Source organism: Strongylocentrotus purpuratus, unplaced genomic scaffold, assembly GCF_000002235.5.
Source record: "Strongylocentrotus purpuratus isolate Spur 01 unplaced genomic scaffold, Spur_5.0 spur5_scaffold_3, whole genome shotgun sequence".
In the NCBI taxonomy this organism is placed as follows: Eukaryota; Metazoa; Echinodermata; class Echinoidea; order Camarodonta; family Strongylocentrotidae; genus Strongylocentrotus; species Strongylocentrotus purpuratus.
The window spans coordinates 36,197,197-36,341,375 of record NW_022145609.1 but is presented as its reverse complement, the minus strand read 5'-3'; the positions used below and the strand labels follow the sequence as shown (position 1 = coordinate 36,341,375).

General features: G+C 36.9%; 2 protein-coding genes and 3 long non-coding RNA genes across 5 annotated transcripts; all 5 read left to right on the top strand.

Moving 5' to 3' along the window:
- Positions 1–291: 291 nt before the first annotated feature.
- LOC105445088 lies at positions 292–1,851 on the top strand. Its single transcript, XR_973271.2, has 3 exons — positions 292–381; positions 758–871; positions 1,718–1,851. It is a non-coding gene; the product is annotated as an uncharacterized LOC105445088 (long non-coding RNA).
- Positions 1,852–24,664: 22,813 nt separating this feature from the next.
- LOC100890079 (low-density lipoprotein receptor-related protein 6) lies at positions 24,665–64,149 on the top strand. Its single transcript, XM_030995918.1, has 11 exons — positions 24,665–24,764; positions 36,399–36,656; positions 41,136–41,301; positions 42,107–42,246; positions 45,817–46,065; positions 47,967–48,092; positions 49,569–49,682; positions 57,402–57,515; positions 58,329–58,442; positions 63,206–63,319; positions 64,031–64,149. Exons 1-11 carry the CDS (start codon positions 24,686–24,688, stop codon positions 64,147–64,149), a joined length of 1,593 nt encoding a protein of 530 aa, XP_030851778.1. The 5' UTR covers positions 24,665–24,685.
- A 1,152-nt stretch (positions 64,150–65,301) lies between these two features.
- On the top strand, positions 65,302–66,486 carry LOC105447326. The gene is made up of 3 exons (XR_004066094.1): positions 65,302–65,412; positions 65,700–65,940; positions 66,322–66,486. It is a non-coding gene; the product is annotated as an uncharacterized LOC105447326 (long non-coding RNA).
- Positions 66,487–67,341: 855 nt separating this feature from the next.
- Positions 67,342–72,609, top strand: LOC105447342. Its single transcript, XM_030995569.1, has 3 exons — positions 67,342–67,760; positions 67,949–68,042; positions 72,174–72,609. Exons 1-3 carry the CDS (start codon positions 67,532–67,534, stop codon positions 72,475–72,477), a joined length of 627 nt encoding a protein of 208 aa, XP_030851429.1. The 5' UTR covers positions 67,342–67,531; the 3' UTR covers positions 72,478–72,609.
- Positions 72,610–103,353: 30,744 nt separating this feature from the next.
- Positions 103,354–106,428, top strand: LOC105440715. Its single transcript, XR_004066057.1, has 4 exons — positions 103,354–103,456; positions 103,817–103,935; positions 104,543–104,638; positions 106,017–106,428. It is a non-coding gene; the product is annotated as an uncharacterized LOC105440715 (long non-coding RNA).
- The last annotated feature ends 37,751 nt before the right edge of the window (positions 106,429–144,179 follow it).

The window sequence follows — 144,179 nt, the reverse complement described above, 5'->3', positions numbered from 1 at the left end:
TCTTTTAGCTTGGAGAACAGGAGAATATGTTATGATAATAAAGTCTTTATATAAAAAGTATTTAAATATTAAGCAAATTTTCGATAATCTCGCATAACCCGTCCTTGGTATTAATATTATATTCAATCTCTTCATGTCAGCTCCACGATGTTTTGATGAACATCGTAAGCGCACAAATTAATGAGTGGGATGTTGAAATTACTGGATTCTCGTCGGGCAGCGTCGTTGTCGATTTTGAGGTCACGGTCTTCGACTCCGATAGGGCTAACCTCAACGACGAAGCAGCAGCAGTTGAGATGTCCCTTGGACTTCAACAGCCAGGCGTTTGGCAAACTGCGGATGGCTCTGTAAGTCTCAACGTGGAATCCATAGTTGCTTTCGGTGAGTTTGAATCTGAATTGTGGTTATACTTCAGGTGTTATTCACAGTGTGGTAAGAGGCGTTATGTAATTTGTTCAAGCTTAGGTTGGTAGGTCTTCTCAAGACAGCTTAATCATAGATATCCTGCCTTATCTGACCTAGACCGAATCCATTTTTCTAAAAACCAAGGAATAAGAGGCCTGGGGGCGGGGGCGGGGGGGGGGAGCGTTGTTTTCATAGATTTTAAAACGCCACACTTTAATCGAATCGAATTGAAACAGCCCACTGGCATATCATAAACACAAGGGCAGAACATTCGCAGTTGCAAAACAGTGAAAAAACTGTTTGTGAGTGGTCGTAAATTTAGCCAATGATTGATGTCTTTTTCTTCCAATAGGTGAAATCTGCCTTACTAATCCATGTTCAAATGGGATGTGTGTTACGTCGCCCGGAGACATAGATTACAGATGCATTTGCCATTATGGATATACGGGACAATATTGTGAAACAGGTGAGCGACCATTAATTCCTCAAGCGCTTTCTTTAAAGAAAAATCCAACCTTAAGAGCAAATTGTTCTGAAAGAAAGAAGACAAATTAGAGAATTAGTTTGGTGAAAGTTTGAAAGTAGTCGAACAAACAATAAGAAAGTTGTGAATAATTGAAAATTGCAATCACTAAACATAAGGGGATTTCAAATCAGTGTTGCCACTTTGATATTGTTGTGGACAACTTTACAATTTGTTCCAACAAGCAAATTTACTAAATTCATCAAAATGTACTACTCGGGAGGGCCTTTTCTTTTTAAAAATGTGATGTCCATAATAGAAGGCGGTTAGCAGAAATAAAGAAATATAATTTTATCGATATCTATAAATATATTCATATATATATATTTATATATTTATATATTAATATACCAACTGTATGATATATATATATATATTCATTATTTGTCCGATTCATTCTTATTTTACGCCAATTTGTTTCTTTTACTTATTTGCTCTAATACAAATATTAAACTCATTACAAAGTTTGGATTGCCCTTAAAAACGGCAATTTTGATAATACTGCACAACTCATTTCATTTCACCAATCATCATTTTCATCAACTCCTTCACCTTCACCATCATCATTATCATCAGCTAGAGCGTCCGTATCTCTCTTATGGCCCTTTCATAAGCCTTCTGGTTTTCAGCATCCGTTTGGATAAGACCAAATGCTCTCATCTCTCCTTTGATTCATTTCATCAATAAGCAACATATTTACTTACACAACTCTCAGATCCCGGTTAAGGCCAATAGACCAATGGTATATTGTAAATCTAACATTGCTTCATTTTTCACTTTCCTTTTCAGAGGTAATTTGCCCCCTGCCTAATCAGCCCTATAGTCAAGTTGTAATGGCTCAAAGCGTCTACAGAGGAGGTGATTTTATCACTATACAGTGCGACGACAAAACGAAATCTGTTGTATGGCAATGCAACGGAACGTCTGGGAATTGGGTACAACTGGCAAACCTTGATTGCATACCAGGTAGTAAAGTTTTCCCATTTGCAAGTTAAATTGAACAAATAGAGAAAAGTTAACAAATAAAACAGTGAATGTTTCGTCCAAATCGGATGAAAATAAAAAAAGGCTCTAACACAAATAATGCCTAGGTCACATATAAACCGGGCCCCGTACGATTTTCCCTACCTGGCGACTTGCCATGGATTTACAGACCATACGGGACCCTTCCGATTTTCATTTCTCCGGCATGTGTGGTCACATATTATGCAGTGCAATGCAAGGCGCCCGTAAGAGTGCCGGCAGGGTGCCGGCCGGTAAGCTTACGGGCTCCGTCCAATGAGCAGGTGCACCCATGGCTCCCGGAAGGTACTCGGCCGGGGTCCTCAAGGCGCCCGGGCGGGTGCCGTGCGGTGCACTGAACTATGTGTCCTTTGACATCCGCACCTCCTGTATTAAAAGCTGCGTTATACATTTTTAGATGCCGCCGTGAGGGGCCCGCACGGGCAATAATCATTTCAAATGGCCCCCGGACGGCAGACGCCTGGTGTTGTGCATAATCACCCGGGGCACTTGAGGGGCCCTTGAGGAAGCCGTACGGTACACGTACGGTACCTTTGAGCACCGCAAGGCGCCCGTAAACATTTTTCATGAGAATTTACCTAACAAAATCGTGAGGTGCCCGTTCAGGCACTGTCCGGAGCCCGCACGGAAACCGTAAGGTGCCCTACGGGCCCTTCACGGGCTTTTTACGGCCTTACGGTCAGATAAAAATGCCGGGAGATTTGGGAGCATCCAACTCAGCACCACAGCTCCCGTACGGATTAAAATAACTGTCCCGGCGCCCGTACGAACTTTAAGGCAGCCGGCCGGACAGCGGCCGAAAATTCCCAAAATGTCTGTTTTTACTCGCCGTACGGGCTCCGGAGTGTATATGTGAAAGCCCCATAAGCCTGTTGATTTCGTAATCCCCTTACTCTTATCTATCCGTTTTGTACAAAATTTTAACACAAAATATCAAATTTCTTCATAGGAATATGAACAATTAATTTTTGAAAACCAACTCCATAATTTGTTTAATGTTTCTTCCGATTTTGATGAAACTATCACAGTTTTGTTTGTTTAATCTTTCTCATTTTATTGATTTCAACTTGCAAATGGATCGGAATTGCCATATCAATGGATTATATTTTGCTTTTAGCTTAAAACTTTGAATCTTTAACGGCTCTTACAGTCTTCGCAAGTATTTTAGTACACGTTTACGAGCATTTTTTTGTAATACTTTGAAGGTTGGAAACACCTATGCATCGGTATTACAAATAATCTCCATCTTGTCCTTGATGGATGTTTTGTCTCTTATGTGGTACTTATTATAAACCATGCAGCCTCTTCGTTGTGTTTCGGTTATGTTAAATCCACTGGAATTGTTTTTTTTAAGGAATATACAGGTTGTGTAAAGACTAGTGATACTTGTATGTTAACTAGTGCCTTTCATTATGAATTTTGTTAAGCCCATTTAATACGAAAGCTAGTGTTGTACATCTATATGAAGGGCAATACAAGTTTACTTATTTTATAGGGTGCGTTCATGCTCGATTTTGAAGGTAGAATGAGCGATCTGAAACGCTCATCGTAAACGCTCATCGTAATCGCAGTTCCACGGTGTACTGTTTATGCTCACTTCTCTGGCTCCTCCAGGCAAATCTGGCTGGGTGGCCTTGCAGCTGGATTCGCAAACCTGCACTTCGCATGCTACGTAGACCCACTAGAGGTCAGTGCGTTGACACCATTTAAACGCGTTTACAAATGATTGTGCGTTTATGCTTTTCAGAATCGCCGATCATAAACGCACCTTTTTGTGAGTTTACGATCGGCGATCGTGATCGCCGTTTTTCGGTGATTCTACACAAATGAGAAAGGACGCAAACGCGTAACAGATGCCTGATTCTGGCCAGAAATAGTTGAGCATAAACATACCCTAAGTGATTACAAGATTTTACGTCAGTCATAACCAAACGGACTCTCACCCGATTCCAAGCCGAATGCTTCTTTGACATTAGGTGTAATTTACTATTTTGTTTGCCCTGGCTGTTAAAATGGTATGGTATGGCTGCAGAAAGCAACGAATTGTCAGGTTGCCGTTTCAAACCCTGTGTCAGACCTTGCAATGTGGGAGCATTTGTTCCGGTCTCAGTGAGATACCGAAAATGCTCCACGACCGGAAAGCTTGGAGAAGGGCTTTTATATGCTAAATGAAGACGAAAACAAAGAGGAGGATGATGACGATGATGATAATGATGATGTTGTCGGTCTGGTGCGTCGCGTTAGTATGTCCGTTATGTATTATTTTGTACTATTTTATCCTTTGCAGAACCAGGAGATGTACCTTCGACTGGAGTTATCATTGGTATCGTGCTCGGAATATTGGTTGTAGTTATCCTATTTCTCTACACGTAAGTTTTCCTTATGGATACTAATCTTATCTAATTTAATTAGAAAGTAATATATTTCTTCAACATCTTCAACATACCACTAGTTTCATAGGGGAGTTTAGGCCATATATCTTTGGGGGTGGCATGAGGATTTTGATAGGGAATATGATAATGGTTATCTTGACTACTAAGTATCACAACATACGATCGTTTCTGCACTATTCCAATAAGAGCTGAGGGAAACCCCAGTGTAGTGTTCCGGGGCACAGTGGGCCAGGGAGGAACCAAAGTGCGCCAAAACTAAGTTTGGGTGAATTATTTTTTTCAATTTTTTTCTTGCCCAGTTGAAAGATAATACATAGAGGAATACCTCAGTGAAATATTTAATTCCGGTATGCACAATAAGGGTATAAATTTACTACTTCAAACAGCAAAATCCTACATATTTACAGTTTTAGTGCAAAAGTGACTTATTTTATAAATCTTTCAATTCAACATGAAGTTTTTGAGTTATTGATATTAAATTGCTCTCACATATTCCTGATAGTTCATTTCGTTGAATGAATGGGTTAAAAGTAATAGAAACACAATCTTCATGAGATATTATAGGGTAATTCACTGAAAAATGGACTAATTATCCATGTTTTTTATAAATCCAGAAGAAATGTTTAGATCTCCGCGGTGTACCGCTTAAATTTTAATACCACCATTTTTCTGATGTCTAAGCTTCAAGTTGATACCAAATTTGGCTGCCCGATCTTGCCCGTTGTTATGAATTTCGAAAATGTTCATGGTTGTAATCGCTATACGTACCTGAAGTATTGACACTTCCAATTGACTGAACCAGTTATTCCTTTGTGAGGTCGTGCCGAAAAACTTTCCCATGACTTAAATATCAATTTTTCAAAATGTGTCACTCAGGAAAGTCTTTTATTTTTAGAATACTTATATGATATGCTTTCCATAACATATGTTGGATAGTTCCCCAAGGGAGAAGTATCTTTCAACAAAGAAAATGATTGATATTTTTACACGACATAATTACATCACAATCCACTGAACAAATTGTCAATTTGATATTCTCAAAGGTGTAGTGATCTCATATTTCAAACATTCATGAATCTGTTATTATCGAATCGATTTATTTCAAGCTTTCGGCCTCTGTTTTCTCGGCTATTTTTCCGCTTAAATACAAATGGATTTAATACAAAATTTGAATTACCATTTGAATTTTCTTAGGATGGCTTACATAAAACGGCAAACAAACGTTGAACGCATAGTGCTGAGTGATCGTCGCATGTCCCAACTTTCGGGAATGGAAAACTAAGGCGGTGACTTTGTTCAATCAGAATTCGCGGGGGTCGTCCACAACAGGCACTTTGATAGGACCGGCACATTGCCAGCGCATCCGCTCGGGGTGGAAAGGCCCAAAAGGAAGGTCAATAATATGTACTTTTGATTTGATTTTGATTTATTGGTTTCTGCATCTTTTTTCTTTTTTCATCATACATTTTCATGAACATAATATTGTTTGATACAATATTTTAAGTGTATATAATTTTATACAGATACTAAACGAATTTAAACAAATATATTGAATGTATAATTAACATACATTAGATGCAGGAGGGCTACAGAAATAAGCAAAGTAGCTTGACGTGCCCGCAGCCCTCAACTTAGATACAACAACAATAACAAATACAAATAGAAAAGACTGACTTGAAGAGAAGAAAAGGAAAGGGGAGAGAAGGAGCGTTGGTAATAATACAATAAATCTCGTACATCTGCTGATTTAATGCAGGTTCATTCATGACTTAGAGATGAACATAAATGGCTGGTCTATTATTCAAAAACGTCTGCAAGGAAAATTTGTCTGCTTGCACAAACCGAAAGTTTATGCTTCTTTTTACACAATCAATACATACGTTTTTTGACCATTCACTGTCATTTTGAATAACACTGTTTTTGTTAATATTTGTTAAGACAAAGTCGGATTTTTTTCTTTCTCACTCCAATCCTAAATAATTACCAGCTGAGGGTGGCGGAGGGGGTCTGAATAGGCAAAATCCCCTCCTAATTTGGAGGGAACTCCAATATGCTGAGGTAAATAATATAATTGTGAAAGTCAGAGAGATCTGTCCACCTGGGGAGGTGTGGGGGCGGGGGAGAGATAGAGAGAGAGAGAGAGAGACAGACAGACAGACAACATATGTCAATGCACCTAATATATATCTGGGTTCCGCGAGTGCCATACAATGAACAACGTCGGCAGCTCCCTTTCTCCTGGCATTAGCGGATATTGTGAAAAATAACACAAATTAAATAAAAATCCACCTTTAGATTGGAGCGGGAAGGAAATAGAGGAGGGGGTGAAAGATAATGAGAGGGACACACATCAAAACAGACAGACTGACAGATTTATGAATTTTCTGATGCACAATTTGAATGTAGCTATTTCATAACATGGTTCCTATGTAAAAGCCTTATCAAGCAAGTTGTATCAGATATTTTTTTTCTTCTTCACAAAAGCCGTTATATTTCATATTTATATACATTCTGCCAGGCTTCAAAATGCGTATATAATAGTTGTAATAATGTCTTGTAAACATTAGTAATGAAATACATTGTTCATGCATTTTTAAATGAAAGTTTTCATTGACAATGGGGGTAACTGGTAACAATGATTTGCTCGTTATCAAAAACATTTAGTTCTTAACCATTCTCTAAAAGTTGAATTTACTTAACGTCTAGAAGTTGTGGACCTTTTAATGAGTACGGAAAATGACCTTTGCTGTCAATTAAAAAATGGAGAGGAAACTTGTATGTGCATATTTGTGTACATATTTCTTTGATGAAGTGACTTTTTGACGCATTAATATAATTCATGTTTCTTACTATTTTACAATTTAAAGTGCACTTAATATATCTTGTTTCAGCGAGTGCCGTACGATGAAGAACGTAGGTCAAATAACATAATTACTTTTCATTTATACTCAAGATTGATTCATGATCGTACTTCTATTTGTCATAATCCGAATTTAGGGTAGTTTTAGAACAAATTGATGGTGTAAGTAATTGCCAAGGAGAACAAAGTTTTCAAGACTCAAAGGCACACGTACCAACTGAGAGTTATTGTAGTAATGGTGAACTAATGTAGATATATATTGTGCGGCAAGGGAAACCCTAGCATCTTGAATTCTTTGCAACTTCATCTGTTTGACGTAATTTTGAACCAACGTCTGAACCCAGAGTCGGTTTTAAAATACATGCAAGGGAAATCTTTTATGAAATAATATACAATACAATTTTTTACTGTTAAATGTCTTTGATGAACTAAAAAGTAAATTCTTTTAACGATGTTTGAATACGGTTATTAAATTGTACATTCTCTGTGTTGACTTGTTTTTACTAGTGTATTTTTTCCTGTAGCTATGTTGTATATTTTGTTTTCATATTTTAATAATGGATCATGTTTGCAAGAGGTAACAAACTTTTTATGATTCAACTACATTTACATTAATCTTTACTTATTTGTTTCTTTGTATATTTTGAACAAACGTTTGGACCCCGAGTCATGTAATACATGTAGGGGAATATGGAATAATATACGATAACAATTATTTTTGTTAAATTTCTTTGATAAATGAGAAAGTAAATTCTTATAACGAAGTTTGAATATGGTAATTACATTTTAAATTCTCTGTGTTTATTTGTTTTCACTAGTGTATTTTATCCTGTACTTATGTTGTATATTTTGTTTTCATGTTTCAATAATGGGATCATGTTTGCAAGATGTACCAAACTTGTTATAATTCTACTACATTTACATTAATCTTTACTTATTTGTTTATTTGTATAGTTTAGTAATGCTTTATACATGTTTTTAAACTGGAGATGTGGAAAGAAATTAAATTAAATTTCATAGAATACGGGCCTAATAATTTATACCGATCTCTTTTTTTTGGTTTTTTGTTGTTGTAGTTTTTGCTTTATCGGACTGCTACTAAAAAATATTTGTATGCTTGTAAGTAAGCAACCAGGGGACCGACGGTTTTATTCGTCTCCGAGGGACCTGGTAATGACGATAAATGGCTTACCAAAGGGCACTATCGCATCAACTTAGTTTATCCTATAGTTTGGTAGCATTAAAGGTACTATGTCCCATTTGCAGGTCAGAAAAATGAAAAGGTTAAATTCCAACGGCATTTGAAAGACGATACTTATTTAGAACTTCCCTAAAAACGAAAGGGTTTGAAAATGGCTTTTTGTGGGAAATTAACGACCATTAGTTATTAAATCGACATAAGTGATTACAATCACCAAAGAAAAAGTGAAAACCAAAGTTGGCTTGTCATGATGACATATATATTGGTCACTACACCAGGTAGCACCTGCACTGGTGCTAAAGTAGCACTGCAAGTGATGTCTCTACATGAACACCCTCATATGCCTTATATATTTTCCCAAGTTTTAAAAACAGAACTTCAGATTTTAGAGTGTTAGAGGAATAAGATTTAATTATTTTTTTAAAACTCCACATGACTTTACAAAACAAGTCACTAAATATCAAGTTACACTTGAGGATTACGCTGTTTTCATTACACATGTTTTTTCAATAGCTTTTGTTGGTAGGCCCTCAAAGTATATTCCCTTCTCTTCATGCAAATACAAGAGCGTGTTTAATTTTTAAAACTACCATGATTTTTGTTTCAATCGTCGATTGCAGTGATTATTGCGATTGCACTGAACTTAAATTCAACAGGATTCAAAGTATTTTGAAATGTGATTAAAAGAATGAAAAAATGTACGACTATGACTTAGATTCGTGATTTTTCGGTCTATTGTGATATGTTTGCAACACAGGCAACATTACAAACAACACTATTTACATAAAGAAAACTCGATATCATTTTGGAAACATCAGAGGCTCCGCTTAGGATGTTCTTTACTACGAATGTTTGATTACCAGAACAGCATGATATAAGCCCCTACCTGCTAATTTAAAAGAAAACACGAGATTTAGCAGATCCTTTCACCTATCTAACACGAACAATTGCAGGGCTCCGTTAGAAAGCAGGATTTGCGGCTTGAATGGGACTACCCTGCTTTTATAAAGAAGACATGGATAAATAAATAAATACTGGAAATTGAATGTAAAACACAACTGAAGCAGTTTTTATGCCAAAGACACTGTTTGCATCGCACGTGTTGGGTCCTACTTATTCGCAATATTTCACGGTAGTGTCATCTTATCGATACAACTGGTGAACTCTAATTATTTATTGTGCAGTAAACACAAAACACCCCTAAACGCTCACGGATTTTAATTGTGAAGATCGAAACAAAACTTCTTCTGAAATCAGGGATCTTGCAGAAAATCTTTAGTACAAGAGAACACAAAATATGATCCTGCCCCCTTCAATTTACTACCCTTCTCAAAGTCGATCAAACTTTCATCTTGACGGTAGTCATTCTTCTTACTCATGTTGGCCGTTGAACAACAAGATTAACGTTGGGAGAATATGATTGGAAAATCCCACTCTCGGTTCAGTGCACAGAACATTCGTAAAGCGGTTTGATAATAACCTGGCTCACTGAAAGTTTATACATAAAACGGTTGATTGGTACTGGGAGCGGTTGCAATTTTCGGTCAATACTTCCTCTTTCGATCTCAAGTTCATTTGCTAGAAACAGAGATCTCCAAAGTTGATAAGCAGAGCAGCCTGTTTACAGGTAGGAAAGAAACTTATTTTTTCTCTTTCGTTTCACAGTAAAGTGCTAGTTCATCATTAAATATACCCTTCGATCTTATTGCTGAATTTAACGGTGTATGTTGATCAATACTAATCATTTTTCATTTTCAATATCAAATATGATAGATTCTTATAGTCTGTAATGTAAATATGATTCTTTAGCCCTAAATCAGTGCACAGGCTTTAAAGACTGCAAACCACCCTTATTTAAGTTACTTTTTCCATTAATCAAAAAAGAATCCAATTGTAATTATGTCTGGGTCTTATTTGTCCAGGATAGTCACGTCAGTATTAATGCTTTTCTTGATTTGATTTGATTTGATTTGATTGGATTGGATTTATTTATGTTTCATTTTCTTTTTCTTTTGCATTTTTACAAATATATAACAAACAAATATTGGGTTTATTATTATCCCAGCAATTCCCAGGTATACCCATTTACACCTGGGTGTAGAGTGGCAATGTGGAATAATGTCTAGCCAAATGACGTACCTAGAGCAGTGTTGTGATTCAAACCCTAAACCCTTGGATCGAGAGTCAGGTGAATGAACCACTATACCACAACACCTCCACAAGGTATTATGTTATGAAATTAAATTTGATTTTAATTTTTAATTTTATGAACCTACTCTCGATGAAAATATTAACAAGAGAGCAGTAAGATTTAACCAGGCTGGATCATTAAGAAGTGTGGGTTTGTCGTTTGTGTCAGTGTGGAGGGGGGGGGGGGGGAGGGGTGTCGCTTTGAAACATACAGGCTTATTATCAAGGAAGGAGCCCCCTTTTAACGGGTTGAGTTGTGTGGAATACAGGGGCGGTCAAAGCCAAGAGCCAACTCTTGAGATGAAGAACGGGGCCTGGATGAAATATTTCAACATCTTGAGAAAAAAAAAACATGTCCAGGGCTATTTCCCGTCCCCATTTATATTATAATTTAAAAATAATTACGAAGCGACTTCAAAACAAATTACTATTGATCTCATTGGCCAAATATCATTCATCAGTTTGTCGAAATATCAGCATGCTATATTTCAATTGATTGCCTATCGTACAAAGCGAGTAATTTTTTGTTGAGACGCCTCACCGGTATTACTTGACCATTAAAGATAAACTTTAGTACTGGTAATGCGATTGCATTGTGAAAGAAAAGGTGTGAAAAGGATCAGAAACCGTTGATCATGTAGCATGTAAGTATTAGTGTGCACTGCAAGGTTCTGGAGTCATCAAAATCATAATAAATTTGACCGAGTCTTGGTAAAGTAACAAGCACTGTACACAGAAAGCTATATATGGGACAACACACATGGTGTCGGGGCTAGTACTACCTTGATTTCCTTGTCTTTCTAGAAAGTGGGTGACATGATTTGGTTTTAAACCAGGTAAACATGTTGACATGATTGTGGGTGTTTTATGTTCAATATGTGTAGGTGTTGTAGGTGTTGTGGTATACTAGTTCATTCATTTGACTCTCGATCCAAGGAATGTGGTTTATCAATAATGGCACTAATTAAATGTCCTTTTGGAAGACATTGAGCCGATTCCAGATTCAGAATAATTGCAGGTTCCTTACCAGGAAGAACAGCATTGATAGCAAAAACAATGGTTGAAAAAGCTGACGAGCAAACATCAATGGATGGATTCTAACGTGCAAACATATTTTTCTGCTCTTAATAGTATTGCTTTCGACAGAAACGATGCCGTTCTTGTTTGCCGTTGTAACTCCTGCTAGACGAGACGGACAAAGTCCAAACTGAATTTAAAAAAATGTTAAGCTATTGAGAGAAAACAAATGCTTTCATCTTCACTGAACATTTGATAAATGAACAAACATTATTTAATATATGAAGATGAAAGAATCGTAGATAACCAAAAGATCGTGTGATCAGATGAAATTTGTCACCGCTCCAACACAGATGTCATTTGTCACCAATTGGATTTTCAATGAAACAACACTTTGAAAGCTAAGTTTTCATAGACAACATACATCAAGTACGATCCCGTTTCCTTCTGATAGTTTTCTTTTGCAAATATTCTAAAATACATGTTCCAGTAGTAATTATTTACATATGCACGATATTTGCCTTGCTTGCTCGCGTAAATGTTCTAGTAACATTTGTTCACCGTTACCGGTTTAAACCGGTTGCCTTCTATTCAGTGTGCTTGAAAGACATGTATGCACATAATTTTCTTGTCCATGTGACCATGGACCTATTACGGATGGACATTCATCGTTTTCTTAACGAATTCATTGTGATTGTCTTCGTCAATGTCGTCTCAATAACATTCCGTACACGTTTCTTCACTCATGATGGTCACCGCCAAAAAGCCGGGACAGAATCAAGATAGTGATTTTACACAGGTTAATCTACACGCGCAGAAGGTTACTCGCCTAAATCATGGAAAATCGATGTGCAGTTCTGGCTTATAATCGGAAATTGTTGTTCCGTGTATTGTATTTTATTTTGAAAAACATGTTGATATACTAAATAGAGGTTATATTTGGATTGGTTGTTATTTAAAATCCCGTTTCCCCCTATTTCCTCAAAATATTCCAGAGTTACAAAGCACAGGGCTTATAAAGATCATGGCCTTTTAACTGTTTTATAAGGTCATGGGTGTGTGCGAAAGTGTGCGAATCAGTAATAATACATTTCATATCACCGAAATCGTCTGCTTTTCAACTTTGCTGCTCCCCATTGTAGATGCTTTCATTTAAGACACACTCTTACAGAGCACACCATTCAAACAAAACCCAAGAGAGGGAAACTGCTCCTTTGTCAATGTCCGAAAATACTTACGCAGTCGTTATTGTTAAAACAGCTAAATGTTCTCATTAAGATGCACATAATCAGAAAGCGGCGACTGTCATTGGATCAAAGAAAGAATCACGTTGAATGTCCATCCGTAATAGGTCCATGGCGTGATGCACCCAACGATACTATATATGGAAATTGCGTTTGAGTTAACTTTGCTCTCCATACCCGTACATATAACTTTTATGGGCTCACTTTGTTCCATCGGTCTTCGCGTCGGGTTGGGTTGTCGGGTTACGCGAACTTTCGTGAAAACATACCCCCATATTCACGAAAGGTCGGGTAAACCGAATGCAATGATCACTCCTTGAGGTAAAGCTTATCATTTTACATGTAGAATTGAGAACTAAGAACATGCCCATACAATCAGAAAATTATGAAGTGTCGAGAGCTGGTCTTTTTCCGAACTGGTCCTTATTTTCCTCTTATTGAAAAGTGTCAGATAAACACTTTGGCGATAAGAGGAGTATATTTCGCAAAAGTTACACCTGGCCATTCGTGAATTAGGGCTTGATTATTCTCGAAAGTTCATGTAACCCAAACACCTAAAGACACAATAGGACTTTCGAGATTAGTCGATTGTTAACAAATGCAAGTTAAACAAAGAGTTGAATTTCCCTAAAAATGAAAAGAATGACAAACTTTTGTAATTCATTTCAAAGGATCCTACTGTGCATATAATGAAACCACTTTGTTCTGTTTAGATTACGCATATATCACATAACTGTCTTATTTTTACACCTGCTAGAAATGAAAGGGATAGGTTGGACGAGGAGAAGGGATAACAGGTAACCTACATGTATGACGATCCTTAGTTTATAAGATATCACCATTTCTATTGGAAGATCATTTCATTTATATGTATCCATATAATTCCTACACTATATTTTAATAATATTGTTTTTTCCTTGTCATAGAAATTTCCATTTATACCCTGCATTTACCTGTAATTCAGTTTTGACGTCTATAAAGATGTCCACTTTGCCATAGGTGTAACTTTGATCAATGAGTAGTGATGAAAACGTGAAAGAATATATACAGTATAGCAAAGTCACATAAAAAGGATTGCTGTCGAAATGCCTTACTTTTTACATATATGACTAATACTTGGACTAAATTTCACATATGTGCATAGTCCCGTATACTCATATCTTTGTTCAGTAGTTGTAATGTTAGTATTTGATTTTCAGCAAGATTAGGCTAATTTAAAAACATTTTGAATATCACAAAACCTCAAATTCACAATAACCCCAATGTAGGCCTATGACTTATCAACCTTTTACAATGACGACAAAAAGGTCATTACAAAATGCAACCACGTGACCAAATACGAAGATAAAGAACAAGATCTAGTCGAACCTGTCTCATACCTCTTTACAAAGGCAACCTGTCTATAGTGGCCATGTAATTAGTCTACCTCGAGCAGGATATGCGGGTTGTAGAACCTGGCTAGAAAGGCATCCTGTCTACAGTGGACATATTGCCTGTTTCCCTTGGATGGCCTCAGTATACATGCTGGTTGGTAACTCTTCGTTGTCGTCAATTTAACAGCGACAACAACATTTATAAAATAGATATTTGATGTTGTTCGGAATAAATTAAAAAAAAAAGGAAATTAGAATAAATTGACACTACAAAAATAATTATTTTACACATTGGTATGATTGTTTTGTACATGTTGCCTGCATTCCAGTTGACATATGCATTTCAGTTATGCTAGTGGTTTAACAAACCAAAAATAAACGCTATACTTAGAAAATGCATCTTTTCTACCCTGTGACTTTAATGGTACAATCCAGTAAATTAAAACAGTAAAATGGCTCTTATTCTAAAATTGCTCATTTGATAAAACCCAAAACTTCAGTGGTATCTGAAAAATTAATGTCATATTTTACTAATAATTGAAAAAGATGAACTAACAGTGTGAAACTGTAGCATTTTACAATAAAAAAAAAATGATTAGCGATGATGACGTCATTAGAACCTGTTTATTTTAGCGTGCATCCGGGAATTCAGACGTTTAAGATTATAGGTCAAGCGTTTATGTTCCCTTTATTCCGACAAAAATATACAATATATAAAAACAAGTTTGATAACAGAAGAAAGCTAACGATTCGTTTATTCATTAGCCGCTCATCACAAAGCCGCCTGACCACAATGGAACGAGTGATAGCTTCCGAGAGCGGTCGAAGTGTGATTGAAACTCGCTATTTTGCTCTTCTCCAATACAAAAAGAAACGACATTGTCCTCGATTTGTATGTTTTTCCAACAAAAGTACAGAGAAACTGCATATTATTTGTTTATTTCATACTTAATGAAAGGTTTATACCAATTGCCTCCCGGGCACCCCAATGCCCGAAAGAAAAGTACTTTTTAGAAAACGTAACTTTTTCATGCAAGAATGCTTATTTGTTCTATGCACCCAAGTCAGATTGAGCGGACGACACAACGTTTCCATATGGGGTAGTTTTCCGGGGGGTATTTTCCGGGGGTGATTGTCCAAGGGGTAATTATCCTGAAACAAGAGAAGTGGGGTCTCCAAGGGAAGATGATTCTCTCATATATTTGAAGGCAATTGAACATGCTGAAGAAGGCATTTTTTAATCGCTGGAGGGAACTTCATAAAAGCAGATTTTACTTGCTGATGACACAAATATTTTTATGTCTCATTTTGATGTCCAGGTTTTACAAAATGTTTTATAGCAAGAAATTGTAAACATTCTAATTGTTTTTCTTAAATAATAAATTGGTTTTAAATTATGATAAAACTTAGTTTATGGTTTTACAAATAAAATATTGATTTTAACCACATTCATTTACAAGTAAATGATCATACATTTGAACGTGTAGATAATCTGAAGTTTTTAGGTACTGTAATTAATCATAAATTAAAGTGGAATGAGCATATAAATGTGGTGTGTAATAAAATAGAAACAAATATTGGTTTTTATATAAAGTTCATTTGTATCCCTTCATTTGTTCTGAAAATGTTGTATCATACTTTAATAACACTATATTTTAATTACTGTATAGTTACATGGGCAAATGTTAATACAAATGATATGTTAAGGTTACTTAAGTTTCAAAAGAAAGCAATACGCATATATAACTCATTCCCAATATTATGCTCACTGTAATCCTTTATTTTCTAAACTTGGAATACTGCAGTTTTCGTGTTTTCATGTTTTAATGGTAATTTGCCTACTTTTTTGTATCAACATGTTTTAACTTGAATTGTGATATGCATAGTTTTAATACTAGAAATGCCCTAAATTATCACCTCCCAAAGATAAGAACGACATGTATGAAAAATTCACTATATTTGAAAGGACCATTCATATGGAGTAGTATACCTCAGGAAATTAAAAAATGCAAAACTCTGAATCTTTTTAAAATTAAATATTAACAATTTCTGTGAAATAAGTATAATAAAAAGAATTGATAGAATGAGCAAGTTTGACATTTGTTAACCTCTGATTGTACATGACAGTATGTTTTAGTATGCTCTTCTTTTTCCTTCTGTTTGTGTGTGTGTTTTAGGGGTAAGCTTTCCTAAGGAATCCCACCTTTCTGCCTATCCCAATATGCTCTCATAAATTGCCATTGTTATTTGTTATCACTATCTTGTTTTTTTTATCATTCCATTCTGTAATTGTATGTTTTAATTTTTTTTTCATGAAGAGTGTTGGTTAAACTTTGAATTTGACTAATACTAATGATAATAGTGGAGTCTAGTATAGCGCTGTTTGGCACATTCCCACTCGCGCTATTAATACCCCGACAATCGCACGGCTGCCAGGACAGCGGTCGAGCATTATAACGAAATAATATTTGCCAAGTAACTATTGACCTCATCATGATCTAGCAAAAAAAAATGAAGGGGAAATCCCTTTTGATCCCCTGTACGTTCAGCCTGAACTACATCAAACAATGTCTGTTAAACATAAGAATTGTTGAAGTAACATGTTTAGAAAGTCACTGTCACGACCGTACAGGTAGTAATTGCCGTCCATCCGAAATCAACTCACAATTTTTTTTTATAAAGCTTTTTTTGTTTTCTGCCAAAGCCATGTTAAAGATACATTTTGAGTCGATCGAGAATTTCTATTTTTTTTCAGACCCTCTTTGGTCCTGATAGTACAGTCATCGAATATATATATATATACAAACTAAAGAATTTTGCCAAATAGATGTGCCATGTACTCATAAAGAGCTTAAATGATCCATTCTGGGTAAATATGATACAGAATGGCCCGGAATTACCCATCGTCTATTTCTAATGACTAATGACTACAATCGAATAGGAATGTCAATACTGATATCATTGCATGTGAAAATATTTCAAAGGAATTTATCAAGTATTCGGATCGACGAGCATGCTTCATTTTTTGTTTGACTATTAAGTTGTCGGTGTTTTTCAAGGCAGGTGTATGTTGAACATGCCCTCAAAATTTATTTAGCATACAATACAAAGAGGCTTACGCTGCCATGCAACCATATGAAAAGAATTAGTTGAGTGCTTATCAATAAGGGGGGGGGGGGGGAGGGCAAATTCGCCAAACGAAAAAAAAGGAGAGTCATCAAGGTTACAATGTACAGAATATCATTCATATTTTTGTTCCTACACCGAGAAGTATTTTGTTGACTCGCAAATATTACGTTCTCGGCAAAACGTGATTGTTGATTTTTTGACAGAAGAGGGATTGATTGAATTCGTGTTCAAGAGCCTATTATGATGAACAAACAGAATGAGAAAGGAAAATCATCTTATTTTTGTTTCGATATCGCAACATATTAATAGCTTTTTGCTGTTCTGGTCGTTCCTTTTTGAATGACTGATGTTAAAAATTAAATATAGTATAGAATTATCGTTGTTTTGTTCTTGGCGTCGATCCGGAGAAATATGAAAGGGAGAGAGAGAGAGAGATAATGTGTGTATCTGTGTGTATGTTTATGCGTGTGAGGAAAGGGGGGGGGGGTGCCAAGGTGGTATATAATATATAAACACAAGTTAACCCGGGTGGAGTTATGTATTTTGAGATGCATTGTGGGGGAGAGTTGGGTGAGTTTCAAGTTCGGAGCTATGAGCGGGGTCGGAGGGAATACTGAAGAATTGTGTTAGATGAATGAAATTAAATTTGTATGGGTGAGTGTGTTGGTATGCTGTCATTGTTTTGTGGTATGGCTGTGCGTGAGGGGTGTCTGTTCCTGTCTATACTCACGAGTTACAATTTGGTACGCAATAATTAAAACTGTATTTTTTTCATTTGAGGCTATAGATGTTCATAATTTCATGGAAACTTTACATTTGATGATAAATTCTGACTACTTTTTTGGTTTAAGTATGTGCATAAATAGACCCCCCAAAAAAAATCAATGGATAGTGTGAATTTTATTTCGGTAAATGTTAGAGGTTAAAAGGATAGGACTTAACGATTAACTTTTTTTAATTGGATTAAAAGGAAGGAAGAGGTTGTAGTAATGTTGCAATAAACGTACAGTAAGCCTACACTAGATATTGAATTGGCGTGGAGAAAGGATTGGGAAGGGCCAAGGGTTAATAAATTTATTTGTTTAGAAGATTCACGATGGACGGGGATGTTGAGATATTTCAAATAAGGTATATAGGGAGATATTTAGTAGGCCCAGGAAAGCTACTCTGACTTGTTAACAGACTAAGAGAAATTTAATACAAATTGCTCCATGTAGCAATATATACTAGAGAACACTTTATTGAAGATAACTTGTGCTCATTTCGTAAGCAAAATATGTAAACATGTACACTTGTTCTGGGAGTGTGTACATGTTCAAGGTTTATGGCAGAATGTAATAGCCAAGTTTGAGCTAAGGGAATTAGGGTCTGTCGATTGGGTGGATATACATTTAGGGTTCTCCGGTAATTTCCCACGAATAAAGATATTTAATACAACTATTTTTGCAATGATATATTGGATATTTTTGCAGGGGAAAGTCTGTAATATTGTCTTTGGGTAGTTTAACAAAAAAGAACTTTTGAAATTTAGGAACGAAGAAAAAAATATTGCAGGGAGGGCATGTAAATTAGCCTTACATTTACAGAAGTGGAAACAAGTGAAGTTTTCATGAAATTTTAACATTGGGTTAGTGTAGCCTCGTTTTAATTATCTATTTATTTAACAACAGAAAAAATTATTATTCTTTCGCTCCAATTTGGGGTATTCTGAGGAGGCTAGGAACAGTGTGTGGTATTGTGTGTGGAAGTGTGGTCGGGTGGTGGGCGTGTCTGTGTGTGTCGTGTGTCGCATGGTGGAGGGGGTAGTGGTGTGTTTAGTTGTTTGGGGTTATTTGTCTTATGTTACAACTGATTTCATTTTTGGGGGCAAATGTATTGAATCATGTCAAGATGAAAAACAACGGTATTTCTAAGAATTATTTGTATTGTTTTGGAATCAATAAAAAAAAACCTATTGAAAAAAGAATATATATACATATATGTATATATATATATATATATATAGTGCGTCCCGGAAAAACGAAACGGAGAGTTATCGATGATTATCATAAATTAATCACAATTATAATTAATAAACTATACATATTTGTAAAACTTAGATCCTTCTCTTTCATTTGATGCAACTCATGTGATGCATATACACGCATGAGTGATTAAAAACAATTTATAAAAATGATACTTAAAAGTCATTTGGCGAACGCTATTTGAATTTCAAAGAGAAAATCACGTTTCTAGAAATTATTATATATGACACCTCAATCAGGAAAAAAGAGCCAGGAATAACAAAGTTCTGTTTGTTTTAATAAAGTAATGCTTGCAATTATATAATTTTATTAAACGAATCCTTTCCACTGGCCTGCCTGCCTTGACAACAAACAAAGAAGACGGAAGACTTCATGCATGGCTGATCGTCAACGAAACAGTATTAGAATCTAGATAATTATCGGTCAGTTCAAAACGCATTTGTCTTCAACTAAGTTGATATTATAAGTAAAACAGTGCATATTCCAAATTTATGCCAGTTTCTTCTCTCTGTCTCTATTCCTATACTATCAGAACATGATATGTTTCATAAATTATACCTGCCATCACTTCCTATTCCGCCGCGAGCAACATAAACTCCCTATATTCATCTTGTCTTGTCTACCTCTCTCTCTCTCTCTCCCTCTCTATCTCTCTCTCTCTCTCTCTCTCTCTCTTTCTATCTAATTCTTTATCTGCCCGGTTTCTGTATCTCATCCCAGTTGACCAATATATGAATAATATAGTTTCGAAGGTACCGAGTGTGGATCATCTTACTAATGCCCGAACAAAAATGATGATTATTTGTTTTATAAAATGATGATGTGGTTCCTTGTTATTTGATACATCACCCTCGTCTCAAAGTCCATTCATTACTTCAGGTCTAAATCTATGATCTAGATCTAACGTTAGTAGATCCAACTTTATTAGACTAGATCTATATCTACTACTAGTGTTAGATGTATTGTTACTGTTAGATCTACTGTTAGACCTACTACTAGCCCTAAGCCTAGACTCTACTAGACTTCTAGACCTTGGCCTAGATATGGCTTATTTCTAGTTTTTGTTTTAATGTTTAGATTTTAGTCTTACCTTTATCAACAGGATCATCCATCATAAACTGATGTGCCAATGACCGTTCATAAATAAAATTACGTCTTAGGCAAAATAAATGCCTGGTCACGTGCCCGCTCTCAACCAATCATTTTGTTAGTATCTGCCTCATCTTCTAATAAGTGGACTGTTATCCATACGAACGATTTTGCCTACGAACCAATTCCGACGGAATGTGAGACAAAATACCAAATTGTATGATTGCGACGCCATATTAGAGTGTTAAATTTACAACGATATTGTAATCTTTTGCATACTTCAAGGGTGGGATTCATTAAGTATTCTTTCAGGACAAGGATGCGACGCATCACTAAAATCGCATGATGATTTATTGTCAAATGACGAAGCGTCGTTCAATATCATTGACGACTCACAGGTCATAGCGACTGTACTTTTCAGAGGCCATCCGACAGGAGAATTCGACTTTGTGAATTAAGTAATTTTCCTGATATTGATTTTGTAATTGTCGTATGCAACTAGGCCTACCTCACTGTTGCTATTTGTGATAACGTTGGTAATATTTATCATTGTTATTATTATCATTGGGGAGTGATTGATATTTGGAGAAAAATGCATAGAGATATAAAACAATTTACATATCTAAATACTCATTTAAACATGGCGTCGAGAATTGACTTTTGGATAGTGCAAAGTACCTTTAAGGAATTTGTACAGCGCACATGTATAAAACCCATATCTATGTGTCCAGATCATTGTGCTATTACCATAGAGATTATGATATCTGGCGTCTCCAGAGGATCATCGTATTGGAAGTTTAACAACTCCTTGTTAAAGAATGAGGAATATAAAATTGGAACGTGACATTTGAACATAGGACAGAGTCTGACACTGGTTCGCAGTTTGTGTGGGACATGTGTAAATTAAAGATTCGTGATTATACTATTATGTTTTCCAAAAAAATGAAATTTAACGAAAGGAAAGTCTTATTTGAGTTAGAAAAGAAATTTGAAAGATTGCACGATCAAGTATGCAACGGAAGAAAAGAACGAGAAGAAGAGTTGACTAGTGTAAAAATGGAATTAAATGCGTATTACAAATATTTATGTGATGGTGCTAGAGTTAGAGCAAGGGTAACTCTGTTTGAAGAAGGGGAAAGTAATTCCAAATATTTTTTAGGCTTAGAAACAAGAAACGGTGCAAAACGATCAATCTCTTGTTTAAGCATTGGGGGAAAGTTGGAGTACGACAAGGACAAAATCTTAAAGTTTATTGAGAAGTTTTACTCAAGACTCTATAGGTCAAATGAGTGTAATGAAGAATTAATAGATTCATACATGACAGAAGTAGAAATACCACGTCTAAATAGACACGAAGCAGATGCATGCGAAGGGCTCGTTACAATGGAAGAGATTACTGAAGCGATAACAAGTATGAAACCCAATAAAGCACCAGGGCTCGACGGTTTAAGCGTAGAATTTTATAAAGAATTTTGGTCAGAAGTAAATGATCTGGTTCTTCATAGTTTGAACGAGTCTTTTGAGAAAGGACACTTAAGTTATTCACAAAGGAAAGGCGTTATTACTTTATTGTTTAAAGGTGGAGATAAACAGGAACTTGACAATGGGAGACCAATAACTCTTTTAAATATAGACTACAAGATATTAGCGATGGTTTTGACCAAAAGGTTACAAAATGTGTTAGCAGACATTATTAATGAAGATCAAGTAGGCTATTTAAAGGGTAGAAGCGGTATTTATAATGCTAGACTAGTTCAAGACGTGGTTGATTACCATCATTTAACGGCTAAAGATGGGGCAATTATTTTCACAGATCTTAGAAAAGCTTTCGACTCGTTGGAATGGATATACATTGACAAGTGTTTGCAGTTATATGGTTTTAGGCAATCCTTTCGGCAATGGATTGGATTGTTATATTCAAATCCAAGCTTATCAGTTACAGTAAATGGATGGTTTACTGGTAATATTAAACCATCTAGAGGCATAAGGCAAGGTTGTCCCCTGTCTGCCCTACTTTTTATCCTGAGTGTCGAAGTTTTAAGCAACAAAATAAGACAGAATGTAAATATTAAAGGTATTACTATCGGAAGACACATAACAGAAATTAAGGTAGCTCAACTGGCTGATGATATGACAATTTTTGTACAAGACGTTGAATCTGGAAGGAAGGTAATAAATGTGATTGAAAATTTTGAAAGGGTATCAGGAATACATTTAAATACGAATAAAACTAAAGCTATATGGTTGGGCAAAACTCCTCCTTCAGAGACAATAAAGAATATAAGTTGGTGTGATACTGTTGTTAAATCTCTGGGTATATACTTCAGTAAGAATAAATCTTTGAGTGTGAATATGAATTGGTCTCAAGAAAGATTCATTAAAATACAACAGCTTTTAAATTCTTGGAAACGGAGGAACTTGACATTTAAAGGGAAAGTAATTATCTTAAAAAGCCTTGTTATTTCAAAATTGATTTATACAGCCCAAGTTTTATCATGCCCTATGGAATGGATAAAAGCGTATGAAAAGTTATTTTATAACTTTTTATGGGGTAATAGAGCAAAAGTGAAAAAAGAAAACATGATAAATACTCTTCAAAACGGAGGCATGAATATGGTCGACATGTGTACGCAATTTATGTCTTTACAAATAAAATGGTTGTTTAGCTTCTTAAGTTTTAAAGAAATCCAAGAAAAGAAAGGGAAGTGGATAATTTTTTTTGAGTATTGGATTGAAAAACTGGGAGGGATTGATATTATTATGAACTGTAAATGTTTACCAAAATATGTGACTTCTTATAGAGGGAAAATACCTGATTTTTATTGTGACTTACTTTGTACATGGTTTACTGTAAAGCAAGTTAATTATGTAAAAGATATACACCACACCTATGGAAGTGTTACAAAAGAAATGATTTGGTTAAATTGTGATATCAAATTTAAAGGAAAAGCATTGTTGTATAAAAATTGGATAAAATCGGGTATATTATTTTTAGGGGATATAGTGATAGGAAATAGATTTTTGACAGTCAAAGAATTGAAAGATAAACTTATCTATTATGATGGTAGATGGTTGAGTGAATATGCAAAAATAAGAACCGCAATACAACAAAGATGGAGGCGAATCATAAAATATGGCGAACAAGTTTATGATTTCAACGATTACAAACGTAAATTAGTTATATACTCTAATTTGAATTTAAATAGTTTTGAATTTTCAATACACTCTATTACTCTATATGTGAAAAAAGTATATACGGAACTCATAAAATTAATCCAAAAACCATCTAGGGCGGTAGACTTCTGGAACAAAACCTTACAAACAAATGTTACTATAAAGTGGGACTCTTTATGGTTATTTAAATTGAAATATGCTCGTGATAATTATTTGATACAATTCAACTTTAAATTTATGTATAATATTTTACCAACACCTGTTAATTTATTCAAATGGAAAATCAAAGAAAACAATTTGTGTTATTACTGTAATAAACCTGATACTATTATACATGTATTTTTTGAATGCGAAAATATTTACCGATTTTGGAACGTTATCGAAATACTATTATGTAACTCCTTCTGTAAAGATTTTAAATTCTCACCCATTTGTGTTGTATATGGTTTTCATGACGCAAAAGAAAATGTTATAGATATTGATCTAATACTTCATTATGCTTTATTTGCAATCTATAAAGCGAGTGTTGGAAATCAATTTAATAAAAATGTAGTGACGAGAATAATAAGCAAATATTTTTTGTTTATGTTAGAATACAAAATAGAAGTTGAGGAAAACAGAACTAAAACAACGAATTTGAATATTATTAAGTGGAAGGAAACTATAACTAATTTAAAATCTGCTATTAAGTAAATAGAAATATAATTTGATTTGACCTCATTTAGACATGTAATTCAGTGATTTGTTATGAATATTTATGTACTATGATGTTATCCATGATTTTACCTGAATAAAGATTTATTTCAAAAAAAAAAAAAAAAAAATCATTAGGGAGTCATGAGGGTATCGATCATCTGTTGATGAATCGTAACTTTTAGATCACTAGTGTCATTAGGAATTTCGCATTCAGCAACATTTTGTAAGCCACAACAGGTAAGTTAATTAGTTAAGTAATTTAATATCACACTTTATAGGCTACCAACATTCTGTATATGTTTTTGTCTTTCTTTTGAAGGGACCTAGCAAGCTTCATCCTGAAAATGGATAGACCTACTATGTCGCAGTTGTGGATGATTGCAGTATTCATCTCTGCTCAAGTTTGTAAACCCTCCTACTGCAGTAAGAAAGCTTGTCTATTTGTTTTCTAGAGCTAGAATTGAAATTTGAAAATGCGTGGATTATATCCAACATTCAAATGTATATTAAACCGGTTCATCATTTCAAACTCATAATTATAATAAAAATATTCCGCTTATATAGCGCTTAATACAAATGTCTCTAAGCGCTTAACAGATATACTGTAATAAAAAGTATACCAATTGGAAGGTTTTTTAATTATAAGCTAAGACATACTCGGGCAAACTAGATAACGATTTTTTAAAGCAAAAAATGACATTTTTGGTATGAAAAGTGCGCGTGGCAAACACTCCTTGTCTTATTCCCGGTATTTTGGCAAGAATAACAAAATCACGTTTTTGTTTTTTCTTTCTGTGTCCAAATATGAATATGTTTTTGCGGCCAATTTCGAAATGTTTTCATTCAAATTCATGAGCGTGCATTCAAAATTTACATAGATGTCACTCGCAGGTGAATTCAGGCATTCAAAGTAAAAATCTGTGCATCAATTTTATTTATCGGTACTCAAATTCACGAATCGGCGCACAATTTCCTAATTCGTGCGTTCAAATTAACGCGGCGCTTGCGAAGAGACTGTAATGAGGCATTCAATTTCACTTTTGGGGATAAATTTCCTACTACGTGCATTCAATTTAATGGTACTAGGCCTATGACCCATTTGCAGGTCAACAAAAATTAAAAGACTAAATTCCAACGGCATTTTGAAATTAATAATAATTTAAACTTCCCTAAAAAATAATGGGGGGGGGGGGCCTTAAAAAATATCTTTAAGTGGGAAAAAAACGACTATTAGGCCTAGTTGTCTTTATCGACTTAGGAGCTATAGAGCCAGTAAGTAATAGTCTGATTTTCAGACCATTGTACCAAATGGTCGTACGTTTTATGCTGCGCAGAGATTCAATTAGTTTAATTTCGGCCATTACAAGAAGTGGGTTATTGAATTAGACAAATGCTCATGTACCCTTTACAGCTCATTTTATGTATGTTATTACCAAAGAAGAAAAAAGCCAGTCAGTCACTCAATAATGCCTGACAGTGAAGTCTAGCAAGTAAACGGGTTTCCTTGCATAATTTGAATATTATGAAACTGCTAACGTTTAAATTTCACAGATAGGACATACATGACATCAGGCGCGTACGCAGCGGGGGGGGGGGGGGGGGGGGGGGGGGGGGTTGGCGTCGAACCCCCCTCAATTCTTTTTATATGTGTGCTTTGTAGGAACCCCTTCATTTTTTGTTAATAAAAAATTGTTATTGTGCTAAATGTGACCAAAAAAACTGACCTCACCCACCCCCCCCCTACTGAACGAAATATCGGAAGGCAAAAATTTCCAATTCCCCCCCCCCAAAAAAAAAAAAAAAAAAAAAAAAAAAAAAATGGTGCTCTTTTACCGGCCCCCAATTTTTCTTAATATATATAATATATATATATTACCTCTTTTTTGTAGGCCTTATGAGATATGATAAGCTGAATATTAGTCACCTATGAATCCAAATAAATCCTATAAAGTAACACTTGGCTGATGAAATCACAGATTATTAAACACGGATAACACCCCCTACGAGAACAAGTATACTTCACCCATCCTAAGATCATTAAAATACTTAGACATAACACCAAGTCCACCACAAAATTAAAAAAACTTTGAAATGTTCTCATCCTAGGCATGTCTTGGTATGTACATTTATATATTTTGAATATGCCACAAAAAGTGTGATATTTGTTCAATCTTTTTGAAAGGGATATGTAACCAAGTGTCATTTTGGATCCAGTACTATCATGACGAAAACTCGTCGTTTAAAATTGAAACCCCCATTTGACTTTCACCATTTCTACTTGTACTAGAGCTGAGATTGTGATAAGCCCTAAGTAAACACTAGCGCTGTAATCCACCCCCACCGAGACCTTGATGAGGTGATAGCGAGAGAGAGATAAGCATGATACAAGGGGAAAGGAAGGGAGAAGGGAGAAAGAGACACATGCAGGGGTTCGCTGCCAGAGTTAAAATTGTTGTTATATCGCCAATTATGGGTCATTTTGCTTCGTTCGAACTTTCATTTTGGTCTTCATCTAAATTATTAGTGACTTTAGGACATAAAAATATCTTAAAACAAGTAAAATACTTATTTCCTACTTCCCATTTCCTTTCAGGCAGACCCCAGTAAGAGTTTGTTTACACTAGTATTACGTAAGATGATGTAGAGTCCAGCTGCAATCCAATATCTTAATCTCTCACTCAGAGCCTCAAGGCTCTGTCCAAGTTTTTAACGAGAGAATTGAAAGTGGGGTAGTGAGACCCCATCAGATTCCCATCGGTGCCTGTGTAATAGTAGTAGCTCTCTCAAAGTTTTAACGAGAGAAACGAAACTGGGGTATTGCTACCCCACCAGATTACAAAGTTTTAACGAGAGAAACGAATCTGGGGTAGTGCTACCCCACCAGATTACATTGACTGCTGTGCTATAGTGGTGGGGTATAGTTTTAACGAGAGCTTTTCGTAATGATGACACTTCACAAACGATTCGATCACATTTCTTAGGCTTTTTCCTGCAGTTTTCATATACACTGAATACAGCTTTTTATTATGTGTGTGTGTGGGCCATGAGTTATACGGCAAGTTTTATATTCATGTGTTTAACATTTTGTTAGTTGAGAGAGTTTACAAATTAGAAAGAGCAAAGATAATGCAAATGTCATGATAATGAAGCCTACCTTATTCACAAACTGAGCAAAAAAAAGCTTCTTAAAGACCCCAAAGAAACTAAACGCAATACAAGATTTAACCAAAAAAAAAAAAAATGAAATTGAAAGTATTTATTTCAAACATGCTCGCTCATTCACGAATTTGAATAAACAACGAGGTATTGTAGCCGGCATTAGCTGAATTTGAATGCTCTTTGCATGAAACGTACGCTTTTAGTAAACTATTAAATGACCCGATTAACAATTGATTGCACGAATAGTAAATTTGAATGACGGATTTTGAATTTGAAAGCTGATTCGACGCTGCAAGTGCTATGAGTGCTAATTCGAATGCTCGGAATATGAGCTTGAATGTAGAAAGTGTGAAATTGGCCGCAAAAACCTATATATATATACACACTGTCGCTCATATTGTTGGAATATTTTGTTTACCCCAATATGGAATTATTGTGACAATGATTTATTCCTAATAGATCTAGATAATAGTATACATTCTCAGATTTTATTGAATAATATAGGATTTCCCGGCCAAATTCGCGTGTTTGTCGATTTCATTTATTTTGCATTTAAGTTAGCGCAGATAGGCTTTGCCATGCCAATTATCATTCAATTTTCCAGTTTTTGTATTTAATTTAGGATTTTGGTCGAAGGGTTTCATAGATCTGTCATTCAATTTAGAAACTGCTCAACTAGCATTCAAATTAATATTTACTTGTCGAAGCGTAATTTTTATCATTCAAATTAACACCTGTCATTCGTATTCGTATAAGTTAGGAATGTTGGGGCGAAGAATTGCAACAAACTTTTACAGTTTTTAAATAATGCAGTTAAAATGCATGATTTGCCATTGGGGTCTAAGCTGTTATTTCATTTATTTATTTTCAGGACAATGCAGATGGGTGTAGTCAGACATAAAGTAAAGAAGGGGCAAAATCAAGCCTATGGCATTTCTGCACGGACATGTTCATATACCGGGAAAGGTGGGGGTACCCTCAATCGCCCCTTTTTACTACAGAATCGGAATTTTACAAAAAGTAATTCACGTCGTCTCTTATACCCATTACACCCCTCTGTTTTTCTTAAAGAGTTTCATAGTTTACTTGCCCGTCAGCAGATCGATGGCTAAAGACTTGGCTAAATAATGAATCATGTTCAAATTGTTGACTCTAGTCCCTAACCCAGTCACAATATTGTACCCTTCTTCCATAATGAAATTATGATGAAATTATGATAAATTTATAATGAAACATAAGACAAACAACTTCCTTACATGAACATTTACAAATATATTGAGACCATCAGGTCCGTAGATGCAAGTCGTTTTTTTCTTCTTAACTATCAAACTTAGATGCTGATGAATATCAGATAAATGTAAGTATATAAAGTGTATAAATGCAAGAAAATGAAATATGATGAAATACACATGAAAAAACAATCTTGAAGGAAAAGAAGTATACTATAAAAAGTGTGTAATAAACGAGAAATGTATATTGACCATCACTTAAGTGCACAAAGTGCTGATTTGAATGCTACAAATGAATTAGAATGCTTGAAGTACACCGTCGCGTTGTCAGAAAATCGTGTTGCGCCAAATCGAATGACTAAATAGCGAAAGAAGCACATTGTTCATTAATTTGAATAAAACATACGTAGATTCTAACGAAAATTCCATAGATTTAAAAACTAGAAAAGGGAATATAAACGCGAGATATACCTGACTGCACTAAAACCGTCGAATTTGAACGCAAGACAAATTAATTTGAATGACAAACTCGCAAATTTGGCCAGGAAATCCTATAATTTGCCAGTGTTAATTTTGCGTGACTGCTAAAGCATGTGTATGCTACTATGCTTATCAACTAGGGGTAGGGGGCAGTTCCCACAAATAATTTTTTAAAAAATGCTATAAATTATCAATAATTCATTGAATTCCCCCCCCCGGTCCCCAACGTAAAAAAAATCCTCTGTTCGGACTGGCTCAAGGCTTGGGCACACCTATGGCATCCGTACGATAACGTGGCAACCGCACAGAGACCGTAAGTTGTAAGCACGTTGTAAGCCCGTTGTAAACACGTACAACGCACTTACCATGTGCGCAACGTACGATAATATAACGAGTGTAAAGCGTTGGTCACATCCCACCGTGCGTGTTTTTAGTCCGTACGGTTTTTGGGGAGGCCACGGCCGCCACGTTTTCTGAAAACGTAGGGAGGGAGTGGCAAAGGCAGGGAGGGAGTACCGGCAAAGCACGTCACACGCACGGTGTAAGTACGTGGCCCGCACGCCACGCCTGGCCTAGAGCGGTTGCGTGCATCGTACGTTGCCCACGTGGTAAGTGCGTTGTACGTGCTTACAACGTGCTTACTACGTGCTTACAACGTACGGTCTCCGTGCGGTTGCCACGTTATCTTACGGAGGCCGTACTTACACGTGCTGCTCACGTACGGTGTCCTTACTCACTCGCACGTTGTAAGTGCGTGCACGTACGAAGAACTTGGTGAGTCGGGGTATGTCGAAGTATATAGGACGACATTCCCATTTTCTCTAGAAGTCCCAGCTGCTGCTGCCTCCTCAAGATGCCGCCCATTCCACCGCAGAGACTCCGGGTTCTGATGCTGCAAGAACACCTTCAAGTGGCAGCGCATGAGCACGACGTGGTATTACTTGCCTTGATACGGGAGAGAGAGGGGCAACAGAGATGCCGACGCAGGAGATGGTGGGTTCGCCCATGGGTCGAGAGGAGGAGGCTTTTTGGGCAGTACGAAATGTGTTCCAAGAGCTAGAGCGTGAATCGCGGGGGGACTATGTCGGATACATCCGAATGGACCTAACGAATGGGCACACAACAGCATATCCACGTTCGTGCCGGAGGTCTGCACCGCCATCTACAAGGTACATAAGGAGGAGATGTTCAACATGCCCTCCACACAGGACGAGTGCATGGAAAGCCGTCGCCAGCCAGTTTGGAACGCGATGGAACTTTCACCACTGTTATGGGGCGATCGATGGGAAACATATCGCCATCAAGAAGCCCAATAAAAGTGGATCGCTCTATTACAATTATAAGCGCTTCTGTTCTGTGGTGCTCCTGGCCATCGTGGATGCTAACTATTCCTTCTTGTGGTGCAAGGTGGGGGCAAATGGCTCATCCTCAGACGCACGCGTGTTCAACGAGTCCACCCTCCGGGGGGCACTGGAGGACAACATTGGATTCCCAGCACCGGATCCACTTCCAGGCGTCAACCGGAACTTTCCCTACTTCATCATAGGCGATGATGCTTTTCCCCTGCGAAAGTGGCTCTTGAAGCCATACAGTCGCCGTGCCATGACCCACAAAGAGAGCGTGATGAACTATCGGACCTCTCGGGCCCGTCGGGTTGTGGAGAACTGCTTCGGGATATTGGCTCACCGGTGGCGGTGCCTACTCACCACCCTGCTGTTGGAGCCTGACAGGGTGATTCGCGTTGTGTTGGGCTGCCTCACCCTTCACAATTGGCTGCGAAAGCGCCAGCCCGGACTACAGGACCTTAATTTGGACCACGAAGATGAGGATGGCAACGTGGTCCTCGGGGCCTGGAGGGAGGATGTGCAGATGACCGAACCCAACCAGATGGTCGGCCAACGGGCCTCAAGGGAAGGGAAAACCCTGGGAAACTTATCGAAGAAGACCGGATTGACCGAGAAGAACTCAACCAGGCGCTCCTCCTGTTTCGCCGAGAACGAGCAGTTGGCCTTTTCCTTTGTCACACCCTTTTCATGTGACCCCTTCTTCGATCCACCAGCAGCACCCTCCTCATGATCAGACGCTTTGGCGTCACCATCTGACTCTTTTTCGCTCCTCCTCCACTCTTCCTCTCTGGCCTCTCATCTTCCGCGGCACCCTCCTCATGATCAGACGCTTTGGCGTCACCATCTGACTCTTTTTCGCTCCTCCTCCACTCTTCCTCTCTGGCCTCTCATCTTCCGCGGCCCGTTTCTGTTGGGCCTCTCTGGCCTTCTTATCCGCTGCCTTTTGAGCTGCAGATGCAGCTGACCCCTTATTTTGTGTCTTCTTCGGCGCCATCTTGGAGACGAAATGTTGGCACTCTTCCGTCGGCTCGGCTTTTGTATACTGCATAAATCAGTGCGCACAACGTGCGTTGTAAGTGCGGAGCACGTGCTTACTCGGTACGGTCCACGTGAGTTCTGCGTGCTCATCAGAAAGTTGAACTGGGGAAGTGGCGAGTAAGCACGGACCACGCGCTTATCACGTGCGCAGCACGCACGTGCTAAGTGCGCCTTCCGTAGAGCAAGTGATCGTGGGAAACAAATTTAAAAACGCACGGAGTCAGTGCGTTGTGCGCTCGTTGGCAGTACCGGGCACGCACGTCACGCGCACTGGGGGTGAATCGGTAGCCCGAACGCAGCGAAAGTTCCTCGTGCACTAAAAGTGCTACGGTGTGTCTGCGTGCTCCCAAATCCGTACGGAGGCGGTACTCACCACGTACCGATACCCAAATTTTGCCCACGTTTTTGCACGTAGACAGCACGCACTTGCAAGTACGGCGGGATGTGACCACCGCATAAGTGAGTTCACCTCGAGTTACAACGAATCAGTGAAAATTTTGAACATGTTAAAACAAATTGGAACTGCTCGCGACTTCAAGGAGAGTCGTGGAATGTTGTAAAGAGTTACGCCGATCCAAACCGAGTTGTCGCGAGTTATCCCGAGTTACAAGAAGAGCTTTCGCGATTTATTGCGAGTGCCTCTTTGAGGCAACTCACCACAACTCGCCTTAAATATGAAGTTGAGTTCTGGTCATGCGATTGCATTGTGAAAGAAACGGTTTGGAATCGACCAGAAAAGATTGATCATCTAGCATTTAAGTTTTTGTGTGTATTGCAGGGATCTGGAATCATCAAAATGATAAGAAATTTGGCCAAGTCTTGGTGAAGTTACAAGCACTGTACACAGAAAGATTCATATGGGACTACACGAACACGTGGCGTAAGAATCTGTCCCGATTTGTACTATGTTACATGCCATATTTAGAATATGAAGGCATTTGAAGAGTCATGCTTTTCAGGTAATATGTTTAATCTGATGTTCTTCCACACTTGCATAATAACAATGATAACGCTCTCAAATTACTTCTCCTCTTTTCCCAGAACTCAACCTTCTCTTTGAATCGTTAATACAACCCGTCTAAGTGGGAGCCCTGCTTTAGTAATCATTTTAATAACCCGATTTAAAAAATGATTGCACGTATAGTAAATGTGAATGAACGGATTTTGAATTTGAAAGCTGATTCAACGCTGTGAGTGCCACTTGCTCGAATTCGAATGCTCGGCAAATGAACTTGAATAAAATAACTGTGAAATTGGCTGTAGAAACGTATATTAAACAACTTGCCAATTAGATACTAACATGCCGAAGCAAAAAGTCAAACATGGTTATAAGAAAACGCCCAAACTTCCTTGGATTTCTAAGTCTATATTGCGATCAATAAATCGGAAGAATAATCTTTATTATAAATATAAAATAAAAGGCACTGAGCAATCGAGGAGAAAATATGCATCCTATAAAAACATTTTGACTCGGATTATTCGATTAGAAAAGAAAAATTAGTTTGTAAATCGTTTGAAACCTTTAAAAAGTGATATGCAAAACACTTGGAAGGTAATCAACAAGCAATGAACCAAGTTAATAATAAAACTGAGGTTAATAAGATCAAATTTGATAATAAGATTGTTGAAGACCCTAAGATATAGATAATATTTTTAAGACCTATCTTTTTTTGATAGGTGATAATCTTGCTACAAACATTCCGTCTTTAAAAAAAGATTTTCTGGAGTTTTTAGGCCCTCACAATCCAAATTCTATTTTCCTTGTTCCAACTAATAGGCGAGAAATTATGAAAATTGTTTCTAATCTGAAAGATAAGAAAAGTTCAGGATATGATGGAATTAATAATGTTATTCTAAAATCCATAATTCCCTTTATTGTAGATCCATTGGTTCACATCTATAATATATCACCTTTACATGGTAAATTTCCTAATTCTATGAAAATAGCCAAAATTATTCCCTTATTTAAAAAAGGTGATAATCTGGATGTTGGTAACTACCGCCCGATTTCATTATTATCTTCTTTTCTAATTTTAGAAAGAATAATCTAAAACCGGATGATCTCCCTTTTGAAGAAATATGATGTATTTTCAAACCTCCAATTTGGTTTCAGAGAAAAGCACAGCACCGTTCATGTTTTAATGTTGAGAAGGCTGTCCACGCAATTGATACATCGTCACACACTGTAGGTGTATTCCTGGACTGCTCCAAGGCCTTTCACACGATCAATCACGAAATTTTATTTTGCAAACTATCTTACTATGGTGTACGTGGAAAGGCCTTCGAGTGGTTCAGAAGTTACCTCTCTAACATAAAGCAATATTGGTGAGGTCAATGCCAAGTTATTAGATATATTGCAATGGATATGAGCAAATAATACTTATTTCAGCTCGGTCAATTTGGCCCGAATTCACAAAGGATGTTTGTCGACAAACCTTGGTTTTCGTACGTCATATGACGCGTTTTACGCGTTTTTTACAAACCTGGTTTGTAAAGAACAAAAGGAGGTTTGAACTCAAACCTTGGTCTGAGCTCAAACCTTGCTTTGTGAATTCGGGCCATAATGTTTAATTACAATATTGGTATATTGCCTTCTGTGTTTGATGATATGTTTCTCAAAAACCATGCTGTTCACAGATACCCCACTCGACAATCCGATGAGTTTCACTTACCTCTTTTGAGAACATGTTCTGCACAGAACATGTTCACTTTTGAAGGCCCTAAATTTTGGAATACTCTGCATAACGATTCGGAAACTCCCCTTCACTAATTGCTTTTCAAAAAAGTTAAAATTGTTCTTATTACAATCATATAATATTTAGAAAAATTTATTGTGGTAAAACATCTCCTTCCCAATTTTTCTTTCCCTCTTTTCTTCAGTCCATCTCTAAAAAACTTAATTTCAAAACTACTTGCCATCATGTTCTTGCTCTTTTTGTTTCAGCTATCTCAATGATTTTGTGCGCTCCCTATATTTCATGTTCGATCTCTACAATTTCCCTTTTCTCACTTCTCCTTCCTTCCAAACGCAGCCCACATTTTTTTCTTCTTCTTTTTTTCCGTTCTTTCTTCGTCATGTAATTTGTTACGTCTTCTTGTTTACAGTCATTATGTGTTTTAATAAATGTTGTCTCTGTTGACCGCTATTCTTCTTTGATTGATTATTTATTCCATACTATTTTTACACTCATTATTATTTGAGAGGTCCACAATTTACAAGCTCTACTTTTCAGTGGACCTCTCCATTTCCTCAAAATATAAATGCAGTTAAATTAAAAAATTAAATTGTTGTCTTCCTCAAATGTATACATTACTATTAAGATTTGTTTATTGCAAATGTAAATATGTTTTGTATATATTTTACATTTTACATTTTACTGTACGAACCAGGCTTGGTTCATGTGGTTCACAACTTTTTAAAATTACTTTTTACACAGCTTTACACAACAAATTTACAGTGTATGCACTTGAAGAGCAAAATAATTATTCTGTTTTATTTACTAATGTGATTAAATATAAAGCACTTTGAGCATGTTTACGTAAAGACGATATATAAATATCAATATGTATGTATATATATTCGTTATTACGTATTATATTTTGTTTAAATTGAAAAAATAAAAATGAAATGAATGAAATGAAACTGTTTAAGGCTTTCAATTGGTATTTTTTCATCATGTGCTTGAAATGATAGACCTGTTTACTATAATTTGAATGTCAGCCATTACACACATATGCATGTGCAATGAAACGTAAAATTGTTATTATTACTATTATTATTATTATTATTATTATTATTATTAGTAGTAGTAGTAGTAGCATTAGTAGTAGTAGAAGTAGTAGTCGTAGTCGTAGTAGTAGTAGTAGCAGTAGTAGTAGTAGTAGTAGTAGTAGTAGTAGTAATAGTAGTACTACTAGTAGTAGCAGAAGTAGTAGTATGGTAGCAATAGTACTAATATTAGTAATAATAGTAATAGTAGGAATATTAGTAATAGTAGGAATATTAGTAATAATTATCAAACTGACCCCAACATTAAAATGGGTACCTTGTCTTCTAAAAAAACTTTATTAGACATCTAAGAAGATCAGGGGTTTTGCAACTGAAATATTTGTTTAACCACCGCACAATATACGATCCGATAGCGATTTGGTTATCGGGGAATTGCATTTGCATTAGGAATATATTTTTAGACAAATAAACTGAGGTTCTCAATAACGATTTTAATACTAAAATATAAATGTTAGTACAAATTAGGTCTTCTGGTCGTGTTAAAGTCCAAATTTGCTTCATATATTCTATAGCTGCACGACTGATTACAGGTCTTACGTCATCATTTGGGCTTTTCATCCTACAAGCAGACTTGCATTATATAGCAATCTAGATTTTACAAAAAATATGACAAAACAGAACCATAAGCGTTACAAGTTTTACAGATTTCCATGTTGATGTTAAATCCTTTGTCAATTCTTCCCAAAACGGATCGTAGACAGATCGTATAGTGTGGACTTGTTATAACAGAGACAATAATAATCTGGAGGTGTTGTGGTACAGTGGCTCATTCACTTGACTTTCAGTTAAAGGGTTAAGGGTTTGAATCTCAGCCCGGCACTTTGGTACTTTTGAAAGTCATTATTCCACATTTTCCACTCTCCATCAAGGTTAAAATGTTAGATCATACATGGCTATAACTGCTGGGTTGGTAATAATTGCAGGGGCCTCAGGTAGAAAAAATTGATGCTCATTCCATTGGTAAACATACTTATAATTAATGTTATTATTATTACTATTATTTTCTTCTTTGCAGCTGACAAGATGTTCATTACTAAAGCTGCACACGCTGTGATTGTTATGGCAGAGGCAATAGACTACAGCTTTGTCAATACATCTTTTATCGAAATTCCACTGAAAGGTGTCGAATTTCCCATTGGTGTTGAATTTGACCCAAGGAGTGAACGGATCTATTGGACTGACGCAAAACTGCACACCGTTAATAGGGCTGCGCTAGATGGATCATCGCAAGAAGTCATTGTTCAATTACAAACTATTTCCGGTGATCATTATTGTAAGTTACCCTATTAAAATCGTAACTCGTAACATTTCTATGCTGCTAAATAAAGATTACATGTATACACATCTCGTTATCATTCTTGTATATCTCTTTAAGTCCGATGCATACAAGGTGCGTGACGTAGGACGGCGACAGTAAATTGCACGGTCTTTGACTTGAGGTATGAGAATAGTATTGTACAAACAATAAATGCAAAACTATGGAATCTTCGAAATCCTGACCATATGACGAACTAATACAGGTCGACAAGACGAGCAGTCAAGATTAAAAGAATTGAGAAGATGGGTTGTTGGAAAAAGGCAAATCGACTTTAATATTACAACGTTATCTCGTCTTCTCGTCTTCAATAAAATCGACTTGCTGAGTCATCTCGTTTTTTTGTCCTAAATTATATCGTCATTTCGTCGGCAGTTTAAAGCTTCCGTAAAAACTTGAACGTGCAAATGTCACATTAAGTTACTTGGTTGCGGTTTTTCCTACATCCGTGATAAGCGAAGTTACTAGCACAACAGGAATCACCCGTCGTGTATAAGGCATGCTCCTTCAAGGTCGGGTGAAATCCAAATATAAGTTAAATCCTGTTGTTGTGCAGGGCTGTATACAACTCATATTTTGTTATTCAAACATCTAAATATATTACATTTTAAACATTTTTTAAATATAATTTTCTCAGACCTGCTAAGAATCACCCTAAAAAAATGCTCCAAATCTCATTCATCTTGTGACATCATCTAACTTAGGAAATAGCGATCATAAAATTCAGCTTCCAAAGCCTAAGGCCGAGTTTTTGAGAAAAAGTTTCTTTTATCATAGCTCCAAATTATTCAATTGTCTCTCTTTTGAAACACGAACCTTAAACACACTGGCTACCTTTGTTCGCACTATTGATTTGAATGAACTCATAGACTGAACATTGTCTTGCCCTTTTTTACAATTTTTACCTTCAATTTGATATCGTCGGCATTATGCCAAATTATACCAATTATTATTCGTCAATCCCCGTCTGTAGAGTCTTTTAAGGCGAGTTTGAAGTATTTCTTGTTTAATATTAATTTATGGGGTTGTTTTTTTTAAGTAAGATTTTTTATTATCTGAAACGTCATTATTAGAATTATGTGTTATTATTGTTGTATATTTATTCTACGTTGTACCTTGTTAAGCGCTTAGAAACATTGTATTAAGCGCTTTATAAATGTAATTTATTATTATTATTATTATTAACTGCTTTTGGCCATTCCGAGATAATCGCTTTTAAAGTTTTGGCCTCTCTTATAATCAAAAGTTTGTGGTCGTTTGTTTGGTTTTGAAGCCAATTTCGATAAATTAGTTTTGTTATTAAGTTTTACATGAAATGTGTTAAATGTAGTATAAAATATTCAGAATTTTACATGCTATGTGCAAAAAACATGTTAGGGCCTTTTTCGCTTAAGGCTTAAATGTAGCGTATTTATGCCAGAAGGGCCGTAACCTACTCGGCATTATGCCAAAAGGGGCGTAACCTTGACGGCGTTATGCCAAAAGGACCTTAACCCTAAAAAGGCCGGGCTATTTGAGGTCTTAGTACGGCCGGGGGGGGGGGGAGCATTATGGCTCCCCCTTAAGATCTCGGCCGCAAAGCGGGCGATCGCCGCGAAAATTTGTACGCATGTCAAGTGAAGTGTATAGAATAATATGATAATTTCAATTTTTTGAAAAATTCACTTATTTGCATATTTATGGTAATTTATGCAAATAAAGTCATAAAGTCACATTTTTACCCATAAATCATATATTTTTCATATTTAAGCATTCTTTTTCACTACGTATATTCATTAGACCATTTTGAATAATAATACAACAAACAAATATGGAAGAGCTAGCTTATTCCTTATGTTTTTCCTTGTTTTGATAATTTCTTATGTATTTCATTGTTTTTTAAACTTATGTATTTCATTGTTTTTGTTGTTTTATTTCATTTCTTACTACAATTCATCTATTTTGACTCCCATAACAACCACCTAAACTTTAAACAAGACCCAATAATCCATGTTTGATCTGTTTTTAGGAAAAATGACTTTTCCTTATGTTTTGTACACAAATCACGAAAATGAGCGATTTTCGGGCTGACATTCAAAGACAAAAGTTCACGTGACCTTGTAACCGTAGGTCCGATTTTCAAAAACAATCTTTTAAAAGTTTTGCAAGACTCGAAAGAAAAAAGTCAGCGAGCGGCGACGCGCCATCCATATGCGTTCCTGAGCAATCGAAAAAATCGTGGAGGGGAGGGGGGTGGCATAATGCCCCCGGCTTATTATCGTACGCGCGCATAGTAAGCGCCCTTCTGGCATAAAGAAATTTTCGTGTTTTGCAACACCTTTGGTTTGCCAGAAAGCCCCTCCTACGGCTACTTGATCACGAAAACTGATAAAACTGATTAATTAAAATGTTAGACAAAGTATTTTTGATATCTGAATATTTTTATTAATATAATGCAGCTTTGGGTAAAGTTATTTCTAGAGATCGTACATTTAGGACACCTTTTTCGTTGTTTATTTTCATCACAGTCCCATACGTTGACATCTGCGTATTTTAACGAGTCGGTCGCATTTCATGCATTCACACTTGATTTAAATCTCACTCAGATTTCATGATCTAAATTCATGACATATACTTTTAGTGATTATTTTAAGTACATTTTGTCTTTTGTGGACTAATTATGTTTTTAATGGTGTTTCTACTGATATTTATTGAATTAAATGGAAATTACGAAGTAATCTGTCATTGAAAAAAGATTCGCCGTGTAGGTTAAGGCCCTTTTGGCGTAAGGAAAAAGATGAGATACGCGTCAAAGGCCCGGTCACACAGAGGGGGCGCATGGGGGACGCACGGCCAGCGCATTGGAAATTTGCAATTTGGGCCAGTGCGTTGTCGTTTGCTAGGCGTGTGTCATCATTAAATACTCGTTCGCCGAGCGCGCTGGACCCACGCTATGCATTCGTCGTCATTCGCCGTGTGCGTCGGGATTTTTTGGGCATGCTCAAAAGTGTGCGCGGAGATCGACGCATGAATGTACACGCCAAAGGCACGCCAGACATGCGTGGAGCGCGCTAGACCAGCGCCAGACATACGCGGAGCACACGCCCTGTATACGCACAGCGCGCTAGCTACACGCTGTGCATTTTGTGTCAGCTCGCTAGCTTTTCCAAAATTATGACAAAAGTTAGGCACACGTCCTTTTCCGATTTCCAATGCGCTGGCCGTGCGTCGTAGAACGCGGTGCATGCGTGGACCATTCGTCCAGCGCGCTAGCAACACGCTGTGCATTTGTGGAAGTTGTTATCATGAGCGCTCTGTGTACGGTCTGTATGCGCTCAGCGCGCTAGCAACACGCTATGCATTTGGTGTCAGCTCGCTGTAGCTACGACAAAAGTTGGACGCACGACAACGCACTGGCCAAAACTGCAAATTTCCAATGCGCTGACCGTGCGTTCCTCATGCGTCCCCTCTATGTGACCGGGCCTTAAGGCCCTTTTGAAATTCATAATTATCTTCATAAATAAATTGAATTTCAACAAGTGAAGCACATCATTTTAAAGAGAATGTTGGAAACTACAAGGTGATGTTAATAACTCAATAACCCCCAAAATCGGGTTAAGGCCCTTTTGGCATAAGGCCGACGATATTCTCTTTATAGTTATGTTATAATTTTTATTTTTTAATACTTTTAAACGTGATGAGTATTATACCCATCCTCTTATTCATGTCCTGTTTTTTTTTCTTCTTGTTTTTCTCTTATGTTTACCTTGATGGGTTTTTTTGTGTTATGTTATCGGTTTTACAGTTTTACTCGTATGCTTGTTGTCGTTCTAGTTGAATATCTGCAATTAACTGTCTTATTGTTTGTTTGTTTTGTACATTAATTTGTTAGATATTTATTTGTTGAAACTACATGTACATATCCATTGCCTTACTTCTTGCATTTGCAACGGTTTACATATTATTGTATAATTTACTGTATACTTATTGTTATTTTTATGTTTGTTGACCCCTTTGAAAATCAGCTGTGCTGAAGGGGCCATCCACCCTATGAGAGGAAATAAATCTGTCAATCATTAGTGAGCTAACAAGAGACAGTGGTATGGAACTTCCCCCAGCTCAGCACATGCTCACAAAAGAATGGCATTCTTTCATACAATAGCTCCACATTATCTTTCTTTTCCTGGTGATGCTACAGCACGTCTGACATATCAACACCTATGTTGGTATTGTATTGTCTATTGTAAGCAGGTGGTCAGCTCCGGTAAAGCTACGTACCACTGTCTCTTGTTAGCTCACTAATTATTGACAAATGATGTCACGGGATGAATGAGATCTGGAGCATTTTTTGAAGGGTGGAGCTTAGCAGGTCTGAGTTTGTTTGTTTTTTATATTAAAAAATCTATGAAATATATAAATCTGGAATTTTCACCCCACAGTTATTTTTTACCTTTTTAGATCCTTATGGAATAGCCCTTAATCTCGACGACGACAAGGTATATTGGATAGACCAATATCGTGACGTTATTGGGATTGCAAACCTTGATGGGACCAGTAAGAGGGATCTACTCACAACAGACTATAATTCTAATCTAATTGCAATCGTGTACTCAACTTTTCGAAGGTATTGTATTAATACAGAATTTCATAAATGGTTTCCGTCCAAAAAATTCAGTTTTTATAGAATTATACTTGCAGATTTTCGCCTTTTATTGATCCAATTTTCAATCTCGCGTTAATGTACAGATCAGTTCGCAAAAGTCCCCTTTCCAAACCATAGTCTGCATTGCTAATATTCAAATATATGTGTACATGTACACATTTATCATGTTAAATGACAGTCAACTTCTGAGCGTACAGTAGACACTTCTCGAAAATATTTATGGCCTTCAAATGTCATTTTCATATTAATTTGTCCTCTGATAAAATTGGGATAATAATTTTATTTTATTTAAAAAGTTGTATTGAAATATATGTAGTGCAATCATCACAATCATCATTATCACCATCATCATCAGCAGCAGTAGCAGAACCTTATCTTCATTAACGATATTGCATAATAACATGGCATTATAGAAGATGCAGATTAACGATCATAAATAAATTAACTTAAGGGAATTTTTTGTGTGTTGTCGGTAGAAATTGAGTTAGGATTATTCAATAGTTGTTTGCTCACACATTAATCGCACAAGAATATCGAAATGGCCAAGCTATTAGGGAGATTTTTTTCTTGTTTATAATCTTTGCCATAGTGTTAACATATTCTTATATTACGTTGTGGAGCAAATTATGAGGCGCTTTCTAACCGCAAGAAAAGGTACTATTTAATTAATTTGTCTATTAAATAGGATTAGATTGGATAGTCTCTTGTTTTGAAACAATTATAACTCGTTCATATTCTCCTCTGTTTATACATGTCTACGATTTAGGAAAATCTTTTGGACAAATAGAGGACAGTTCCCGAAAATTGAAATGGCTAATGCGGACGGGACAGAACGAGTGACGCTTCTCGATGGTGATGTGGATTCTAATTTCACGCATCCGACTGGAATATGCCTTGATGCTACCGGTATACATTTTGAAAGAATGTTGCTTTTGCAAATATGTAGTGTGACCAAACGTATTCTGCCGGTTGTACAAAACTTGCCCTTGTACTCGGGACTCAATACTATATTTAACCAAAATCCTAAACCTAACCCAATACTCAATGTCAACACTTGTCATAACTCGTTACTGATCTTTGACGCAATAAAGCCCTGAGCAATTGTCGCAGGAGATAATGATGGGTCACCATCCTCCGACCACAGTTAATATGTGCTTTATTTTGTTAAATATATAGGGTAAGCCTGACTAGGGTGGCCATCGGAATTTAGGTTAGGTTTAGATTTGCTTTGGGCTAGGGTTAAGTTCAGGTACACTATTGGATCCAGATTGGAAATCAGGAAATCAGTTAGTATAAGACAGGGAAGGAATTACCATATCACCGGAGCATAGCTTGAATAAACCTCCCAGTAAAGTAAGAATTTATACATCAATTTCATTTATTTATTTATTTATTTCGTTTTATTTTAACAGGGTAGCCCCATCAGTAGTTAAAAAACTGTTTTACTTCGGGGCCCTGCATAACATAAAATTAAATATAAAGACATACACATACATGAAAACATCATTACATGGTGAATAGTATACATTTTATATCAGAAAGAATACAGATTAAATTTCAAATGCAAATGTAAACTCAGGAAGTAAAAAAATAAAAGAATCCAAAAAATCAAGTCATCAAAAAAACATACATAAACAAGTTTTGAAAACAAATCCTTATATCGTAGTGACAGTGTTTTTAAACATAATTATACATTATTTGTTTAGCTTGAAGGATAATTGTGAGAAATACAGTAATCTGTAATTATTAAGTACTAAAATTCAAGTTTGTGATAGAGGCTCCTTATTTGCGTGTACTATGTTTTGGGTATTATTTACATTTTTCTCAAATAACTTGTGCAAAAGGACTGCTTTGTTTGGCATTTCGTACCTCACTAGGGAGGTTGTTCAAGATCACTGCACCTTCAACAGAAAAGGCCCTTCTACCATTTTCAGTTTTAACTTTGGGGATGACTAATCCACGAGTTTCAGCGATTTTAGTGCTATAACGATGTGTTGTTGCAGACTGAGTAAACATATCTTGGAGATAGGGGGGGGGGGGGATTACCGTTTACAATATCGAACATGAGTTTACATTTCTGGAATCGCCAACGTTTTCCATGTTCATCCATTTGAGTTTTGAGAACATTTCTGAACTCGGGTTAAGTACATTCATTTGGAGAACAATCCTAGCCATCTGCTTATGCAACTTAATCAGTGTATCCCGAAGACCTTGATTACCATTTGACCATGAGGTGCAACAATAATCAAAATATGGTAATACCAGTGCATTTGCTAATAACTTGGCACTGTCTATCGTTAGATATTTTCTGACACGTCTCAACAGTGCCAACCTTGAAGCAATTTTGCTGAAAGTATGCTTAATGCGTTCATTCCAGTTAAGTTGCTGGTCCAACCTCACTTCAAGATATTTCACATTTTCCACATGTCTAATTTGCAGACCATCTATCTTTATGTCGATTGGTATCTCGATATGTCGTAGTTTTTGGGGTGTCCCGAGAAGTAAGAAGTTGGTCTTGTCCGCATTAAGGGATAGTTTATTTGGTAAAGCCATGATTTAACTCTGTGTAGATCACTGTTCAATGTACTCTCTGTGTCCTTTGGGGGTTTAAGGCAATGAATATAATCGCCGTTTCATCGGCATACAACATTACCATACTACACTGTCGCTCATAAAGGTGGAATATTTTTTGTTTACCCCATTTAATGAAATTATTTTAAAAATAATTTTAAAATAATAGATCTAGATAATTGTATACATTCTCAGATTTTATTAAATACTAATTTGCCAATGTGTGTTTTGCGTGACTGCTGAAGCATGTGCATGCTACAATGCTTATCAACTAGGGGACCTACGCTCTTAAGTCATAAATGACAGTAATGAGGATAACTGCCCCGCAAAAGGGCACTAATATAGCACATCGACACGGTTTTGATCCTGGGGCCTCTCGGTTACGAGGCTATTGCTTTGTCACTGAACCATGACTGTACGCAGCGGGGACTAGAGTAGGGGGCAGTTTTCATTAATATAAAAAAACACAGAAAATGCAATAAATTTTCAATAATTTATTGCATTTTTACATTTTATGTAGGTCATTTCCCCGACGTGTCGCAACCCCGCGTCGGCAGGATTTACCGTCATTAATTATACCCACACAGTCACGACACAAAGTTATAGGCCAATGCAAAAATATTGAAATTAAATCTTCCTATATTCTATTTTGTGTCCCTTTTCAATTGCCTTTAGCCTTTTCTTTTCTCTTTTCTTGACCTTTTCTTTTCCATGTTTTCTTGTCATTTTCTTTTCTTTTCTTTTCCTTTCTTCCTATCTTTTGTTCGCTGCAAAAGGGAGCATTTATCTTTTACGGGGCACTCCTGCTATGTCGGCGGAGCATTTGTCTTCAACGGGGTACTTTGGGGGAAGGAGCAATGTTAGAGCATTTGAATTTTACAGGGAACTTTTTGGGAGGAGCTGTTCGGAGGAGCAATATTGTCGGTGGAGCAATTGTCGGCGGAGCAATTGTCGGCGGAGCAAATGTCGGCGGAGCAAATCTCGTCGGAGCAATTGTTGGCGGAGCAATTGTCGGCGGAGCAACTGTCGGCGGAGCATTTGACGTCGGAGCAAATGACGCGGAGCAATTGTCGCTTTTTGCGGAGCATTTGTCGGCGGAGCAATCGTCCGCGGAGCATGTGTCATGGATTCAAAACAGGCACTAGAATTGCTGTAATAGGGGATGGGCATACCATGGTATCTTGATGGGTATCTCATTGTGATGGATGCCCTAGCTCTTCCATTCACCATTAATAGGATTAAGCGATTGATGGTATTCATCTTTTCCAATCAAAGGGATAGTTACCAGGGCCACAATGAAGTAGAATGACCAGAGCATAATTCCTTCCATTGTTGTTGAGACAGGTAACTACTGCTGCACGTAATAGGTTGGACAGCTATGCACAATGTCGTTGACCATGACTTAGGCAGCTGTAATATGGTACCTCAAGTCCAGTACCATGCAAAGGAATTTTTTCCAAAGATTTGACTGTTGGTCACCTGACGAAAAATGACTGATGTCCTCTCAAAATAGTCTAGCTGAGACAGCAAATCCCAATCATTCATCTGGTTAGTCTACAAGACACTTACACGGAACTTTACGGTACTTTACAATATGAAAACGAGAGAAAAATATTTCTGTGCAATTGAAGCTAATACTACAAACCTGTACAAAATATTCTTGTTTACAATCAGTGTATCCCAAATGATCGATTGGTGACGTACATTTGAAGGAACTTTGCAATGGGTATACATAATTCCCCAAGGGTTACATTACTCCTGAAACCTTTCAAATATCATTATAACTAATTGGACGTGTGTAAAAACCGCAGGATCATGAATGGGCAAACACATATAACTGAATAAGGAATTCTATATAATGAACACCTAAAAGTTGTTGTCCTTATTCCTTTAATCTTTCATCAGAACAAATACTCTACTGGACTGATACAACGGAGAACACAATTGAACATCTGGATCTAGATGATAGACAGCGCGCTACATCACTTAAATTTGTGTCCGATGGTCACCCTTTTGGGATCGCAAAGTATTTTGAGGATATCTACTTTTCTGACCACCTGTACAACGGAGTCTACGCCATCGATTTTCCGGCCGGAAACGTAGCTCTTGTAGACATGCGGGTTTCTTTCGTAGCAGAGATTCACATTTACGCAGGTAATCATGATTAAGTATAATGTTTATGGTCGAGAGTGCAAACTTTCACTAAACTAATATAAAAAAAATTCGTACGATTTTGTTGTTGAAAAGGGGGAGAAGTGCGTTTTCATTCTTTAATATAAGATATTTGTTGAAAGCGAGAAATTCCACTTCATACGTCAAGGGGATACATCCACAATTTTCCGATAGACAAAATGATAACTCAAGAGTGAACAGTAGCGTCACCGCACATTGTACTAAATTTGCTGAAACAGCAGACTCTAAGTTAGAGTCTGGTGGGGCGATCGAGTGCTTCACTGCCATTCAGAATGACTAAATGATGACACAAGATGCGATACAACCTAAAACCAACACAGACAAACCCAAACAAAATACGTCACATCAAGGAGGTACCGTCTGAGAGAAGGAGGCAGCGGGTGGAGAATTTAGGTCGCCAAATTGGACTGATATTCTTAAGGCCTATGAAGCAGCAACAAGGAAAGCCATGAAAATCCATGTACAACCCTCCCAAAAGACGCCATCTGTAGCACATTTTACACTTTAAATTGACGAAAAATGCCCTCCTTTATGAAGATAGTTTGCAAAGCTGGCTAATCCAATCTGTTTGATTTTTCTATTGCAAATTAAATTTACCTTGCTTGTGCTTCCTTTTCAAAAGTTATTTTATTAATCATTCTGCTAAATGACGGATTCATGCTTGGAAAGTGACCATTTTTTTCAATTTTTCGGAAAAGTTTTTTTAATGTGATTTTACGGTAAATTCATCGATGTATAAACCAAATAACACACCTTTCTTGAGAGCAATACATTTGTCAGAAAATATCTTCGTATGTCCACTTTCAATTCAAGATTTCAAAAGTGTGGAATATAATATACTGTCCATGCACTCATGTCTCTTACATACGACCACTTTTTTAGATAGAAAAGTCCTCGAAATAAATTTTTACAACTAAATTTTGAAAGCAACAAAAGGGGTGACCTTATATATTTCTAATCAATGAATATTTGTTTGATTAATCAAACAATTGAGGCGAATAGGAGACCTTATAGTACAATTTTTCATGTAATATTGTTTAAACTGTTCATTAAGATTGATATAGTATTGAATGCTACACGCATAGCTATTTCAGGCTGCCTACAGCCAACAAGAGTAAATGAATCTTGGGCCCCTTTTCACAAAACTTTTAATCAGTTACAAACGAGAGTTTTTGTTATAAGCTAGTGAAATCTTTACTTCTGATTGATTATCAGCAGATTTACTAATGATTTTTGTAATTTTCCATTGAAAAAAAGGCATTGTGAAACGGTTCCTTGTACTTGTTGTGTTGTATTGCCCCATCACATACCAGACGAGAGGTTTCATCGGAGTTAGATATAACTAAGCAAGATGACAACCCTCTTTACCCCCTTTATGGGCATGGACACGCAAAACAGAGACTCAAATCAAGACACAGTTTTATCCACTCTACTAACCATTGATAACTCCGCCAACAATTGAAGGATGACCATATGGACCAATTTTCATTAGTCAGTACTGCACAAGCTGTCATTCGGACCAAGCGAATCTTTGCCACCAGGTTCAAGTGAAGCATGGCCCACCTGGTCCTGTCTATTTAAAGTCGCCGGCGGACTAGAACGGTATGATGCAAAGTCATCAGGCATACATTGGGCTTTTGTGAAGATAGATGAACTAGGTGCGGCTCTGGGAAGGTACATAATGATGAAACACCGTTTAGTCTATGCCCCTCCTCCCAGAAGACTGTAACCCAGAATACCTATGTGGTTTAAGCGTTAAGGCCAGATCATGCATCCTCAACTGGATCGGCCTTTTGAAGTAACACAAGAAGAAGAAGTTGAAATTATTAAAGTTTACTAAAGTTATATGTTCCTACTCGCAGATACGTCTTGTCCAGGAGGAAACTTTTGTGCATCCACTGGGACATGCGTTATTAACCGACGTCAACCGGATGTTACCTTTCGGTGTATTTGTGACGAAGGATATAACGGAAACAACTGTGAATCAAGTAAGAAAAGTATGATAGTAAACTATTTATGAAGAGCCATTGTTTCCCATTGACTTGCCTAGATGTCTTTCAGAACGACGATTTTACTGTTGTTACATCACGTGTCACGGGGCGACAACAAAGCGAGCGGAAATTACAAAAAGTTACGAATTTAAAGCGCTCGATACTAAGCAGGTAAACCAATCAAAAGCACGGTGAGTGAAAATTATGCTGTTTTAAACCATGTCAAGCACAATGTAGGGAAAAAGCATTATTCCTACATTTAAGGCAGTTACCAAACTGATCAAATGTGATAGGCATGTTAGGGGAGAAGAAAATATTTGTTTTGCCTTTTCAATGGTACTATGCAAAGTTTGTTCTATTACGGCGAAATTTAACAAATTATGAACAAAAATGTCATTTGATATCTTTTTGGATTAACGGTTATGAATAAAATATACTGAAAAACAAAAACGGTGTACCAATTATACAGAAACATTAAGTGTGGTGTCCCCACTTTTACTAATGATAATAATAGGCAATTATATGGCGCCGTTTATGTTAACAATTCTATTCCGAGGTCACAAATTAATTATTACCCTGGCTTTAGCCTAACTGCTCTAGAATTTCAAGGAATTATTTCATGCCAGGTACCCATTTATCTCACCTGGGTCGAGTGTGGCAAATGTAGATTAATGCCTTGCAAAAGGACATTAGTGCCGTGTCGGGGATCGAACCACGACCTTCGAATTTCAAGTCAAGTGCTCAAACCTCTCTCCTACGACACCCTTAAAGACGGAAAAGAGGAGGTTAGGGCATCATAATCAAAGTCCGACTTTTGCCATAATTTCAATGAACCTTCATAAACAAGCTATGCATTCCAGTAGGTTTCTGGAATTTGTCAACTATTTTCTTTATTGTGCAAACAATTGATATGAAATGGAATAAATTCGAATCAATCAATCAAAACTAATGTTTAGTTGAAAAATAAGTCCTTTTAGATGACAATTGAACTACTTTTTAATATGAAATTACTTCAAATACAATGTATTATTGTGTATTAGTTCCCTTCCATTATGCCCTTTTCGCGTCTTTCCAAGTTATTGTCATCAATCTTTTTATGAACAATAATTACAGATATCACCGACTAACTTCCTAGATTTGATGTCTTATGTCTTTTAAGAGGTAAAATGCTTTAAAAAAACACACAATAGTCTGTTATATCATCTTCAACATCAAGCATTTCAATACTTTACACATTTACTCTAGCTAACATAAGCTCTAGCTAACAAGTGAATATCTGGATGCAAATTATGAGAATGATTTACTATAAAGTAAACAAAGATAATTGTCCAAATAAGTTTTTGCCAGAATCCAACTGTTCTTTAGCACAATCAAACCACGACATAAATTCATTTATAGTTATTTTCATAAGTAAATTCTTAACCTTTAACAGTTGTACTATTGTTTAATCAGTTGTTCCGCCTTAAATTGCAGATATCAACGATTGTGATCCAGAACTTTGCATGAATGGAGGAATTTGTACAGATGGAATAAACTCCTTTACTTGTGATTGTGTTGCTGGTTATACCGACAGTACCTGCTCTACAGGTTAAATATATAAATATATTTTGATTCTGATTTCCTTTAAAAATGTGTACCTTCTTGCCAAATATATTTATGTGATCTATATTTATTTGTCTCAAATATAGTTTCTTTGTAATATTATTTTACCAAGTTATCAATTTGTTTTGAATGTTACACAATCTAATTAGCGTTGCATATTGATTACTTGTGTGATGGATTAAAAACAAGTTACAATGTACTTCAGAAACGAGTCAGAAAGCAGATCCATGATTATTGTTCGAAATCTCGAGCAATGTACACACTTCATCACCCGGCAAGGATAAAAATGCAATGAATCGCAGACTGAGACAACTGATTAAAAAGTATTTGCCTTTGGAATTGTAATGCTCACGGTTATCATGTTAAACATACATCATAATTAACACATTTTACAAGCATGAGGATATCATTTTAAATTTATAGGAAATTTTCGACGTCAAGCATTACAATGGATTGTGCATTTATTGTAGCTTATCATTACATATCTAGGAGCAAATGAAAATGGTTAGAAACGAAAGAAATTGTGCATATTATAAATAAGTTTTTGCCAAAATCCGAATTGTTCGTTAGCAGAACCGAACCACGACATGTGAGCATTTTTGTTGTTGTTGTAATAAGTTAAGTCTTTATTTATAATTACTATATATTTTTTTTTAACAGCTCTTTTTGTGGACGAAAAATACAAGAAGGTTGGAATGTCAAACGGGGAAAATGTATCAATAAAATATATACCATAATTGTCCTAGTTCTTTGGTTTATGGTACTATTGTTTAATCTGTTGTTCCGCCTTAAATTACAGATATCGACGATTGTGATCCAGATCCTTGCATGAATGGAGGAACTTGTACAGATGGAATAAACTCCTTTACTTGTGATTGTGTTGCTGGTTATACCGACAGTACCTGCTCTTCAGGTAAATTATACAAACATATTTTGATTCTAATCCCCCTTTTACAATTTTTCCCTTTTTCTCGAATTTATTCAGGTAATCTATATTTATTTGTTTAAAACATTGTTTATTTCTAATGTTATACTACAAAGGTGTCAATTTATATTGAATGTGCCAAAATCTAATAACCGTCAAATATTGAATACTTCCGTGATGGATTAAAAACACGTTACAATGTACTTCGGAACCGACACCAAGAACAAATTCATGATTATTGTTCAAAACTTCGGGCAATGTACACAGTTTAACAACGGGCAAGCTTAAAATTGCAAAGTATCGCAGACTGAGACTAATTAAAAAGTACGTGCCATTGCTATTGTAATGCTCGAGGTCATCAAACAGACATTATACTTCATATTTCTTACAAGCATGCGGATATAATTTTGAACTTTAAGGACATCTAAACTCAAGCATTACAATGTATTGGGCATTTATTCTAGCTAATTATTAAATGTCTTGAAGCAATTGGGAATGGTTTATTATTTAATAAACGAAGATAATTGTGCATACTATCGATATAGCCACAATCAAGGTTCGGAACCATGTGCACTTGGGTCTAAAAATGAAGTATGCAATAGAGCAGTTTCATCAACCCCAAATTGTTCATCCATACCCAAGGGTTAATACCCTCCAATATCCTGGAGAAAACTATCTTGGTTATAATTTTATGAACATCAATACAACAGGGGTGGTAGGTGTTACGGACACTAAACTAAGCTACTGGAATGGAATTTTCAAGCATTATTTACCTTAACACACAAATATTTTGCACTTTTTGGGGGAATTTCTTGGCCATTTGTGAAAAATTAAACAATTCACACTCACTTCAGTCCATTAATTAGATTCAGTATACACATCAGAGGTAACACAAGGTCAAGTATCATAAATGCCATTATTTTCAAAACCTGAAACTGTTTAAAAAGCCAACCAAACATTGGTAAATGAAACAAATTCCAAAATTAAGTCCCATATGTATACATATAAAAACAAATCAATTTGTTAGGAAGGGTCATTTCCTATAGGATGTTCCGGATACTACATTTTATACATATAGTATACATGCTATTCTTTGATACTTTTGATTTTTGATTTTGTTTCTGCCATCATTTTTGTTGATGCATATCTTGAGGCCAAGAGAGAGTATGTTTTCAAATCCGCCTTACCAAGTCTCTCGGATAGGACTTAAAGGGAAGTTCTCCCTTTCAATAGAAGCAGACAAATCTGACAAACAGAAAATATATTTGTTCTATGTAGTTCCAGGGGTGGCCCCATTTTGGGTAATTTTTTATTCTTCTCCATCTGCTTTGTTCACGTTTAAACATTGAAAGAAGCCTAATTTAGTCATAAGAGCATGAAAAAAGCATAGCTATTTAGACAATAGAGGAAGATGAAAGAAAACATGAAACAAAAAATATATATATATATGATATAATGAGGAAAATCATGAAGAAAGAAGGAAGAGGAGAATAAAAAGGATAACAACTTTAAAAAGACAAAGAAGAATAAAGAAAAGGATAAGAATTAGAAGTAAGGAAAAGGAAGAACAATAAAATAGCATAATCGAGGCATGGAAACCCTATATATTTGAAAATACGAAAAGACGATGTATTTCATTATTTTGAGAAGTAACTCTGAAAAGATTAATGTATCTCATAGGACCTTACACGATACGCTCAGTGAGACCAGAACATAATATGTTTGGGAAAGAAAGTTTCCATGGTGTCCTCGTATCATATGTGCTGTAGGATATATTCAGTATTTTTTAGAACCCATTTTTTTTAGGAAATTGTTAAGATAGTGTTGGAAAATTTTGGGTCATAAAAAGACCACAGTCTGTACTTTATGAAGAGTATTTCGACTGGCACAGTGATATACTTGTACAACCTTAGACAGTGTACGCCGTAAAACAGAAACAAAGTAATAAAAAAGAAGAATTGATAATACATCTATTTGCAAAATTGTGGTAAAATAAAAAATCATTTGTGATACGTTTATTCAATAATCCTCAGATGTTCGGTGATCGTTGATTGTGGCAATTAAACCATTAGTCATAAAATCCTTGGATATATATACAAATGTCGGTAAACAAGTCGAAAGCGACCTCAGTCTAATTTTTCTTTCTCTCTCTCTCTCTCCATTAAAAAGTCAGCTTAATTTATCTAGAGATATTGTGAGCAAAAATGTAGACGATGAGATATTTCATAATTTATATGTAAATCCCCTCAAGGGGATGTCCTCAAAAGAATGTATATTTCCATAGTCCTCAGGAGACACTAGTCATACACGCACTGATGCGTGCGCATGTGTATATATGTGTATGGACATAAACCTCAATGTAGTGACTTTTTTAGGTAGGCAATTAAATGATTAAAATAATGTATTTTCTCATCCATCACACATATTCGATGTCATAGACAGCTTTTACAGTGTTAACATTTCTTTTAGAACACTGTTATCCAGAAAAGGAGGTACAGTTTGGTTTACAGGCCTTCATATTACTCCTTCTGTAGTTTCCGTAACACTGGCTTCTACTCTTTTCTACCCTCGATATGAAACTAAAACACGATGATGCATTTTAGTTTATACTTTTTTTTTAACATCTTACTAATATTGTTGAAATAAAATATTGATATCAAATTACTCGTAAGGCAATTTTGTTTTTAACTTTTGAATTAAATTCATGGAAAATAGCTTATTTTTTTGGATAATATGCAGGAGAAAACCTTCAGGGAAAGAGAATTTGTTTCATTCATTAATAAGATCAACTGTATCAAATCAAATTTAAATTATAAATTAGTAATATTTAGATATCACGCTGTATTTTTACACCATCACACACTTGTGTCACGGACACTACACACGTTACGGACACTACACACGCCATTTATTAAATTGCACAAAAAACTGTTATGCTTAGCTGAACTTTATTATACCACAGCTAGTCCCCGGGGGTAGTTACAAGAAGCAAAGTATATAAGAACTTTGAAAACATTTTCATAAATCAGGAATGACACCGTTACGGACACTACAGGAAATTCCGGACAAAATTTATGATCGGAATGTGGGTATATATGTTTGTAAAGTTTGTATCTATGTTTGATTTTTTTGTTTCTGATGATAGGACAACATGTTACTCAGAAAACATAACTAATTACCAATTAATATAATGCTAAGAAATATGAATTAAAGAGGCAAAATTGTACTCAAAAATTATTTTTCAGAAAAGCGTTACGCTTGTCTCTCTTCACAAAAATGACCACTGTATCGCAATTCTTGGGTTAATTCTCAAGCCGTAAAAAAAAAATACTGAGTGGAGATAACAGGACTACGTGATAGCATGGGAAGATATGGCATATCTTGTGTAATTCCATAGTAATTATGGGGCTTTCACATATACACTCCGGGGCCCGTACGGCGAGTAAAAACAGACATTTTGGGAATTTTCGGCCGGTATCCGGCCGGTTGCCGTAAAGTTCTTACGGGCGCCGGGACAGTTTTGTAAGCCTTACGGGCGCCGTGGTGCTGAGTTGGCTGCTCCCAATTCTCCCGGCGTTTTTATCTGACCGTTAGGCCGTAGAAAGCCCGTAAAGGACCCGTAGGGCACCTTACGGGTCCCTTGCGGGCCCCTCACGATTTTGGGGGTCAATTCTTATGAGAAATCGTTACGGGCGCCTTGCGGTGCTCAAGGGTTCCGTTCGTGTACCCTACGGCGCCCTCACGGCCCCTCAAGAGCCCCGGGTGATATGCACAACAACAGGCGTTTGCCGTCTGGGGGCCATTTAAAATGAATATTACCCGAGCGGGTCCCTGACGGCGGCATCTCGAAATGTACAACGCAGTTTTGAATACAGGAGGTGCTGATACTAGAGGACACATACAGAGTGAGTCAGAAAAAATGTCCCACTTTTTAAAAGTTGTATTGTTTGAAGTATGAATATTAAATCATGAGTTTCATGATATGTCTTGATAGAGTTATCCTCCCAGTACATTTAGGTACCATTTCCATTTGAATCTCTGCATGCATGACTGAACATCAGACAATCTTTACAAGACTGCCGAATCTCACTTGCGCCAAGTTGCTAGGTGAGGAATAAAATAATGTTGTGAACAAAGACAGTCATTTTTTTTCAATTATCCAATTAACCAGACAGACAAAAACACACGCACACACGCACACACACACATTCACGTACACACATACACAATTGCACACGCACACAAATGAGCATTCCATTCCCGACAAGGCCCACACAAATTGTTACTTTTTGTCGGGAATTCTTCTTATCGTACGAAAAGTTGAGTGGCCGCCGTCCTCTTGGTGCGTATTGGCGGATGTTGTGCTTCATGATGATTATGATGATGATGATGATGATGATGATAATGATGATGATGATGAAGATTAAGATGATGATGATGATGATGACATGATGGTGGTAGTGAATGTGTACAAAAGGGAAAGATTTTTAGGGTTATGCCACTTAAACATTCAGCGATCTTGATAAAAATCAATGCTCAATCAGAAAAGGGGGTAATTATGAAACAATTGTCACTGTGTGTGTTGTGTGTGTTGTGTGTGTGTCTGTGCGTATGCGTGTGTGGGTGTGTATGTGTGTGCGCGTGTCTGACTGTTTTTGATCAATGCACTGTTTTATTCCTCACCCAGTAATTTGGCGCAAGTGAGATCTGGCAGTCTTGTGAAGATTGTCTGATATTCAGTGATGCATGCAGAGATTCAAATGAAAATGGTATCTAAATGTACTAGAAGGATAACTTTAGATATATATCAAGATATATCATGAAACCCATGATTAAATATTCATACTTCAAACAATACAACTTTTTTAAAAGTGGGACATTTTTTTCTGACTCACTCTGTAGTTCAGTCCACCGCACGGCACCCGTCCGGGCGCCTTGAGGACCCCGGCCGGGCCCCGGTAGGGCACCTTCCGGGGGCCATCGGTACACCTGCTCATCGGACGGAGCCGGCCGGCACTCGGCCGGCACCCTTACGGACGCCTTGCATTTCACTCGACTAATTTTCTCCTGGCACCTCCCGGGCGCCGCAGAATATGTGACAACACATGCCGTAGAAATGAAAATCGGACGGTTCCCGTACGGTCTCTAAATCCACTGCAAGCTGCCGGGTAGGGAAATCGTACGGGGCCCGGTTTATATGTGACCTAGGCATAACACCTAATGAAAAAATACACATTTTCGAAGTGCAAATGACTAACAGCCAAAAAGTGGTATTTTGGGCCCTCTATTTAATACCATTCTCACACAGCCAACACAAATGAAATTCAAACAAAAGTTGTTGCCTGATGAAGAACTCATATGGCCCAACATTTCAGGCGAAAAGACATTTGATAAGATGACACTGTTTTTCCAAGAGAGATGCGTAACACTGTACGTAGAATGGTTGCACCCTGACTGTGGCTATACCGTATAGGTTGTTGCCAGAATCCAACATATTCTTTAGCAGAACCAATCCCCGACATGTAAGCATGTTTTCGTTGTAATAAGTAAAGTCTTTATTTTTAATTAGTAAATTTGCGTTTTAACACCTTTTAGTTTAAAGGAAAAAATGCATGAAAGTTGAAATATTAACTTGGGAAATATATCAAAACAATATCTTCTATAATTGTTCTAGTTACTCCTTTTGCTATAATTGTACTATTGTTTAATCTTTTATTCCGCCTTGAATTACAGATATCAATAATTGTGATCCAGATCCATGCATGAATGGAGGAATTTGTACAGATGGAATAAACGCTTTTACCTGTGATTGTGTTGCTGGTTATACCGAAAGTACCTGTTCTACAGGTAAACTATACAAACATATCGTCGCTGTTTTCACGAAGTGACGGTAGTGAAAAAAAATTGCATTCACTTTGCGTTACGATTTTCCTCACTACCGTCACTTCGTGAAAACAAGAACGAGTTTTGATTCTGATTCCCTTAAAAAAAATATGCCTACTCGTCAACTATATCTATGTGATCTATAATTATTTGTTAAAACATTGTTTATTTCTAATGTTATACTACCAGGGTATCAATCTATATTGAATGTGCCAAAATCTAATAAGTGTCAAATATCGAATACTTGTGTGATGTATTGAAATCGCGTAACTATGCACTTCGAAACCAAAGAGTAAATTCATGATTATTGTTCGAAACCTCGAGCAATGTACACAATTTAGCACCGGGCAAGCTTAAACATGCAGACATTGAGACAACTGATAAAAAACTACGTGCCCTTGTCATTGTAATGCTCCCTGTTATCAAATAACAGAAATTATACTTGATATATTTTACAAGCATGAGGATGTGATTTATATTTTTAAGACATATTTTACGTGAAGCATTATAATTATTGCGCATTTATTGTAACTAATTATCAAATGTCTTGAAGCAAATGGGAATGGTTTATTATGAAATAAATGCGAACTCAATTTAATTATGTAGTAAACAAAGATAATTGTGCATAAAGGTTTTTGCCAAAATCAAACCAGTTAATTAGAAAGAAAAAAAATGACGACATGAAAGCATTTTAATTTTGGTAATTCTTAAAAGTCTTCATTTTTAATTATTATTTTTTCATTTTAACAGTTATTTGTTTGAAGGAAAAATTCACGAAGGTTGACATATCAACTAGGGAATGATATAAATACGATATATCTACCATTATTGTTCCACATACTACTTTGGTTAGTATTGTCCTATTGTTTAATCCGTTGTTCCGCCTTAAATTACAGATATCGACGATTGTGATCCAGATCCTTGCATGAATGGAGCAACTTGCACAGATGGAATAAACTCCTTTACTTGTGATTGTGTTGCCGGTTATACCGACAGTACCTGCTCTACAGGTTAAATATATAAATATATTTTGATTCTGATTCCCCTTTTAAGATGTGTGCCTTCTTGCACAATATATTTCAGAGATATATATTTATTTGTCTAAAATAATGTTTCTTTGTAATATTATTTTACAACGGTATCAATTTATATTGAATGTTACACAATCTAATTAGCGTTTTATATTGATTACTTGTGTGATGGATTGAAAACAAGTTACAATGTACTTCAGAAACGAGTCAGAAAGCAAATCTATGATTATTGTTCGAAATCTCGAGCAATGTACACACTTCATCACCCGGCAAGGATAAAAATGCAATGAATTGCAGACTGAGACAACTGATTAAAAGGTACTTGCCTTTGCCATTGTAATGCTCACGGTTATCATATAACATACATCATAATTAACACATTTTACAAGCATGAGGATATCATTTTAAATTTATAGGACATTTTTTACGTCAAGCATTACAATGGATTATGCATTTATTGTAGCTAATCATTAAATGTCTAGGATAAAATGAAATTTGTTAGAAACGAAAGAAAATTTGCATATTATATATAAGTTTTTGCCAAAATCCAAAATGTTCGTTAACAGAACTGATCCACGACATGTGAGCATTTTTGTTGTAGTTGTAATAAGTAAAGTCTTTATTTGTAACTAGTATATATTTATTTTAACAGTTCTTTGTGTGGACGAACAAATCTAAGAAGGTTGAAATGTCAAACGGGGAAAATGTATCAATAAAATATATACCATAATTGTCCTAGTTCTTTGGTTTATCGTACTACTGTTTAATCTGTTGATCCGCCTTAAATTGCAGATATCAACAATTGTGATCCAGATCCTTGCATGAATGGAGGAACTTGTACAGATGGAATAAACTCCTTTACTTGTGATTGTGTTGCTGGTTATACCGACAGTACCTGCTCTTCAGGTTAATTATACAAACATATTTTGATTCTGATCCCCCTTTTACAATTTGTGCCTTTTTCTCGAATTAATTCAGGTGATCTACATAATTTTGTCTAAAATAAAGTGTTTTTGTTGGTAATATTATATTAAAAGGTATTAATCTATATTGAAAGAACAACAATCTAATAACCGTCCAATATTGAATACGTGCGTGATGGATTAAAACACGTTACAATCTTCTTTGGAACGACTCAAAGAGCAAATTCATCATTATTGTTCAAAACCTCGAGCAATGTACACAATTTAGCACCTGGCAAACTTAAACATGCAAAGTATTACAGACTGAGACAACTAATTTAAAATACGTGCCTATGCCATTATAATGATCCAGTTCATTAAATAACAGACATTATACTCCATATTTTTTACAAGCATGTGAATATAATTTTTAATTTTTAGGACATTTAAAACTCAAGCATTACGATGTATTTTGCATTTATTCTAGCTAATTATTAAATGTCTTGAAGCAAATGGGAATGGTTTATCATTTAGTAAACGAAGATAATTGTGCATACTATAGATATAGCCACAGTCAGCTAGGTTCAGAACCATTTGCACTTGGGTCCAAAAATGAAGTATGCTATATAGCAGTTTCATCAACCCCAAATTGTTCATCCATACCCAAGGGTTAATACCCTCCAATATCCTTGAGGAAACTATCTTGGTTATAATTTTATTAACAGCAATACAACAGAGGTAGTAGGTGTTACGGACACTACACAGAGCTACTGGTATGATATTTTCAAGCAATATATTTTGCACTTCTTTGGGGAATTTCTTGGCCATTTGTAAAAAATTAAACAATTCACACTCACTTTAGTCCATTAATTAGATGCAGTATACACATCAGAGGTAACACAAGTTCAAGTCTCATAAAAGCCATTTTTTTCAAAACCTGAAACTGTTTAAAAAGCCAACCAAACATTGGTAAATGAGACAAATTCCAAAATTAAATCCCATATGTATACATATAAAAACAAATCAATTTGCTAGGAAGGCTCATTTCCTATAGGATGTTCCGAATACTGCATTTTATACATATAGTATACATGCTATTCTTTGATACTTCTGATTTTTTATTTTGTTTCTGCCATCATTGTTGTTGATAATAATACACAATATTTATAAGGCGCTTAATACTGATGTCTCTAAGCGCACCATATTCTGACTAAACAATTTGATGCATATCTTGAGGCCAAATTACAGAGAGTATCTTTTCAAATCCGCCTTACCAAGTCTCTCGGATAGGACTTAAAGGGAAGTTCTCCTTTTCAATTGAAGCAGACAAATCTGACAAACAGAAAATATATTTGTTCTATGTAGTTCCAGGGGTGGTCCCATTTTGGGTAATTTTTTATTCTTCTCCATCTGCTTTGTTCACGTTTAAACATTGAAAGAAGCCTAATTTAGTCATAAGAACATGAAAGAAGCATAGCTATTTAGACAATAAAGGAAGATGAAAGAAGACATAAAACAAAAAATGATATAATGAAGGAAATCATGAGGAAAGAAGGAAAAGGAGACTAAAAAAGGAAAACAACTTAAGAAAAGACAAAGAAGAATAAAAAAAAAGGATAAGAATTAGAAATATGGAAAAGGAATAAAAATATTAAAAAAAAGGAAGAAGAAGATTAAACAAAAGGATAATACAGTACATTATGTAGCATAATCAAGGCATTGAAACCCTATATATTTGAAAATATGAAAAGACGATGTCCTTCATTATTTTGATAAGTAACTCTGAAAAGATTAATGTATCTCATAGGACCTTACACGATATGCTCAGTGAGACCAGAAAACTATATGTTTGGAAAAGAAAGTTCCTATGGTGTCCTCGTATCGTATGTGCTGCAGGATATAATCAGTATTTTTAGAACCCATTTTTAGGAAATTGTTAAGATTGTGTTGGAAAATTTTGGGTCATAAAAAGACCACAGTCTGTACTTTATGAAGAGTATTACGACTAACTAAGTGATATACTTGTAAAAACTTAGACAGTGTACGTCCAAAAAACAGGAACGAAGCATTAACAAAAGAAGAACTGTTAATTAATCTATTTGCAAAATTATGGTATAATCAATAATCATTTGTGATACGTTTATTCAATAATCCTTAGATGTTCGGTGATCGTTGTTGGTGGTGGCAATTAAACCATTAGTCATAAAATCCTCGGATATATATATATACAAATGTCGGTAAACAAGTCGAAAGCGACCTCAGTCTAATTTTTCTTTCTCTCTCTCTCTCTCTCTCTCTCCATTAAATAGTCAGCTTAATTTATCTAGAGATATTGTGAGCAAAAATGTAGACGATGAGATATTTCATAATTTATATGTAAATCCCCTCAAGGGGATGTCCTCAAAAGAATGTATGTTTCCATAGTCCTCAGGAGACACTAATCATACACGCACTGATGCGTGCGCAAGTGTATATGTGTGTATGGACATAAACCTCAATGTAGTGACCTTTTTAGGTAGGCAATTAAATGATTAAAATAATGTATTTTCTCATCCATCAGACATATTCGATGTCATAGACAGCTTTTACAGTGTTAACATTTGTTTTAGAACACTGTTATCCAGAAAAAGAGGTACAGTTTGGCTTACAGGCCTTCATATTACTCATTCAGTAGTGTCCATAACACTGGCTTCTACTCTTTTCTACCCTCGATATTGAAACTAAAACATAATGATGCATTTAAGTTTATAATGTTGTTTTACATCTAACTAATATTGTTGAAATAAAACATTGATATCAAATTACTCGTTGTCAAATTTGTTTTTATCTTTTAAATTAAATTCATGGAAAATAGCTTATTTGTTTGGGTAATATGCAGGAGAAAACTTCAGGGAAAGAGAATTTGCTTCATTCATCGAGAAGAGCAAGTCTGTCAAATCAAATTTAAATTGCAAATTAGTAGTATAATAGCTCTATTCCCTATTTTGTTTGTATCTTAAACGATTATTATTAAAAAAAAAGTAAGCTTCATGTATTTTTTGTATATGTTTATGGTTAATGATGTTGCCTATTATGTGTATAAATGTATCTAATATATTTATCCTTTTATATGTCATTAATTTTATTTATGTTAAAGGTATTATGTCCCTTTTGCAGGCCAAAAAAAATGAAAAGGTTAAATTCCAATGGCATTTGAAAGATAATACTAATTTAGAACTCCCCTTAAAAAGAGGGGGCTTAAAAATGTCTTTAAGTGGGGGAAATAACAACTATTTGTTGTCAAATTGACTTAGGAGCTATAGAGCCAATAAGTAATAGTCTTGATTGTCAGACCATTGTACCGCATGTTGGTACGTTTTATGCTGCGCAAAGATTCAATCAGTTTAGTTTTGGCCATTACAAGAAGTGTGTTATTGATGTAGACAAATCCTTTACAGCTCATTTTATGTATGTTATTACCAAAACAGAAAAAAGCCAGTCAATCACTAAATAGTGTCTGACAGTGAAGTCTAGCAAGTAAACGGGTTTCCTTGCATAATTTGAATATTAGGACACTGCTAAAGTTTACATTTCACAGATAGGACATATATGACACATTCATAATTCCTTCAAAGTTCTACAGAATTAGAGGTTGGCTGCAAAAGGGACATTGTATCTTTAACATGTATAATGCTCAGTATATTTTAAATATCATGATGTTTTTACCTCGTATAAATGACCTTTTTTTTTTTACACCATCACACACTTGTGTCACGGACACTACACACGTTACGGACACTACAAACGTCATTTATTGAATTGCACAAAAACAACTTTTATGCTTAGCTGAACTTAAGTTTAGCACAGCTAGTCACCGGGGGTAGTTTCAAGGAGCAAAGTATAAAAGAACTTCTAACTAAATTTTCATAAAATCAGGAATGACACCGTTACGGAAACTACAGGAAATTCCGGACAAAATTTATGATCGGAATGTGGGCATATATGTTTGTAAAGTTTGTATCCATGTTTGATTTTTTTGTTTCTGATGATAGGACAACATTTTACTCAGAAAATATAACCAATTACCAATTGATTTAATGCTAAGATATAAGAATTATAGAGGCAAAATTATACACAAAGCTCTTTTTTAGAAAAGCGTTACGCTTGTCTCTCTTTACAGAAATAACTACTGTATCGTAATTCTTGGGTCAATTCTCAAGCCTTAAAAAATATACTAAGTGGAGATAACAGGATTACAAGAAAGCATGGAAAGATATGGCATATCTTGTGTAATTCCATAGTAACACCTTATGGAAAAATACACATTTTTCGAAGTGCAAATGAGCAGCCAAAAAGTGGTATTTTGGGCCCTCTATTACCATTCTTACATAGCCAACACAAATGAAATTCAAACAAAAGTTGCTGCCTGATGAAGAACTCATATGGCCGAACATTTCAGGCGAAAAGACATTTGATTAGATGACACTGTGTTTCCAGGAGAGATGCGTAACACTGTACGTAGAATAGTTGCACACTGATTGTGGCTACACCGTATAGGTTTTTGCCAGAATCCAACAAATTCTTTAGCAGAACCAAACCCCGACATGTAAGCATTTTTTGTTTAGTAAATTTGCATTTTAACACCTATTAGTTTAAAGGAAAAATGCATAAAAGTTGAAATATCAACTTTGGAAATATATCAAAACAATGTCTTCCATAATTGTTCTATTTACTCATTTTTTTATAATTGTACTATTGTTTAATCTTTTATTCCGCCTTGAATTACAGATATCAACAATTGTGATCCAGATCCATGCATGAATGGAGGAATTTGTACAGATGGAATAAACGCTTTTACCTGTGATTGTGTTGCTGGTTATACCGACAGTACCTGCTTTACAGGTTAACTATACAAACATATTTTGATTCTGATTCCCTCTAAAAAAATTAAAATCTAATAAGTGTCAAATATTGAATACTTGTGTGATGTATTAAAATCGCGGAACTACACACTTCGGAACCGACTCAAAGAACAAATTCATGATTATTGTTCGAAACCTCGAGCAATGTACACAATTTAGCACCGGGCAAGCTTATACATGCAAAGTATCACAGACTGAGACAACTGATTAAAAATACGTGCCTATGCCATTATAATGATCCAGGTCATCAAATTACAGACATTATACTTGATATATTTTACAAGCATGAGGATGTGATTTTTATTTTTAAGACATCTTTAACGTCAAGCATTATAATTTATTGCGCATATTTATTGTAGCTAATTATTAAATGTGTTGAAGCAAGTGGAAATTAATTATTATGTAGTAAACAAAGATAATTGTGCATATAGGTTTTTGCAACATCCAACCTGTTAATTAGCACAACAAATGACGACATGAAAGCATTTTCTTTTTAATAATTCGTTAAGTCTTTATTTTTAATTATTATTTTTTCATTTTAACAGTTATTTGTTTGAAGGAAAAATTCACGAAGGTTGACATATCAACTAGGAAATAATATAAATACGACATATCTACTATTATTGTTCAACATACTACTTTGGTTAGTATTGTACTATTGTTTAATCCGTTGTTCCGCCTTAAATTACAGATATCGACGACTGTGATCCAGATCCTTGCATGAATGGAGCAACTTGTACAGATGGAATAAACTCCTTTACTTGTGATTGTGTTGCTGGTTATACCGACAGTACCTGCTCTTCAGGTTAATAATACAAACATATCTTGATTCTGATCCCCCTTTACATTTTTTCTCTTTTTCTCGAATTTATTCCGGTGATCTATATTTATTTATCTAAAATAAAGTTTGTTTTTTGGGTAATATTATATTAAAAGGTATTAATCTATATTGAAAGAACAACAATTTAATAACCGTCCAATATTGAATACTTGCGTGATGGATTAAAAACACGTTACAATGTACAAGGAACCGACTCAAAGAGCAAATTCATGATTATTGTTCTAAAGTCGAAACCTCGAGCAATATAACACAATTTAGCACCGGGCAAGCTTAACATTGCAACGTATCACAGACTGAGACAACTGATTAAAAAGTTCGTGTCATTGCCATTAAATGCCCCAGGTCATCAAACAGACATTATACTTCATATCTTTTACAAGCATGTGGATATAATTTTTTAATTTTTTAGGACATCTAAACTCAAGCATTACGATGTATTGGGCATTTATTCTAGCTAATTATTAAAAATCTTGAAGCAAATGGGAATGTTTTATTATCTAATAAACGAAGAGAACTGTGCATACTATAGATATAGCCACGAAGTAAAGTGGATACGTCACCTGATTGCCGATCACAAGGTTCGCGGTTCCAATGTACTTTGGCAAGACATTGATCTAAATTTGCCACACTAAACCCAGGTGATGAAAATGGGTATCTGGCAGGAATCAATTCCTTAAAATGCTAAAGCGTCGTAATGGCCGCCTTGCTACAGCAAGAGTAATAATCGGGGAGCGCCAGGAGCATTACGACGTGGCGGACATGTGCGCTATATAACAAGCCATTATTATTATTATTATAGATTTAGAACACGGTACCATGTACTTCGGAGCCGACTCATTAAAGCAAATTCGTCATCATTGTTCCAAACCCGAGCAATGTACATAATTTATCACCGGGCAAGCATAACAAATGCAAAGTATCGCAGACTGAGACAACTAATTAAAAAGTACGTGTCATTGCCATTGTAATGCTCCAGATCATCAAATAACAAACACTATACTTGATATATTTTACAAGCATGTGGATATAATTTTTAATTCTTTGGACAGACTGAATGTTATTATTATTGAAATATTTGTCTGATTATTTCATTATGTTTACCAGCTTCCAGGATTGTTGGTGGCTCCTTCAAGTTTACCCGGCTTAATGGTCGGGAGGTTATTTTCACGGATTCTCTTAATGATCCGAAGTCAGAAGTTTACCGCAATCTGGAAAACCTTTGTTACAAAATCGTAAGTTCAACCTTTTTTTTGGAGTGTAGCATATTTTATGTGATTTACTATGATTTATTGAAATAATGTCAAATTACGAGTTTTCATTGTAATTGTAGTTGCAATCCAGTCGAAATAAAGTAAGAAATAATAGAACAGTGCTTATGTCTTTATTAGCTTGGAGAACAGGTGAATATGGTGTGATAATAAAGTCTTTACTTAAAAAGTATTTAATATTAAGCAAATTTTCGATAATCTAGCTTTACCCGTCTGTGGTATTAATATTATATTCAATCTCTGCATTTAAGCTCCACGATGTTTTGATGAACATCGTAAGCGCAAAAAACAATGAGTGGGATGTTGAAATTACTGGATTCTCGTCGGGCAGCGTCGTTGTCGATTTTGAAGTCGTGGTCTTCGACTCCGATAGGGCTAACCTCAACGCCGAAGCAGCAGCAGTAGAGACATCCCTGGGACTTCAACAGCCAGGCGTTTGGCAAACTGCGGATGGTTCTGTCAGTCTCAATGTGGAATCCATTGTTGCTTTCGGTGAGTTTGAATATGAATTGTGGTTGTACTTCAGGTGGATGATAATTATTCACAGTGTGGTAAGAGGCGTTATGAAATTTGTTAAAGCTTAGGTTGGTAGGTCTTCTCAAGACAGCTAAATCATGGATATCCGGCCTTATCTGACCTAGACCGAATCCATTTTTCTAAAAACCAAGAAACCAGAGGCCGAAGGGGGAGGGGGACGGGGAGCGTTGTGTTCACAAATTTTAAAACGCCACACATTAATGGAATCGAATTGAAACATCCAACTGGCATATCATGAACACAAGGACAGTACATTCGCAGTTGCAAAGCAGTGAACAAACGGTTTTTGAGTAGTCGTAAATTTAGCCAATGATTGATGTCTTTTTCTTCCAATAGGTGAAATCTGCCTTACTAATCCATGTTCAAATGGGATGTGTGTTACGTCGCCCGGAGACATAGATTACAGATGCATTTGTCATTATGGATATACGGGACAATATTGTGAAACAGGTGAGCGACCATTAATTCCTCAAGCACTTTCTTTAAAGAAAAATCCAACCTTAAGAGCAAATTGTTCTGAAAGAAAGAAGACAAATTAGAGAATTAGTTTGGTGAAAGTTTGAAAGTAGTCGGACAAACAATAAGAAAGTTGTGAATAATTGAAAATTGCAATCACTAAACATAAGGGGATTTCAAATCAGTATTGTCACCTTGATATTGTTGCGGACAACTTTACAATTTGTTCCAAAAAGCTAATTTACTAAATTCATCAAAATGTACTACCATGTACTACTCGGGAGGGCCTTTTCTTTTTAAAAATGGAATATCCATAATATATGTTGAGTAATACCCTAAGGTAGAAGGCGGTTTGCAGAAATACAGAAATATCATTTTATGGATATGTATAAATATATTCATATTTAACTAAAGGCGTCATTAAAGGGACATTTGGAGTGAAAAATGAGTCATTAAGTAGACATTGTCATTAGGAGGACAATTTGGTGTCCACTTAACGTTTTATTTCTCATGGAAGGCCCTTTTATATCTCTCTCTATATAAAGGCGTCAATGGAAGGACATTGGGAGTGCAAAAATGAGTCATTAAGTAGACTCTAGGGTTAGGGTTAGGGTTAGGATTTTTATGATGTCCACTTAATGTACCATGTAGGGTTATATATATATACATATATATATTTATATATTTATATATTAATATACCAACTATATAATTTACATATATATATCCATTATTTGTCCGATTCATTCTTATTTTACGCCCATCTGTTTCTCTTACTTATTTGCTCTAATACAAATATTAAACTCATTACAAAGTTTGGATTGCCCTTAAAAACGGCAATTTTGATAATACTGTACAACTCATTTCATTTCACCAATCATCATTTTCATCAACTCCTTCACCTTCACCATCATCATTATCATCAGCTAGAGCGTCCGTATCTCTCTTATGGCACTTTCATAAGCCTTTTGGTTTTCAGCATCCGTTTGGACAAGACCAAAATGCCCTCATCTCTCCTTTGATTCATTTCATCAATAAGCAACAGATTTACTGACATAACTCTCAGATCCTGGATTAGGCCAATGAATCAATGGTATATTGCAAATTTAACGATGCTTCATTTTTCACTTTCCTTTTTTCAGAGGTAATTTGCCTCCTGCCTAATGAGCCGTTCAGTCATGTTGTAATGGCTCTAAGCGTCTACAGAGGAAATGATTTTGTCACTATACAGTGCGACGACAAAGAGGAGTATGTTATATGGCAATGCAACGGAACGTCTGGGAATTGGATACAACTGGCAAACCTTGATTGCAGACCAGGTAGTAAACGTGCAAGTTAGGCTCATTCGCAAATTGAATTGAACAGAGACAAGTTAACGAGAAGGGCTTTTATATGCTAACTGAAGATGAAAACGATAATGACGATAATGATGATGTTGTCGGTCTGGTGCGTCGCGTTGGTGCTTCCGTTTAACCTGTATCATTTTATACTATTTTATCCTTTGCAGAACCAGAAGTACGTGGACTGTCGACTGGAGTTATCATTGGTATTGTGATCGGAATAGTGGTTGTCATTGGAATGATTTTTTGTTTTCTCTACAAGTAAGTTTTCATTATTTGATACTAATCTAATTTTAAAGTACTATATTTCTTCGACATATTTAGTAAAACGAACAAACATCTATTTAACGATATACCAAGTTCGCGAGTGTTTTTTTCTTCTTCAAAACATTGTACCTCTTTTAGCCAAACGGAAGAAGAAAAAACGCACTCATGGACATACATTATCATGTTTATATGCCAGAATTAGGGTACTTCAGTTAAAAATATTGAACCATGAGTCGAGTATACAGTTGAGTAAAATATTGGCAACAGAGTGAGGAAGCTAATCATATTTATTACAAGAAATAAGTAGTTTTGGGATAGGCTATTTTTAATGTGAGCTCGTCAACATTTTACTAGTTTCATAGGGGATTTTTTTTGAAAAATATTTGTTGGGTCGGCGTGAGAAACATATCATACGATCGTCAAAAATAATATTTTTTCACCACCTACTGCACTATTGCAATAATATTAGAGGAAAACTCCGGTTTAGTGGTCCACCATCATATCCTCAATCAGTTTTACCGGGAGGAGAGACCGAAGGGTTACAGCGGGGATGTGATAGAGAAGGAGAGAAAACAAGCCGCTCTTATTTGACCCCATGCTCCAGGCCGCCGAAAAGATATTCGCTAATATGCAACTTTTGACCAGGTGGTGTGATAAAAAAGCGCATGAAATATCAGGATTTAAAATTCCTACATCAGAACATGGTATCCCAGCAAATGTTCGCTGTCCCTTTCAATGATTTCTCATCAATTGTTGAATGTGTAATGAGTAGCACAAGCGAATACAAACTTTTGTAATGTCATCCTTTTTGTCTATGCAAAAATACAAAAAACACGAGAAAACACGCATTAGCAAACTTGTAGTTATCGAAGATTGTAAATCATGGATTGAATGAATGATTGAATGACATTAAAACATGCGAAAATAAGCGCATTATCCTAAAATATTGGATTTTTGTCGGAATCTAATTTTTCTTCTACCAACTCTGGCACACAACTTGTAGGAAGGGCGGAGTATTAAATTTGAAAAATTGTTTGATGCACTATTCCCAATACAATCTCCAAATATAAAGTTTATAATTTACACAGAAATTTTGCCGGTAGTTTAATATTTTGTAATAACTGTGAAACTGGTGCCTGGCTAAAATTCCCCTCAGTGAAAGAGCGGCTCGCAGCATGGAACTTCAAAGCCAAGTGGAATGTTACACATCCCTTTGTTACGCTATAGAACTAACGCATGCGTTTGCATAACTTAAAATAGTTTCCACTCTTTCTCTATCACCTCCCTGGTTACAGTGATTCAGTTCGCCTGCCCACTATCGAGCACAGGCAGGTGACAATAATTTGGATTAATTTATATACTGAATAACAAGCTAAAGCCTCTCGATGCACTTATCTATTCAATTTTATTGTCATTTTTACACATCTAAATGGGTGATTGGCAAGGCTATTTTAATTACCTTAGGTTGATTTTTTGAACGTCTGAATTTAGTTTTCAACCGCCCTCCTGCGCGAACCGCGGAAGCTTTGACGTTTCATAAAAAGATTAGAGAAAGAAGACGATTCGTTGTACCGTTCTCGATTCTTAATCCTTGTCTGAATTTAGTTCCCTCCCCCCTCTTGTACGAAGCACGGAAGCTTTGAATTTCCATTAAATGATTAGAGAAAGAAGACGATTCGTTGTACCGTTCTCGACTCTTAGTACTTGTCTGAATCCAGTCCCCCCCCCCTTCCTGCGTGAGAAGCGTAGAAGATTTGACGTTTCATTGAATTATTGGAGAAAGAAGACAACTCATTGTACCGTTCTTTACTCTTAATCCTTGTCTGAACTCAATTCCTCCCTCCTACGCGAAATGCGGAAGCTTTGACGTTTCATTAAATGATTAGGGAAAGAAGACAATTCTATGTACTGTTCTCGACTCTTAATCCTTGTCTAAATTTAGTTTCCCCCTTCCCACCTGCGCGAAGCGCGGAAGCTTTGACGTTTAATTAAATTGATTAGAGAAAAAGAAGACGATTCGTTGTATCCTTATCGACTCTTAATCCTTGTCTGAATCAAGTCCCCCCCCCTTCCTGCGCGAAGTGTGGAAGCTTTGACGTTTCATTGAATTATTAGAGAAAAAGACGATTCGCTGTACCGTTCTTGACTTTTAATCCTTGTCTGAATTCAGTTCCTCCCTCCTACGCGAAAAGCGGAAGCTTTGACGGTTAATTTAATTATTAGAGCAAGAAGACGATTCGCTGTACCGTTCTCGACTTTTAAATCTTGTCTGTATTCTGCCCCCCACCCCCCTCCTGCGCGAACCGCGGAAGCTTTGACGTTACATTGAATTATAAGTAAAATAGGACGATTCGTTATACCGTTCTCGATTCTTAATCCTTGTCTGAATTTAGTTCCCTCCCCCTCCTGCACAAAGCACGGAAGCTTTGACGTTTCATTAAATTGATTAGAGAAAGAAGACGATTCGTTGTATCATTCTCGACTCTTAATCCTTGTCTTAATCCAGTCCCCCCCTCCTGCGCGAAGCGTGGAAGCTTTGACGTTTCATTGAATTATTAGAGAAAGAAGACGATTCGCTGGACCGTTCTTGACTTTTAATCCTTGTCCGAATTCAGTTCCTCCCTCCTACGCGAAATGCGGAAGCTTTGACGGTTTATTAAATTATTAATGCAAGAAGACGATTCGCTATACCGTTCTCGACTCTTAAATCTTGTCTGTATTCTGTCCCCCCCCCCTCTTGCGCGAAAGCGGAAGCTTTGACGTTACATTGAATTATTGGTAAAATAAGACGTTTAGTTGTACTGTTCGCGACTCTAAATCCTTGTCTGAATATAGTCCCCCCCCCCCCCCTCTGCGAGAATCGCAAAAGTTTTGACGTTTCATTAAATGATTAGAGAAAGAAGACGATTCGTTCTATCGTTCTCGACTCTTAATCCTTGTCTGAATATAGTTCCTCCCTCCTACGCGAAAAGCGGAAGTTTTGACGTTTCATTAAATGTTTAGAGAAAGAAGACGATTCGTTGTATCTTTCTCGACTCCCAATCCTTGTCTGAATATAGTTTCCCTCCCCCTGCGCGAAGTGCGGAAGCTTTGACGTTTCAAAGCTTTGACGTTTGAATGTTATATCCTCCCATCCCCCCTATCAGAACACCAGTGCCCCCGATCTACACCTTATGGGCGGCAAAAATCGCAACCGATCTCCCATACCTTTCTTCTTTCTCTTTTTCCCCTTTCTCTCCTCTTTCCCCTTTCCTTCCTTCTCTCTTTTTTGAGCGGGGGCGGGGGGGGGGGGGGGAGTCAAGGGCCTTTTGCCCCGCCCCCCCCCCCGATCCACACATTTTTGGCGGAAAAATTGCAACTGATATCCCCTACTTTTCTTTTATTCTTCCCCTTTTTTCCTTCCCTTTATCTTCTCTTTTCATTTCCCTTTCCTTCCTTCTCTCTTTTTTTTTATTGGGGGGGGGGGGGGCGGGGAGCCAACAGCCTGGGCGTCGAGGCCCTTTCGCCCCTCCGATCTCCTTCTTCCCCCTTTCCTTTTCTTCTTCCTCTTTTTCTTTCCCTTTCTATCCTCTTTCCCTTTCCCTTCTTTTCCTTCTCTCTCTCTCTCTCTCTCTCTCTCTCTTTTGCGGGGAGGGGGGGGGGGGGGGGCGGCAAGGCCCGCTCGCCCCCTGGATCCACGCCTGATATGGGGACTCGGTAACACATTTGTGACGTAGTGCCTAAAATCTATCCCATTTGTGTGAACTAAAAAATGGTTTGAAATTTCATTTTGTTTTTCTTCAAAATGTGCCACACAGGAAGGTCGTTGTTTTTAAAGTACTTATAATAATATGCTATTCATAAAGTATTTTAGGTGGTTCCCCAAGGGAGAAGTAACTTTCGAGAAAAAAGAAATTATACATAATTTCTACACGATAAAAGGGAGAGTTCTCCATAACAAATTCACAATCCACTGAACAAGTTGTCAATTTGATATTCTCATAGGTTTAGAGATCTCATACTTCAAACATTCATGAATCTAATATCATCGATCCGATTTATTTCAAACTTGCGGCATTCTGTTTTTTCTGCTGTAATACAAATGGACTTATTACACAAATTTGATTACCCTTTGACTTTTCTTAGGATGGCTTACATGAAACCACGGGGGCATCAGGGAATATTAAACCAAGGTGGCGACTTTGTTCCACAAGAATCCCGGGACACAAGCGGCAGCACGGAATTGACTGCCCGACCCATTAGGACCGACACATTGCCACCACCCCCAACTTTCACGCCAAATCATGGCATAGTGCCGCGCGAACCGCCGCGCTTCATCCAAATCTCGGGGTTTCAGGTAAGAGAAAACCCAGGTGGCGACTTTGTTCAACCAGAAATCGGGGACGCCCCGTACTGTCGACAAATAATACGTACCGAAAGCGAAACTTAATGCTCCTTTATGCATACTCACTGCATATGTTTTATGACCAATCACTGATGTGTTGAATAACACAGGTTTTTTCTTTTTCAAACAATCAGGAATTGTTTTCACTCCAATCCCAAATAACCAGGAGAGGGTGGTGGAGGTGGGGCGTAAGAGGCAAAAGCCCCTCCTAACCGGGGGGGGGGGGGGGCGGACGGGAGATAGAGAGAGAGAGAGAGACAGACATACAGACAACGTAGTTCAATGCAGGCAATATATCTGGGTTCCGCGAGTACGGCCATACAATGAAAAAGGTCGACAACTCCCTTTCATCTGGCACAAGCACATATTGTTTAAAACGATATAAAAAAAAAAAAAGCATCAAAGCATCTATTCAGGAACTTTTGTTAACATTCAAAGCCACTGCCCAATATATAATAATCTACACATGTAATATATCCCCGATTTTTTTGTTCAGTGCTTTAAGGAATATACATGTTTCCATATTGGGAGGTGAAATAGGTTTGGTTAACATCATTTCCTAACGCTGTTACATGTGCTCGTTCATGAAGGACAATTTGAATGTAATTATTTTCAAAACATGGTTCCATTGTAAAAGCCTTGTCAAGCAAATCGCATTAGATACCTTTTTCTACATAGCCGATCTATTTCAAATGTGTAGGCCTATACAGTGTGCCAAGCTTCAAAATCTGTTGGATAATGTGTCATACAAATAAGGAGCGAAGAGAGATACTCGTACATGGTATTGCCGACATCTACGGCTCCTGTGTGCACTGTCTGATTTTACTCAGTAAAAAGAAAAAGGCGTGTGCAGAAATAAGGTTTTGAACTGCATCAAAGTACACTTCACCATCCAGCATTTGTACGCGATGTGCTTGTTATCAAAATTCTCTAACCGTTGAATTTATTTAAGTATAGAATTTCTGGACCCTTTAATGAGTAGGGAAAAGGACCTTTGCTGTCAATTGAAAAGTACTGTGGTTTTAAAATATGCACTAGAAAATTTAGCCTAAAGCACTTCTGCTTTCGAGAAATTGAATAATCAAATATACCGGTGCTCCCGGTAAATTTCAAATTCAAATTTCATGGTAGCTGCGACCATGTAAATCTCAGAATATGCAGTTATGATATATAATTTCCAGACGGGGGTAGTAAATCGGTCGATTGTAGTCAAGAAACATTGTTTTAAAGCTAAAGTAATTTCAGTCTTGAGAGGGAACTTTGCAACATAAAGAGATTATTATTTTCAATATTATCACTTTAACCTTGATTTTAACCGCGACAAAGATCTTTGATTATTGTAAAATCACATATGCCTCCAATATGTTCATTTGAACCAAATTCACGACCTCATACCAAAACTTTGTATTACCTTTTATATACTCATGTTTCTTACTTCTGTACAATGCACAATTTACTCACTCAATTTGATAAGTGCACTTAATACATCTTGTTTCAGCGAGTGCTATACGATGAAGAACATCGGTCGGATTGTATACCTGTACAGAATATCATTGAAATTACCGATCAAATCATCTGTACATGCAGAGAAATAGTAAGAGAAAGGGAGAGAGAGAGAGAGAGAGAGAGAGAGAAGGACTAGCACAACTTGTCTCGACCAAGCCACAAAAGGGCTTTTTATCAAATTTCAACAATTTATCATCAAGTATTAAAACAATTTATTTTATATCCATATTCATGTTGTTAAAGTTCAGAAACAATAATCGGAAGAAAAAAACACACACCGAAGCGCCGTTCGCGTCAGGGGCAGATCTAGGGGGGGGGGGGTAGGGGGTTTAAATCCCCCTTGGGCTGGGCAAATAAAAAAGGAGTAGGATTTTAAGTAGTTCCCAAAGCAAGTAGTAACTTTCGAAAAAAGTAGAAATTATTTATATTTTTTACACGACGAAAGGGAGGGTTGTCCATAACTTCGTCACTGACAATCTACTGAACAAATTTTAAATTTGATATTCTCAACGGTTTAGCGATCTCATATTTTGAACATTAATTAATCTGATATTATCGATTAAATTTATTTCAAACTTTCCGCATTCTGTTTTCTCTGCTATTCTTACGCTTTAATTCATTTAAAGTCAAATTCGAATTCAAATTAATTTTTTTTTCCATTCAATTTGACAACATATTTGACATCTGTTCAAACAATATCATTCATACATAGGAACATAAATATAATTGAAGAACTTGTATTATCCCGGTAAGCATAGCTTGTAATGGTTAAATAGAAGAAAGGAAGAAAGGGATAGGCAATGAGGAGAAGAGGACAAACAGCATGGAGAAAGAGAAAAAGAAGAGGACTGCAATATAGTAGCAATGGAGTGTATAGCATGCATATCATCCATTTTATCACCCATAGTATTACCCCTACTTCTGTATGGGTATCGATATAACAGTAATAATTTATAATATATAAACAGAATACATTCTTATTGAAGAGTAATATTCTTTTATACTTTTATAGGATATTTTTTAACAGGTGTTTTTGAGAATGGACTTATTACAAAAGTTGGATTACCCTTTGACTTTTCTAAGGATGGCTCAAATGAAACGGCAGACGGTAATTGAACGGTGCTGAACGAAGAGTGCAGTCCCGAAACCCCGAGTCCATTCGGAATGGAAAACCGTGGTGGCAGCTTCCTGAATCATAATTAATGTCCGACCTGAGCAGTGACTATGGTCAATACCACGTTCTTGAAGAACAATCAGGGGCGTCGTTAGATGCCAATGTGCCAATGTATATAAATTTAACCCTATAAACCGGGGGCCGGGAATTATTTTTCTTTACTTGCGCATGTGCCCATGGTAGTTTTCTCGACCATATAAATATATACTTTGCATTTCGTCAAGACTAGTCATCATCGTAGCTATGTGCTTTCTTTCAGACCAACCAATCGATGTGGCGCGATCGGTAAGAGAATTGCGCTACAACAGAAATATCTAGGATTCGATTCGATTCGATACTCGATGTGGCTATTTTTGAACTTCTGTTTTCTTTTGTTGATATTATAGTAAGGCTGACAATGACATTAGACAATGATTTTTAATGATTGCTAGTGAAACGTCGGGAAAATACATGCATTGTAGTTTTCGTCACAGCGGATAAAAAGTCATAGTTCGCAAGACTACTTTACTTAATTTCTGTTATATGTTACTATGTATTGATGTTTTCGATGATGTTCATATTTGTTCAAGTAGTTTGTATCTTCATTTTGTTATGTTGAATTTGTTTACATGGCCTCCTGGAACACAGTAATTTGATTACTGACGGGCTACCCTGTTTGAATAAAACGGAATAAATAAATAAATAAAAAAAAATCGCCGGCCGACCGACTTAAAACATCTTACCGAGTAATTCAAACTTCTACATTGATATAGTACATGAGGATCGAGCGAGAATACCGACACAGCTGACCCGACACAGCAACACAAATATGCGTATCTTTCTAGCTCCCTCGGCAAGACGACTCCACCTAGCAAAACAAAACCTCTCTCTCTTACTCCCACCTCCTCCTCCTCTATCATGCTCGTACCCCCTTTCCCTCCTTTCTTTTCTCTCCCCGTTTCTGTTGTTTCATGTTCTCCTTTTTTCTTTTTTCCCGTTTTTCCTTTTGTCCTATCTTTTCTTTCTTTGCCTTTCTTTTCTTTTTCTTTCTTCTCTTCTTATACCTTTCTTTTTCTTCCTTTTTTTCTTTTCTTTTGCTTTCCATCTCATTTTCCTTCCCCCTTTCTCATGTTCCTGACGGCAGCGCAATTTTACCGACACAATCCTGATAGGTGGGGGAGTATCGCACCCCCCCCCTTTATCAACGCCCCTGAGAACAATATTATCATCTCAGAGATGGCTGTTAAAATATTTAAAGTTTTCTTTTAGGAAAATGTGTCTGATTGCACTAATCGAAAGCTTATGTTTCTTCTTGCACACTCACTATTTACGATTTATGATTGGAATTTTTATTCTTCTGCAGGTTCATACTTTTCCAGTTTGTATACATATATACCTATGTTTTTGTACGTTATAGAAATTATACAAATATATCATTATTTCACTCTTCTTCCTCCTCCTCTTTTTCTTCTTCTCCTTCTTCTTTTTCTTTTTGTACTTATTATCATTTCTATCATCAGTCTAATATTGTTATTATTATTATCTTTAATAATTTGTTATTCTTTTCTTATCTGTCTGTAAATATTACTATTCTAACTATTATTTTGTACATGTTTGTAGGGGACCCAACTGGAAATAAGCTCTCAAGCTTCCGTGTGTTATCCTGTTCAAGCTGACTTAATGTTGATCTGTTTATTCTTGGATATTGTTGTATGTTAAAAACTTGGCGAATAAAAATCAATCAATCAATCAATATTGTGTATTGTACAATACACAATCAATCATATTTTAATGTATCCCTTCTCCCCTTCCCTTCTTCCTTTTTCTTTTGTATTGGTGTTTAGATTCTCTCGGCTTTCCTTTTCCCTTTTTCTTTTCTCAACAATACAGTGTATACTTTTTAAGGGGTTGACGTTTCATTAGGCTTATTGCCCTTTTTGTTAACCCCACATTCCCATAAAATTTTGTTTGCTCCTTTCCTTTGTATTTCTCTTGTAATCGATCTTTTATCTGTATACCATGTTTGTATGTTTTAATGTTTTTATGGAGAATGAAATAAATGAAAAAAAAAAAAAATTGATTGACACAGATTTTTTGTTTTAGACAATCATCGTGCGTATTGCCAACATCTACGGCTCGTGTGTGAACTGTCTGATTTTTGCATAATCAAGAAAAAGGCGTGTGCAGAAATTAGGTTTTGCACTGCATTTGTATATGATGTGCTTTTTATCAAAAACGTTTAGTTCCTAACCATTCTCTAACGGTTGACTTTACTGCACGTTTATAATTTGTGTACCTTTTAATGAGTATAGAAAATGACCTTTGCTGTCAATCGATAAATACAGGGGAAATGTTATGTGCGTCATTTTATACACATTTTTTTTGATGCAGTAACGTATTGACACACTAATTTTCTCCTTATGTTTCTTACTATTGTACAATACACATTTTGCTCAATCAATGTGATAACTGCACTTAATTTATCTTGTTTTAGCGAGTGTCATACTATGAAGAACGTCGGTCAGATTGAATACCTGTACAGAATATATGGAAATTACAGATCAAATTATCTGTATATGCAAAGAAAGAGAACGAGTAGAGAAGTAGAGATAGACTCGAATAACATGATTACTATTCGTATATACTCAAAATTGATTCATGGTTGTACTTCTATTTGTCTTTATTTGAATTTAGGGTAGTTTTAGAACAGATTAATGCTGTAAATAATTGCCTAGGAGAACAAAGTTTTCAAGACTCAAAGGCACACGTACCAACTGAGAGTTATTGTAGTAATGGTGAACTAATGTAGATATATATTGTGCCGCAAGGGGAAGCCTAGCATCTTGCATTCTTTGGAACTTCATCTGTTCGACGTAATTTTGAACAAACGTCTGAACCAAGAGTCGGGTTGGTAATACATGCAAGGGAAACCTATTACGAAACAATATACAATAACAAATTGTTTTTGTTAAATGTCTTTGATGAATGCGAAGTTTGAATATGGTTATTAAATTGTAAATTCTCTGTGTTTATTTGTTTTCACTAGTGTATTTTTTCCTGTAGCTATGGTGTATATTTTGTTTTCATGTTTTAATAATGGGATCATGTTTACAAGATGTACCAAAAAATTTTAGGATTCAACTACATTTACATTAATCTTTACTTATTTGTTTCTTTGTATATTTTGAACAAACGTTTGGACCCGAGTCATGTAATACATGTAGGGGACCCATTTTATGGAATAACATACGATAACAATAATTTGTGTTAAAGTTCTTTGATAAATGAGATAGTAAATTCTTATAACGAAGTTTGAATATGGTAATTACATTTTAAATTCTCTGTGTTTATTTGTTTTCACTAGTGTATTTTATCCTGTACTTATGTTGTATATTTTGTTTTCATGTTTTAATAATGGGATCATGTTTGCAAGATGTACCAAACTTTTTATGATTCTACTTTATTTACATTAATCTTTACTTATTTGTTTCTTTGTTTAGTTTAGTAATGCTTATACATGTTTTTAAAATGGAGATGTGGAAAGAAATTAAATTAAATCAAATTCAATTCAATTTCATAGAATACGGGCCTAATAATTTATACCGATTTCTTTGGGTTTTTTGTTTGTAGTTTTTGTTTTATCTGACTGCTACTAATTTGTTTTGTTGTATGCTTGTAAGTAACCAACCAGGGGACCGACGGTTTTAATTCGTCTCTGAGGGACCTGGTAATGACGATAAATGGCTTACCAAAGGGCACTATCGCATCGACTTAGTTTATCATATAGTTTGGTAGCATTAAAGGTACTATGTCCCATTTGCAGGTCAGAAAATGAAAAGGTTAAATTCCAACGGCATTTGAAAGACAATATTTATTTAGAACTTCCCTCAAAACGAAAGGGTTTTAAAGGTAAAGACCAGTTATGGTCATGCGATTGCACTGTGAAAGAAACGTTGTGGAATCGATCATAAAAGGTTGATCATCTAGCATCTAGCATCTGCAAGGTTCTGGAATCATCAAAATGATAAGAAATTTGGCCCATTCTTCGTAAAGTTACAAGCACTATACACAAAAAGATGTATATGGGACTACCCTATATCTCTCACAGACCATGAGAGAAACAAATTTACCAAATATATGAATTAGTAGGCGGTTTCCCGACAAATTTTTTATCATCATGTATTAGTCAAAACATATTCTTTCACATGATTGGTAATGAGAGCTTCCATTTCATTTTTTGAAATTGGGGCGTTTCCAATACTGGTCTTTACCTTTAAAATGTTTTTTTTGTGGGAAAATAACGATCATTAGTTATTAAATCGACATAAGTGATTACAATCACCAAAGAAATAGTCTGATTTCCAGACCCTTGTACCGAATGGTCGTACGTTTTGTGCTGCACAAAGATTCAATCAGATTCATTGGCCATTACAAGTAGTGGTTTATTGATGTAGACAAATGCTCATGTATCTGTTACAGCTCATGTTTTGTATGTTATTACCAAAGAAAAAAAACATGTAAAACCTGCAAAGTTCTACAGAATTTGCTGCTGGCTGCAAAAGGGACATAGTATCTTTAAAGGAGAAGTCCACCCTCATATGGAGCTTCATTCCATGTCCATCGGGGGGGGGGGGGGGGGGGGGGGAGAGAGAGAGAGACAGACAGACAACGTATTTCAATGCACTTAGTATATCTAGGTTCCGCGACTGCCATACAATGGAAAACGTCTGCAGCATCCTAGTTTTTGGCATAAGCACATATTGTAAAGAAAAAACGAAACAAGAAAATGTTGTAAAGAGAGAGAAATAGACGGAAGGAGGGAGAGGGAGAGAGGGAGAGAGAGGGAGAGAGAGAGAGAGAGAGAGATAGAGGGAGAGATATGAAAGGGACGGAGAGGGATAGACAGCGAAACTGACATAAGTTAAACTGATATAAGTTTCTTTCATGTCGGTGTGATCCAAACATGTTTTGAGCAACTTTCGTTAACATTCAAAGCCAGCGCAGATATATTATACAAATGATGCATGCGCATTAGTTCATTATACCATCTATCCGCACTCGAGTTGAGGCTGTGTGTATCTATCACACGAAGCCGTTGGGCTGAGTGCGATAGATACACACAGCATCAACGAGGTACATATGATGGTGCTAACCAAAGCTAATTTACCTCCTTATTTGGAAACATGTATATTCCTTAGAGCACTGAAATAAAAATAAAAAAGTTCAGAGATATGATACATGTGTATAAAATAAAAATAAACAATGACACTCGAGGATCTAGCTTAAACTGTTCGCATCGAAGGAACATCAAATAATACTATTCTCCCGACTCCCGAGGGCCAATAATATTTCAATTCAATTTATTCAGCCAATCATTAAAAACAATTTACAATGACACTGATACTGGAACAATAATTATAACATGATGACAGGCTATGAACCCCTGAGAAGCAGAGCTTGTAAAAGGGGCCCATTAACATGGAATTAAATACAAATATAATAAAAACATGCTATAAAAAGCAAAAAAAAAAAAAAAGAGATATATGTATATTCATACTTATTACAAAACAATTACAAATATCTTGCAAACACAATCAGCCATACTCACTCACACACACACACACACACGCACACACAATGCAATGTACTTTAAAGCATACTATAAGAGAGAGAAAGAGAGAGAAGAAGAAGAGAGGAGAATATTTAAAAGAAAAAGGAAGAATAGGTAACACATGAAAAATGCGAAATATGAGATTAAAACTTATAGTCCTATTATTGATGTTCCTGAGTGCGAATAGTTTAAGCTTGTTCCGAGAATGAGTCATTGTATATATATTTTTGTTATATCCCTTCCACCTGTATCATTCCTTGGACACTTCAGTAATAACATGTACCGTAAACTATTGCACGCTTTTTCATGAAAAAACGTGCAGTAGTCTCAGAAAATGAATCACACATGACCGCGCATGACCAATCATTTGATTAGGATCTAGAAGTGAGTTGAATAAAATATTATATCCCTTATTGCAAGATTTTTGCATTAGGAGTGTACAAAACAAGAATAACAATAGTTTTACTCGAAAAGACATTTCATGCCGATAAAATCATTTTTAATTGGTGATGCCACACATAGTTCACTTTTTTCCTAGGGGAAAACTGAACAATTTGTCTTCCTGGCCCCCTTTCCCCCAAAACTGACAAAAATTCAGTGAGCGTACGAGATTTCAAATGCCTCAATCGGGCATCTTCCTCGGTGTCATGGCGCTTACGGCGTGCAATTTACGTTGACTACTGCAGTACCTGTATAGCGCCAGCTTAACATATTTATCTCCTAATATTTCATTTGAGCAGTGCAATTTTCTTTTTTGAATGTGATGTGAATGTGATTATGGTACATGTTATTACATAAGTGTCCAAGGAATGATACAGGCGGAAGGGATATACAAAAAAATATATACAATGACTCATTCTCGGAAAAAGCTAAGACTATTCGCACTCAGGAACATCAGTACTATTGGCCCTCGGGAGAATACTATTATTTGATTTCCTTCGATGCGAACAGTTTAAGCTAGATCCTCGAGTGTCAATGTATATTTTCATATTATACACATGGGAATATACATGTTTCCAAATAAGGAGGTAAAATAGCTTTGGTTAGCAACATCATATGTACCCGTTCATGATTCACAATTTGAATGTAACTATTTTCATAACATGCTTTCATTGTCAAAGCCTTATGAAGCAAGTTGCATCAGATACATTTTTCTACATGTAGGATGTGAAAGCTAATGTGGTTAGATTAGCACGTGTGCGCTTGTGAAAAAGACGCCTGGCTGGAATGCTCTCCAGGGAGTGGAGAATGTGCATACATTGTGTGCGGGTAAGCCTGAATCCTATGACCGGGGTAATAATATATATATATATATATATATATATATATATGTAAAGCGCTTTGAGAGGGCCTTCGGTCCTGAAAAGCGCTATATAAGAACTAGCTATTATTATTATTATTATTACATAGCCGATATACTTCAAGTATGTCTACCGTCTGCCAAGCTTCCAAATCTGTATACAATATTTTTAATAATGTATTATACAAAGTAGCGAAGAGAGATATATGGTTCATGTATTTTTAATAACATTTTTTATTAGCACTAGTGGCAAATTTTAAACCAATTTATAAAACATTATCATCTTGAAAATTGAGCACTATCAATAAGGCGGCTGGAATTCACATGCAATTTGTCTTTTTATGTTGATGGATGTTCAAGTTTTATTCAATCGGATGTCATCTTGAGTAATGCCGACATTTACGGCTCGTGTGTGCACTGTCTGATTTTGCATAGACAAGAAAAAAGGCGTGTGCATAAATTAGGTTTTAAACTCCATCAAAGTACACCTCAGCAAGCAGCTTTTGTATGTGATTTGCTCTTTATCAAAACATTTAGCTCCTTACCATTCTCCAACAGTTGACTTCACTTCAAGAGTCAACGATCATATCTTACAATCCTACTATAAAGACATGATGCCCTCTCCGTCAACTGTCCAGGAAAACAAATATCAACGATCATCAATTTGACAGGCGTCATGTCGGGCAACAGAACCGTTCAATTGTTATATTAACGTGAAATCAAAGTCAGATCGTGGTTAATAGTTTCCTGACAAATGTGTTCGAATGTTTTCGAATTTGTTAAAACCCTGCATGTATTATGACGTTTATCTTTCCCAAAATCAGAATTGAAATGTTACTTCTTCGTAAATTCATATTAATTAACAATTATTACTATAAATTCAATCCTAAGATAAACCAGTGGTATAATCATTATTTGAGTGTATACATGTTACTATAATAAATAATAGAAGAAGAACTCGTCTGTTTAGAGCCCGAAGGGCATACCTCTGTGTTAATGTATAACCACCTAGAGGTTAACACCTTTCTGGTTCCAAACAGATGATCGATTCATTCATTTATCTGATTATGTCAACCACAAGACATTATGTCGAGCATGGAATGTTCATGATTTGATTATCTTTCGGAACGTTGTAACATATCATTTAATAAATTCATTAGAATTGTAGTTTATATGAAATTATAATTTTATTGTAAATATATACATAGATTGTAGGTTTCCTGACTGTAACGTATAAGGGTTAACTATTAAAGGATTCTGCTACAAAAGGTCCCGAGACCAAAAGCCCCTGCAATGCATACTCTTGGTGCTGTTAATATCCCGTATGTCTGTTAATCAGCACCGTGAGTGTCAATAAGGCAGCACATTTGGGTGCTTAACCAGGTAGCACTTGCACTGGGGCTAAAGCAGCACTGCTAATGCAGTCGCCATTCGGACACCTCGAAAATGCCGAAACTAGCTCTCCCGGTGCTAACATAGCACTAGCTTAGACGCTGCATTTTGGGGGTGCTGTCTCTACATGATCACCCAAAAGTGTTTTATGTAGTCTTCCAAGTGCTAAAAATAGCACTTCAGTTTTTAGAGTGAAGGAACAGAATTTGTATATATTTTTTTAAAACTCCACATGACTTTACAAAACGAGTCACTAAATATCAACACTTGAGGATAATGTTGTTTTCAGTACACATGTATTAAATAGCTTTTGTTGGTAGCACTCAAACTATATGTTAATTCCCTTCTCTTCATGCAAATACAAGAGCGTGTTTGATTTTTAAAACTATCATGATTTCTTTTTCAATCGTCGATTGCAGTGACTTTTGCGATTGCACTAAACTTAATTTCAACAGGTTTCAAAGTGTTATTTCGAATAAAAGAATCAAACAATTTACGACTATGACTTAGATTCTTGATTTTGCTGTCTATTGTGATATGTTTGCAACACAGGCAACATCACAAGCAACACTATTTACATAAAGAAAACTAGATATCATTTTGGAAACATCAGAGGCTCTCCGCTTAGGATGTTCTGTACTACGAATGTTTGATTGCCAAAACAGCATGATATAAGCCCCTACCTGCTAATTATAACAAAGGATATTTAGCAGATCCTTTCACCTATCTAACACGAATACTGGAAATTGAATGCAAAACACAACTTAATAGGATGGGAACTTCTGACAGTACTGAAAGAGATGGGGAATCCATTTCTAGAACAAAGTCTGACCTACTAGTCATTGGCACAAGCGACATACAGTATCATGGACACCCAATTGGCTGACACGGGGAGAAAGATTGGGACCCTAGGTGAGGAGCAGTACACAAAGTATGTGACAGAAAGGCTAGAGTAGTGTACGACACCTGTCACATATTATATTTTTGTAATATTTTGTGTTTTATTTCTATGTTTGATTATTTCTGGACCTCTAGGAAGAACAGAGCCATTTTAATAATGGCTCTGAATAGAGCTTTCCAGCCGTTTTTTTAATTCTTGATTTGTATTATTTGTAAATTGTATTCTTGTATGTATTGAATTTTTTTTTTAATACGGAAAATAAAACCAAACCAAACCAAACCAAACACAAACGATTCATACGTACAAGTTGCCATTTTTCAGTCGGCAGCCGGTGTGGTAGGCGATTTGTTCCGGGTTCCGCGGAACAAATTGGCGCGCCGATTTGTTCCGCGGAACGAATCTACTGGATCGACTCGTTCGCAGATACGTTCGAAAGCCGCCGTTCTTATCCGACATTGGCCGAACGTTTCTGCTTATATAATCGCGTATATTTTTATTACTTGTGTCGAATAAACATGGTAAAAATAAATTTTAGCTTTATCTTGATACTTTTGTATTTATTGTTGGAATGAAAACCAATTTTTTTTTTTTGAAATATTACTTAATAATAAGGTTTATAACCTCGTACGGAATTACCCGCGCGCGTCTTTTAAAGGGAATCTCGTATATGTGCTCGTTATAACGGGAGTAGACTGTGTATATGATTCCCTAAATTCCTTCACATCTCCCCTTTCACATGTCCCTCTTAGGTACCTTCCCCCTTATAAAACCACCTCTCATTTGGGACCCTTTGAAATAAAATTTAAATTTCCCCCCTGCCCCCCCCCCCCCCCACTAACGCAACCCTTGTTACGCTGTCCCATATCCCCCTTTTTTTTTCTTTTTTTTTCTTTTTTGCTGCGTTACATGCATGCAGGCTCATGGTTTCTTTTTTAAATTTTTTATGGATGATCAGTTAATCACAAGTATTTCCTTACACCACACTGACTGGCTTCACAGTTTCTACATCGGAAGCACATGAGAATAAAGATAACCACTCCATGCAGGCCAGTTACATGGGCAATGAGAAAATTATCTGAAATTTCAGAGAATGAGGCCTTTCTGAGACTAAAGTATTCTAATTTAAAAAAAAAAAAGGAAAGAAAAAAATGGGAAATGCATGAAAGGTACAAGGGCCACTTTGTCAAAGTATAAGGTGCACGTAGCAACTGTGACAATTGATATTAAAATGGCACTTGGAATAAGTAAGGAAAGGGTGCGCACTACAGCGGCGGATCCAGGATTCGAAAATAGGGGCCGGGCGCAGCCCGAAAATTTGAAAAACGGGGGGGGGGGCAGGCGATAGTTTTCTGATATTAGGCCTACATGTACGTGAAAATGTACGTGAAATTAGTGGTTTCCAAACAAGGGGGCGCAATGTATGTAGCGGAATGGGGGGGGGGGGGGGTATAGACACACTATGCTATGGCTCTGTTTAACACTAACTTTTGTCGGCTAGTACCAAGGGCTGAAAATTCAACAAAATATGTCGGGTTTTTCTTTTATTTCTTTTTTTTTTATTCTGCCGGACACGTCTTTTACTTGAGGAATTTTCTTTCTCTTCTTTTCTTCTTTTTTTTTTTTTTATTGGTCCTTCTTAATTATCAGCTCGACCACTCATTTCTTTTTGTGTTGACCCCCCCCCCCCCCCCCCCACCCCACCCCGCATCTCTTTCATTTAAACTACATGTACATCATGCATGCAGCCCACATGCATAATTAGATTCTGTGATGAAGCCCGGTAATGATGAAGCCCGGCAGCATTCAAACCAAATTAGAAGGCCTGATTAGAAAACACCCCGACATCTGCTTTTACAGGCAAACTAAGCCTATGGCAACAACTGCCCTTTTTGCTAGACCACCCAGTCCCCGTCGCTTCGCGACGGCGCTGTCTATTATTACTGTTTGTGGTCAATCAATGGCCGCAATTATCAACATATTTGAACAACGGGAATCTGCATTTCTATACAAAGTTCTCAAATTGGCAATCGTTGGTGTAGCTAATTTGGAGAAGTTTGATTGGTTGCAAAGGCCGACCAGAATAGTTCATTTTGCTTTAGGGGTGTACCATGGCGTGTATTCAATAATACGTGAGCACGCACGCTCTCCGATGAGATTCGGAACGGATCGGCGGCTAAATATCCCGCCGATTGGTTCCACGGAATGAATCGCCTGGCCGGAACCGATCGCCTGTGACTAGCGGAACGAATCTACGAATCCGGAACAAATCGGCGGGTACATATCCAGGCGATCGGTTCCGGAGGAACCGATCGCCTGCACGGAACAAATCGCCTATGACACCGGCGAAGGTTATGTTAAAACAGAAGGCACAGCTTGCAGCACTTAAGAGTGACTGTGGTCTCTTTTTGAGGATGTACATCTCGTGTCAGACAAGGGATGGAGATATGGAACAATTCTTCTTTCATAAAAACCAGGCAGCCCCGCCAGCTTTGTTAACTGGAGGAAAATGCGGTTTGGAGTTAAAGCAAATCTACTTCGCTGCCTGGAATCAAATCTGCTCGAAAACAATAGTGCACCTGTGGCCCAAGCAATAATTATTGATGGTGAAGCTGTGGTTCAAATGCTTAATCCTGGAACATCAAGAATATTTCAAGAGTATGGATAAAGAGTGTTTGCCCCATACATCTTTGTTCAACTCGAGAAAAGCATCCGCATCGACCTTGGCTAGGGTGTATACTTACCTGCTAGCCTGAAAGCCCAATAAGGCAGGAAAGGGGAAAGGGCACCAGGAAAAGGGTGGCTCCTTCTACTGTGCTGTCAGAAAGCTGAGGGACTTCCTTCGAGTCTATGAGAACAAAACCGAATTGTTTGATTTCATGTCATGCGAAGCCGTTCACCTTCCTCTACCACAGGGCAAGGAACTGTATAATATGCAACAGATGGAAGTGGAGTACTCTGCTCTCCTGCTGAGTCACACTTGGCAGGCCTAGGGTGTAAAAGGGTAACCATACGTACTGTTGGTACTGATGCGGTTGAACTGACCGTGGCTTCATTCAGCAAGACAGCTCCTGATGCTGTGGATCGCTTTTGGCGTCAGATCAAGATTTCGGTACATAGCTTTTCACAAAATCATGATGGTTGCCAACATGAGTCCGACACAATGTATGACTCTCCCAATCTTTCATGCGTTCACCGGGTGTCACACTGTTTCTGCATTCAGAGGAAAAACTTAGAAGTCTTTCCCAGAGGTGAATGATTCCTTCAGTGTACTCCTGTGCATGCCTAGGGAGGTCACTAAAGGATCAATGTTACTGCCAGAGCAATTTGTGTTGCTGATACGACCGAACTAGTGAGAGCACGGTAGTGAATGATGCCAGGAAATAGCTCTTCTCACAGAAGTCTAGAAACCTGGAGAACTTTCCTCCAACCCAGGCAGCACGCAAGCAGCACATCAAGCGCACTTGCTACCAGGCCAACTGTTGGAACCAGATATTGGCCAAGAATCCAGAGATACCAGAGCTATTTGACTTGGGCTGGACAAACGAACAACTGAGTGGCAGCCTCTTTGGACCACTCTCCCAGAAGCATCAAAATTGTGCCATGAATAATCCACTGTCGCTGCAAGAAAGGATGCACTGAACTGCATGTGCTCTTGTTCTGGAGACTGTTATATTTTGATCGTTACCATTAGGATATTCATAAGTTGTGGACAGTGCTAATTCACGTGGATATCTATAGCTGTGGTAATGAACAGGTTTGAGGTCGTATGGGAATAGCTTTTTTGGTCTTCTGGTCTGGGCCCAATTTCATAAAAGCTGCTTTAATACCGGTAGGCAATTTTTGTGCTATAACTGTAGCAGATAAATAAGCCAGTTCACGGTTGCAATCTGAGCATGAGCAGATGAAGGTTATTGCAGAACAAATTTTGAAAGACACGGAGACGAAATACTGGATACGTGCTCATGAAAGTTATGTAAAATCATTCATTCATGCACATTCAGTGCACTCCATGGTACACAGGTGGAAGTATTCTTTGAAAAGGGGGAACAAAGGCTATTTATAAAGCACCTCCATCGCTGTAGGAGTGATTATTTCCAAATGTACAAAGTGGGACCTCTTGATGTTTAGAAGATCTGTGGATATTCGGGGTCAAAAAGAAAACATCACTTTTTCGGCCTAATGTGACCTTGAAGTTGACCTTATTGCAAATCCCTGAGTTCTGGCCATCTCAAAGTATTACGTAATGAATTGGCATCCCCAAGTTGGAAATGACACCTTAAACGTTTTTCTAGACTATTTGGTTCAAAAGTTACCACATTTATACATTAGACCATGCGGACTGGCGACCATTTTGGATTTGACCTCTCATGGTCATCAGAGGTCACATCAAACTGTGAAATAAACTAACTGAAAAGGATTAACGTGGAAGACTCTGCAGGGGAACCATTCCTTAATAAATTTAAGAACATAGGGGAGAAAAAAATGACAAATAATGGGGATTTAACCTTTTGTAACCATTCAAAACTTGCTGTTTTTAGTCAATTTTGACCTTGACCTTAACCTAAATGCAACACCCTGAGTTCTGGCGATCTCAGTATTACAAAATGAATTGGCATCCCAAAGTTAGTTGGAAATGACACCTTAAACGTTTTTCTGGACTATTTGGTTCAAAAGTTACCGCGTTTGTACATTAGCCCATGCAGACTGGCTGCCATTTTGGATTTGACCCCGCAGGGTTATCAGAGGTCACATCAAACTGTGAAATAAACTAACTGAAAAGGATTAACGTGGAGGACTCTGCAGGGGAACCATTCCTTGATAAATTTGAGAACATAGGGGAGAACAAATGACAAATAATGGGGGATTAACCTTTTGTAACCATTCAAAACTTGCTGTTTTTAGTCAATTTTGACCTTGACCTTGACCTAAAGGCAACACCCTGAGTTCTGGCGATCTCAAACGTATTACAAAATGAATTGGCATCCCCAAGTTAGTTGGAAATGACACCTTAAACGTTTTTCTGGACTATTTGGTTCAAAAGTTACCGCGTTTGTACATTAGCCCATGCAGACTGGCTGCCATTTTGGATTTGACCCCGCAGGGTTATGATAGGTCACATCAAACAGTGAAATAAACTAACTGAAAAGGATTAACGTGGAGGACTCTGCAGGGGAACCATTCCTTGATAAATTTGAGAACATAGGGGAGAACAAATGACAAATAATGGGGGATTAACCTTTTGTAACCATTCAAAACTTGCTGTTTTTAGTCAATTTTGACCTTGACCTTGACCTAAATGCAACACCCTGAGTTCTGGCGATCTCAAACGTATTACAAAATGAATTGGCATCCCCAAGTTAGTTGGAAATGACACCTTAAACGTTTTTCTGGACTATTTGGTTCAAAAGTTAAACGTGTTTGTACATTAGACCATGCGGACTGGCGGCCATTTTGAATTTGACCTCTCAGGGTCATCAGAGGTCAAATCTAACTTCCCTCCACATCTGAAAATAAATCTTATGGTGAAAGCAAACTATGCTAGAAGTTTCATACTTTTCTCAAAAAGTGCACAATTTTCTTGCTAAGCCGCTGCACTGTAAGCAGTTTCCTTGTCAAAGACACTGTTTGCATCGCATGTCTTGGGGCCTACTTATTCGCAATATTTCACGGTAGTGTCGCCTTATCGATACAACTGATGACCACTAATTATTTATTGTGCAGTAAACACAAAACACCCCTAAACGATCACGGATTTTAATTGTGCAGATCGAAACAAAACTTCTTCTGAAATCAGGAATCTAGCAGAAAATACCCTTTTTTTGAGAAATCTTTTATCTTTTTCTTTATTGAATTGTTAAAGCAATGATAGATTCATTTTATTTGCTCATCCCAATAATCCAATCTCTAGTTCTACATCCGCAGTGCAATGTAACATAACATATAATCCCCCCTTCACCTCACTACCCTCAAATTCAATCATACTTTCATCTTGACGGTAGTCATTCTTCTTGCTCATTTTGGCCGTTGAACACACGCACTGACATCAACAACAAAAGGACATGGATCTCGTTTTAGGACATTACACTGCAGTAGTCAGACCTATGCTTCTTCCTTCTTCCCAAGAACCTGCACGGACTGGAACAACCTCCCACAGGGCCCAGCCCAATACCCCTCTCTTGATGCCTTCAAGGTCTTCTTGAGTGGGAAGCAGATGTAGTGTCTACAAGACCGGGAATGTTTTTACTTACACATGTATATATGCACCTGCACAGCAAGAACAAAATGTTAAAATGTGGAATAACAGTCACGTGATTAACGTTGGGAGAATATGATTGGAGAATCCCACTCTCGGTTCAGTGCACAGAACATTCGTAAAACGCAATAATAATAACCTGACTCACTGAGAGTTTGTACATATACCGGGTGATTGGTGCTGAGAGCGGTTGCAATTTTCGGTCAATAATTCATCTTTCGATCTCAAGTTCATTTGCTAGAACCAGAGATTTTCAAAGTTGATAAGCAGAGCAGCCTGTTTACAGGTAAGAAAGAAACTTATTTTTCTCATTCATTTGAGTAAAATGCTAGCTGTTCATCATTAAATATACCCATCGATCTTATTGCTGAATTTAACGGTGTGTGTTGATGAATACTAATCATTTTCATTTTCAATATGATAGATTCTTATATTCTGTAATGCTTTCAATTTTCATAATTTTTTTTCCTTATCTTGACTTTTGCATATGATCCTTCAGCAGTGATTCAATGAAAAGCCTTATAATCAGGGGCGGCGGAGGGCCTTTCATAGTTGGGGGGGGGGGGGGGGGGTACCCCAAAAAAGAATACTTTCTGTATTCAGGGGGCACATAGAAAGGGAAACCTCAAAATGAAAGTATGCAATATTTTGACATTGGTATAATACCCCCAAATATCACCCGTTAGCCTTAAATCAGTGCCTAACCTTTAAAGGGCCCGTGACATTGAAATGCAATTGTATTCCTGTTGGTATGCCGTCCTGCATACATCGCATATTTTGATATGTAAACTTCTGAATTTGTTTCATAGATTTTAAATATGTTTTAATATATTTGTTTTTCAAACTTGCTAAGCTCCACCCCAAAAACCTCCAGATCTCATTCCCCTTGTGACATCATCTGTCAGTCATCAATGAGCTAACTTGAGAAAGTGGCATGTAACTACAAGTTGCTATTGTATTACGTATTGTAACAGGTGGTCGACTTCGGCAAAGATACATACCACTTTCTCAAGTTAGCTCATTGATGACTGACAGATGATGTCACAAGGGGAATGATATCTGGAGGTTTGAAGGACTACACACCAACATGAATACACTTGTATTTCGATGTCATGGGCCCTTTAAAGGCTGCAGACCACCCTTATCTAAGTTACTTCTGTCAGTAATTAAATAAATAATCCAATACTAATTATAATTGGGTCTTATTTGTCCACGATAGTCACATCGGTATCAATACTCCTCTTCTTGCGGGTCCTGCGTTTATTATTATCCCAGTAATTCCCAGGTCCCCATTTACACCTGGGTGAAGAGTGGCAATGTAGATAAATGTCTTACCAAATGGCATAACTACAGATCCGTGTTGTGATTTAAACACGCAACCCTTGGATCGAGGGTCAAGTGAATGAACCACTATTCCACAACACCTCCACAAGGTATATGTTAAGAATTCAAATTTGATTTTGAATTTTAATTTTATGAACCTACCCTCGATGAAAATATCAACAAGAGAGCATTAAGGTTTGACCAGGCCGGAGCATTAAGACGTGTGTTTGTCGTTTGTGTCAGTGTGTGTGTGTGTGTGCGTGTGTGTGCGTGTGTGTGTGTGGGAGGGGGGGGGGTTATCACCTGGAAACATACGGGCTTAGTCATGGGTGTCGATTTGTATTCGTGGTTGGGGGATGATAGGTGCCAAAATATTTTCGGCAATGGATCAAAGCAACCAAGAGGTAGAAGCGTGTGGCAGGTTGCACCCCCTCCTTTCCAAGTTATTAACTTCAGAGAATATAAGAGTCGTAATAAAATTAATAACATGCTAAATGTTAGTCCTGGCTCTTGCCTGCAGTGTAGGCCTACTAGAATGATATCTATTTTTAAACGAAATTTAGACATTACCAAAAAAAGAGGGATATCAACTTGTGAAAGTATTATGTTACCAGTGGGCAAATGCATTAATAAGCAACCAGGAAAGGTTCCTGTAGACAGAAAATTCTTTATTTCCCGGTGATAGAAACATACATTTTATGAATATCTCCAAACAACATTCATCGTGAAAAACCCATTCCAATATTCTGTGTAAGGAGATCTAAAAAAACATAGTTCTCATTAGTACATAAAAAACATATTGCTTTTGGTTCTTCATTTGAATCCCTTCCTTCTTTAATTAAACCAACTGAATCCTCTCTGCGGTAAACTCAATTCAATGAAACAGAATATCACTAAAGCAATGGTTGTCATTTTTCCTGATCTCATACAAACTGTCTGTTTCTTAAAAACATAATATAAAACTCACGTTCCAACTACCAAACAACAAACTTCCATTATCTCCTTCTTCACCCAGATATACTTATAATACAAGATTATAAGCATAATATTCCCCTAAGGCCCTGACAAGAGCACTATTTTTTTCGCCAAAAATTAAAACCAGTCTTATAAGGTGCATTATTATTGGAAGGGTGTTATAAACAAAACTTCAAACTTAATTAAATTCTTACCTTCAAACACACCTTAACTATCTTATCCCTGTTACGTTTGAATACAAAACATTGGCCTATATCAGCTTTTCAATAAAACAGAAACAAGTTGTGACATAATAATCTTTCTCCAAAATATCGAACTGGAGTATTCTGTTGTATTGCTTGTTTATGTACATACAAAGAGCTTATTTTCAAGAGGCACTAGATCCATGTGTGTAACTCAAAAAAGAACTCTTTGTTTACCCGATTTTGTTCAGGTGTCTATGGAAAATTGTTATTAAAAGATGCATGTGTTCATAATTTCTCTCGTACTTTAGGTTTATAATTTTGTTCAAGGTAAAAAGAGAAAAATGTATATCGATATCTCCATTTGCTATCAAAAGATTTTGTTCCTTTCGGAAAATAGCTCTTCAAATGTTTGACATGTAGAGATATAAATAAACAAAGAAATGGATGAAATCAATACAAACAAAATAGATACTGAGTATGAATCAGGGAACACGTTGAAAGTTTCGTCTCCTAAATGCTTCCATTTGGACAAAACAGTCTTTCTCTTCAATGATACGATATGTTATTACTTAACTTGCATTAATGAAGAAAAAAACGCATCGTCAACCCCACATAGCTTTAAAAATCACTTCAGATTGAACTGGCCAAAAGTCATGTGATATTCTTGCTCAGATGCTTTCCTTTACCTTTAAGAGTTCTTTATATGGCAATAATGCCCAAATTAAAAGAGTTAAACAAATGCACGACTGTAACTCCTAGCGCGTTTTGAAAAATGTTTTGGGAAATATCAGGAAATAAAATGAGAGAAAAAATAAAACTATGATGCTGTTGATTGAATAAATTGAATGAATTCATCAATTCCGGATGAAGCCGTATGAGCGAGAATTCAATTTATTCTTGTCTCATATACGGTTGTCTCATTTACTTAGTTTTCTATTTATACCTTATATGTATGTATTATGAAAATGAGATAGCAAAATGTGTATTTTGATGGTCATCTTCCGAGTAATAACCATTAACTACTCTCATCGGGCTCTCATCATTAAGTTGACCAACAGTGTACATATCGAGGAGGCAACTGCATTAAAATTCTAAACGTTTTATTTCATATTCTACCTTTGATCATAACTGTGTTGTGTGTTTGCATTGTAACTGAGGATAAACCTTTGAGAAAGTGTTCACAATCTGGTTTCAAGAAAAATCTGATGATAGTCGGGAACTAGGTTACATGTATGTTATGTAGTCATATGTTTGTAGCAAGTGAATCCTACTTCTATCCTAGGGACACGGCCTAATTCAGAGTTTAAGGAAGTGGGTGACATGATTTGATTTTAAACCAGATAAACATGTTGACATGATTGAATCTCTTTCATGTTCAATATGTGGAGGTGTTTTGGTATACTAGGACATTTATTTGACTCTCAATCTAAGGGTTGAGCTTTATCGAATAATGACACTAATTAAATGTCCTTTTGCAAGACATCGATCCAGATTGAATCCAGATTCAGAATAATTGCAGTCAGTGGGTCAGTTTTGTTTGGGTCGGAAACAAAATCCGCATCACCGCCAAGTAACATAACGCAGGGGCGGTGGAGCGTCTTCCAAAGTAGGATGGGGGGGGGGGGGGAGCTCTAACAAAAAAGGGCACTTCCTGGGGGAAAAGGGGCACCTACAAAGGGAAACGTAACAAAAACAAACACCATTGTATGCATGAGTAAAAGTAAAAAAAAAAAAAAAGGAACAAAATATCAGAGGTGAAAAGGGGAATTTCTCGCACCTGAAAATAAGTACTCACCATATTAAAAGAAAAAAAGGAGCACTTGTCCTACGTCAAAAGAGGCACTTTGAGGGTAACTGAAAATGGGGGCACAGTGCACGCCTCACCGGGAGTGCCGCCTCTGGCATTATAGGCAAAAGTGAGGAAACAAAAACTGAAAATCATGTAATTTCAGCAACATTTAAAATCCACTGGACGGTATCGAATTAGAAAGAAACCACGTTTGGAATTATTTTTTTTTTGGGGGGGGGGTTGACTGCCCCACCCCTAAGCCCACCCCATCAGTACGCCAGTGATTGGAGGGCCCTCGTCAGGAAGAACAGCATTGATACTAATTGCTATGGTTGAAAAAGGCTGACGAAAAATATCAAAGGGTGGATTATAAGTGCTTAAATCTTTTTCCTGCTGGTAATACAAATGTAGTAGTGTTATTGACGAAAGCGGTGCCGTTTTTGTTTGATTATGTTACTCCTGCTAGACGAGACGAACAAGGTACCAACCGAATCAAAATAAAATTAAGTTATTGAGAAGAAGAAAAAACCTTTAATGTTCAACGAATCTTTGTTAAATGAACATACTTTATTCAATATATGAAGATGAAAACAAAAGATCTCTCTCTTAAACTGATACGTTTTTCATTGATAACCAAAAGATCGTGTGATGGATTAACATTTTTCCTCGTTCCACTCGAATGTTCCTTTAACACCAATTTGATTTTCAATAAAACGAATCTTTGAGATTTCATAGACCAGATACAGCAAGTACCATCCCTTTTCCTTCTGATAGATTTTTTAAAGAATATTGCAAATATCCTAAAATACATGTTCCAGTAGTATGTGTTTACACATGCACGATATTTGCCTTGTTTGCTCGCGTATATGTTCTAGTAATATTTCTTCACCCCAACCGGTTTAAACCGGTTGCCTTCTATACAGTGTGCTTGAAAGACATGCATGCACATAATTTTCTTGACCATGTGATGCATCCAACGATACCATATATGGGAATTGCGTTTGAGTTAACTTTGCTCTCCATACCCGTTCATATAACTGTTATGGGCTTACTTTGTTCCATCGTCTTCGCGTGTGGTTGGGTTGTCGGGTTACGCGAACTTTCGTGAAAACATACCCCCGTATTCACGAAAGGTCGGGTAAACCGAATGCAATTAATTACTCCTTGAGGTAAAGCTTATCATTTTACACGTAGAATTGAGAACGAAGAACATGCCCATATAATCAAACAATTATGAACTGTCGAGTGCTTGTCTTTTCCCGATCTCTGGTCCTTATTTTCCTCTTAGAGGAGTGTATTTCACAAAAGTTACACCTGGCCATTAGTGAATTAGGGCTTGATTATTCTCGACAGTTCATGTAAACCGAAAACGTAAAGACCCAATAGGAATTTCGAGGTTAGTCGAGTGTTAACAAATCAAGTTAAACAAAGAGTTGAATTTCCCTAAAAATGGAAAGAATCACAAAGTTTTGTAATTCATTTCAAAAGATCCTACTGGATGCATATAATGAAACAACTTTGTTCTGTTTAGATAACGCATATATAACATAACTGTCTTATTTTTACACAAGCTAGAGATGAAAGGGATAGGTTGGACGAGGAAAAGGGATAGAAGGTAACTTACATGTATAACGATCCTTAGTTTATTAGATCTCATCATTTTTATTGGAAGATTTCCTTTATATGAATTTGAGTTTGTGTTTGAGTTTGAAGTTTATTATCCAAAACAAAAAGTACATTAATATAATAATCCAATGTGAATGCTTAACATTAAAAGGATAAATGGAACTATAAAATAGCATTTAATGCTGATCTTGTCTGGTACCACTATCACACAAAAGTATCAATAAATGAGAATGTAATGAATAAATATGAATAACTATTGAATATATACTTAAGGTAAAAACTATTCCACATCTAGGGTAAATATGTTCTGTGATTGAATATCAAGCTTTGGTATTTTTTTCACTAAATAAGAGATAAAGAATTATATAACATAATATTTGCAAAAAGGCAAGAATGTTGGTTCAAAGTTAAAACCAACTATTCTACTAACATTTGTGATATTAGAGTTCTATGAAAGCAATACACGGATGCTTTCTCCCGTATAGACAGGGGTAGATCATTCCAATAGCGTGTACCTCTGAATGACATTGAAAATTGACCTTGCGTTGTCCTTACTTTAGGCACACTTAACTTCTTACTGTTTCTTTGTCTGGTCTCATAGTTGTGCTCTATGAATATGTATCCATATAATTCTTAAACTATATTTTAATTATATTGTGTTTTCCTTGTCATAGAAATTTCTATTTTATACCCTGCATTTAGGCCTACCAGTAGTTTGGTTTTGACGTTTATAAAGATGTCCACTTTGCTATAGGTGCAATATTGATCAATGAGTAGTGATAAGAACGTAAAGAATATCATATATAGTATAGCAAAGTCACATAAAAAGGATTGCTGTCGAATGCCTTAATTTTACATATATGAATAATAGTTGTACTAGATTTCACTTGTGTGCGTAATCCTGTATACTCATATCTTTGTTTAGTAGTTGTAATGTTAGTATTTGATTTTCAGCAAGATTAGGCTAATTTGAAAACATTTTGAATAATATTTGAATAATTTTGAATTTTGAACTAAACAACTTTTTGAAATAACAACAAAAAGCAACCTCGTGACCTAATACAAAGATAAAGAACAAGATCTAGTAGAACCTGTCTTATACCTCTCTATAAAAGCCACCTGTCTATAGTGGCCATGTAATGTGTCTATCTCGAGCATGATATACGTGTTGTAAAACCTGGCTAGAAAGGCCATCTGTCTACAAAGGAAACATTGTCTGTTTTCCCTTTGGGTGGCCTCAATATACAAACTGGTTTGTTAATGAATATTTGAATTTGTTCGGAATAAATACAAAAAATATAAAAAATTACACATCGGGATGATTGTTTAGTATATGTTGCGTGCGCTGTCGTGCAACCATAGTTAATGGAAAGAATCAGTTGCGTGCTTCTCAACAAGGGAAAACTATGTAAAATTCGACAAAGGAAGAGAAATGGCAAGTCATCACGACCACATTGTACAGAATATCGTACATATTTTTTTCTTCTACACTTTTTTTTGCACGTAGCGGAATTTTTTAGACTTGCAAAAAACGTGTTCTCGGCAAAACATCATTGTTCATTTTCAACGAACCGTGATTTATTGAATTGGTGTCACGAGCCTTTTGTAATGAACAAACAGCATTCAAGGTTGTTCAGATAAGAAAATCCCCATATTTTTTTAAAAATCAATTTCGCAACATCAACATTGCTCTTTGCTATTCTGCTCGTTTCTTTTTTAACGACTGATGTTGAAAAGAAATAAATAATAGATATATCGCTGTTCAGGCGTGTACGCAGGAATTTTTTGAGGTTTTTTTTTTAAATTTGAAAATCACGCCGAAAATTTCGCAACGACTCAGCAAGCCGCTGAATAAGCGGGGGGGGGGGGGATTTTTTATTTATTTATTTATTTATTTTTTTTTGGGGGGGGGGGGGGGGGGTTAAGAGCACATTTCTTTTTTTGGCGGGGTCCAGTTTTTGAGTAAAATTTTTGTGCCGACTCAGCCGGCCGGTGAATAAGCGGGGGGGGGGGGGGAGGGGGGGGGGCAGAGGGCCCGCTTTGAAAAAAAAGTTAGAATTTATGTCACTATCGTTTTTTTAAACGTTTTTTGAGGGGGCTGAGAGGAGGGGGGCGGGCCGGCCCGTGGATCCGCGCCTGCTATTTATTTATAATATTTATACGAATGCATTAATAATGACAGACAATGATCTATCTATAGGGTAGGTGCAGGGAATTGGAGACATAATTTACATCAACAAGAAAAAATGTTACATATTCAGAAAGCTTTGTATTCTCTTCAGTAACTTCTTCTCTTTATTTGGTAAAAAAATTGGGGGCATGATGTTACTGATTAATAAGATAACAATGATTACTGACGTCAGCACCAAAGATCTAACATTACCTACATGTGCAGGTAATAAGGGACAGTTACAAATCAAGACATTTTAAATACACTGTCGCTCATAAAGGTGGAATATTTTAGTTTTACCCCAATTCATGGAATTATTTTAAAAATTATTTAAAAATAATAGATCTAGATAATAGTATACATTCTCAGATTTTATTGAATAATAATTTGCCAATGTGTGTTTTGCGGGACTGCTAAAGCATGTGTATGCTACTATGCTAATTAACTAGTGGACTTACGCCCTCAAGTCATAAATGACAGTAATGAGGATTAATGCCCCATAAAAGGGCACTAATATAGCACATCGACACGGTTTTGATCCTGGGGCCTCACAGTTACGAGGCCATTGTTTGGTCACTGAACCACGACTGTACGCAGCGGGGGCTAGGGTAGGGGGCAGTTTCCATAAATAAAAAAAATCACAGAAAATGCAATACATTTTCAATAATTTATTGCATTTTACCCCGGTCCCCAACATAAAAAAATCCTCTGGACAGTCATGCATTATGGCTCAAGGCATGGGCAAACAGAAGATTTGTTTATGTTGGGGACCGGGGTAACATGCAACAAATTATTGAAAATTTATCGCATTTTCTGTTTTTTTTTTATTTATGGAAACTGCCCCCTACCCTAGCCCCCGCTGCGTACAGTCACGGTTGAGTGACAAAGCAATGGCCTCGTAACTGTGAGGCCCCAGGATCAAAACCGTGTCGATGTGCTATATTAGTGCCCTTTTGTGGGGCATTAATCCTCATTACTGTCATTTTATGACTGAAGGGCATAGGTCCCCTAGTTGATAAGCATAGTAGCATACACATGCTTTAGCAGTCACGCAAAACACACATTGGCAAATTATTATTCAATAAAATCTGAGAATGTAAACTATTATCTAGATCTATTATTTTTAAATTATTTTTAAAATAATTCCATAAATTGGGGTAAAACAAAATATTCCACCTTTATGAGCGACAGTGTACAACTTGAATGAAAATGGGATTGTTATGGTTAGTTCAAACACTTTTGAAAGAGATATATGCAGCCAATGAACTTACTGTCATTTAGAAACGATTTTAAAACAATGGGGTCCCCAAAACCAGCATCGGGTCATTGATTATCCTCGGCATACTCGACATTCACAACAAGCGACCCCCATCTCTCTCTCTCCCTCTTTTTCTCTCTTCAAACTTCTCTCCTTCTTTTTTTTTAACCTTCCCTTTTCTCTCTTCTACCATGTACTTGTATGATGATTATTGTTGTCTTGCCAAAATCTGACTCTCCTAATTTTCATTAATGTATTACATGTAATTAGGAATAATATGTTCATTTAAATATGATCATTCCATTCCCTGCTATCTCTATCTCTCTCTCTCTTTCTCTCTCTTCCTTTCTCTCTTTGTACCTCCCCTTTTCTCCCACCATCTCTCTGTCTCTGCTCCATTCGCTCTACCACTCTCACTTTCATGAGCCAAATACCTTCCCCTGCTCTAGTATATCTTCTGCTAGTACATCCTTTCACGTAGTGTGCATAAACAAACGCAATATAATTATGCTGTATTGTCATTATGTTACAGATTTATTTACTATGTTTCGTAATACTATTGTACATGTATATAGTTTACATCACTGTACCTTTGTAAATTGACCCTTCAGCCTTGTGCTGCTGATCGATCATTATATGCCAATAAATGAATAATAATAACAATAAATCTTGGACCTGGTGTCCCCCATTACCTGCACAAATTTCTGATCAGACACCATTCATAATTTGCTGTGCAACACCCATTCGCAACATACAATGGCCATAAGTTTTCCGTGATGGTTGGCACACTTCATAAACTTCATTTTAAAACTACTTTTTAAGAGCCACCCCTAAATATTTGCATACACCACAACATTCAATGAAAATGTGTTTTTATATCAGAGCAAAATTTTACGATCAAAATTGGTTACCTTGGTCAATTTTATCAATTGTCTCGGAGAAAGAGCACATTGTAGTCTTCGATATGAATTGGATATATGCAGTAGTGTTGTTAAAGACCACAAATGGCGCTAAAGCAATATTGGAGCCAACACTGACAGACAGTGATGGGTTCAAGCTTGGTGGTCTCCAATTCCCTACCGTCTCCAATTCCCTGCACCTACCCTATATAAATATCGCATTATTTTCAATATTTTGTTGCTTACTTTTCACTACATTCGCAGTTCTGCTCCCCAATACAATATTTCTTTAAATCCAAAATTACACATCCGCGAGAACTTTACACTCATCTACTTCCGGTTCCCTTGTGATTTATACAGTTGCAAACACATGGGGAAAGATCCTTTGCTCACGCGTGTCCTTCCTTATAGAGTAGCATTCCTGAAGACATCAAATAGTGTATAACCTGTGATTCCTTTAAAATCAGGTAAAAACTTTTCTGTTTAAAGTTAAAGACCAGTGTTGGAAACGACCCCCTCTCAAAAAATGAAATGGAAGCTCTTATTACCAATCATGTGAAAGAATATGTTTTGACTAATACGTGATGATATTATTTTTTTTTACATCATTATATACCTGATAGATATCGCGCACGTGTTGCGTAGTCCCATATACATCTTTCTGTGCAGCGCTTGTAACTTTACTAAGACTAGGCCAAATTTCTTATTATTTTGATGATACCAGAACCTTGCATTACACACCAATACTTATATGCTAGATGATCAACCTTTTTTGATCGATTCCACAACGTTTCTTTCACAATGCAATCGCATGACCGTATATAACTGGGGGGTGTTTCATAAAGCTTTTGACTTACGACTATAACAAATGTGGTATCTATGAAAAATCTGATTACGACTATCGTAGCTTGTTATTGAAGTGAAAATCCGTTTCATAAAACTAATAACAAAGTGATCGTTTAAAAAACGATCATTACGATTATGCGCGTGCGCAATAGCTCCATTTTCTTTGCCGTCGTCTGCAATCACCTGTGACAATGAACCCAACTTCGGTGCTTGAAATGTTTTTTTCATAGAAATCCCGTAAGTACATGTCATATTTATTCCCTAATACGAAGAATTATATTCATAACTCGACATCTGTGTGCTTATTTATATTGAAATACTTTTCCAGCAGTTAAACAAAGATTGATTATGAGAGCTCGTATGCGAGTGTTTATCAAATTGCGTGCGGCCGAACCGAGGGCCAAAGCTGCGTGTAACGCCGGGATGGTGGCGGGCACTTATGCATCAGTCCTCCGATGCTGTTGTCCGGAGTGACTGAGCTGTTGGAGTCGACTGAGCTGCATGAGCTGAGCTCAGCTTAGCTTAGTTTCGGATTTAATAAATTTAGAACCGAAAATTACAGTTCTATTTTATCCTAATTATCAAAACAGCAACTGCTGCAGTGAACTGTAAGAACCCAAACAGTGTCTAGATCTAGATTTCAATAGACTAGTGAGTAGAGTCTAGTCTAGATTTAGATCTAGTCTAGCTAGACTAGATTCTAGTGATCAAGAAATAGGAATGTGACTAGAGTCAGAGTAGAGTAGACTTTAGAGACGAGTCTAGTCTACTGTCTCTGACCGCCTCTATGGGAATATGTCAACAAATTAAATTTTATTAAAGAAATGACCCATATCAGACGGTTATTTAACTCTATTTTGGGGGGCACTTAACAAGATTGCTTGCACATTAAAAAAAAAATTGGTCCAGGGTTTGATGAAATATTTCGCAACGACTCAGCCAGTCGCTGGATAACCGGGGGGGGGGGTGCACCTTTTAATTTGTTTTGTCCCGAAAATTTGGCCGATCGCTATTTCGATCTGTGGGGGGAGGGGGGTATTTTTGGGTCACCCGTTAGCATATATTTTTTTTTTAAATTAAAATTTAGAATGGGGGGGGGGGGGAGGGGGTTTCCTCTAAAACACGCACACAAAAATAATTTGAGGGGGGGGGTTCGACTCCCCCCCCCTCTTTGTACGTGTCTGAGCACATCTGTTAATAAATATACCTTGGCCGGCTATATTTAACATGACGTCATCTTGGACAAAAATAGCAAAAAAATTGATTATTAGTAATCGCTATTTCGATCTGTGGGGGGAGGGGGGTATTTTTGGGTCACCCGTTAGCATATATTTTTTTTTTAAATTAAAATTTAGAATGGGGGGGGGGGGGAGGGGGTTTCCTCTAAAACACGCACACAAAAATAATTTGAGGGGGGGGGTTCGACTCCCCCCCCCTCTTTGTACGTGTCTGAGCACATCTGTTAATAAATATACCTGGCCGGCTATATTTAACATGACGTCATCTTGGACAAAAATAGCAAAAAATTGATTATTAGTAAATAGTATGCCCTGCCTCCTCCTTTAAAAAAATAAAGGACGAGAAACTCGCCATTTTTTGTAAGTTGGCCTAATGAAGGAGGTTTTTTGTGTGAAATCCAAATTAAAACACGTTAATTCTGCAAATGCTCATCAATATTTAAATGGTCATACTCAGTTTTCAGTCTAAAAATTAAATTCCCCCTCTCTTTTACAGGAAAATGTACATTGCGACTTGTCGCAGTATCAAATGCTTGCCTCCTCTGAGTATGTGCTTGAAACAAGAATGTCCTGGAGAAAACAGACCGTCACAAGAGAAGGTAAGCATATACAGTCAAACCTGCTTTAGTGACCATCTGTCTATAAAGACCACATTTTTTGTCTCCCTTGAAAATGGTTTCTCATTGAAACATGTACTAAAGGAACCTGTGGGGATGCAAAGGGGTGGCTATGCATCAACATGTCTAGTAACAAGTTGCTGTAGTGTTCATTAAGTGTATTTTAACTTCCAATTTGTATCTCTTTTTAGAATTAACATTTGAAGCTTATGTAGAAAGTGGTTAGGGGGGGGGGGTCAATACATGAAAAGGAATGGCAAGCAATTTTTAATAATGCTATTATATTTGTTTTTCTTACATATTTTGTCAATATTTATTGAAATGTTTATAATTCTGTTCCAGGAATTGAGAAGGAGGGCTTCCTGTCAAGAGATCATGGGGTGCCTTGAGGTTCCAGCCTTGAATTTCTGCTCTTTACCTCTAAGCAATGGCCTCTTGTAGGAGCAAAGCACAATGGACTGGTAATTCATAATAAATATTACATGTTATTAACCAATCTGGGAAAGAAATAGGGATAAATAGTGTAGGAAATTGATGTGGAGCTGTGGTCTCTGGAGGAAGTGTCGTATAACACAATTTTGCAGGTGCTGGTGAAGCTGCATGTATGTTGATCATCATTTATATTGTGATAGCAGCTTAAACATGATGAAGAGTGGAAAGGAAAATAGTATATAAGAATTCTTTCCTCATTTACAATAGCTTTAGTAAAGTAAAAATACACTGACCTGCAGTTTGTGAAACATGTATTGTAGCACTGTATTACCAATTAAAAGAAGTAAGCGATTTTTACGACATTGGCAATTGTTTACTGGTTATGCTGTAACACAAAATTAATTCTAACCTTAATCCTTGATCTATTGCAAAACATAAACGTATTAAATTTAGGTAACCTTAAATCCCTTTCTACATACTGGTATTGTTCAAAGTTGATAATTTATAATTACTTCCAATTAAGTTCTAAAATTTCTGCAAAAACATACCCTGCTTATCACTTTATAATTATTATTTTACACTGCTTTCATGAACATGCCATAAAAGTGAATTAATTGTATGTCTCTATACAAACAGGTGCCTGTACATGTAATGCAGAAGCTCATGAAGATATGGTAGACAAGACAAGGACCTTGTTGTGTAAAGCTCAGAGGCCAGATGACAGTGTCTGAAGTAAGTTGCCCAATAGAAGAGCAGAATATATTGTGTAAGTGGGACGGGTTGTAAGTTGCAATCGTCAATGAACCCATCCATGCTACCTGCCACCCATCCCACTTTCACAATATATTCTCTAGACAACAGTAAACTACAATCAACATTTGGTTTTTTCATACTCCTATATAGAAATGTTTTGTTGTTGATTTTTAGAATTAAAATCATTAATTAGTTTTTTTTTTTTTTAAATTATTTATTAACTATTATTATTATTATTATTATTATTATTTTTATTTTTTATTTTTTTTTATTTATTTATTTATTTATTTTTATTTTTTAAAAATATTTTTTTTTTTTTTTTTTTTTTTGTTTTTTTGTTTTGTTTTGTTTTTGTTTTGTTTTTTTTTTTTTTTGTTGGGGGGGGGGGGGGCATTCGGCCTAGCAATACAAGGCCTAATTATCGCATATGGCTATATCCTGGAGGTAGTCGCCCCAGAAGTGGGATAAATAACAACTATGTTTGTTTACAAAAAAAGCACGAAAAATAGGAATGTATTCCTGTCGAGCCAACAGTATGTTAGTGTAAATTTATAGAGCGCACACACCATCAGGGACGGTCATGGCACTAGCTTAGCAACAGTTCTCTTTAAAGGTAATACAAAGTTTTGGGAAATTTTGAAATTGGGTGGATAGTGAATCTTTACAATTTTGATATATTTGGATGCCCCTGTGGATGTATTATAAGTACTAAAAAAATTAGCCCCTAAAACACTTCTGTTTTCGAGAAAAATTGAATATAAAAATTTACCGGTGCTCCCGGTAAATTTTGATAAATTTCAAATAGCGCCTATGGCCGTACAATGGTAGCTGCGACCATGAAAATCTCAGAATATGTAGTTGGGATATATAATTTCCAAACGGGAATAGCTAATCAGTCGATTTTAGTCAAGAAACATTGTTTCATAGCTAAATAATATCTTGACCTTGAGAGGGAGCTATACAACATAAAGAGTTTATTATTTACAATTTCATAACTTTAGACTCTATTTCAACCGAGACAACGATCAATGTATATTGTAGGAACGCATATGCTTCTAATATGTTAATTTTAACCAAATTCATGACCCCATACCAAAACTTTGTAATACCTTTAATACAAGTAAAGTAAATGTTCATTTGATAATCAGTTATACCATCAGAAAGTCAAAACAATTTTGCTACATTATAAAGAACTAATAGCCTTTTGAAGATTACTAGAAGAAGTAGAAGAAAAAAAGTAGAAGAAAATAAGGAGAAGAAATACTCTGATGATGTCAGCTTTACATCTTAAAGTGCTTGTACAATATTTGAAAATTTATATATTTTTTTCTTCAACTAATCTTATGTTCATGAACAGCCAGCTTGTCAGAATTGGTTACAAAGATGCAAGTGGACTTGTCTTCAGAAGTAGCTAAAGAGGAGCAGTCAGCCGAAGGAGCACGCAACTCCAAAACAATGTGGATACTGGATACTTCTCTCAAGTTCATCTCTAATCAGACATGGCTCTTCAGGAATCAAGATGAGTCAATGGAGGTAGAGGAGTTTGTGACCCTCCTGACTGTGGACTACTTGCATTATACATGTAGCACTACTGCACAAAACTCGACCAGTCATGCTTGAGCAAATCGTAACAAACACTTGTTGAAGCATTGATTTATGTAACTGGTATTATAGCCATTAGGTAGAGTTAAGCTTCTAAATTTGATAAGAAACTTTGTCCCAAAAGAACCGCAAGCTGCGATCCCCTCCCCCCCTCTGCTCTTACCCTTCGAGCAAGTGATCAAATGAATTAAAATCCAAACTTGATTAATAATGAATTGATCTGTTAAATATTGTCATCATTTCAGTATAGTTCTTTGTGTGGAGATCAGTGAATGGATATTTTCATGTACAATGCAAGTGAGGTGGCTATCTTCATTGGAATTCAGGATGTGAATTCCAATAAAGATGGCTTGTTTTCAAGGAGCGAAGTAAGATGGATTGCTGTGAACTTAATGACATATAGGGAATGTTTCCCTGTATTGTCGGATTGAGGTTTGGATGGCATGGATGTTGAATAATGTGAAATTAGTGAAAAGAATGGCAGAATATACTAAATTTGTACACCAGCCTATGGGAAATAAAAAAAATTGCTTTATTTGAACACTTTTGTACACAGGTCTATGGAAAAACATAGCAATAACAACACTTACCGCACCTCATGGAGCTGCGGTAACTGTTACCATTGGTATGACCACTTACCGCTGCTTTTTTCAGCGGTAAAGTTTTATGAAACGGAAAGTTACCGCTGCTTCCAAATTTACCGCTGAAACTGGAATTTACCGCTGAAAATGGGACTTACCGCTGCGGTAAATGCTTTATGAAACGGGCCCCTGATCTTGATCCAGAAAAACACAGGTGGAGGGGAAACCCCTTTTGATCCCTGGTACGTGTTCACGTGCCTTTTATAATGAACAAAAAGCATTGGGGTGGTTTAGAGAGGAAAAACCCCATTTTTGTTTTCTCAATTTCGCAACATTTACATTGCTCTTTGCTGTTCTGCTCGTTTCTTTTGTAACAACTTTTTAAAAGTCTTGTTGTAGATGCGGAGGAATAGGAAAGGGAGAGATAGATAAAGACAGAGAGAGAGAGAGAGCGCTTATGGGTGTATATGTGTATGTGTGTGTATGTATATGCGTGTGAGGGAGGGGTGCCAATGTGGTATATATGAGGCTTGTTGATAAGCACTTCCCAAAGAAATCAAGGAACAAAAGACCAGAACTCATCTCCAAATGCCGCCATGAAAACAAACTCTACCTCTGCAAACTTCAAAAGAGACTATACCTAAATAAATAATTATATATTTATGTACCAGCACCTTGGTGGAGACTATTTTGCGGTACCCCCTCCCATAAACTTCATGTTTAAAATTCCATCGCAGTACCTGAGCAATTACAATAGTCCCTTCGCCCATGAGTAAATCTTATTGTATTGTATTGTATTTAATAGTTAACTCTTACTTTGAACGTATTTGCACCCAGATTGTAGAGTAATCATGTACTTTTAAGAATGCTACCATTTGCCTGATGATCGCTTTCATATCGATAGAACCATGTTGAAGCTCTTGTACAATCGATCATCCAAAGCGTAATGACATTCAACCTGATTCGCACTTTTGGTAACATGTCAAACGAGCAAAAGGGAAGAGTAGATCGAACTCGTAGAGTCGCACAGAGGGTTATAGAATCAGATCTGCCCCTGTTCCAGCACTTTATGAAAAACGCCTACTTGCCAAAGTACAAGATACACTGTCGCTCATATAGTTGGAATATTTTTTTTTTACCCCAATTTATGGAATTATTTTGACAATGATTTATTCCTTATAATTATATCTAGATAATAGTATAGATTCTCAGATTTTATTGAATAATAATTTGCCAGTGTTTGTTTTGTGTGACTGTTAAAGCATGTGTATGCTACTATGCTTATCAACTAGGGGGACTACGCCCTTCAGTCATACATGACAGTAATGAGGATTAATGCCCCACAAAAGGGCACTTATATGGCACATCGACATGGTTTTGATCCTGGGGCCTCACAGTTACAATGCCATTGCTTTGCCACTGAACCATGACTGTACGCAGCGGGGGCTAGGGTAGGGGGCAGTTCCCACAAATAAAAAAACAAAAACAAAGAAAATGCAATAATTTTTCAATAATTCATTGAATTTTCCCCAGTCCCCAACAGAAACAAAATTCTGTGTTTCCCATGCCTTAAGCCATAATGCATGGTCGTACAGAGGATTTTTTTAATGATTTGTTTTTATTTCAAGATTATGTTGCTCATTTTTCACTGCATTCACAGTTCTGCTCCCCAATACAATAAATCTTTAAATCCAAAATTACACCCCGCGAGATCTTTACGCTCATCCACTTCCGGTTCCCTTGTGATTCCTAAAGTTGCACAAACTTGGGGGAAAGGTCCTTTGCTCACGCGTGTACTTCCTCATGGAACGCCTTCCTGATGACATCAAAAAGTGTATAATCTCTGATTCCTTTACAAATCAGATAAAAACGCTTTTGTTCAATTCCTGTTTATTTCTTCATGAGCCTTCAGCACTCCGCGTAGTGGATTTGGCGCTATGTAAGTTACATTTACTATATTAAAGAGAAGGTTGAGTTCTGGAGAGAGGTGAAAAATAATTTGTGAGCGTTATCATTCTTATTATGCAAGTGTGGAAGAACATCAGATAAGACAAGTCATGTTCCCTGTAAAGCATGGCTCTTCAAATGCCTTCATATTCTAAATAGGTCATGTAACATCGTAAAAATCCAGGGTAAGATTTTTACGCCACATGTTCATGTAGTCCCATATACATCTTTCTGTGGACGGTGTTTGTAACTTTACCAAGACTTGGCCAAATTTCTTATCATTTTGATGATTCCAGAACCTTGCAATACACACAAATTCTTATATGCTAGATGATCAACCTTTTCTGGTCGATTCCAAACCGTGACTTTCACAATGCAATCGCATGACCAAAACTCAACCTCATTTTTAAGTACCCGCGGAAAATTACCCCTTGAAAAATCAACCCCTCTCCCCTCTGGACAATATTACCACCCGAAAAAATCTGCTTTTATTAAAACCAACTTATTATTAGGGTGGATTTCCCCTTTAATGAATAAAAGGGGTAATTTTCGGAGAGGATTGTATTGGGGGGGGGGGGGGGGGGGGTTGTCGACGGGGGTGATTGTTCGCAGGGGTAATTGTACTGGGGGTGGTTGTCCTTTGGGGTAAATTTCTGGGGGAGGGGGTTATTGTCCTTGGGGGGGGGGGGGGTAGTTTCCGGGGGTGATTATCCAGGGGATAAGTGTCCTGATACAAGAGAAGTGGGGCCTTCAAGGGAAGCTGATTCTCTCATCTCTTTGAAGGCATTTAAACATGCTGAAAAAGGCATTTTTAATCGCTGGAGAGAACTTTATAATAACAATGATGCTTATGGAGTCTTGTATTGCGATCATGTCTAGCAAATTGCCACTCCTAGCGCTTTATATTATTACCCCGACAATAGCACGGCTGCAATTACAGCGCTCGAGCATTATAATGAATTGATATCTGCCAAGTAATCATTGACCTGATCTTGATCCAGAAGAACAAAAATGGAGGAGAAACCCCTTTTGATCCCTTATACGTCTAGCCTGAACTGCATCAATCAATGGCTGAAAAATTCTTTTTACAAAAGAAACGTTGAAAACTAGATTTAGCTCAATTTTTGTCATTAATATGAATATCATATACAGGATGTATTTAATGTAATATTATGTAACATGTCTAAAAACTCACTACCGTTCAGGCAGTATTAAAGTCCCATCCATCTTAAATCAACTTACAACTTATTACATCGTATTGTTTTCTGTTACAGCCATGTTAAAGAGGCATGTTGTATCGACCGAGAATTCCTAATTTTGTTTGAGACCCTCATCGGTCCTGAAAATACAGTCGTAGAATAAATATTATTATATATATATATATATATATATATATATATATAGTATATATATATATATAAATACATATATATATATAGTATATATATATATATCACCTTGGCACCCCCCCCCCCCCTCTCACACGCATGAACATACAAACACATGCACCCATACGCTCTTTCTTTCTTTCTCTCGCTCGCAATCTTTCCTATTCCTCCGTATCTACACCAAAAAGAACAGCGATATATCTATACGTTAACAAAGAAACGAGCAGAACAGCATTCTCGCAGTCCAAAGACTGAATTGCAATGGTTACCAAAGTTTACAATATATAAACATGATAAAAGCAATTATACAATAGTATATTAAAACGGTCTAGGCAATCAACATTTAAATTCAAATAAAATTGATCAAATGACAATTATAATGGCAACTTTCATTAATTTCAATTAATAAGCATGAAATTCGTAACTGAAACATTCTAAAAATATACTATTGAAATTAATCATTAAAACCATTACTATTACGAATATGGCATGCCGAAGGGTTGATTATTGTCATTGGTAAAACATATTGGAAATATTGGAAATATTGGAATTGGATTTCATGATGGGATTAAGAAATAAAGTGAATTACATTGCAAATTCGCGAAGAATATTGAAATTTGTTGATAATAAAAAAGTTAAAATAAACATATTGCACTGGCTAAATACTAGGTGAACGGTGTGAATTCATTAATATTCAAGTATTACTCGTTCTTTAAAATTCAATGCTATTAATATACATTTTAAATCACAATTAGATATGAAATGAATAAAAAAATTGATTTAAAAATTCAATGATTAAATACCTATTGCACAATTACTAGCAAATACTCCCCACAAGGAGTGCATTTCATTTTATATTACAGCAGAGTGAATATCAGACATACACAATTATTGGCATCAGAAATTTGTTTCATTCAGAGTCCTTACCAAGTAAGGAAGAGTGCTGTTTATCAGTCTTTCTGTTCGGCATTTAAAGTCTCTCAATCTATCACTGTGTCTCAATCGTCGATTCGTGCTCTGCATCTCTGGAAGCCAGTCGCGAAAGTGCTTGTAGAGCGATTCTGCGAACCTTAGGCACAGATGTTCCCTTCTGTCAGAGAGGGATTGTAGTCTGAAATCTGGAGGGCATTTTCATAGCTGTGGTATCGATCGTGGAAAATAATACGGAGGGCTCTTCTCTGGACTCTCGCGATATCATTGGCCTGTTGAGATGTAATGGATGAATTCCAAACTGGAACACAGTACTCCAGCACAGGGCGAATGTAGCACGTGTAAATTGTGAGGAGATCTTCCACAGGGGCGCGATAACGCTTTAGGGCCCGAATAATGTAGAATTTTCGCGATGCCCTTCCTGTGATATCACGAACGTGGCTGTCCCAACGTAGGTTATGCTGCAGTTTAACACCCAGAAGCTTGAGCTCTTTCTCTTCCTGCAGAGTTGCATCATCTAGTTGAAGATGCAAAGGTTAAAGTTCGGTCCGTGAGAAGGACACTCTCATCGATTTGCACTTTGACGAGTTGATGCGAAGACCGTTATCCAAACACCATTGATGGAACAGCGTTAAGGTGAAGGGCATCATGTTGCATGACCCTCGTCTGCGGCTTTCTGCGAAAGTTATATCATCAACGTATTTCCATCTTAATTATAAAAGGCTCGTGAATGAATTCAATAAATGTTTTGCCGAGAACACGTTTTTTGCAAGTCTACAAATTCCGCTACGTGTAAGAAAAAGGGTAGAAGAAAAAAATATGTACGATATTCTGTACAATGTGGTCCTGATGACTTGCCATTTTTTCCCTTTGTCGAATTTTACATATTTTTCCCTTATTGATAAACACGCAACTGATTCTTTCCATAAACTATGGTTGCACGACAGCGTAAGCCTCTTTATATTGTATTATAAATATACTTTGAGGACACATACAATACACACCTGCCTTATAAATGATACGAACAACTTAATGGTAACGAAAAAAAAAGAAGTTGAGCATGCTCGTGAATCCGAAAACTTGATAAATTCGTATAAATTTTGTTTCACATGCAATGATATCAGTGTTGACATTTTAGTCATTGTTTTAGAAGATGTAAAATTCCAGGCCATTCTTTATCATATTTACCTAGTAATTAGTATGGATAATTTAAGCTCTTTTATATGTACAGAGCAAATCTATTCGGCAAGATTCTTTTGAATGTATATTCTTATATACTCATATATGTATATATATATATATATATATATATATCCACCACTATTTATAGAGGGAAGGGTGTAGGACTGCTAACAGTTAAAGCAGTTACAATATAAAGAACACAAACAACACGCCAAGAGATATATGGCATAATATGTGTTTTTGCCAAATAAGAAACGTGTCTTAGATTATTATAATGTAAATAACTATCAGTCAGTTCAAAATACATTTATTTACAATCGAACTGATATTAAATAAAATAGTGCATATTCTAAATGTATGCCAGTTCCTTTTCTTAATTCGTATAATATCAGATCATGATATTTTTCACATTTCGTTTCATAAATCAAACTGCCAGCACTTCTTATTCCGCCGCGGGCAACATAAACTCCCCACATTCATATGGTCTTGTTTTTTTTTCTCTCTCTCTCTCTCATGCATTATAATCTGATTGGAAATTATGCCATCTCTCCTTCTCTATTTACCCCTCACCCTTTGGACCCTTACCAACTCTCCCTATATTTCTCTCTTTTATCAGTCCTTCGAGCTTGAGCTCTCTTTTTCTTCTCTTTCTGCTCCGGTATTTCGATTGTGATGCTGCTCCTATTCTGTTTTCATGCTCTCATTTATATTCATGATGTGATTCAGAACTTGTATTTAAGATTCTTGCTATGTATCAGTCATATACATTGTAACTGTCTTGTTATGTTTTGTGCTGAAAGCCGGAGGACCGAACATGGTCATAGACTTTTTCTTTATAAAGTCTTGACGCCCCTCTGGCTTTCAGCACACGACACCACGCTGTTGTCTTATGTTTTGCGTATTACATGTTACACCAATGGAAAACAAATTTCTGTATTTTATATGGACAATAAAATCTCTCTCTCTCTCTCTCTCCCTACTCTCTCTCTCTCTCTCTTTCTTTCTCTTACCTTTCTTTTGATCTCATTTAAATTTACTTATGAATGGATTATTATAATGCATGACAGTTGCATTTACTAATAATGGTTTCACTGCCTATCCCCAACTGTTATTCATATAACCGCTTTTGCCTACGAAACAATAATATTCCTAACGGAATGTTAGACAAGTCGCGAATTTTATGCTTGCAACGTCATATTAGAGTGTCAAATTTAAAACTAAAATGTAGTTGTTTGCATTCTTCAAAGGTGAGATTCATTAAGTATTCTTGCTTTACCATACTCATGATTTAATTTTAGGACACGATACTAGTGCGACGAATCACTAAAATCGCATAATCATGTATTGTCAAATGACAAAGCGTCGATCGATTGACGACTCACAGTTCATAGCAAATGTACATGACTGTACTTTTCAGAGGTCATCGTACAGGAGAATTACCATAAATTATCAATAATTCATCATATTTTGCCCCGATCCCCAACAGAAAAAAATTCCTCTGTAGGGCCATGTATTATGTTTTTTCTGTTGGGGACCGGGGGAAAATGCAATGTATTATTGATAATGTATTAAATTTTCTTTCTTTCTTTGTATTTGTGGGGCGGCCTCGTACCCTACCCCCGCTGCGTACATTCATGATTCAGTGGCTTAGCAATGGCCTCGTTACTGTGATGCCCCAGGATCAAAACCGTGTCGATGTGCTATATTAGTGCCCTTTTGTGAGGCATTACTCAGTTATGACTTAAGGACGTAGATCCCCTAGTTGATTATCATAGTAGCACACATATGCTTTAGCAGTCACGCAAAACAAACACTTGGAAATTATTATTCAATAAAATCTGACTATTATCTAGATCTATTAGGAATAAATCATTGTCAAAATCATTCCATAAATTGGGGTAAAAACAATTATTCCACCTTTATGACCAACAGTGTACATAAATGTAAGTTTTGGCATTATAATAATAATAATAATAATAATAGCCTAATAGTCCACTCCAAATTTTATTAAAACGAAGCGGAAATTCTTTTTGCCCAATTGATCGTGAGCCCGGCAGCCACTGAGCAGCGCCAGATCGACGTTGCTCTATCCCTTATTGTTGAACGCCAAACAAGGTAGCAACAATTCCCATCTTTTAACGTCTTTTGGTATGTTGCCAATAACGTTTGCAATGCCAAGAGTCTGGAATGGGACTATGGTTCTGGCGACTATGTATAACACGTTCTTTTAAATAATTACTTAATACAACTAGAAAACCTAGATCTAAAAAAATAGTTTCTGACGGCTAATTTCTAAGCCAATTCTCAGTGTAGTGACATGTTCTTATTTCTGCGTCCATTGCTTTCCATGTCTTGTGATTTTTAACTAAATTCGATCAATTTTAAAATAGCTGTGCTCCTCATTTGAAAGTATAGTCAACCATTCAGAATAATTTATAAACATTTGCTTTCTTAATTGAGTTCCATGTGAAATAAAACTATGGAATCTACTTTCGGCAAAATTGATGACTGTTTAGAAGTTTTGATCTTTAAATGATAAGGTTGAGTACTTGTCACGTGACCGTAATTCGAGAAAGAAAAAAAAAATCCGAAAACAGCTAGGAAAAGCAGATGAATTGGTGAATGCTGTAAAGGTTAGAAATTGACTCATTCTGACTTTAAATCAGATATAATACACGCCAAAATGGGTATATGGGACTACACACACATTATGACATTGATGTTTGTCCAAAACATTTCATGTATTCCGAATAGAAAAGCATTTGGAGTGTTATCTTTCTGAGGATACTGTTTAACCCTTAACCGACATAAAATATGTAACAGCTGAAACACAAATTATTTTTCGACTTGACCAGAACTAAACCCTCTTTTAAATTTGAAAGCTATCTTTTGCTCCTGTTACATGGTCATAGACAAATGTGAACTAACGCCACACTTTATAGGCTACCAACATTCTCTATTTTTTCTTTCTTTCAAGGAACCTAGCAAACTTCATACTGGAAATGGATAGGCTTACGTACATGGCGCAGTTGTGGATGATTGCAGTCTCCATCTCTGCTCAGTTTATTTCACCCTCCAATTGCAGTAAGAAAGTTGTCTATTTAGTTTCTAGAACTACATGTAGAATTGAAAAATGAATATATGTGTACCCAGGCGCGTACACAGGGGGAGGGGGGGGGGTTAAACCCCCCCTTTGGTATTTTTCTTTGTGTAACCCCCACCCCCTTTTGGATTTTTTTATTTTTTTATTTATTAAAAAAAAAAAAAAAAAAAATATTCCCATGGCTGACCTAAAAAAAGCTGACCTTACCCCCCCCCCCCAAACGGAGCAAAATGTCAATTTTTCAAATTTCGAGACCAAAAACAAAAAAAAGTGTTCTCTTACCCCCCAAACAAATCTTTTCCTTGTTTTTTGGCAAGAATTTTAGCATGGATGCCATGCATTACCCCCAAAACAAATGACATCTTGGCTGGTCTGCTATAATATAAATAATAATGACATGATGATAATGAAGAAGATGATAATGATGATTATTAGTGTCATTCTAATTTGTATTATTATTATAAGTAGTAGTACAGTAATAATAAAAGTTGTCCGGGAGGTAGTTGTCCTGGGGGATAGTCGTCCTAGAGGGTGGTTGCTCTAGGGGGTAGTTGTTCCACGGGGTAGTTGTCCTAGGGGGTAGTTGACTGGGGGTGGTTATCTGTGGGTGGATGTCCAGGGGGTAGTTGTCCGGACACGGTATTAGACATGTGGAAAGACCAGGGGGTTGCATTAAAAGATCTGTTTAATCGCCACACATTTTACGATCCGATAGCGATATGTTTTTCGGGGGAATTACAATGGCATTAGGTATTGATAGTTTTAGATAAATAAAAAACGGTCCCCCTTTTTTGTGTGTTTTATTTCTTTTTTATATTTTTTTGGTGTAAATTTATATTTGTGAAATGAATTTATTGCTAAATATATGCTTTTGAACAAAACAAACAATCATACGACATAACACGGTCCTCACAAATGATTTCAATATTCAAATATAGATTTTGGTGCTAATTAGGCCTTCTAGTCGTATTTAAGTCCAAATAAGCTTCTAATCGTATACAATCGCCGAACTGGCATGACTGGTCTAACGTCATATTTTCACTTTCGTCATACTAGGAGACTTTCAATACCCTTAAATTTAGATTTTACAAATCATATGACTAGACAAAACCATAACCATTTTACAGATTTTAATGTTGATGTTAAATTCGGATCGTAGACAGATCGTATACAAACATAATATGGGTTTTGTGGTAGAGTGGTTCATTCACTTGACTCTCACTCAAATGGTTGAGGGTTCGAATCCCAGCTCGGCACTAAGGTCATTTGGCAAGAAAGTGGTCCACATTTGCAACCCTCCATCCAGGTATAAATGTTAGGTCCGACCTGGCAATTGCTGTATTGATAATAATTGCAGGGCCCTCAGGTAGAAGAACACTTTTGTTGATGAGGCTTCCCTGGGTAAACATAATTATTATTTTCTTTTTTGTTATTACTATAATTTCCTCTTTGCAGCTGACAAGATGTTCGTTACTGAAACTGCAAACGCTGAGATTTTTATGGCAGAGGCGATAGACTACAGCTTTGTTAATACATCTTTTATCAAAATTCCATTGAACGGTCTCGAATATCCCATTGGTGTCGAATTTGACCCAAGGAGTGAACTGATCTATTGGACTGACGCAAAACTGCACACCGTTAATAGGGCTGCGCTAGATGGATCATCGCAAGAAGTCATTGCTCAATTACAACCTCTTTCCGGTGATTATCAATGTAAGTTAGCCTATTTAAATCTGAACTCACAATTACATTCTGCTAATTACAGATGTATTCGTGTTTCGTTTTCATTCTTGTATGTCTCTTTATGCCCGTTGCATACAACAGGGCGTCATTAAGGCGTCTGGAAATTGCGCGTGAAAACAGTTATAACTCCGCCTTATAATCCTACGGCGACCCGTACGGCCTGTATTAAAAGATAGGGATACGCCTTAGGGTGACCCTGATGCCACCTAAGCTTCCGTACAAAATGGAGCGTGAAAATATCACCTTAAATTCCTAGGTCACATTTGCCGTTGCGGCGGTGGGGTCTAAAATATCTTCGGCCAATAGCAATTATGGGGCCGCCGCAACATTCTCACGATCGCAAACGGTAAAAGTCACATATTGCCTGGAATACATTTGCCCCGGGAGCCGTACGATAAATTAGTCTACGATTTTTCGTGTGATTTGGGGGGCATCGTAGGAGGCTACGGGCTACGATGTTTGAGTTTACATTATCTACGAGCATTGTGCCATTTCTTGTATTGGGGGCAGGTCGGGTCATATTCGTACAGAGGCTGCTCGGAGATTGTACGAAAATCGTGCAGTTTCCGTGCAAAGGTTGCGCGGAGAAGGCGCGGTGACCGTGCAGCCGCCGTGCCGTTTTAAAGCTTTTTTTGGGCCTCCTTGTTCTTCGAAAAATCGTGCGTTTGCTGCACGATCAGCGCGTGTCCTCCATGCGATGCCCGTGCCGGGATTGTGCAATGACACCTACGACATGTATACGGACTACGGGCTTACGATTTTTCAAATTTGTATAAATGTCTGCGTAACTAAATCGTAGAGGTCACGGAGCCCCGCGGAGCCCGTGAATCCGTACGAAAATCTCACAGCCGCCTCCCTCATGGAAAAGGGGACATGTAGCTCCGTTTAGTCTAATTTCACAACGCCCCCTATCGTCAGAGTCAGCAGCCATACATGTTAGCCTATGTAATTGTACTCCTTGTCATTGCCTATGAAACAAGTCGAACTTTGGACTCAGTTTGCCAAGCGATTTGAAGATTATAGGTCAAGCACACGAAGGATAAGAAGCATGAATTATCATAGATCACTTCTGCTTGGTTCATTGTGTCCATTTCATCCAACCCCCACCGTAATTGTTTACATTTAGTAAAAGCAAACATTCTGCCGAGGTAAGCAAAAACATAAATATTCATGAACGGTCAGACAATACAGCCTTTTAGTACGTAACGTATAGTGAATGGGAATGGGCGATGATCCGTCCATGAGGTAGAGGTCAGTGCTTTGTGCTGGCAATGTTCCAGCCAGCGAAAATGAGACAATCGGAGCAATATGTACGGGCAAGATACGGGCTCTGTAGACTAATCGCAGGCCAAATGTAATCCAGGCATAACATAATTATGTGACCGCTACCGTATGTGACCATGCTGCGGCGACCCTATAATTGCTATTGAGGTAGATAGTTTAGACCGCACGGCCACCATGGCAAATTTGGCCTAGGCATCAAGCACAGTGCACACGAGGCTTTATTCTAATAGTGCCAGTTACGAAAATTGATTTGTTGAACACACCAGAATTTATGCCACGGTAAACAGTTATCAACAGACCCCTACATCAAATGATGGATGTGCCCGGTTATCACACACAAACGTTCTCATCGGCATACTGTTTTAGAGACTTGCGTCTGTGGCCAAAGATTGCTGTTATTGTGCATTGATATACCTGAATTTGTTTGAATGGTCAAATTAAATAACAATTCGTGTGCATCAGGCCTGATGCTAATTTTAACAAGGGGCCATTGCGATTGCGTCATGACCTACGCTAATTAACCAGAAGAAGTCAATAATTTCATTCACCAATAAAACAACGTAATATTTGCATTTTTAACTTGTCGTTCGTTTTTGTACACTGCAAAAACCAGGGTGTTAATTTAACGTCCGTTCACGTTCATATGGCATATGGCATGGCATGGTGGCTCAGTCGTTAGAGCGCCCGCCTCATGAACGGGAGGTCGTGGGTTCGAACCCCGGCCGAGTCATACCAAAACTTATAACAATTGGACCTTCTGCCTTCTAGCTAGGCGCTCAGCATATTAGATTAGGGAAGGGTAGTAATAACATATTATGTTATGCAGGGCCCGCTGGAAGAACAGTTTCATAACTGAAGTGGCTACCCTGGGTAAATAAAAGTTATTATTATTATTATTATTATTATTATTATATGACGTCGTATCGTGCATGCGCATGCGCGAGCTAGCTGTCAAGAATCTCTTCGGGATATCGTGGTTATGGAATTTTTAGTCAAGGTCGGAATATCCTATTTCATCAGCGCAATCATGCCGTTAAGTTTGAAAATTTGTTCTGCAGACAGAAGAGTTAGAAAATTGTTGCCACTACATCCAGCAGACATCGCAGGATTCTTTGAATTGAGTGTTAAATCATTGGTATTGATTTTAACCAAAAAAAATTAGGATTAAATTTTTCACACCACTGGTGTTGAAAGAAATGATGTTGGATTTTGAAAGACCAAAACTAGAATCGAACTTTAACACCAAGTTGAAATAATGGTGTTAGATTTTAACACCAAAGGCGGAATTACTTCAACACCAAGAGTGGAATTGAATTGTTTAATTCCAAACCCTGGTGTTAAATAACACCAGCTGGTGTTTTCCGATATAGATACCGGGAAAGTGTTAAAATTAACACCCATGGTGTTGAATTTAATACCCTTGTTTTTGCAGTGTACGATGTGAACTGGCGCCGTTCGCAGTACGGTAGCGGTTCTAGAGGGGTCATGAGATGTCCAAAGCATCCCTCCTCAAGAATATTCAAGTTTCCCCTCCCCAATTTGTTATCATAATTAAATCGGTTAAGCTATGAACGTGTAAAAAGTGAATACAAGAACCCTAAGCATTCCCACAGGCGTAGTATCACGTCAGCAAAATGAACCCTCATGTGCAACGGTCATTGTTATTATCATTAAACGAAACCCAAAATTAGTTTAGACTGATTTTGAATTTTCAGATCCTTATGGAGTTGCCCTGAATCTCGACGATGACAAGGTATATTGGACGGACCAAATTCGTGATCTTATTGAGATGGCAAACCTTGATGGAACCAGTAGGACGGTACTACTCACAACAGGCTTTTCTTATCCAAATGCAATCGTGTACTCATCTTTTCGAAGGTATTGTAATAAGTCATAACCTCATAAATGATATCTCTCCAAGTAATTCACTTTATATAGAACTATAGTTGTAGATCTTCGCATTTTATCGATAGAAATTTTCAAACTCCTGTGCCAACATTCAAATATACGTGTACATGTACACATTCAATTTTTTTAATTACAGTTAACTTTTGAGCGAACAATAGACAATTCTCGAAAGTATTTCAAGCTTTCAAATCTAATTTATTCTTCAACACAATTGGGATAATCATAATTTCATTAAAAAAAGGTATTGAAATGTATGTACTAGAACTTGCAGAGTGACTATTTTGCTGTTACATGCAATGGACTTTCATCACAATCGTAATTATCATCATCAGTACCAGCAGCGTCAGAATCACCATATTCATCAACGCTATTGCATTATAAAATTGCATATTCTCGTCTGTTTAAACGATTTAGGAAAATCTTCTGGACCGATAAAGGACTGTATCCGAAAATTGAAATGGCTAATCCGGACGGGACGGAACGAGTGAGGCTTCTTGATGGTGATTTGGATTCTGATTTCACGGATCCGACTGGCATATGCCTTGATCCTACTGGTACACAGTTTACAAGAATTTAACATTTCTAATATGTAGGGTGACCATACATATTCTGCAGGTTGTACAAAACTTGCTCCTGTACTCTGGACTCAACACTATTCTTAATCATAATCCTAAACCTAACATAAAACCCAATTACAACACTTTCCATAAATATTTAATTATCTTTGAGGAAATAGAGCCCTGAAATTATTGCAGAATCAAATGATGGGGCACTATTCTCCGACCACAATTGCTGCGGGCTTTTTCAAGAAAGATATAGGGTTGGCATGATTAGGGTTGCTATCAGGTTTAAGGATAAGTTTTGACTTAAGGTTATTTTTGCAGTTTGGTAGGTTTGGGATTAGGGCTAGCGTTAGGTTCAGGTATACTATTGGATCCAGGATTGAAATTAGGAAAACGGTTTCTGTGGGAAACTGACCATGAAGCAATTACCGTATCACCGGTCGGGAGCAGGGTTTGTGTAAACCTCCCAATTAAGACTTTATACATCTATGTAGGAGAGACCTACACACGAAGAGAAAGATAGAGAAAATTGTGTGATTGAAACTGATACTATAAAACCTGTACAAAACCTTCTTGTTTAAAATCAGTGTATACCATATGATCAGTTGGTGACGTATATTTGAAGGAACTTTGCATTGGGTATACATAATTATACAAGGGATAGATACATTACTCCTGAAATCTTCCAAATATCATCGTAAGTAATTGGACGTGTGTTAAAACCGCGGGATCATGAATGGGCAAAAACATCAACCTGAATAAAGAATTCTACATAATGAATACCTGAAAGTTTTTGTCTTTACCTCTTTATTCTTTCATCAGAACAAATACTCTACTGGACCGATACAACGGAGAACACAATTGAACATCTGGATCTGAATAATAAGAATCGCGATTCAACGAATATTAAAAATTCAACGCATGTGCTCGATATTTTCCCTTTCGGAGTTGCAAAGTATTTCGAGGATATTTACTTTTCTGACACCACATTAGACGGAGTCTACGTCATCGATTATCCGGTCAGAAACGTACTTCGTGTAAACATGCGGCTTCCTGGCCCAGCAGAGATTCACATTTACGCAAGTAATCATGATGCCGTTTAATATTAAGTTGATGGTCGAGAGGGCAATCTTTCACTATACCATTATACAACGATTCCGTACGATTTTTTGTTGTTGTTGCGTGTTTTTTTTTTTTTTTAAAGTTTTTATTGATCGAATAATATTTTTACATTCTACATAACCATAAGAATGCATACATTTATATCCATGTAACAACAATAGATCAAATAAAAAATCAAGTGGATCTACAGAACATATATAAAATAGTAAACATCATCGATCGTCAAAATATCCCCCCCCCCCCCCAAGAAAAAAATTTGAGTGAGCGTTCTATCATCTTTTAAACTGCTTAAACAATAGTATATTCTTCATTGTGCCTATCGATTTTGTTGTGTCTTTCATGCCTAGGTCACATCTGCCGCGGCAGCCGTGCGGTCTAAAATATCTTCGGCTAATAGCAATTATAGGGCCGCCGCAGCATTCCCACGGTCACATACGGTATCGGCTCATTATGTTAGGGTAGACGCACGGCGTATTTTGAATTTGTGGAGACATAAAATCTGCGGCTGCCGTACGTCCCTTAAAGTGATGACGCACGGTCACCAAGGGCGTCCCTGCGGCGGCCGTAGGTTTTTGACAAATACATAGGCAGACGTAAGGTAGCCGCAATGTAGAAGCAAGGTGCCCGCAAGGCGGCGGAAGGGGGCCATACGGCGACCATTCGACCAGACTGATCCTGCCGCTTCACCCTGGAGTATATAAAAACGCTAGGCCACCATACGCGATGTAGGGTCGCCGTGGAACCGCTCTACGGCATGGCTACGGCGTGTCTAATCGCTATGGCGAAAATAGTGAAGAAAACAGTGATAACTCCGCGTTATAATCCTACGGCGACCCGTACGGCCTGTAAAGGTAGGGATACGCCTTAGGCTATGGAGCGCCAAAGGGGCCAATATCAACAGTCACAAAAACAAACAAAGATGCATACAAACAAACAAAGAAGCATACAAACAAACAAAGGACAGAGCAAAATAGACAAAGTACCCAGAAGAAAGGACCAATTAACAAAGAATAAATCAAAGGTCAGAGCAAAATAGACAAAGTACAGGTTAGAAGAAACAGAGGGCGTTTTGGTTTACGGTAAGCAAATAGACATCAAGCACGAAAACGAGAAAGGACAAACTCAAAAGGACATCAGCTCAGCTACGAAGTGACCCTCAAAGGACAACAGAGGGCGTTTTGGTTTACGGTAAGCAAATAGACATCAAGCACGAAAACGAGAAAGGACAAACTCAAAAGGACATCAGCTCAGCTACGAAGTGACCCTCAAAGGACAACAGAGGGCGTTTTGGTTTACGGTAAGCAAATAGACATCAAGCACGAAAACGAGAAAGGACAAACTCAAAAGGACATCAGCTCAGCTACGAAGTGACCCTCAAAGGACAACAGAGGGCGTTTTGGTTTACGGTAAGCAAATAGACATCAAGCACGAAAACGAGAAAGGACAAACTCAAAAGGACATCAGCTCAGCTACGAAGTGACCCTCAAAGGACAACAGAGGGCGTCCTCGAGGTTTTTTTCTTTTTAATCTAGGGCCTACTCCAATATAATACGCTGTAGGTCAATACAACAAATATGGGCTTTCATCGAAAGGGTGCGGTGCGGTGCGGCGCGGTGTGGTGTGCTCAACGCACCCATTCGATAAAAGAGGGGGGCCTTTTCTCGAAAGGGTGCGTTGAGAGCGGAGTACCATTTTAACACACCCTTCGATGAAAGCGGGGGGGGGGGGGGCTTTTCTCGAAAGGGTGCGTCGACTAGTCTTTCGCATCAGTCGTTTAAAATGAGGATCTCGGACAGAAGGTAATAGTTGCCAATTTAAGTATATCGAAAATGTATTAAATGAAATGGAATGGTCTTGATTACAGAGTGGTCTCTTTGATGGGGGAGACAGAGAGAAGGAAAAAAGGGAAAGGGAAGATAAAAGGAAAGAAAGAAGAATAAGAAGAGAAGAGGGAATAAGGTGGGGGGCGAAGGACTCTTGCCCCCCCCCCCGCCCAAAAATAAATCAGAGAGAGAGAGAAAGAGAAGGGAAAGGGAAAGAAGATAAAAGGAAAGAAAGAAGAAGAAGAAGAAGAAAAGAGGTAAACGGGGGCAAAGGGCTTTTGCCTCTCCCCCCCCCGCCAACAAATAAATAGGAGAGAGAGAGAAGGGAAAGGGAAAAGGAAAGAGAAGATAAAAGGAAAGAAAGAAGCATAAGAAGAAAAGAGGGAAAGGGGGCGAAGGGCTCTTGCCAACAAAATAAATAAGAGAGAGAGAGAGAAGGGAAAGGGAAAGAGGAGATAAAAGGAAAGAAAGAAGAGGAAGAAGAAGAAGAAAAGAGGGAAACGGGGGCGAAGGGCTCTTGCCCTCCCCCCCCCCCCGCCAAAAATAAATAAGAGAGAGAGAAGGGAGAGGGAAAGAAAATATAAGAGGAAAGTAAGAAGAGGAATAAGAAGGAAAGAGGGAAACGGGGGAAGGGCGAAGGGCTCTTGCCCCCCCCCCCTGCCAACAAAATAAATAAGAGAGAGAAAGAGAGTGAAGGGAAAGGGAAAGAAAATATAAAAGGAAAGAAAGAAGAGGAAAAAGAATAAGAAAAGAGGGAAACAGGGGCGAAGTGCTCTTGCCTCCTCCCTCCCCCCCCCCCGCCAAAAAAATAAATAAGAGAGAGAGAGAGAATCTGTTCTGATCCTGGTCCTGATCCTCAAGAGGGATATAAAGATGACCAATAAGAACGTTATCGTTCGAGAGAGAGTGTTTGTTGCTTCTAGAACATTTTAGAATTAAGTCCCATCACATTGCAGTTGTGGGGAGGGACTATGATTATATTACCCCCTTGGATGGCTTCCCATAAGAGTCCGGCTTTGAAGGTTTCGACTGCGTCGCAGGCAAAGATGCTGGGGGGGGGGGGAAGTAAATTCCAGGCCCGTATGGTTCTTGGAAAGAAGGTGAGTCGATATATATCCGTCTTGCATCTTATGTTGGAGAAGGAGAGGGAAAGAGAAGATAAAAGGAAAGAAAGAAGAGGAAGAGGAAGAAGAATTTGTGTTCTGCCAGTGTCACAAATAGATATATAAATATGTTCATCTGACGATAATTTGATGTATAAAACCCCTCACCTTCTTGGGGCTCCGCCCCTTGGATCCAACACCAATTTGTGTCCTTCCAGTGTCACAAATAGATATAAAAATATGCTCATCTGACCGTATTTATTGCCCAAAACCCCTGAGCTTCTGGGTGCTCCACCCCCTGGACCCCACGCCAATTCGTGACCCCTGTGTCACAAATAAGGTATAAAATAATAATTATTTAATGGACAAAACTCCTGAGCTTCTGGGGGCTCCGCCCCCTGGACCCAACACCAAATTGTGTCCTGCCACTGTCACAAATAAGGTATAAAATTATGCTCATCCGACGTTAATTTTGATGTTTAATACCCCTGAGCTTCTGAGGGCTTCGCCCTGTGAAAAAAACGTGTAAAAAAAACACGTTAATTTTTACCGTTTTTGGGAGATACCCCCCCCCCTGGCGTTCAAGGGGGGGGGGGGGGGTACGATTTTTCAAATTTTTGAGGGCCCCAAAAAAGATTAGTGCTCTCTAGTAATTTCGCGACTACTCCGGAACCGCGGCAGTTTTTCTTTCATGACTTTTTTCTTTCGAGTCTTACGCATCTTTTGAAACATTTTTTTGTTGAAAATCGGACGTATAATTGCGGAGTCACGTGACCTTTTGTTTTTGCATGTCAAAAAAATCTAAAATCGCTCATTTTTGTGATTTTTGTACCAAACATATGGAAATACAATTTATTCTTTTAAAAAAAGAGAAAACATTGGTTATTTGGTCTTGTTTCAAGTAAATTTGTTTGATTTTGGGTAAAAATACTTGAATTGTGGTTAGAAATGAAATGAAATAACAAAATAATATAATACATAAATACAAATAATCAAAACAAGAGATAACATAGGGATAAACTGGCTCTTCCAACTTTGTTGTCGTATTATTATTCTAACGAATATATGAAGTGAAAAAGAACGCTCGAATATGAATTATATATGATTTATGGGTAAAAATGTGAATTCTCTGACCTTGTTTGCATAAATTACCATAAATATGCATTTTCGCGGCGATCGGCTGTGAAACGGCCGAGATCTTAGGAGGACCCCCCCCCCACCCTCAAGTCCACTCCAATCACATTGAAAAAAAGTATGACTTAAATCATCTCTCTCATCATTATACCGCTATAGTATTCATGTTTTTAATATTATTTATTTTCCATTAAACAAGTTCATAGAGAAAATACTTATCTCTCTGCAACATTAAAAAAAGAATCTTTATTAATATGTCTTAATTTGTATTGATAGCCTTGTGGTCGCCAACAGTGGCGAAGGCAGGGGCGTCTCCAAAGGGGGTGTGGGGGTGCGACACCCCCCCCCACCTGTCAGGATATTGTCGGTAAAATTGCGCTGCCGTCGGGAAAAAGAGAAAAGGGGGAGGGGGAAAAAGAGAGTAAAAGGGAAAGAAAAGAAAAAAAGAAAAAGAAAAGAAAAAAAGAAAAGAAAGGAAAGAAAAGAGAAGAAAGAAAAGAAAGAAAGAGAAAAACGAAAAAGCGGGAGAATAGGAAAGAAAGGAGGCAAGAGCCCTTTGCCCCCGTTACCCTCTTTTCTTCTTCTTCCTCTTCTTTCTTTCCTTTTATCTTCTCTTTCCCTTTCCCTTCTCTCTCTCTCTTATTTATTTTTTTGGCGGGGGGGGGGGGAGGAGGGGAAGAAGGGCTAGGAGGCAAGATCCCTTCGCCTCCGTTTCCTTCTTTTTCCTCTTCTTTCTTTCCTTTTATCTTCTCTTTCCCTTTCCCTTTCCCTTCTCTCTCTTACTTATCTTTTGGCGGGGGGGAGAAGGAGGAGGCAAGAGCCCCTCTTTTCTTCATATTCTTCTTCCTTTCCTTTTTTATTCTCTTTCCCTTTTCCTTTCCCTTCTCTCTTTCTCTCTTATTTATTTTTTGGCGGGGGGGGGGGGAGGGGGGGGGGGGGGGGACAAGAGCCTTTCGCCCCCGTTTCCCTCTTTTCTTCTTCTTCTTCCTCTTCTTTCTTTCCTTTTATCTTCCCTTTCCCTTTTTTCCTTCTCTCTGTCTCCCCCATCAAAGAGACCACTCTGTAATCAAGACCATTCCATTTCATTTAATACATTTTCGATATACTTAAATTGGCAACTATTACCTTCTGTCCGAGATCCTCATTTTAAACGACTGATGCGAAAGACTAGTCGACGCACCCTTTCGAGAAAAGCCCCCCCCCCCCCGCTTTCATCGAAAGGGTGTGTTAAAATGGTACTCCGCTCTCAACGCACCCTTTCGAGAAAAGGCCCCCCTCTTTTATCGAATGGGTGCGTTGAGCACACCACACCGCGCCGCACCGCACCGCACCCTTTCGATGAAAGCCCATATTTGTTGTATTGACCTACAGCGTATTATATTGGAGTAGGCCCTAGATTAAAAAGAAAAAAACCTCGAGGACGCCCTCTGTTGTCCTTTGAGGGTCACTTCGTAGCTGAGCTGATGTCCTTTTGAGTTTGTCCTTTCTCGTTTTCGTGCTTGATGTCTATTTGCTTACCGTAAACCAAAACGCCCTCTGTTGTCCTTTGAGGGTCACTTCGTAGCTGAGCTGATGTCCTTTTGAGTTTGTCCTTTCTCGTTTTCGTGCTTGATGTCTATTTGCTTACCGTAAACCAAAACGCCCTCTGTTGTCCTTTGAGGGTCACTTCGTAGCTGAGCTGATGTCCTTTTGAGTTTGTCCTTTCTCGTTTTCGTGCTTGATGTCTATTTGCTTACCGTAAACCAAAACGCCCTCTGTTGTCCTTTGAGGGTCACTTCGTAGCTGAGCTGATGTCCTTTTGAGTTTGTCCTTTCTCGTTTTCGTGCTTGATGTCTATTTGCTTACCGTAAACCAAAACGCCCTCTGTTGTCCTTTGAGGGTCACTTCGTAGCTGAGCTGATGTCCTTTTGAGTTTGTCCTTTCTCGTTTTCGTGCTTGATGTCTATTTGCTTACCGTAAACCAAAACGCCCTCTGTTGTCCTTTGAGGGTCACTTCGTAGCTGAGCTGATGTCCTTTTGAGTTTGTCCTTTCTCGTTTTCGTGCTTGATGTCTATTTGCTTACCGTAAACCAAAACGCCCTCTGTTTCTTCTGACCTGTACTTTGTCTATTTTGCTCTGACCTTTGATTTATTCTTTGTTAATTGGTCCTTTCTTCTGGGTACTTTGTCTATTTTGCTCTGTCCTTTGTTTGTTTGTATGCTTCTTTGTTTGTTTGTATGCATCTTTGTTTGTTTTTGTGACTGTTGATATTGGCCCCTTTGGCGCTCCATATTAGGCTGACCCTGATGCCACCTCAGATTCTCTGCGCCCACCGCAAGTATATCTCGATTTCTGGGCGTACGGCCGCAGGTATCCTAGCCGTAGACCGAATGTGACCTAGGCATGAGGTATGAAAATATCTAACACTAAAATGTACAAAACAGTGATGAACGTCGGGCATGTTTTTTGTAATCCAACACCTAAATATATATTGCTTTCCTAACAAAAGCCGGAAATGAATGGTAAAAACTTTTTTTACTTTTCATTCTTTGAAAGATGATATGTGCGCATAGGGTAAAATTCCTCTTCAAGCGTGAGGGGGACATCCACAATTTTCTGAGAGGCATAATGATAACTCATAGGGTCATTTTTTAAATTTTTTAATGCAAGTTACAAAATGTGAACAGTAGCGTGATCAAACTTTGTACGAAATGTATAATAAACAGCATATTCTTACTGAAAGCTCTGGTGGGACCATTAAGTGCTTCACTGAAAATTCAGAATGAATAAAGGATTACAAAGCAGACGATACAATCCAACACCAATTACAATTAAATTAAACAAACTTAATTACGTCACAACAAGGAGGTATCCATGTATGCTACATTTAAACATTTCAAGAGCTTCTGTCAGAGAGAAGGAGACAGCGGAAAATTGGTCTGATACTCCAGAGTCCTGTGAACCACTTACAAATACAGCCATGAAACCCCCCTGGACAAACCTCCCAAAGGACGCCCTCTGTGGACTATTTTTACACTTTTAATTGACGAAAAATGCCCACCTTTATGAAAATGGTTTGCATAGATAAACTAATCCAATCTTTAGGATTTTCTTTCTTGCAAATCGTCTTTTCCTGGCTTGTGTCTGTGATCCAAAAGATATTTGATAAATCTTTCTACTAAATCACGGAATTTATACTTTCTTAAACTTGCAAAGTAACAATATTTTCAAGTTTTGGACAAGTTTTTAAAAATGTGATTTTTAAAGATGTATAATACAACCTGCACGATCTTTGTGTGAAGAAAGGATTTGTCAAAAAGTAACTTTGTATGTCCACTTTTAATTCAAGATTTCAAAACTTTGGAATATCGTATTTCATGTACATTGTCTTTTACATACGACCATTTTTTTAAGTTTGAGAAGTCCTCAAAATTATTTTTACTTCTAAAATTGAAAAGCAACAAAGGGGTGACCTATATATTTTTGACCAATCAATGCATTTTTGATCTATCAAACAATCGAAGGCCTTATAGTGATATTTTTCATTTAATAATTTGAAAACTGTTAAATAAGATTGACCCAGTCTTGAATGGTGCGAGCAGAGCTATTTCAGGCTACCTACAACCAAGAAGAGAAGATGATCTGTACTTGCTATGTGGTATTGCCCCATCACATATCAGACGAGAGGTTCCATCAGAGTTAGAGAAAACTAAGCACGATGACAAACCTCCTTCACCCCCTTTATGAGCATGTACATGCAAAAAAGGGACGCAAATTAACACACAATTTTCTTCACTCTACTAAAGCCATTGAGGACTCCGCCAACAATTGAATGATGTCCCTGTAGACCTATCATCTTAAGTCAGTGCTGCAAAAGCTGTCCTTTGGACCAAGCAAATCTTTGCCATCGGGTTCAAGTGAAGCATGGCCCACCTTGTCCTGTTTATGTCGCCTGCGGACTAGAGCGGTATGATGCAAAGTCATCATGCATACATGGGGCTTTAGTAAAAGATGGGGAAACTAAGTGCAACTCTGGGGAGGTACAGACGATGAAACATCGTTTTCGTCTATCCCCCCCCCCCCTCCCAGAACCCTGTACACCAGAAGACCTATGCGGTTTAAGCGTTAAGGCCAGGCTTGTGAAGTGACTCGAGAAGAAGAAGAAGAAGAATCTAAAATTATTAAAGTTTACTAAAGTTTTATGTTCCTATTCGCAGATACATCTTGTCCAGGAGGTAAATTTTGTGCATCTACTGGGACATGCGTTATTATCCAACGTCAACCAGACGCTACCTTTCGGTGTATTTGTGACGAAGGATATAATGGAAACCACTGTGAATTAAGTAAGGAAAGTATGATAGTACACTATTGATGACGAGCCATTCAGTAAGACGATTTTACTTGCGTTACATCATATGTAAGGGGCGTCAACAAAGCGACTAAAACAAGCGCGAAGCTAGGGTTTTAAAGCGGGAGTTGGTGCAGAAGGGCGAGTCGCGAAGCGGGGGAGCTTTGACAATTCATTAAATTATGAAAAAAAGAAGACGATTCGTACTCGACTTTTAATCCTTGTCTGAATATTCCATATTATACAACACCTACGTGAATCCCTGTCATTTGATTGGAGGATTGTTGGTCACATGATATTCAATAGATGGTATATTGCACGGTCGTGCATTTTTGGTTATATGCGCCGTGCATTTTTGGTTATATGCAGACTGCGTACCTCTCTGCCGTGCGCGCGCGTATCCCTGCGTGTATCTGACGCGAAGGCAATCTGAATGTAATCGAGAAGGCTTGATCCAACTTTAATTTATCTTTTATAAGGAGTAAAGCATAATTTGTTGATTGACGTTCTATTAGATCTTCTTCGATGTTGTATAAAACAAATAATGAATGTTATTCATTCGTTCAATGGTGCGAATATTTTCATTCGTTGAAAGATTAACATTAATTCTATTCAACTCGGCTGACGCCTCGTTGAATAGAATGTTAATCTTTCAACTCATGAAAATATTCGCACTATTGAACTCATAACCATTCATTATTTGTATAGTAATGTATTTCATTCATTGTTATACAGTGGCGTAATGAGCAAAAACGTGGGGCGGGGCAGAAACAAAATTCGCATCACTAACCGAATCTTACATGTCACATGCCTGCAGAAAAAAGTATAATGTACTAAATAAGTGAGAAAAAAATCCCGGAAAATAATGTCATTTCAGCAACATTTGTAAATCGCTGGTATCAAATTAGAAATAAACCACGTTTTGATTTTATTTGGGGGGGGGGGCAAGCATCAGTACGCCAGTAAAAACAAGATTTCGATTAAAAAAACACACGATATCTTTAGAAAAGCATCCTGCATGTGATAAATATATTGACGTTTAAATCAACAAATCACTAATCACACAATTATACAAAAACACTTTCAAAATGTTTAAGGCGTGTAATGTGGTGTCCCCAATCTTAAATATGGAGGGGAGGGGGGGGGGGGGGTTTGGCATGTAACACCATAATGCAAATTTTGCCATCATTTTAATGAACTAATGTTCAGTTGAAAACTAATTCTTTTAGATGACAAGTGAACTTCTTTTTAATATGATATTACTTCTAATACAATTTAGTATTGTGTATTAGTTCCCTCCATTTTGCCCTTTTCGTGTAATCTAGTAATTTTCATCACTCCTTTTCCTAACAAAGATTTAATGGTATTTTTATGTGTGTAAACCCCCCCCCCCCTCCCAACCACCCCCTAAACCCCCCCCCTTGTTTGTTTTTTTGTTTTTTGTTTTTTTTTAAATAAAAAAAAAAAAAAAATTCCCATGGCTGACCTAAAAAGGTGACCTTACCCCCCCCCCCCAACGGAGCCAAATGTCAATTTTGCAATTTTCCAGACCCCCCCCCCCCCCAAAAAAAAAAAAAAAAACACAAAAAACACAAAAAAAAAAAAAAAAAAAAAACAAAAAAAAAAAACAAAAAAAAGATAAAAGAGTGTCCTCTAACTATATTTGGCTTCTATTTTTCATGGTAGAACCAATTCTATTTTTTGTTAAAACTAAAGAATGCATAACTGTTGAATTATATGTTGGTAAGTATTTCAATATAATATTTTGACTACGATCATGATAATGTGAAAGATTATCCTAAAAACAATGACTGGCGTAAGAATATTTCTATCAAACACTTGCAAACATCTAAGATGTATGATGAGCTATATAAATTCACTACTATCCTGCGTATAAGAGAGAGAGAGGCATGCAGCATGGGAGGAGATGCTCTGAATTGATCTGAAATTATGTCTGCATTTTGTGTTTTGGTGAGATTTACACTTTGATTTCAACTACCTGTAGTTCTAGGAACTATATTCTCTTTTTTGGACTTTAGATGATTGGAGTTAATTTATGATTAAAACCTTGGATTGTTATCCATTTTGTGCCGTGCAGCCAGCTAGTCATTTGTAGTGCCCCATACACTGATTTCTGTGTTGTGACTCTGTTCAAATTTCTGTTCACATTTACATCATGACATCAGCCAGCAATACATTTTCTGCACTGCAGGTGGATGATGAAATTTCATTTGACACAACTCTAGATGGCATTGTTGAAAGTGCCTTGGATCATTTAGATCGGAAGCACAAGGATCGTGAACTTATAGGTGATGTTGTGAAGGCGGTTGTAGCTGCATTGCTGCCAATGGTGACCAACATTAATACTCAGCTGCAGAATGGAGGCAGTGTCGCTCCAGCGTTGAGGGGGGTAATGCAGCGGCACGATAATAAGCTGGTGGACATGGAGCAGGAATTGAGAAGAGATAACATTATTATCGGGGGTGTTCCAGAAACACCAGAGGAATCCCCGTCGCAAATCCTGGTCGATGTTGCTGCCGAGGCGGGTGTTAAGATTGAGAAGGCCGATATCAGCACTAGCCATCGTGTTGGTCGGCCTCAGGCTGGGAAACCTCGTCCAATCTTGGCGCGGTTCGTTCGTCATGATGATCGAGTTCGCTTGCTTAAGAGTAAGAGGAAGCTGCAAGGATCAAAGTACGACAAGGTGATGGTCGGGGAGCACCTAGCTCCCGGGCGTGCAAAGCTTCTGAAAGCTGTAAAGGATGACCCAGGAGTGTTGAAGGCCTGGATCACTGACGGGAGGGTGATCTGCATTCTTAAACGGGATGGCCCTGATGGACGGAAGTATTCAATCAGTTCCCCAGATGACCTCTTTCGGTTGCTAGGCTGGAGCGAGGATCAACTGAAGAATTCTCGGCTGTTTTTGGACTTCTAGGACATTTCCGGCCCTCTTCTAGACAAGACCTTGACCATATGCAGCATTAATGTCAATGGGATTCACAGCAAATTAGAAGCAGGAGTCATTGATTTAATGTTGAGAGACTATTCAGTAATTTGTCTTCTTGAAACTAAAACTGAAAGGCCTGATTTTTCTCATTCTTACTTCAACAATTATCAAAGTTATATTTTGGAAAAGAATGGCGTGGGTAGACATGGTGGTATTCATGGCATTTGTATTCTCATTCAAAAAAATATTTCATCTCATACCTCTAGAATATTGGGCACTACCTCAGAATCTATTATGTGGATTCATTTTAATTCATTTTGTTTAGGCTTTGAGTTTATATTAGGAGCAGTTTATTTGCCTTGTGAAGGGTCAGTTTATCATAGTAATGATGTTTTTGATCACCTTTATCAGGACCTATTATATTTGAACAGCACATATAATGTGCCCTTCAGCCTAGTAGGGGACTTTAATTCAAGGACTGGGTTACTTGACGACTTTATGGTAATTGATAATGTTATTTCTGAATTTTCAGGTTATTGTTCTTCAAATGATAATGTTGATTTTAAGAGCTCGCTTACTGATGATGGATATGATACTAGGAGGCATAATATGGATTCTTCTATTAATAATAATGGTAGACAGCTTATTGGCATTTGTCAGAGTTTTGACTTGAAGATAGTGAATGGGAGATTTGGTAGTGATAAGGGTGTTGGTAGCTTTACATGTTACAATAAAAATGGAGGGAAAAGTGTGGTTGATTATGTCATTGCATCTGTTAGTTTATTTCAATATATTACTCATGTTGAGGTTGACATTTTTGATAAGTGTGTTTCAGATGTACATTGTCCATTGAATCTGATGTTTTCAAATAAACTGATTCCTATAAATGAAGATGTTGAATTGAGAAAAATTGAAAATAGGGTTGATGCTCCCGAAAAAGTGAAATACACTTCATTTAAGTGTTCTAAAGAGAAGGCATCTGAATTTAAGTTGAAACTTGATCAAAGTATTCCAGTACTGATGAATGCATTGGAAATGGTTGAGAAGTCATCGACACAAGGTAATATGGATAATTTTAGTACTGTATTGGCAAATTCATTTTTGAAGACGGCAAAGGAAGTCGGTATATGTGAGGATAAAGTCTGTAAGAAAATTCATTCTAGGAAACTTATCGTGGAGAAGAAACCATGGTTTGACACAGAGTGTCAGCATGCCAGATCAAGATATTTTAATCTAAAAAATAGAATTAAACGACAGTGCAAAGGTCTAACTTTGAGTGATAAAGAACAAAAAATGGCTGAAATTAATGCTGTTGCAAAAGATTATAGGAAATTGCTACGTAGAAAGGAAAAAGCGTACACTAGGCTCTTACACAACAATCTTCATATACTTAAGAAGGATAGTCCTCAAGAGTATTGGAAAATTTTGGATGGACCGAAGCGTAGCTCTTGTCCAGCCAAGGTCTCTTTAGATGATTTTGTGCATCATTTTAGTAGTTTGAATAATGTGCAATGTGCAGCATCTGAAACACATTATGTGGATTTTGACCAGTCAATGGGCAATGATGAGCTGAATGCCCCTATCTCGGTTGATGAAGTTATAAAGATTATCCAGAAACTAAAGAATAATAAGGCATGTGGTGTAGATTTGGTTAGAAATGAGTTTTTGAAAAATTGTTCAGCAGCTGTAATTGGTTGTATTACTGCTTTTTTTAATGTAATACTGGAGAGTGGTCTAGTACCAAAAGACTGGTGTCTAGGTAGTATAGTCCCTATTTTCAAAAATAGAGGAAAGGATACAGATCCAGATAACTATCGTGGGATAACACTTTTAAGCTGTTTGGGAAAATTGTTTACTTCCATCTTGAATTATAGGATAACAATTTATTTCGAAAATGAATGCAAGCTTGGAGAAGAACAGGCTGGCTTTCGTGCTGGCTATTCTACAACAGACCATATTTTTGTTTTGAAATCCCTGCTTGACATTTACTTGTCTAAACGGAAGAGAATTTACTGCGCTTTTATAGACTATAGAAAAGCTTTTGATATGGTTGATAGGGTTTCACTTTGGCACAAATTATTGAGGTCAGGGGTGGATGGTAAGGTGTTCACAGTTATTAAGAATATGTATTCTCAAGCAAAATCGTGCGTGATAGTAGATGGTCAAATGTCTGAGGCTTTTCAATGCGATGTTGGTGTTAGGCAGGGTGAAAACTTATCACCACTGCTCTTTGCAATATATCTTAATGATTTCGAGGATTTTCTCAGTAAACACTTTAAAGGTCTCAAATTTTTAGTTGAAAATGTATGTGCTGACATTTTAGATAAAGAAGTAAACAAAGATCTTTTCTTACAATTATACACATTGTTGTACGCAGATGACACCCTAATATTGGCTGACACAGCAGAGGAATTGCAAGTGGCTTTGAATGCCTTGTCTCAATATTGTAAAATTTGGAAGTTAAGTGTTAATGCTATGAAAACTAAAGTACTTATATTTTCAAGAGGCAAAGTACGTAAATTTCCAGTTTTCAGATTTGGAGAAGATGAAATTGATGTTGTGGATGATTTTGTATATCTTGGGGTTCAGGTTAATTATAATGGAAGTTTTAAAAAGGCTATTTCAAAACAGGTATCACAGGCCAGGAAAGCCCTCTTCTCTATGTCATTAAAGGTTCAAAGACTCAAACTGCCACTGGATATTCAATGTGAATTGTTTGACCAACTTGTATTACCAATACTCATTTATGGATGCGAAGTGTGGGGATATGAAGATCTGAGTCAAATTGAAATATTCCATAGAAAATTTCTCAGGTCAGCGTTATGTGTAAATAAATTTACACCAGATTGTATGATATATGGAGAAACTGGGAGGGCATGGCTAGCTAACAGTATCAAACATCGAATGGTTAGTTTCTGGTTAAGAATAGTAAAAGGTTCTACCTCTAAATATTCAGTCAAATTTTATTTTTTGCAAAGGTTAATTAGTCAGAATGTAGATATGTCTACTTCTTTCAAGTGGTTATCTTGTATTGAAAAAATATTGAACCATGCTGGTCTTGGTATTGTTTGGCTAAAGCAAGGGGAAGGATTTAGCAATAGTTGGATACTGAGCACTCTGAAGTTGAGATTAAACGATATTTCAAAACAAGATGTGATGGCAACAATTTGGACAAACAGTGTGTGCCTAAATTATAGGATCTTTAAAGAGGATTGTCTCCTTGAAAGGTATTTAGTTTTGCTGAGTAAAAAAGATAGAATAACACTGAGCCGTTTTAGATGTAGGTCACACCGTTTACCAATTAATAATAACAGATTCAAAGAAGCTGTTAATGAAATTAGTATTGAATGCCCATGTTGTGATATGCATGAGTCTGGTGATGAATTCCATTATGTTTTTGTATGCCCTTTTTTCAGAAAGGAAAGAGAGTTATATTTAGGTCGCAAAGTAATAGTTAAACGCCCTTGCACATCACACATGTTGAATTTATTTTCATGTTCCGGTATAGGACAGCTGAAGAAATTAGTACTCTTCTTAAGGATAATAATGTCATATTTTGCTCGTCTATATACATGTAAATCTGAACAATCCAATCATATGTCGCCCATAAAAAGAAATGTTACAACCCGAAGTGGTAGGTTAATTAAGCAACCAACAATTCTTGATCTGTAGTACAGTCTTTCTTTAGGTCAAGTATAGTTTTGATGGTTTGTTTGTTCTTTTGTTCATTTTTTGTTTTTTTTTGTTAGTATACTTTTTGTTTTGTTTGTCTTATTACATTATATTCCATTATGTTTTTTGTTTGTCCAATGGACGATTATGGCGTATTTTGTTAGTCTGCATATATCTTAACAATCCAATCACAACTCACTTACATGTACACAAATGAAACTTATAATTTCTTTTTTAGTTAAGACAATAATGTATTTAAACAAAAAAAAAATTGTAAAATTATTTTTTGTTTTTATCTTTCTTTTTCTTTGTGTTTGTATTTAGATTGTTCATGTGGTATTTTCCACTTTTCATGTATGCTTGCCATATTGTATAATATTGTATTTATGTTTAGCATAGGCTAGGTTTAGATCATTCCTATTTATCGTTATACTTTTATATTGTTGTTTTGTTGTATTCTGTATTCTTTGTATTATTAAGCTATGTTTGTATTCTTTATTATGTATCATTATCATGACATGTACATGTGTTGTACTCTCATACCCCAGAAGGGGGTCGAATGAGTCAATAAATTCTATTCTAATTCTATTCTATTATTAATAGGATTCAAATTAATATTTTTGTTACCATTTCTGTCATGATTATCCGACCTCTTATTGCAAATATCGACGATTGTGATCTAGATCCTTGCATGAATGGAGGAACTTGTTCGGATGGAATAAACTCCTTTACTTGCGATTGTGTCACTGGTTTTACTGACAGTACCTGCTCAGAAAGTAACTATTTCAATATTTCCAAGATTTTAATTTCAAATTGAAATTATCTTGCCTTAGGAAAAAATAAATGTGAATATTCTTAATTCACTACAGAATATTAGGTGTGTTCCTCTGTCATCAAAATTAATTCCAATGAAATACACATTTGTTGTAGCTAATTGTATTAAAAAACAATTGAACTTGGCGCTGATTAAAGCATACACAATTTCAGAACAAGCAAATAATACATTTTCAGAGATTAAAAAAAAAACATCATTATGCCTTAAAAAAACATATTAGAACTCATTTCGATGGCGTTGAATCCACATCAAATTACACAGGTTTAGAGAAATCTACTCTAAGGAAGCGTGATTTAATTTAATCTTTGGATAGTGGATTGCAATAAAGTGATCATTGATTTCCACCCACGAACGAGGTGGCTTCTAACAGATTGGATTTGCACCCGTGTACTAGAACCCCTGATTAGAACAATTACTTCAAATGAATAAGTGCTTACCTGGAAACCATTTATTTTTGGCAATACTTATCTGTTTCCCCCTTTTTAACTTTTCGGTTTTCGTCAAGTCTGTTATCCTGCTTTAAATTACAGCTACCAAGATAGTACTTGCTCAACAAGTTACTCAATGATCGTGCTAATTTCTGAAAGTTTAATTCTTTTGTCTTTTATGACATTGATGAAATGCTTTGGAAATCATTTTAGTCTGTTGTATAATCTTCAACGTCAAGCCTTACAGTTTATTGCGCATTTATTTTAGCTAATTATTAATTTCCTGAAAGGATATGTCAAGGATTTATTATGAAGTAAACAAAGATAATTGAGATTATAAGACGTTCTTTTGCCAGAATCCAAGCTTTTTTTTAGCACAATTAATCCATGAAATGAAAGCATTTGTACTTTTTTGTAATTAGTAAAGTCTTGATTTTAATTTTCAATTAGTATGCTTTCATTTTAACAGTTATTTGTGAGGAAGAAAAGAAGCACCAGGGTTGAAATATCAACTGGGGAATGATATGAATACATCATCTACGATAATTGTTCTTTTTACCACTTTGGTTAGTGTTGTACTATAGTTTAATCTGTTGTTCTGCCTTAACTTACAGATATCGACGATTGTGGTCCAGTTCGTTGCATGAATGGAGGAACATGTACCGATGGAATAAACTCCTTCACTTGCGATTGTGTTGCCGGTTATACTGACAGTATCTGCTCAGAAAGTAACTAATGATAATTATATCTTCAAACTGATTTTTGAATTGTTTCTTCTTCTAACGAATCAATTTAATATATTAACTGTAAAGAAGTCTCAAATTGTTTTACAAACAAAAAACATTATATTGTATGATGCATTTATTCTAACAAAATACCTTAGTTCTGGAATTACTACAATTGAATTTATAGTACTAGCCTATATTTTAAAATTATATTCATAATTGTTAAAATAATATCTTGGTTAGCATATCGGTATACATTTTTCACTGAAAAAAAAATTCACTAAAATCATGATATACTTTTGTCCTAAACCACGACCTACTATCATTATTACTACTCTCCACCTATGACTAAACGGATACCCGGTAGGACGTCTGGCCGGATTGCACCCCAGGTTGTGGAGAAGGTACATAAATTTTGTGGGCAAGCCTTAGTCCGAAGACGAGCGTAATAGTATTTATAAACCCCTTTTTGACATTTAAGAGGCATTATGCGCTATATAAATACAGAATCATTATGACTAGGATTCATATTAGCAGTTTTGTTACGATTTGTCATGGTTATTCGACCTCTTATCGCAGATATCAACGACTGTGATCCACATCCTTGCATGAATGGAGGAACTTGTACAGATGGGATAAACTCCTTTACCTGTGATTGTGTTGCTGGTTATACCGAAAGTACTTGCTCTACAGGTAACCATACGACTATATTTTTATTCTGATTCTCCTTTTAATTTGTTTGCCTACTTGTCAAATATATTCGTGTGATCTATATTTATTTCTCTTAAATATTTCTTCTTTGTAACAACGGTATCAATATATATTGAATGTACCACAATTAAATTAGAGTCAAATATTGAATACTTGTGTGATGGATGATAAAACACGGAACCATGTACTTCGTAACCGACTCAAAGAGCAAATTCATGATAATGTTCGAAACCTCGAGTAATGTACGTGCCAGTACCGGGGAAGCATACAATTTAAAGTATTACCAAATAAGTGCAATTGGATGTCTTTCAAATAGAAGCTATATACTAAACAGTCAAATTTTAAATTAACGGTAGGGCCGCTTCACAACTCTTATTTTGCCCTTCATTTGGATTCAGCTCATACCAACTCGCTTTTGCTTAACTCATGTAGGTAGTGATAATGGACAGCAGCGGCGATCCTGGGCCCGATAGAGAGACACGTCCCCCGGAAATTTAGATATATAGCTAGAAAGAAATATACATGTAGCGGAAAGAACGAACATATTGGACAATGCATAATTTCAGCATTCTACATTGCAAAATCTCGCTTGGTCGCTCCGCTCCGGCCCTCGAACGATAACACAAAACTAAGATATGACACTCCCGGTCGCGATTATTTCATGGTTGGTGTATACATAGATCTTTTTCCCCTTTCATTTCTACTGACCTAATTCTATCACAATCATGATTGTTTCATTTTTGACGTTGTGTAATTATCATTGTGTACTATTTTATCCTCTGCAGAACCAGAAGATGGACTGTCGACTGGAGTTATCATTGGTATCGTAGTCGGAATAGTGGTTGTACTTATCCTCGGAATGATATTTTGTTTCCTCTACAAGTAAGTTTTCACTTTGGATACTAATCTTATCTAATTCAATTGAAAAATAATATATTCTTTAAAATGAACAAACAACTATTTAACGATATACAAAGTTCACTAGTGTTTTTCTTTTGTCTTCAAAACATCGTACCTCTTTCGGCCAAACAGGAAAAAATCGTAATCATGGACATACATTCTCATGATTATATGCCAGAATTTTCTCCAGTTAAAGTTCTTAAACCAAGAGTCGGGTGTACAGTTGAGTAAAATACTGACTATAGAGTTGGAAAGCGAATCGTATTTGTCACAAGTCAACAGTAGTTTTTGGATAGGCTAATTGTAACGTGAGCTCGTCAACATACCACTAGTTTCTTAATATATATTTTGGGTTGGCATGATGATTTTGACAGGGAATATGGTTATGGTTATCTTACTATGAATCACAACATAATGAGCGTTACAAAAAATTGTCACCACCCACTACACTATTCCAATAAGTGTAAAGGGAAAACTCGGTGTAATGGCCCGCCATCAAATCCCCAATCAGCTCTACTGGGAGGAGAGACTGAGGGGTTACAGCAAGTCGGTTCGCCTGTCCCCTCTCATGTATAGACAGGCGACAAAAATGGAGATTAATGTTTATACTGCTTACCAAGCCATAGCCTCTCGATGGACTAGTTTATTCAATATGATTGTCATGTCGGCACATTTCAATGGGTGATTGACAAGGCAAATACAATTACCTTGGGTTGATTTTTGAACGTTCTTGCGATTGTGTTACAAATGAATTCATAGTTGAAGACAAATCAAACTTAATAGACAAGTATTCTAAATTTAAACAAACAATCATAGAAGCAGACTAGTGAAAGTTTTTACGAAATCGGACAGGAAATAAGAAAGTTATAAATTTTGAAAATGTTCGTGTTTGTAATCGCTATACGTACCTGAAGTATGGGCACTCCAAATTGGCTGAAACAGTCGCACTTTTGTGAGGTTGTGCCGAAAACTTTCTTATTTGTATCATCAAAATATGACTTAAATATCAATTTGTCAAAATGTGTCATTCAGGAAGGCCTTTTATTCTTAATAGAGTACTTATAATAATAATATGATATCAATAATGTATTTTTAGTAGTTCCCTAAGGGAGAAGTAACTTGCGAGAAAAAAGATTTTTTTAAATTTTTTTTACACGACATAACTACGTCACAATCCAATGAACAAATTGTCAATTTGATATTCTCAAAGGTTAAGTGATCGCATATTTCAAACATTCATGAATCTGTTATTATCGAATAGATTTATTTCAAACTTTCGGCCTCTGTTTTCTTTGCTATTTTTCTGCTTTAATGCAAATCGACTTATTACAAAAGTTGGACTATCTTTTGATTTTGCTTAGGATGGCTTATTGGAAAGGGCCTACGACCAATGATGGCATGGTGCTGAGGGAACAGCGCATCGCCCAACCTCACGGAAGGGGAAACCAAGGCGGTGACTTTGTTCAATCAGAATTCGCGGGCGCCGTCCAGAATAGGCAATTTGATAGGACCGGCACATTGCCAGCGCCTCCGCTTGTGGTTTTCACGCCTTCAGACCACAATGAGGGGGCGACCCCCGACGATCTTCCCCCTGCTTATCAAGAATGTTCTGGAGGCAAGGATAGTAACTATGAAGAAATAATACATAAAGTGGAAAGGCCCAACAGGAAGCACGATAATGTGTACTTAGAGATAAACACATAAATGGCTGGTCTATTATTCAAAGCTTTCTTTTAGGAAAATTTGACTGCTTGCACAAACCGAAATCTAATGCTCCATTATGCACACTCACTACATATATTATGAAGAAAATAATACATAAAGTGGAAAGGCCCAACAGGAAGCACGATAATGTGTACTTAGAGATAAACACATAAATGGCTGGTCTATTATTCAAAGCTTTCTTTTAGGAAAATTTGACTGCTTGCACAAACCGAAAGCTAATGCTCCATTATGCACACTCACTACATATATACTTTTTAATGACCAATAACTTTCAGGTTGAATAACACAGGTTTTTTTTAAAAAGACAATCAAGAATTTGTTCACTCCAATCCTCTCCTTATTTGTTTTCGGGGAGGGACAGATGGGAGAGAGACAGAAAGAGCGAGACAGACAGATAAATAGCGTTTTTCAATGCACTTAATGTATCTGGGCTACGCGAGTGCAGCCATACAATACAAAACGTCGCAACTCCCTTTCTTCTGATATAAGCACATATTGTTAACAACAAATATTTTGAAAAAAAAATGATCTTTCCATCTTGGAGTGGGAGAAAAGTAGAGGGAGAGAGGGAGAGAGAAAGTGGGTTGAAAGAGAAGGAATGAGACAGACAGAGAAACAGACAGAATGACAGACTGATAGAGAGCGTATTTCGTTCACATGCAAAGGCAATGCCCTTTAAATAATAATATACACATGTAACCCATCCCGAATGTTTTTTTTAATTCAGTGCTTAAAGGTACTATGTCCCATTTGCAGGCCCAAAAAATGAAAAGATTAAATTCCACAACATTTGAAAGATAATACTTATTTAGAACTTCCCTAAAAAAGGTAGGGCTTGAAAATGTCTTCAAGTGGGAAAATAACGACTATTAGTTGCCAAATCGACTTAGAAGCTATAGAGCCAATAAGTAATAGTATTCATTTTCAGACCATTGTACCGAATGTTCATACGTTTTATGCTGCGCAAAAATTCAATCAGTTTAATTTTGGCCATCACAAGAAGTGGGTTATTGATGTAGACAAATGCTCATGTACATGTATCCTTTACAGCTCAGTTTATGTATGTTATTACCAAAGAAGAAAAAAGCCAGTCAGTCACTCAATAGTGTCTGACAGTGAAGTCTAGCAAGTAAACGGGTTTCCTTGCATAATTTGAATATTAGGACACTGCTAACGTTTAAATTTCAAAGATAGGACATACATGACATATTCATAATTCCTGCAAAGTTCTACAGAATTTGAGGTTGACTGCAAAAGGGACATATTACCTTTAAAGTGGAAATTCAAAGAAAAATAAAAAATATGTCAAGTAATGTATAACTAGAAACTGGTAAGCTAACAGAGGGCAATCGTACAAGTTTTAGGTCAACTTCATCTCTCGGGTGATTTATAAAAATACAAATACAAGCACCTCCGTAGCGTCTGGGATATACGAGAGATTCGCAGAAAAATAACGATGTTTTAATGGCGTCACATAATGGACCAATACTGCCCAAGCAGACGACATCCCATAAAGAAGAACATAATTGCAAAGCTATTATTTCTCAAATTATAATGAGTTTAGTGTATATAAATGTGATGGCATTTTAAACCATTCAAAAGGGGATATGAAACCGATTATGATAACTAAATCTTTTGTTTGTAAATACACAGGATAGGGGTTAATGAACAATCAAAGAAACCAGAATTTCAAATTGAACCCCCCCCCCCCCCGGAATGATATTAAGGGCGGCATTTGTTCCCTCTTGAAACGTCGAACATACCGCGGTGTGTGCAGCTGAATATACAATGGCGTCTTATTTTGTCTATAAGCGACAGATTCCTTTATTTTTGTAT

Bases quoted from the DNA above. Each gene is read 5' to 3' on its own strand.
- LOC105447342 (XM_030995569.1), top strand. From the start codon at position 67,532: ATGGTATATTGCAAATTTAACGATGCTTCATTTTTCACTTTCCTTTTT. The intron at 67,761-67,948 runs GTAGTAAACGTG...TATCCTTTGCAG, and splicing joins AAACCTTGATTGCAGACCAG to AACCAGAAGTACGTGGACTG. The intron at 68,043-72,173 runs GTAAGTTTTCAT...GACTTTTCTTAG, and splicing joins ATTTTTTGTTTTCTCTACAA to GATGGCTTACATGAAACCAC.
- LOC100890079 (XM_030995918.1), top strand. From the start codon at position 24,686: ATGGATAGACCTACTATGTCGCAGTTGTGGATGATTGCAGTATTCATC. The intron at 49,683-57,401 runs GTTAAATATATA...CTTAAATTACAG, and splicing joins CGACAGTACCTGCTCTACAG to ATATCGACGATTGTGATCCA. The intron at 58,443-63,205 runs GTTAATTATACA...CTTGAATTACAG, and splicing joins CGACAGTACCTGCTCTTCAG to ATATCAACAATTGTGATCCA.